At 36.0% G+C, this 121,896-nt stretch overlaps 3 protein-coding genes across 5 annotated transcripts in view; 1 reads left to right on the top strand and 2 right to left on the bottom strand.

Moving 5' to 3' along the window:
- LOC149778773 (nucleoside hydrolase-like) overlaps nt 1-32,625 on the bottom strand; it is a 71,635-nt gene extending 39,010 nt beyond the window's left edge. Inside the window, exon 1 of one of the 2 annotated variants that reach the window (XM_089939529.1) lies at nt 32,489-32,625. In XM_089939529.1, the coding sequence (XP_089795655.1) occupies nt 32,489-32,508 (20 nt within the window). In that variant the 5' untranslated portion in view covers nt 32,509-32,625. Of the gene's footprint in view, nt 1-30,931; nt 31,064-32,488 lie in introns of those variants that run through there. The other variant, XM_089939531.1, reaches the window with a different exon arrangement.
- A 5,811-nt stretch (nt 32,626-38,436) lies between these two features.
- Nucleotides 38,437-52,080, bottom strand: LOC149778774 (torsin-2A-like). 2 transcript variants are annotated; one of them, XM_089939526.1, is made up of 2 exons: nt 52,011-52,080; nt 38,437-44,556 (listed from the first exon to the last, which is right to left on the bottom strand). In XM_089939526.1, exon 2 carries the CDS (start codon nt 44,540-44,542, stop codon nt 42,995-42,997), a length of 1,548 nt encoding a protein of 515 aa, XP_089795652.1. In that variant the 5' UTR covers nt 44,543-44,556; nt 52,011-52,080; the 3' UTR covers nt 38,437-42,994. The 2 variants fall into 2 exon arrangements, with proteins under 2 accessions (XP_089795652.1, XP_089795653.1); XM_089939527.1 differs by lacking the exon at nt 52,011-52,080 and adding an exon at nt 51,888-52,005.
- A 359-nt stretch (nt 52,081-52,439) lies between these two features.
- LOC149778775 (uncharacterized) lies at nt 52,440-116,408 on the top strand. The gene is made up of 19 exons (XM_089939532.1): nt 52,440-52,582; nt 54,677-54,819; nt 55,978-56,187; nt 57,091-57,268; nt 60,962-62,463; nt 64,778-65,748; nt 68,564-68,733; nt 71,919-72,140; nt 73,471-73,618; nt 76,488-76,660; nt 81,446-81,549; nt 85,061-85,286; nt 86,798-86,883; nt 89,957-90,114; nt 91,846-91,957; nt 95,072-95,137; nt 96,667-96,743; nt 101,321-101,399; nt 110,697-116,408. Exons 2-19 carry the CDS (start codon nt 54,715-54,717, stop codon nt 110,940-110,942), a joined length of 4,833 nt encoding a protein of 1,610 aa, XP_089795658.1. The 5' UTR covers nt 52,440-52,582; nt 54,677-54,714; the 3' UTR covers nt 110,943-116,408.
- The last annotated feature ends 5,488 nt before the right edge of the window (nt 116,409-121,896 follow it).

Here is a 121,896-nt window from a genome sequence, read left to right on the forward strand (position 1 = left end):
TGGTGTGGCAGTTAAAGCAGTTAATCGTTGCTGGTTTGGGTCCTAAAAACTTTCTAAAACTGCTTGCTGGTTTAGTTTTTCCAGTTATTATCCTGTTTATGGTTTTCTGTTCTAAATAGGTACCCTTAGGTAGCTGTATGTTCCTATCTATGTTTTTTTTTTTTTGGGGGGGGGGTTCATTGTGCTTTTTACCTTTTGTGGAGGAGTTCCAAAAGTCTTGCCATTTTTGGTCTATATGTGTTTGTGCGAAGCTTAGTGCTTCTGTAGAGCTATAGTTAAGATTGATAGAGTTTTGATCTCCTAGTTTGGTTTGTGCAACTTTGTCTGCTGTTTCGTTGCCAGAGATTCCAATGTGCGACAGTATCCACATGAGCTCGACTAATTGATGTGCTGTGGTGATATCGTCGATTAATTGGCATGCTCTGTCGAGGAATTGACCTTACGCCAGAAGGTAGATCACTCCGCCTACCGTACACGTGAATTGACAACATCTTAACCTCTGACATTCTGTGAAAATGGCGGGCGTGATAACATTATAAGATATACCAGACGATGTTGGTGAGCAGTATTTGCCTTATGAAACAACACTGAGACAGAGACAGAAAGCGAGAGCATTTATCCATCGCTTGCACTTCTCTAAGTTACGTCGGTATGCGGAGAACTCGCCCCCACGTATCTGGAGAAGTCGCCCCAGAGTGGTTGGAGAAGTCATCCCAAAACTTGTCACCCAAATAACCTTTTTATAACAGAATTAAGTCATCTTTTACGTGATTCATATATATGTGTATATATATATATATATATATATATATATATATATATATATATATATATATATATATATATATATATATATATATATTATTGATATACAATAGCCGAGTCGATATCGACACAAGCAGCTTGTCGGAGGAAAATGGCGGACGTAAACAGTGCCTGGAGGTGTATATAATAGCGCTCGCTGATTGGTCAATCGAGCACAATGATTGACAACTGCCGATAGGTCAATTGTTCCCTGGAGTCTGTATTGCGATTTTGGATCGATTTGATAACGCCTAGGGAATCGCTTATAATGACTGCTTTAGGTATTAGGTTGCCTTTGATCTATTGTAGTGATTCAAGTATAGCCCAGAATTCAGTGGTGTAAATGGTATCACGGTACCAATTGTTTTTCCATATACCTCAATGCTAATGTTTTGTGAAATAAATATACTTTCTGTCCTACTTGGGCATGCATGTCACACGCTGTCATATAGAACAATGCTAGATTGTCAATTTGACAATGACATAACCAGGTACTCCATTGCATTTAAGAGAGATAACTCTACTGGAACTAGACAGGGGTAAGAGTTATCTAGTCACAACAAGCACATTTTCAGTCATGTGTACCATATTTTAAAAAAATCATAAAAAATACAAAATATGATCTAGATAGAAATTAACACAAACTCACATGTTGCCAAGAGGCTCAACTTTTTTTTAAGCCAAACAGAAAGTACAAGTCTTACATAATGCACCAATCACAGCTAGTTTTGTTCTTTAATTCTGAATACAATGTTCCATACACCTTAAGCTCCGCCCACCTGGACTTGCGCAATTGGTACCGTTATACCTATAGCAAACCTTAATTTTTCCAATAATCTGTGAAATAGTTCGGGACTGTATAAGTAACAAATATACTTAGTCTCACTTGTGAAAAACAATTTGATGAGGTACTAACCTATGTCTTATATGAATGTGTATAGAAATGTCATTGAGCTGTTTGAACTATTGTTTTCATACTTTTGCTTCACCATCAAAATCATCTTTTGAAATAAAATGAATTCTTTCAACTATGAGTTGTATCTTATTCATATCAGCAATTATTGAACTTCACATAGGTGATATGGGATAAATCACATTATATCATATTATGTAATAACTAGGTCAAAGGTCAATGTACCAAATAGTATGCACCTGTCCTACTTCAAAATGTACAATTCACCTAAAAGAAAGGAATTTATATTTGTTTGGTAGGTGCAGAACTTAACATCAGAGACAGGTGGACATGACCCAATCTTATTATAAAGTATAAGCTTTGACCACTTTACACTATCTACAGATACAAGAGGTCACTAACCACCAGTCCTCACACAAAGGTCCACCTACCCATCCTCTTTGTAACACAAATAGTAAGCTTTCCTCCTTTGTAATGTGAATAAAATTGTTTCAATAAGCCAGTCAGTCACCAAATATAGTAAATCGCAGCTTCTAAGTGGTTATGTTTGGATTGGGAGGTGAAATTAGGGGAATAAAATACAGAAAAATGCCAAATATAAACACTAAGTATAGCACATCAAATGGAGTTAAAAACAGGAGGAAAGTGTTTATCTAAAAGGGAGAGGTAGCTTATGATAAAGGAATTAAAGGTGGCAAAATCAGCAATGCGAAAAATGAGAAGTGAAAGTTTGATGACCTTACCTTGGACAAATATATGGGGCAGGGCCCAACAGGTCCAAGGACAGCCCAAAGGCAACTGTGCTATAACATCCCTTACAGGACCCAAATTTCAAGTGAAGTTGTGTTCATTTCCATCTAATATAAAAGGGTGAATAATTTAGATAATATTGATACATATAAAGTATATTTCTTCTACATAAGAATTTAATAATAATTGTCATAAGATAGAGAGAAACTTATCTCAGAGCCAAGCAGAACATACCTTATCAGTTTTTAAACTTGTAAACTTTACTGTGAGAAATTATCAAATTGCTTCTACTTACATTTGCATCAAGATTGAGGGCTAATATAATACTTCACAAATCTTCTCTTTATTTTCATAATCAGTCACTGAAAATGTGAGATTTTATTTCCTTGAAATGTTATGACTGGTGTAAGGGAGATAACTGAATGATATACATAAGGTGTGGTAACCTTGAATACATTATCCATGTAATATAGATGAGTTCATCAACAACCTGTATTAACTTCATTGCAATTAAATTATCTCAAAATACATTACTGACAAAGTGAGAACCTAACATTTAGACTCTTATGTTTAGTGGAGACCTCAAGAGTCATGTAATTTTAATTTCTAAGATGACGCAGCTCTTTCATATCACATAGTTCATATTTTCTACAATGCCGGCATGTAGAGTGCAGCCTTCCATAACCATGCAGATATCATCTCATGCCAATTTGGATTCTTGCGATGGGATGCAAAGTTTCAAGAACAGTGTGGATTTGAATGGAATGAATACGCACTGTGTGACTAAAATGGTTATCATTCTGTAATGTTGGACCAAACATGGAAATTCCACAGGAGCAGCTTGACAGAAAGAAATAGGATTAATTGAAAGTCAATAGTAGATTATAATTGGGCTTATACAAGTGCCAATGGGAAATGCTGACTTAAGGAAACTGTTCTTGTTTGTTGGTATTCACTGCTACTTCAACAAAAGGGAATGCAAGAGAACTGAACTAACTACATGAACAATTTCAAAGCAGGAGAGTGTAAAAAAAAAAAGGGACAATTAGAGCATGACAATTCAAATCAAAATGGGAAGGAATACCAAATCCTTAATAAATTACCTAAAAATTACTCATGCCAGAACATCCCACATGGTACAAGTGATCTATCTACAAGTGTACTTAGAATGTTCTCTATCCTGGTTTATGGCATGCCTTACAAGAACAAGATAGTTGTTTTTGTACACATGATTTTTCATCTTTTGCAGGTACAATAGCCAATATTTGGCCAAAATCAACTATATTATGTTTACATAACTTATTTTGTTGCATGCATTCCAATCTAGGAGGTAACAGCACATACATAAAGGCATCAGGTAACACAAGTCTATATCTATCATAGCTATAGTTATCAAAAGTCCCCATCCAAAGCCATCTTGTGCTATTTTCTAAAGATTTCATACATTTTATTCTTAAAGAACTTTCAATATTTGACCAAAAGTGTTCAGCATACATTTGTTTTCCTACATCAAACTAGTATAGTTCATAAATGCCGCCCACATGTATGCGTTTCTATGGAAACACTGTGAGGCTATTCTTTCCTTTAGGTATCACGGTACCAATTGTTTTTCCATATACCTCAATGCTAATGTTTTGTGAAATAAATATACTTTCTGTCCTACTTGGGCATGCATGTCACACGCTGTCATATAGAACAATGCTAGATTGTCAATTTGACAATGACATAACCAGGTACTCCATTGCATTTAAGAGAGATAACTCTACTGGAACTAGACAGGGGTAAGAGTTATCTAGTCACAACAAGCACATTTTCAGTCATGTGTACCATATTTTAAAAAAATCATAAAAAATACAAAATATGATCTAGATAGAAATTAACACAAACTCACATGTTGCCAAGAGGCTCAACTTTTTTTTAAGCCAAACAGAAAGTACAAGTCTTACATAATGCACCAATCACAGCTAGTTTTGTTCTTTAATTCTGAATACAATGTTCCATACACCTTAAGCTCCGCCCACCTGGACTTGCGCAATTGGTACCGTTATACCAAATGGAGCAATAGTCAGGTAATCTGGATCCCGTTTGTATATTGAATTCAGGGATGACTATTACTGCTGCTGTTCTTGGTGGGTTGTTTGATTTTTTATCCATCTGTATATATTTTAACATAGTCCGGGTATTTTTGGTTCATTTCGTTTACCAGTACAGATTTTAGTAAGTTTTCTTGTCCTTCTTTATTGCTCAATTTGGTAACTTCAATGTTAATCCTTGGTGGTTTTTGTAACCATGGTGATTTGTTCTGGTCTGTATTGTTTTGTACCTGTTTTGTTTTAGTAGAGGTATCTTTTCTCTTAGTTCAAGGATTACTTTCCCACTTGGTATGGTGGGTATGATTTTGGGTTTGAAGACAACTTTACAACATGGCTGGGTAACCAACAGGATACTATTGAGAGCTCGGTATATTTTATGAGAATATTGGTCGGCAATGGGTTTTTCCAACTTCCTATTGTGTAATACATAGACATTTGGATAAAATTTTGTATAGACTGTGCCAGGAAGAAGGCCCTCCCTCAAGGGCTTGAAGCCAGCACCATTACTCTATATACATGTTGATGGACATTTCGACCGAGTGATCACGGCAACAGATGAAGTGCTGTCTTTTACAGACTATCTGACGAAGTATATAGAGGCACGTGTTGTGAAGAATACCCGATGCAAACACAACCGTTTTGTTGCCATATCGACAGCCAGTGCTTTCTATTAGAATGTAACGTCGCCCTCTTAGTAAGAGGGGTGGTTAATTGGATTCGGCTGACGTGATCTAGAGGATGACCTCCCTCGATAATATGGGAGTGAAAAAAGAATATAATTTGAACAGAGTACTGAGCAACAATATTGGGAAGAAATAAAGCAACACGAGCCTCTTTTAGACAAGAAAAATAACAAATTTAATCAAAACAAATTAAATGTGGCAATTCCAATTCAATCGAAAGTATGTCTACAGAATTTAATTGCAGTGTCCAGTTTGGGTTTATTCCATCATAATAACGAGTGGTGAAAAGAGCTCAATGTCCACAAGCAATTTGCATCACCTTCCTCTCTTGAGCGTGCGTGTATCAAAGTCATCATATTTCCACGACTTCCTATTATCTACCCTTCATCCTTCCTGGACTTCCTAGTGCTTTATTCTGACCTCGTCCTTTATTGTCTCGGACTTCAGTCTTCGTAATGTTTCGTCTCTCTCCCAGAAAGCTGTTCCTTAAAGGAAACAAATACCTCTAAATCTCTGTATGTACCACCTTCTACAAGTTCATAAAGTTCTCTCTTTGTTACTCAGAAGCATACTAGGCATCCACATACTGCGTAAATTCTGACTTAAACGGTAGAACATTACCCTCGATTTACAGCGACAGGTCATAAATTACCACCTGAGCGTCTATCGAACATTACCATATTCTTTTACCTATGCTACATATTCGATTACTATCGCATAAAATTCTCAAATTCTCACAGCAATCTCTAACCTACAAGATTATTTAAACATTACAAAATCAAATATAACTAGGTAATTATGGTTAATTCACGATAACCAGAATCATTCTAACAGACCAAAGGAAATCATTTCATATAACCCTACGAAATCCTACACATTTGAAATTTTTGTTCGCATGCAATCAGTTCAACCAATAAACTAATAACTAAAATTAAAAAGGTAAATTTGCATAACAACTCTAGCTTCAACACATTTCCATGAAATTGAATAAAATAAATTGCATACAAACTCTAGCATCGACACTTTTCCATGAAATTGAATAAACGATACATAATATGGAGCCTAGTAATAACAAACACACTTGCATAAACAATTGCGTACCTTAATGATGTTCTCTTTCAAAACGTGTGCGTCCTAGCTCTAAACGCTGTCTTCTCTCACAAGACAGCCACCTGGTCCCTTTCTTGTTTAACGAGGAAAGCATTATTCTCTTTAGGCTTCCCCCGGAGCCAAAACTACTCCTCTCTCAGGAAATTAAGACTAAAGAATTTCGATTAAGGTCGTCACTTTAAATTCACGTTACTTTTAAAGTGTACGCCTTAATTTGCTCTGCCAATCGTAGGCAGCGGTTCCTATATTTTCCCCCAAGATAATATTTTTTTCCGTCACATTTGGGCAGCATATAATCTGTGAACTACGGAGTATATCAATTTCCCTTTCAAAATGATAATCCTATCAAGCGGTTATGGTTGGTAGCTCAAATGTTTACATTCCAGGACAGCGTAGCAATGCCCTTATCAAATCTCACTCAGTCATAAATTCTAGCCTTTCAAGTTTTAACACTGACCGGGGGGGGGGGGAAGAAGAAAGGTCGAAGTGACTCTTCGCAAAGACTTTTCTGGCTTAAATTCGATAACATTTTAATGCTCAATGCATTCAACTTTACGGTTCAATACAATTCAAAATTCGACACTTCACACTGACCATGGGAACAAATTGTACGGGACGGCTGTTGGATGACATATATGCATTAGTAAATATCCAAAAGTTGTTTATTGTTGATTAAAATTTCGAGGTCCTATCTACCGTTTTCGACTATAAAACGAGCGATATATCAACGTTTCAGTTACCAATTTTGATCGCTTTTTTCTTCAAATGTTAAGAAATAGGGATCTTTTGTTGTTGTTGTTGTTGTTGTATTTACTGGTTTAAGAAAATGGGATCCACACCTGACCCCGCGTTATAAGCGGGTTTCGCGAGTTATCGAGGGAGTGCCGTAGGTCGACAAGTCACGATATGATTAATGTCATTTTGAAGTCTTCTTACTACATGAATCACGACCATGATTTTCACACTCCATTACCTACTTGCTTTATTGAAAAAGTTTTATTATTAACACATTAACCCCTGGAGCATTTTGTCAGTTTCGCCTGAAAATCGAGGAGGAAACACATTTTGAAAGCTATTTCTGAATAGACTCGAAAACACTAAATCCCCGGTGATCTTTCAATAATATACTGCCTAGTTGTATTAGGAACATCGTTTTTCATTGACTATAAGACTCGCGCATGAGCAGAAGGGTAAAAATTGGATTTTTTTTTTTTTATGTGCTAAACGGAGCCATTATTTTTGTATGGAGATCACTTTTATTCCAAATGCCCATCTTATCATACTTTATGCAAATGCTCATCTGTCTGTTTGCAGTTCATACCGGTTTGCCTTAGATCTGAGACCAAAAAGTCTAAATTCCGGACACAAAATCGGATTCCGACCACGGGCGAATTTTGGGTATAAAAAGGTCGGGTCCAAAAAATGAGTTTTTTTATCTGTATTTTGTAGTGCAACTAGATATTCCAGATTATTTGGTATCATTGTAGAGCTACATCTGTCTACCTTTCTACAGTACCATCCACTTTAGTGTATCATGCATGACCATGACGCTACAGAGCTCGGCAGTAGGCTACTACCTCTTGCCCCGTTAAGTCGTCGCAAGGGCTTAATGTGTTAAATTTAAGTTTTTATGTTAAAGTGATAAATTTACATTTACTGATGCAATATATAAAACCTTTTGAATGTGTTCTTCAGTGTTTTTTTGGTAATATATTAACATAACAATGTAATTGTTTTTGTACACTGTGTGGGGGTAGATAAGCATAAGAAAGAGGGTTTTAGCAATACCTTGAATATGTGCCTATGAGTAATACAGTAACAAGATAATAATAATAATAATAGAACTTTAAACATTGGTATAGCAATTAGACTCGAAGGGCGAAAAAAGCATTACTAGTGTACATTTAGCTGTCATAGCGAATTTTTAAATCATCTTTTTTGTTGTTGTTCATATCCATTTTCATGATGTATTTGTCCTATTTAATCGGGGTATTTTTTCCAATTACACCATCTAAATGTGCGTCAAAACCACTCTTTCATATGCGTAATGTATAATTTGATAAAGAGACCCGACATCTGTTTCTAGCATGCATATTCTGTAACCGTGTTTGCACATCAATTAAGGAAACAAACCATACCGCCAATTGCTACATTCTTATCAACATCACCCATTCCTATACAACATAACAGCTCTAAGAAGCAAACCAAACTTTCAATTGCTAAATCATTGTCAACACTACCATTCCTGCCTACGTGATGTATGTTTTTGTTATTATTTTTTTTGTATTATTATGAATGCTACAAGTTTACAGAATTAAAAGTTTTAAAGTGTAACTTATGTCCCACACGCTCATCATAACAATACAGATCTGAATTGTGACTTTTGGTCCTACGTTTTGCCCAATGTGTTTTTGTGACTTTTTGTCCTGTGACTCTCTGTCCGTTTACCATAAATTGTTACACCTGTGGAGTGGCCCACATTTCATAATTGTGGGAACATCACCAGTAAACTTATCAGTTAGAGTTGCGACAATAAACGAACTAAACAAAGTGTACGCGCAAATCGAATAAAACATTATTGACCGTGATGCCTTTCCTCCGGATCCTGTATTGGTTGCAGAGGCACGGAGTGACAAAACAAAATCACTATGACAGTGATAGTAAGATTCAAGATAATCATGAAGGTCCAGAAATGGTGGATAAATCTGAAACATTGTATATGAATGTTAGAGCCGAGAGATCAGAAAGGAGAAAGAAAGAAAAAAAAATACTTTGTCTGGTACAAAACTAATGCAAAGGACACTGAGTATGTAGAACTAGACGGTTCAGTCTCAACTTATCCGAGCCTTTGGGGAAAAATACATTCGCCGCAAAGGTAGTGATAATATAAAGAAATCGTTTTGACCCAGTATTTAACTTATACACACATGGAATTAATTCAGAAGTTACCCGAATACATGAATTAATAATTATATATAACTTAGTTTAATATGTTATTTTGTCTACAATAATCTGTGTTAGTATTTATTTACTATTGATTGCTGTGCTCTCTTGTACCACTCAACTTCTAAATAAATTAATGAAATTCCGAACAATTGTTTTTAATTATTGCGGTGATACATCTACGCTAGCCAAGGTTCCTAAATATAAATATCTGTAAATAGGTTAACATATCGGAACCTAGGCTCGCGAAGATCACGTGCAAACTGTCAAAATTTTCAAAGTTAACAAAGATAGTTGGAAAGAGAAAGGTTTACAAAAATTTACGCAGAAATTTGGAATGAAAAAGAAAGAAAAAAAAATGTATTATTATGTGTACAACGACTGAGGCCAGACATTATTTTTTTGTCTCTTTAGAAAGGAAGAAATGTAACGGTGTCCCTGCCCTAATGGTGGCCACGGTATCCCAGACCCAGACCGATTATGACGCTAATGGGAGGAGGAGCATGATATGAGACGAGAAGGCAAGCTCGCTAAGGCTTGGGCAGTAGAGTTTAGGTTAGACGAGGAAGAAAAAAATGTCCGCGAACAGTACGTTTTCATTATATTTGCTCATATTTAAATACTTCCCTATACCAAATGTAAACAAAGCGCTCAAAATTTATCCAATCTGTTTTGTACAAATCGGCTCTCAACATTCTCAAACTATTTTTTATACCAGAGATAGACAAAATAAAAATAAAAATGAACAAAAGATTTCTTGGTAACTAGCTTTATGCTGGATAGCGTTTAAATGTTTGTTGTTGTTCTTTTAATATTTTCCTCGATAAGGTAATTATATCTAGGGTGGTATAGTTAAATATGAGTAGTGAAGTGGGATACCCTACGGACAATGGAAATTCCAGTCAAAACACCTCTGGGACACTCTACGGACAAGGGAAATTTAACATGGCGAAAAATCGTGGGACAATCTACGGACAAGGGGAATTTAACATGGGAATAAATCGTGGGACAATCTACGGACAAGGGGAATTTAACATGGGAATAAATCGTGGGACAATCTACGGACAAGGGGAATTTAACATGGGAATAAATCGTGGGACACTCTACGGACAAGGGGAATTTAACATGGGATTTTTTAAAAAAAATTTTTTTAAAAAAAGGGGTAGGCAATTCAAAGACTATCTCTTTTCGAGAAATATGGCTGGCCCTGAAAAGGGCCTTTGGGTTTTCTTCTTCTTCTAATTTCTTCTTTTCCTCCACCAAGTTCTTATTTTATCTCCTACACTCTTCTTCTCTTTCTTTTTTTTCTTCTCCTCCTCTTCTTTCTTCTTCTCTTCCTCCTCTTCTTTCTTCCTCTTTTCATTTTCTTCTTCTTTTTCAATTTTTTCATTCCATTCTCTCATCCTTATCCTTTCCTCTTCATCCTCCTTTTCCTCCTTTATTTCTTTTAACAGATCACTGATGATTACCTTCATTTTTCGTAAATTGTTTATCTCCATCTTCACTCTATGGGGACTATATGAGTAGTGATCCTCGTTTAGGTTAACCAACATTTGCTCAAACATTCCTAAATTGTCCATGACGTTTTGCAATTTTTCCATTTTGTTAAGGTGGTTTGAAGCCATCTTCTTTTTATTCTTTGCAGAATGGTTTGAACCACGAATACTGTGGGTTCTTATACAAAAAGCGCGGACGTGATGGAAAACATCCCCTAAAACATAAAATTGATCTTACCTAGATCATAACCTAACAACGTGCGGACGTGAAGGAAAACATCCCCACTTTTCTCATTTCATATAATCAAACCCAAACTATACTCTCCACATACGCTAAGAAACAATAAAGAAACCCATAATCTACTATTCACACCAACCTACTTCATTAGTTACAAACACAAACACACAAACACATACACTTCCACTATTAATAAAGAGTTAGTGTTTATTTTCACACTACTCTACCTACTCACATTGGCAAATTAATAGTTATTTCTTTTCTAGAGTATTGGGTAGCCCTGAAAAGGGCTGTTTTGTTTGGAACTTCATGGGCACCTGGTTAATGGTGGCACCTTCCAGGCCTGGCGCCACATACACATCTTATCCCCCAGTTACTTTTTACCTTTTGGGGGGAGAGAGCAGAGGCAGGATATGTTGCTTCAGAATCCCAATTTTCACTCTCTGGGATTTTGAAATTTCTTCTCTCCTTTTCCTTCTCCTCTTCTTTGTTTCTTCTTTCCTCTTTATATCTTCTTTCTTCTTCTTCTTTGTTTCTTCTTTCCTCCTCTCTTATCCTTCCCTCCTCGACAATGGCTTCCGCGGCCAGTTCATTTAATATGCGCCTGGCATATTCCAGATGCACATGAAGCTCCAACAGTTTCTCCAGTCTCGTGTTCATTTTTGGTGTTGATCAATCAACAAGGGTAGCTGGACTGCCTAACGAGTTTCAATTTATACTGAAAGCGCGGACGTGAAGGAAAACATCCCCCTAAAACATAAAATTCATCTTACCTAGATCATGACCAAGTAAAACAACGCGAGGACCTAAAAGAAACACTTACTCATTTTTTATGCTACCCATCACTATTGTAAAATTTTTATAAATCACTTCAATAGACTATCCACATACGCAAAGCAATTCAATCTAACCCAAAATATATACCTCTAACAGCCAAAAAAACTAACATCATTTTAATCTACTATCCACACCAACCTTTTTTACCACTTACAAACACACAAACACATACACTTCCACTATTAATAAAGAGTTAGTGTTTATATTCACACTACTCTACCTACACACATTGGCAAATATATCGTTATTTCTTTTCTAGAGTATTGTGTAGCCCTGAAAAGGGCTGTTTTTTTTGTTTTTGCTATGGCATTCTTTTTTAGTTTCTAAGAATGCGATGTCCTCTGAGGATAGACTTTCTGGCGATAGGTCTGCTTCTTCGGAAAGAGAAGAAGAACTCTTTGGTGTCGATACGACAATCGACAAAGCCTCTGTCAGCTTCAGGTTGTTGCTGCTGTTGCTGTTGTTGCTGCTGTTGCTGCTGTTTCTGAAGTCTGTACTTCTCTGTCCATTCTTCTTTCTCCCTGTTCATTTCTTCTCTGAAAAGCTCTTCTATCAGGTCTTCAGTGATTTTTAACATTCTCACATTCTCTATTTCTTCTGGCTTCGGTATCAGACTGTGTCTGACCCTATGCAAATTCACGTAGGCTTCGTTGAGCTTAGCTAGTTTGGAGCACATCTTCTTAGGAGGATGAGTCGACAATGGATGGCTAGACTGGGAACAACCCGGTTATTATAGTGAAAGCGCGGATGTGAAGGAAAACATCCCCCACACGGTTTTCGAACCGCAACGTTCATGAGAGGGATAGTAAGAAATGAAAGAGCATCAATCCAACATTCTTATAGCTGAACAAAAGACAAAGGCATTTTTTTTCTAAACACAACATTTTTTATTCAAAAATCACTTAACACTAAACAACAACATTTTTAACAATAATCCAACATGATAACATTAAACAATTTTTTTCTAATCACAAACATTTTTTTCTTCAAATACAATCTACTTTAAACAAGGCTGACAACGTTGTGAATGAAATTGTGATTTCCACTGTTGGAAATCATTAGGCCATTGATGGACACTACGTTTCCTAGCTTGAGACAAAAGATAAGCATAATGGTCACAAAACCATCGATCTACTTTCACATCGTTTCTAGCAGAAGAACGAGGATCAAAATGAGTCACTAAATGTTCTAAGGAATAGCCCAGGCTGCGATGATGCAGAAAATACACACAATATTGTCCACACACCAAGGAATCTGTGCCTTGTAATTTCACGTTATTGAATCGGGTGGTTTGAGCATTTCTTCTCATAAAGTCGATGATATCGTTTTCCAAAGGGGGCAATCCATACGAATCGAAATATTCCACACATCCTTCTTGAGGAAAGTAGACGGCTACCCAGTGGGTTCCTGGGAGATGACTGTCGTCCGTGTTGATCACGTAAGCTTGATGGTCTTTAGGTTTGCGATGAGGGAGTTCATCTTTAGCACAGACGACAGGATTCCAAGAAGCCGTATATGAACTGTGGTTCAAAAGGTAATAAAGTTCCCAGGTATCCATTGATTTGTGTGTGTTTTTTTCTTCTTCTTCTTCTTCACAGGTAATAATACGTCGTCAATTCGATCCTGACTTTTTGCTTGAAAATGTCTGACGAATAAACGGTTATTCGTTCTGTTTCCTCACTCTGATTCAGGAGAGCTTCGATACGATGGATCTCTTGAGTGGTTAATGGTGGACAAGAATGTTCACGCAAGTCTTTATACCACTGGTGCAACACGTCTTTGTTCGAGATGAGACTCCAAGCTTCGTCCAGATACTCGTCCAATTTTTCTTCTTGACTCAACATCAGGCATTTATCGTGTTGAATTTGACTGGGATGATCGTTTTGACATCCATAGCAATTTTTCTTGATCAATTCCGTCATTTTGTCGACCAAGTGTTTGGCAAAACAGGAGACTAAATGGGCTTCTTGTTCTGGCCATCTCGATTTCATCATGATCACTTCTTCTTTTTCCACGGTCTCCTCACATTCCATTTTTAAAGTTTCTCCACTAGGTAAAGAGGGATAACAGTCTTCCATAGCTTCTAATAATCTAGAATGACTTCTCTCAAACTGTTGATTTCTATGGTATTGTCAAATTCTGCATACAGGATGACGTTCACTGTTGCTGGTAGTTCTTTTGCAAACTGAAGTTCCACACGAATCTGGCCAGATTTTATAGGGTGGAAATGTCCCTCGTCGCTGCCTTGGTCTGGAGTGAAATCGAAAGCCCACAAAGCATAGCCTTTTGCATAATCTTCATACTCAATGCCGTGACTGGTGTTGGTTCCTAACTGGCCGGTGGCTTCGTACAGGGACAAGTACGATCTCAAGTAATTTTTGTTGGCAAAGTCGGGTTCGAAAGGTCGGGTACACAAGGTCTTGCCATCCCGACTGACTTCGATTTTCTTCACGTTGAAGTGATGAAAGTGGAAAGGATTTTTAGCGATGGCTCCGTTGAAGGCTAAATTCTCGACCATACCAAGGATTAAACGCTTGGGTAGCTGTCCTTGAAACAGATGATCTTCGGTTATGGATTGCAGTCCACTGGGAATGGTGAACGTTTTCACTTCCACACGTCGTATGGGATACTTGGCGGTCGTTCTGCTCAATGTTTGACTGATGTCGTTACCCACTTTAGGTAACACTTCCACACGTCGTACGTAGAGCCTGGCTACCTCGATGTCAGTTTTGCAAGTGGTACTACCTATCAAATGGAAAGCGGCACTGCTACGATTCAGTCTCAGGCGAACATTCACCCCGTTTAGCAAATATTTCTCTTGCAACCACATGTCCAAATGCAAACGATCCATCAGTTCTAAACTTTTGTTTTCTATGATTCTCTTTCTTCGTTCTATAAATCCCTCATTGTTTTCTTTGGCTTTTGCATCAGTTTCGAAATTTTCAAACTGCTCTGCTTCGTCAGCTTCCCATAGCACACAGGCATTGAGATGAGTGTTCTTGGCGTCTATTCCGTACGTCAAGAGATTTTCCAGGTACGCTCGATAAGGGTAAGTATCCATGCTGCTGCTGACCAGTTTGTTGTTCAAGTACAAGTCCACTCCGCTAAACAAGGAATGCATGAAATTGTTGACGGGAGCTATTACCTCATCGCCATCTAGGATCGTATTATCCTCATCGACAACTTTGACTTTCAGGTACAAGTAACTGCTATTCAGATCGATGTAATCTTCGGGCTGTCCTTTGATTTCAAACTCGATGGGAGCTGAGGCTGTCAATGAGGAGACGGGATGAAATTCCACCCATTGGGATTCTTGCATCGTCATCATGGTGGGGGGCATGGCAAACAGATCCAGTTCCGTCTTGGAACAAGCGCAAGACTCTCGGTGCATCATTTTTTGTTGTTGCTGTGTCTCAATAATCGAAAACGTCTAAGTCTCGAACCGTTCTTCTTTTTTTGGCCTTTCTCGCTTGAAGTCTGGTGAAAGGGTGTTTTCTTCTTCGTCGTCTCTTTCTGCCTTGTCCTTGCTGAATGCCTGACTCGGTAGCGTGCAGAGCATTTATAGGTGTGTCTCGTCGGCCCAGAATGTCTTTGCCCGTTTGTAGCAAGACATTTTTGCCTGCCCTCATGAAGGCTTCTTTAGGGTTTTGTTTGTCGATGATGACATTTTGGAGAAATTCTTTGCCTTGCGTTAGTGCCGCATCTTTCAAGGCGTGCAATCCGCGTGTCACCATCGGTTTCAAGACTGGGGCCACCGAACGAAAGGCCGATTTTAACATGTCTCCTAAGCCGTGTCCTCGCTGTCGAGCAACCCCTCGGTACACTGGATACATGACTTACTTACTTACGAGTCGTGAGAGAACCGTTTTCGAAAATGGAGTTTCACCGTGACTTTTCCTTTGGTGAATGGAATATTTTGTCCCAGATCTCCTTTTATAGCAATGTTGACCGTGTCCAAATAAGACTTGCTGACAGGCAAATAGTGAGGATGGACAAATTCGCGGTGGATGTGGTAAGTGTTTCCACCTTCCTCGTCAGTGACCGTGACAGAATTTACTTTGAAAGGAATGACACGCAGTAACGGTACGGAGGTGTGTCCCACCACGTTGTACTCCACCACATCGGAGTACACGAACATCAAATTCAGTCCTTGGTTCAGTTCTACCGGGAAACGAAAATACCTTGCAAAATGCATGTCGTTGTCAATCTCTGCCATTTTAATAATTTTTTTGGTCTGCTTATCCGTGACCATATTGAGGTCTCCACCCAAAATGTCATACAATTCAGGGCAAAATTTAATACGTATACTTCTTTCCTCACTTTCAAATTTGATGAGTAGACGGTGAGACTGTTTGTGGTACTCGATGGTGACACGTTTTTTTGCTGTGGTCAGAACTTTGTCAAAGGTTGCATAGAATTTGTCAGCGATGCCTTCCACCAGATGTTGGCCACTAAAATAATGGCCTGAATTAATTTTAAAGTGATAAACGAAAAGAGGAGGAGAAGAGTCACTGCTGCGGGGTAATAGGTCCTTTGCAAGATGTGATTTATGTTGAGGACTGCCCGTTATCTGTTGCTGCAGTGCTGGGTCCAGAATTTCGACGTCAAAAGTGTTTTGAGTTTCAGTGATGTTTTTGATTTGTGTTGGGTGAATCATTTCTACTAAAGCCACTTCCCAATGGGCTTCGTGATCTAAGGGGATGGCTTGAGGTAATTTGGCCGTGTAACAGCACAACGTGTTGTTGGGAAACACCTCCATGGAACTGTCACTGGGTAAGGTTAAGTAAAATTGGTTTTGGTGACTCATAATTCTAGAGTTCTGTGGCTGTCCGAGGGGATATTACTGGACGTCAGAGGCGTGTCTCCGCCCAAAATGGGGTTCTGGTTGTGGTTGTTGGAGTGGTGACTGGCACTGGCACTGGACACAACGTTCCCGTTCGAGGAGAATTTCAGGGAGGGATTGGGAAGCAGGTAACCGATGCAACTGCTCAATAAAATGGTCCACAATTGTTTGTCTCCTTGTTGCAAACTCAAATTGGCGATGGCTGCCCCGATGACACAATACACCACGAAGATTTGGCAGAAAAAGACGATTTGCGTTTTAGGCACACGTTCTCCGCACCACACCCACAAGGGTTGTTTTTGTAAATCTTGCACAGAAGAACTAGGGGAAGAAGGACTGGTCGACGTAGCTGCGTCTGCTGTGTGAAAGGGCATGATGGTCACTTCTTCTTTTTATAGTCGATGACTTGCGAAGCGTCGATCCAAGAATCGAAACTGGGTGGATATCCTTTCCAACGTACTTTGACTTCTTTGACACGTCGTTTGCCCACTTTACGGGTTCTGCGTTCGAGAATGCTTTCGATGTCGTACACGTCGTCTTCTTTTTTGGTGACACGTTGTAACTCGGGCAAATAAAACGTTCCTTTGAGTACTTCTCCGTTCATGTCTTCCAATTTATAGACGGCAGGATGACGGCCATGCACTCGTCCAGTGACGCGAAACAGTTCGGTCGTCCAGTTAGGTAAGTAACCTTTGTCGAAAGTGCGTTTGGTTTTGCCAATGCGCACCCAATCTCCTACGGTCAACTCTCCACTTTTCTTGGGGACAGCCCTCGTCGGGGACGTACCGAACAGGCGCTCGAACACCAGCACTTCGTTGTCGGGAGTCACGTCTTGCGGGGCACGTCCGATGCTTCGATGGTAAGATTGGTTGTACGCTTGCACCAGGTGCGGTAAGATGTCGATGTACTTCAGAGTGTGGTGATGCGTAAAATATTTCCACATGCGTTCTTTCAAAGTGCGTTGAAAACGTTCCACGATGCTGGCTTTGGTTTCGGGATTCTCGGTGGTAAAAAAATGAATGTCACGTTTCTTTAATTCTTTTTGGAAAGCTTGGTTCAGAAATTCGGTGCCTTTGTCCGTTTGCCATCGAAGAGGGCGACGACCGCTTTGTTTCAACACCCGTTGCAGGGCTCGCACTAACTCGCTGCTGGATTTGGAAGTCAAAGGCACGACCCAGGCAAATTTGGAAAAGACGTCGATGACACAAAACAAATATTTGTAGCCACGATTGTAGCTGGCCAAATGAGAGACATCGGCTAAATCGGCTTGCCATTGATGATCGATGCCTTCCACTCGGGTGCGACTTCTGGCAAACTTGCGGCGAATGGGTTTGTGCAAAGTGTAGGTAGCTTGTTCTTGTAACCATCGTTGCACTTGAGGTAAACGGAGACTTTTCAGTCGCGTTTTGGCAGCACGATACAATTTTTGAACTCCTGCGTAACCTGCAGGATGCGATGGATCGTAGTAAATGCTAGCTAAGACTTTTTCCATTTTTTGTGTTGGTGTGTTAATAAGGCACCCACTCTTGGAAGAGGCTACTCTTTTTCTCTTGGGGTATTTTCTTGGATTGCAAGGCTTTGCGTGTGCGACCGGCAATAGGTGTCGAAGAGGAGGATGTCTGAGCAGGGGATATCGGTTCTTGTTTCACTTCTGTCTTCACTTTCTTTTTCTCTTGTGATGAAGAAGGGGTGGCCATCATCTTTTTAATCCATCCAATTCTGGAGGTAGGTGGTGTTGTTAACTTGCGTACTTTTTCTGGTGGAGTTTGAAACCCTTCTTCTTCTTCTTCTTCTTTTCCTTTTTCTTTCTTGACCACTGGTACCGGTACTGGTACTGGTACTGGTGATGGTGCTGGACTTTTCATCAAGGTCTTAAAATCTTTCAAAGTGGGTAGAGCTGTTTCGTCTAAAGCTTTCTGGTGAAAGAGTTGCAGTCGTTGCAAGAGTTGACCGTACTTTTGCGATTTTTCTGTTTCGGACAAATCTTGGCGATCCATCAAGGACTGCAATTCGTGTTGTAACTGGGACATCTCGCTCAAATTGGGATTGGGAGGTAAATGCGGGGTGCGTTGTTCTTGCCACCGATGGTATTCCATCCATCGTTTGTAAGGCACTAAAGCTAGTTTTCGTCCTTCCATGGGGTTGTCAGGGGTCGATTCTGAGATCTTGGGACTTTCGAAGGCCTTTTTATCTTGCTCCCATCAGTCCTCCCAACATGGTTCCCAAGACTCCTTTCAGTATGGGGCCTAACAAGAGAGGCAAAATGCCTCCACGTTGAACCAACATCTTCTTTTTTTGACGAATGGGAATTTTCTTTTGAACCATTTGGCGAAGAACGTGACGATGTTTGCCTAAGCATTGTTTCTGGTGTTTGGACAAAGGGATCGTGCCTTTCAAAACGTTCAAACAACATTCGCAGACGGTATCGATGACCTCTTTGGAGGCCGTTTGAATGAGTTTTTTTCGTAGGGGCGAAGAAGCTTTGGACAGGACAGATAACATGTCCCCATGTTTAGCTAAACGTGGTGGCAGTCCTTTCCTTTTCTTTCCTTGGGGTTTTCTGGAGGGTGACATTTTTGCTTGTGGGTTCCGGGACATTCACCGAACAGACACTAACGTCGATGACTTAACGCACACCCTTTTATCTTTTTTTTGGGACTATCGCTTTGTCATAAAGGTGACAATGTTTTTCCCAAAATCGCCAAGGAATCCTCCCCTTTGTTGACGCCTCTTTTTCTTGGAACGACTGTGTCTTTTCTTAGGGTAATGTCGATGCTTGGCTAAGCGCTTTGTCGGATGACGCGTCTGCCTTTGTCTCTTTCTTTTGTGGCTTCTTGGAGGTGACATCTTTTACAAGTTCACTGATACCCCGACTTGGTCACAGGCTCTTTTTATACTGGAACGCGTCGCCACTGATTGTCTTTACGTTTTATCAGTTTGAGGACAGGCATGACACGTCGTGCAGGGGTACGCAACGGACTAAATCGAGCCAGTTCTTGCTTGGACAAATCCAGTAAACTTTGTAACATGCCCGATCTTTCTTGGACTTTGATTTTGGGAGAAGGTACTTTGTGAGCAGCAGCCACTGCCACTAAATTGGAGGGTCCTGCCACTGGGGAAGTTCTTTTGGGGGTCATCAACGGAGATGTTCTTGGTGTGATCAACGTCTCCAAGTACTCTTCAGTTCTGGGTGTCATCAACGGAGAAGTGGATGAACGTGAGGATGCCGGAGACGCAGTCACGGCCGTGGCAGGTCGTGGTTTGCGAGTGTAAGGTTGCGTCCTGGCCGAAGTGCCTCTCTTGCGACTAGTTTTCTTCTGTGGACTTTTCTTTTTCTGGGGACTTTTTCTCTGTTTCTTTTTCTGGGGGCTTCTTTTCTTTTTCCGGGGTGGTGTCTGGTAAGAGGAGGGTCCTGCCACTGGAGAAGTTATTCTTCTTGGGGACCTGGTCTTTTTCTTTTTCTTCTTGGGGCTTCGTTGGACTTTTGTCTTGGGGATAACTTTGGGGGCATTAGGATCCCATCTTAAGAGTGAGCGAATGATGACCCCTCCTAGAGTACCGCTCCCTCCAGGTTTCAAAATGATTTGTTTTTTGGTTTGAGTGTCGATGCGGGGATCGGCCAGTTGGACCAAAGCGACTTTGTTTCGATCGAAAAAGCGTTGGGTTTGATGAGGAATCTGAATGATTCCTTGGAGTAATTGACGTGCCGTCACCGTGAACCATCGTAAGACTTCTTTGAGGCTAGCTTCTAAGACACGAGCTCGTGTTTGTGGATCTTTTTCTCGACTGATGCCATACAAGGCACGAATCAATTTGACGGGAAGATGCGACTGAAGGGACGTCATGTTCGCACTGAGTGTGAGACAGACGAAAAAGGGTCTGAGGTTTTTATAGATTTTTTGATGGGGAGTGAAATGAAGTCGAGGACGGAGACGTGTACAGGACAGGCCCTCCGTCTTGGCACCAGTGGTGAAACAAGTGGGTACGAAATCGCAAATCCTCAGGAGTGGTAGGTTTCAAATCGACGAGTAAATAGGCGTGTGGTGTTTGAGTGGCATCGTCGTACGCCTGAGTCAGCCAAGGCGTTCCTAACTGTTTGGCTAAGACTTGCACTTGCGATTTATCTCGAGGGCTTTTAAACAAGACCACGTAATGCGCATTGAGACTGATGGTGCGATGGGCTTTACTTTGTTGAAACAAATTTTGGGTGATGTAAATGACACTGGCATTACGGTGATGCCCTTTGCGCGTGAACCACAATTTAATTTCTTCTTCGTCTTCTCCTAACATGTCGTCGAAAATGACCAAATGGGTTTGACGGGAGTCAGAGACGATGCCGTCGTCTTCTTTAGGAATGCCTTCCACAAACACGATGGAATCGCCTTGACTTTCTCGCAAAAGGCTGTACGCCGATTGCCACTCTTTGTAACACCACACGATCCGTTGAGGGGGCCGATCGATCAAATGATGTTTATGTTCGATCAAACGTTTGACGAATTCGGTTTTGCCAGAACCGCTAGGTCCAGCAATGAGCATGTTAAAGGGATGGCGAAGATACAAAGCCTCCCAACTGGCACGATCTAAGTGTTCGTCGATGACTTTGACAGTAGAGGAAGAGGGAGCAGAGACAGCAGAGGTAGCCATGGTGTGAGAAATGTCATTTGTGACACGAAAAACAAACAAGACAAGAGTTTATATACTTTTTCAGAACACGTTTATTGAATGTTTCAAATATGAACACGAAAGACAAAAATACATGGAATATAAACAAGTGTCTGTACAACATGTTTTTGGTAACCAAGATGTCCTAGGGACAGTGTGTAATGTTCTTACAGTCTCTACATGAGGTATTGTCACACAAGTGTCCTCCCGGAATGACCTTTCAGGCCTGTCCATGACAGTCCTGTCCTGAAGCGAGTGGTTGTTCTCGGTGACGGGTTCTTCTGGCACCGTCACTAACACAGGTTGAAAAGTAACTTTTTTCCTTGAACAACTCTTGTGCATACTGGGCCACTTCTTGGGTCCAAGCCTCAAAACCCCCCTTTTTCCAGTCACGAACATCTGTCCAATGAGGGTGTAAGTCACAAGCTACACACACATCGTCATACAGGTCTTGGGTAGCTAAAAGTTGACGAATCTTTTTTTCCTGTTGAGGTCGAGAAGTATCCAGATGAAACCGCAAGGCTTTGAGCAAAAGGAGTTTTTCGTGACCATTTAAGGCCATGGAGGTGGTAAGTACTGATCGTAAAGAGTCCACAAAGAATCGGCTGGTAAACGAAATCCCAGAAAACAAGTCACTAAGACACACACCACTTGTCGTCCCAAATTGAATGGATACAGTTCTTGTAATAATCGATGGTAATGATCCACGGTTTGAATATGGTCATTGAGTTCCTTCCACGGAATCTGTTGGATGACATGTGACATAAGTCGTGGCATGGCAGCCTGTTTTTATAGTCTCTTTGTTTCGGAAACAATACACGTACTTTCTAGCCAGAGATCTTCGTTCTCCAGTAGGGAATCTAAATCTTGCATACTGTAACCGAAACTTCAGAGTTCGTTGAGAAGTTTCCTCTTCCTCTAAGTAGATTCCACGTAAAATATGTTGATAATCCTTTAACTTGTCTTCCTCAATGTATTGCTGTAGGTGAATCTCGAAGTAACCAAAATAATGAACATTTCGATCATTCACTAACTCAAAGTGTTGAACAAGGTCTGACCACTGAAACAATTTCTGACGAATCAGTTCTCTTATACCATTCAGGTACCAGTGGTTAAAGATCTGGTGACGTAACGGATGCAATTGTTCTTTACGTTTGACTTGTATTTTCACCAGCTCTCGGTAAATGCGTTCTCTCAACTCCACAGGCAAAGCACGAATGTTCTCTAGCAAAGTATCCATGAATAGGTCATACTAAATCCTCTTTGGTCTGACACAAGAAATGTACTCTTTGCACAAACATGGTTTCACTTCAGTGTCGAATTTAAATCGTTGAGTCACTAATCTACACATTACAATTCGTTCAGAAGTTTCCTCTTTCACCAAGTTGACATTGTGTTCAAGATGTTGGTAATTCGTTAACTCTTCCTCTGGAATTCGATGCAGTACGTTTACAATGTAGTAGATAAAATCGTCAATACCAAACCATTCCTTTTTATAACCAGGAGGTCGTTGATCAATGTCTGTCCAATGGAACACTTTCAATTGAATCAGTCCTTGTATAGCCTTCAGGTACCAGTGGTTCAAACACCGGTGACGTATCGGATGCAATTGTTCTTTACGTTTCACTTGTATTTTGACCAGTTCTCGATAAATGCGTTCTCTCAACTCCACAGGCAAAGCACGAATGTTCTCTTGTAAAGTATCCATGAACAGATGATTATGGTAAAAAAGTTACTTCAATGTCTCGGTCCCACTAAAGGTAAGTAATGACAATTCGGTGACCATCGAGCATGTTCTACGTAGGCCGAATCTTGCGGTTCCCAGTGGTGAAGTGACACACTGCAACTGAAGCACTTGACTTTATCTCCTTCGCCCAAGTAGAAAAATCCGGCTCTGGCTAATTCTTCGGGGGTCGGTCCTCCCAGATACTTAGGCCATTTTCCTTTGAACGATTGAAGACGATTTTCAAAGTCGCAGTATTCCGACAAACGCACAGGGAACGAATATTCGTCTTTCACAGGTTCGTTTCGATGAGGGTTGAGTGACATGGGTAGGAGTTTGCTCAGGGCTGGATGACATCCGTAGGGAGGTAAACGTGAAGGTCGACATTCCCCTTTAAAACGAAACCCAGTAAAATGTCCAAGAGGACGAGCAGCATCGCTTTCGCATCCCTCAGGTTTGACACGCACAGCATCACTTTCCATGACAGGGGCAGTGAGAACAAAGTTCCCATGATGCTTTACGGCATCGCTCAGGTCACAACGTACAGCATCGGTCCCATCGCAAGGCTCACAATCGCACTCGTCTGCAAACTCCGTTTCGCAATTACAATGGTAACCACATGGACAATCGCAGTTTCCTTCCGGACATTTTCCGTCGCAATGCATGGGTCTTATCCATCCAATATTAGTCACACTAGAGGAAGATACAACTTTTTTACAATCCCCAAACTGGAACGATGCCTCTTTCAAAGTATTCATCTTGTTCGCTCGGTCTTGGTAGTCCCAATGAACTATCGATCTTGCCTAGGGTTCCTTTTTTATATACAGACCAATACCGACGTGACCGTAAGGTAAGGTGAAATGATTGGGAAGTCGAACTCGCTTCTGGTATACAATTTGATAGACTTTTTCCAAGGGCCGACTGACGATGTGGTGAGTGGGTAAACGTACAATTTTGTTCGGTTGGTAGGTGGTCACTTTAAAGTTTCCATCCTCTCCCGATTGCAAGGCTTCTTTCAATACCCCAAAGTTGACCACACGACTGGTACGATAATTCAGAGTCAGTCCTTTCACTTTGCACGTCGTGTGCACTTCTCCTTGTTTGTCCCGGTATTCGTAGCCGTAATTTTTGGGACCGCCACTGACGAAACTTAGAATCTTGTCGTCGGGATGCTCGTCTGTCCAGGCTCCTAAACGGTCTCCTTCGATGTTAGGGTGATGTTGAATCGGGTGATGGATGTAAATGCAGCTGTCCGTGTCAAAGTACAGGACGCGTTCCCCTAACAGTTCTAAAGCTTCGTACAATTTTAAGCGAGCATGAGCTGTCACGTAAGCCGCAATGATGACATTTCCAAAAGGGTCGTCTTGTACAAAGTCCAGATCTTCTTCGTAATTGACCAAGATCAAATTCTCTCGAACGACGTCCACGTGTTTCATGTATTTGGTTTTGTCGTGAATCATCTGGAAGTAGCGGGAAGGTTCTGTCAAATATTCCGTCTTGGGTAAACACGGTCGTTGTGCCATTTTACCCCACAAGCAATTTAACATCACTTTGGCAAACCATCGCCTGCCTTCGTTTTTCTCGATGTGGTCTAAAGTGATGCCTTCTTGTTCCCGGTATTTCTCTTTGAATTTTATTTGGTCTTCGGGAGTGTGACACCAGGACGGATAGCCGCTGGCTTCTTGCTTCAGTTTCAAAAAGGCATCCACGTAGTCTGCGAAAATGCCTTTCTGCGTGGGGTCACCCTTGCGGTACTGTTGTGTCTTGGGAAAGTGGCAAATTTCGTACACTTCTAACAGTTGGTATCCCATGTCCAGAGCTTTGAACAATTCTACGCTGACCCAGGTTCCCGTCAAGGCCCGTTCTTCTTGGGTGTGCTGACAAGCTTGGTCTTGGTTGCACGTTTCGGCACAAGTACGGCACAAGGGAAACATCAGTTTGCCTTGACAATGGTGAGGTAAGACGGGATGGTATAGGTTCGTGGGAGGCAAAACTTTACACTTGATCAAGCCTTCGTATTGTCGAATGTTTTTCAGGTCGATGTGTTCCGTGAACAATTGCGGGTGCCCTACAGGAAAGCGACAATATTTGCACACGTAGGGATACAGCGAACACACGTCCAAGTATTTGATTTCTTCTCCTATCTCTTCCTCGGCTTGGTACAGCAAACAGGTGGCATTGGTCCTTCCTCCGTACAAACTATCCCTCGGGTTCAGCGGGTCCATGAACAGGTAACTTTCCACGAGGCGTTTAAACTCGGGATCGGTTTTCAAACGGTGATCGTACTCGTGTTCCCACATTTCCACCACTTGGTATCCTTGCTGTTCTAACTTTAGGCGTCGCTGACAAGTGTCCTGGTACAAGTCTTCCATGGTTCGTTGCAAAAACTGATTCTTAGTGCCACGGTCAGGGTAACAGACGGGACATCCGTGAAATAAGCAACCGTTAAACTCGTACACGATCTTGGGGTTTTCTAAGTCCCAACCATCGACCGAATACGTTCCGATGGTTTTTTCGCCCCCTCCGTTGCGGGCATGCTGAATCCACTTGTCTTCCTTGTCGCACAAGTAATGTAACCAACGTAGGGCTTTGACCGAGTATTGACGCTTGACAAAGTGGGTCGTTTGAGGGCTGATGACAGCCACGGTGTTTTCAGGCATGAATCGTTGTCGATACACTAGGGAACACGCTTTGGCAATGGTGCAAGCTTCTTTCAAAGGATCGACCCCTCCGTGTTCCATGAACAGTTCTCGAAATTTTCCACAGCAACGCCGTAAAATGTCCACGTCGGAACGACAATACTTTAGCATTTCTTCCTGAAAGTCGAAAGGGTCCGAGGCGTGAGCCTGGTACCAAGCGTAGAAAGCTTCTCGTTGTTCGGTACGCATGTTGTCGGGGTCGTAATAGTGAGCCTCAGGCAAATGGGGTAGAACGGCGTGTTGATTGGCTTCCGTATTGAAAAAGTGTGGAAAGTACCCTTTAGCCATTTCTGTCATTCCAAACGTTTTAGGCATTCGACTCAAAGGCATGGCCAAGTAACTCATCGAATCTTTAAACTGTACTTGTCCCACTTGCATGAAAATGATTTTGGCTCCGTTCAAAGTCACTTTAGGACGCTCGGTGCCTTGTTCCGTATAGTATCTGAGAAGAAACTGTCCATCGTATCCGGAAAAATTGTGAGCCATCACCGTGGCATGACGATGACAATCTCCGTAACGTTCGATGTCCTCTTGGCTCCACGTCTTGTCGACGGGGTCTAAGACCCATTGGGCAAAATCGGCTAACGTGTTCGGTCCCCGAAAGATTTTTTCACGTCCTCCAGGAATCTTGCTACAGTGAGGGCAATGACTGAAGATAGGTTCTTGAATGCACTTCTCGCACGCTCGATGAGCCACGCAGAAATTAGGGATGTGAATGCCAGTCTCTTGCATGCATTCGAAATCGAAAAAGATGAAATTGCCTTTCTTCTTGTGACCGTCCTCTTTCTCTGGTGGGGGTTGGTATTTTTGCACGTAACATTGGTGTTCCAAGTCCACGATGTGGTGACAAATGTGACATTTTTTCTTTCCTCGACATACGTGTGCCTTGGCATTGTTGGTAAGTATGCCTTGTCCACACGTAGAGCACAATCTCAGGAGTTGACAAGCACATTTCTTCTGTGAACCTTGTGTTTTCAAATGTTGTTGGTAACAGGTAGGGCTGACAAACGTGCGCAGACAAGTGGAACAAGTCACTGGTTCTTCGCTCAGACAGGGTGGAGAGGCCAAACATCCTGAGCATTTCCATCCACAATGTTTGTGTTGCTCTCGATTATTATAACCATAGTCACATTTCTCACAGTAATAACCGTATCCCAGGAATCCGGTGATACTGGTAATGGTATCGAAATGGTCATCGTGATGATAAACATGAATGTATTTTCCGTCCTTAAAATCTTGGCCTCGAAACAATAGAGGCCCGCGCATTTCTTGAGGGTGCACTTTCAAGGTGTAGCGTGGAGCTAGGGCATCTTGCAATTTTTGCATCTCAGGAATGCCACAGGGTGTGTCTTTGGGCAGTCCGGCTTGTTGTAACAGAAGTTCTGCTTCGTTTCGTTGTTTGGCTCGGTCGGAACGTTGAATAGTGTCCCAGGTTCTTTTCCATTCTACCGTGTCGTTCTTGTTGGCATAGGTTCGTCCCACCACGATGGCACGGGCTAAACACATCTGGTCTTGAGGGTTGTTAATTCGGACGAGACTCGTTTTGGTGTTGCGAAGGTCGTCCACCAATAACATCTTTTTGCGTCCTGTCCCTTGAGGAGGAGAGACGTGGGTCATGTCCAGTGTGGCTTTACCATCGGTGATGTCAAACTGATCATTAGATTGTTGTACGTTTTGAATCTTGTCCATGACTTTGGAAGCAGTCAATTCTGCAGGGGTGCTAAACTCGATCCAAACAGGGGATTTCAAGCTGTCGTGTTGTATGGAAAGTCTCAAGCGATCGTCTTCTTTGGGTTGACATTGTCGCTTGAGTGCAGTGAGCAAAGAATCCCACACCTCGGTGATGAACACTTCTGCTTTCTCTAACGGCACTTCAGCCTTGAAATCTTTAAACTTCACCGTGTATTTGTAAGCCGTGGTTCTAAATTTTCTAGAGGAGCGCTTTTCCGTCTCTCGAATGGAATAATACTTTTCAGGGTTGACTAAGGGTGATGAACTTGGTTTAGAGGGTTCGGATTCTGGTTCACTCATGTCCTCTTCAAAATCACTGGCATGAATTTGTGCCAAGATTTCAGCCCTGGTACGAGGCGATAGATCACGTTTCTGCCTCTTACTTTCTTCTTCTTTCTTCTCGAATGAATGGGATCGTTTCATCTTGAAAGCAAAAAGTCAAATGACTCAAGTTCAAACACCATAAACTACTTTATAGTCATAGCAGACCAGCGTATATAAAAGGGTGCGTGTCTTGTCCTTTCACTATTCATTTCACTCTCAAGCCGAGCACAACGATGGAAGAGACTAACCAGATGGAACGTTTCGTCAGAGCTTTGCGAGGGGTCATTAGAAAATTCTCTTCAGACCAGCCTACGGACTACTCTCCTTCCTTTAGAGATAAAAGTCAAGATACTTGCTATATCTGTCAGAAGAAAGGGCATTGGTCTTCAGAGTGTCCAGACCGTGAAAAAAGAAAAAAAACAGGGGATAAAAAAGACAAAAGTCAAGATACCTGTTATTATTGTAAAGAAAAAGGACATTGGTCTCCAGATTGCCCCAAAAAGAAACAAGAGGAGTCAGAAGAAAAGAGGAATTCTTCAGAAGAAGAGAGGGATTCTTCAGAGGAAGAAGAGGAAGAAAAAAGACAATTCTATTTAAATGAGGCAAAGAAACACGAGAAGAAAAGAAGAAGGGAAGAAAGCGAGGAGAAAGAAGAAGAGGAAAAGAGTGTGACGGTGAAGAAATTCAAAAAACAGAGAGACTAAAAAAGGAGAAATCAATGAACTTTTTATTAAAGTGTTGTGTTGTGAATTGTGAATTGGATTGTAAAAAATGGAGAAAAGAATAAATGAATGATATAAGGTAGGTGTCTTTGAGTTGTGATTTTAAAATAAGAAGCTACACTCACGCACTCATACACAGACACGTACTATAAGGGTAAAATGGGTAAGTTTTTTTGAGTTATTGGCAAATTGAAATTGTATTTCTTTTCGAGAAATGTGGGTGGCCCTGAAAAGGGCCTTTTTTTCTTTATGGTGTAGGGGTGAGTTTAAGCAATCAACTTTAACTGCCTTAAGCCTTTGCCACGGCCAAGGCCTACTTCTGGACTGCGTAATGTTGATGATGATAATGATTGGGTTGAAATCACTAAGGGTGGTACGGTAGGCTTAGTCACAGGGTTAACGTGTTTGGCTCGGGAAGGTCGTATTCTCTTCGGTCGTGATAAAGAAGTCTGATACATTTGTTTCAGACTTCTTAACTCCGCTAAAATGTCCAACAGTACCGTGACCGTTTGATTTTCACCCTCTTGTTTCTTTGCTGCTACTTCTTCTTGCTGTTGTTTTTTTCTTACCTCTTCTTCTTGCTGTTGCTGTTGCTGGAGGATAAAAACTTGTTCGGCTTCCTTTTGTCGTTGTATAAATTTCTCCAATTCTTCTTTCTGTCTCTGTCTAAAATTCTCCACTTGCGGTAATGAAGAAGGTAACGAAGGTTCCGGAACAAATTCTTGCGAGGAGAGAAAATCCACAAAATCCCAATTCACCTCTTCTGAAAGTAAGTCCGAGTTCCCTTGGGCGGTCTCCCCTGCTGGTGCACCCCAATGGATCGTTTTCTGAGTTTCCGTCATGTTGAATCACTGTCGCATAGATTGACTGCACACAAGCGCTAGCGAATCTATATTGACTACGTGACGTCACAGACTGCTCTCTTCGGATTGGATGCGGGCTGACTGAATTCTGTAACGCGTGTTTGGATTGGTGAATGAACTCAATCCGTTTCAATCCTTTCTGTCCCTATAAATAAGCGCCGTTCAATGCATTGATTCACCTGTTCTCGTCGCTTCAAGATGTGGACTACAGTTGAGTCATCCACCCTTGTGTCTTCCATGATGTTTCGGACAGACTTGCTCATGTATGTCCGATCCAAGTGGACCGTTGTCCACAGGACAAACACCAGCCTGTGGATACGTAGGATCTACGTCGAAAGACAAGGATGCCTGAAAAGAGTGCTGATGTACGGACCAACAGTAAGACGCAGCCTAAGGACAAGAAGAAGACCAATGCGGTGCCATTTATGTTAATGAATACATTAACATAAAACCCAAAGGCCCTTTTCAGGGCCAGCCATATTTCTCGAAAAGAGATAGTCTTTGAATTGCCTACCCCTTTTTTTAAAAAAAATTTTTTTAAAAAATCCCATGTTAAATTCCCCTTGTCCGTAGAGTGTCCCACGATTTATTCCCATGTTAAATTCCCCTTGTCCGTAGATTGTCCCACGATTTATTCCCATGTTAAATTCCCCTTGTCCGTAGATTGTCCCACGATTTATTCCCATGTTAAATTCCCCTTGTCCGTAGATTGTCCCACGATTTTTCGCCATGTTAAATTTCCCTTGTCCGTAGAGTGTCCCAGAGGTGTTTTGACTGGAATTTCCATTGTCCGTAGGGTATCCCACTTCACTACTAATATGTGGCAGCGGCGGTTTTAGGGCTGTGCTGGCCCGGTGAGAAATGAAGACATTGCCCCCAACCCCCAATTTAATTTCTGCATTACTGCAGAAATTCTGTGTAATATTCATAGAAAAACACATGATTGTTTTCAAAATCAAATTTATTTTAAAATAATCTGCTTTAATTATAATCTGTCTTAACCAAACTCCAAAATGTTCGTGCCCCACCTCACTTCGCTAAGGCCGCTACTGCCTATTGCTAGGGCGTGCACTTCAGCCGTGATAACCGTCTATACTCGCTTATAAGTCAAGTCCAACCGTAAACAATGTCGACCCTCAGCTGCAGGCGCATTATGTGACGGACATGTGCATTTTACAGCTGGATTCAACTTACATGCGAGTAGAGACGGTAAGTACGTGTTTGTATTATGAAAATGTACAACATCCATTCAAAGTCTGATATTAAATCTAATGATCATTATCCGGGGCCTATGTACTTCGTATGGCTCTGATTATCGTGAAGATAAAAGCTTCGCTATTGCTGACACAACTAGGAGCGTATGTTTGCGACCTAAATTGATAATAAATGTACATAGGATCGATATTAGTCCACATAACTACTGACCCTTTGTCTTACACTTCTACTACTTCTTCATTAAGATTGGTGATTTTTTTTAAGAAGATAGACAATACTCACCTGAACGCAATTCTTCATTAAAAATAGCTTCCTTCTTTACATGTTTGGTCAGGTACACATATTTTACCTGTCTGGTCAGGTGCCGGTTTTCACGTGACGTAAAACAAACGCGTGTACTTCCATATCCGCCATTTTGATTCCCTATCCACGCAAATCGGCACCTACCAAAAGTGTTCATCCCACATACTTTTGAAGGCACGTCTCATTTTGTGTGTAAGAATGTCCTAATACATCTCTTATGTTACGTGTTTAGGCTCTAATAAACAGTAACAAAAGAAAGAGTGAAAACAAGCTTTGAAATATTTTACAAATAATTTATTTCTTTGGGAAAAAAACCCTGATAAAATGAAAAAAATAAGCACTTACGGTTTTAAGAATCAAATCCAATAATAATCCAAGAATAATCCACGAATTAAATTTTAGAAGTCCTAGTAATGAAATGTTCTAATGAATTCAAGTTCGAGTCCCGGCGAAAAATCCAAAATGGAAGGCGAAGACGTATAATGTAGCCAGTATGGTGTTGTAGCGTCTACAGTTCTTTGTTATTCCACAAACAATATTATTTCGGTGTTTGAATTTCCGAATAAAATGTACAGAAATGTCTTTGTCCAAAATTTCTGTAAGAGCACTAAAATATTTCCAGTAAAAAGAATTAATCTTTTAGAATCCAAATAATTTGAATAAAAATTAAAATATGACTCCAAACTGATCACAAACAAACATTTTCCAGTGTAAAAGCCCAACTGAGAAAAATCTGTATAAACAAAGGTTATTCAGTAACTTGAGACGCAAAACAGATTCCCAGATGAGGGTCACGTGAGCATATTCTAGAATGCTTTAAAAGGTATATACAAGTCTAATGGCACGTAGTCCAGTACAGCCTCGATTTTACCATTATTATTCGCACATTAAAAATGAATTTAAAAAGGTTGTTTACTTGATTCTCAGTCAGGTCAGGAACTAGGTCAAAAATAGAAACAGTGTTTCTATTATCAGGCGTTGACAAAAAGAGACAGGTCAAACTGTATTTTCTCGAAAATAGCAATTTCTATGTCAAGAAAATTACATTACTTTAACATGTAATTAAAAATAAAAACATTTTAAAACTTACAAAGAATTAAATCAAATATCAATTAAATCAAATATATATAACACATCACATCATGTTTTGCATGTCAACCTCACGAGACGTGAGAAAGAAGCTGTTAGAAACAAAAAATCAACTTTCTGGAGAACGATTTTCTTCGTGACAAATCACCACGTTAATACAAGCGGCCAACGATCATCCCCCTACGTACCCTCGACTGTATGTTAAACCACAAGCCACACCTACTGCTTATAAAAACTGCTAATAAAAGCCGTCGATGTCTGATATAGACGGACGTACTAATCTTTTTAGGAAAGAAGAAAAACAAAAACATCTGCTAATTCAAACAAGTAACATGTAAGGAGTGGTAGGTGGTAAAGTAAATTATAAAGAAAAAAAAGTCGTATATGAATTCACAAAAATGGCATGGCGGCAAATAGATTAGCTGATAAGTCAAAGTACTCACAAACCTTTCTATCCTCTTGCACATGACTTATGTCAATCGTAAATAAATTTGACCCTATTAGGTAGAGGAAATCCTTTGATCAGTTCATTATATGAAACCACTCTAAATGAGATTTGATTAGCCATCGGCCTCCTGGGCTTCCCATATTATTCATAAACGGTGCGTGTTCAGGAATAACCTTAAAGCCGAAGATCACCCTGCCCCCGAACGTATGGAATCTGCCATTTACAGTAAAATACTGTGCCACATACATGGACAAGTTAGCCCCCCCCCCCCCCCAATCTGGTTAAATTCAGATCTCCACTGTCGCACGTAATCTGATCGTTCCCGCAACACAATGCAGCCGTGTATATCTTGATGGCTGTTTCTCCCCCATAAAACGTAAGAAAAAGGAAGTTTATTTAACGGACAGAGAATGAGAGATACAGAGATAACAGTTGTATATGATACATAAAAATATATCGACATCACACGTAAATCATACAGGCATTATCATACACTGATACATATATATAAAAAAATTTAAATATTTAAACAAACATTGAAACATTATTGTAATATCCATATAAGTGGCCGACTATTTAAGTTTCAGATGTTACTTGCTCTGATTTATACCTCCAAAATACACTACACTGTATATCCATGTTATCGGTTGGTCAGCATGTATTTGGTCAGCTATGAGGTTCGACGTGTGTACAGGGTAGGCCAAAACGTGTTTAGAGTTTAAATTGGGGGTGGGGAGGCGAGACATATATTTAATATACGTTATAATTAGGGAATGACCGTTTAATTGTATAGGGTAGGCAGTGGGGGGATTTTCTTGGATTCAAGGCTTAATTTTAAACCCGGACTCAATTTATGCTTGTGTAATGAAGGCCCAAACAGTATATCAAAATTTTAGTTAGAACTTACCCACGACAAGGAGGATATAAATTTGGTATCATTGTGAAAGTTATTCAAGGTCAAAATAGTAATTTGTGTCGACTACTTTCTTGGGCAGGGTCCGATTATCCATATGGCAAAGTGGGCAACGTATGCTCAAGTGGCCCCGTAAAGTATCGTCTGATTTCACTGGCAGGGTTCCCGTATATTATCATCTAGTCCGAGTTTCCTCTGACCCTTGCCACCCCATTTTTTATATTTGGACATTTATGTTGGGGTGTAGGGTCAGAGTCCATTCCCTATCAAAAAGTTATTAGTCACTTACACCATTTGGTGTCGGCATGGGGTAAACGCTTACTAGCTGGCCCAGAAAACGTGAACGACAGACGAGACGAAAGTACGTCGTTGCTGAAATTTGAACTGGATCTGGCCATTTGCATTCTGAGTCACATGACTATACAAATCTCGCAACCTACATGTCAATGATATCAGAGGTCATACAGGCACGTGCTATCGACAATAAACAAAATTCCAAAGTTGTTGTACGTAGAACTTTGACATATTATACAGAAATCACTTAATGTTTGAAAATAAATATAATGCACACTTAATTCTCAACATATTTATTCAGAGAACAACGACCAGAAACACATCAGTATCGCAGCCACAGGGACTCGTATCGTTGGTTACAAGTGACCTGTCATACATATACTATATAATAACTACAAGGTAGAACACTTGTCTCCTTATTCGTGCGACCTATTTAAAAATAAACATGCTTTGCGTAGCTTAATAAAGTTGGTACTGATATTTAGCTCAGGCATTCGTCTGTGTATCCCTATCAAAAGTTTGACTTAATAGCATACCTTTAAAGGGGACAAAAACCCCGACCTGCACAATTTTATTGTAAATAGAAGGATATTTAGTAGTTTGTGTATATAATCTATCCCAACTATTCTTTTCTTTGCATCTATTGTATTTGCACAAACATTTCATACAAAATATTTCCTGTATTCCGAGATCAAATGGAAAGAACCTTCCCCGAATTTCTTAACTCCCTTCCATACAAACAGGATGTGACGTCATTTGAGCCGATTAACGTATAAGAGTTGTATTCAATATGTGCAGCGAAGTGTCAAGTAGAAACAAGATGGTTCAATGCGCAGCTCTAAATTGCGTGAATAATAGCAGTTCTGAAACAATCCTCAATTATTTTACTCTTTTTTTTCTCCATCTTTTAAAAGTAAGAAATTATCTAACAAATGAAATAACATTAAATAAATGTTTACGCTTTTTCATTCAATGTTTCCAACATCAATTTATTATGCACGTTTGATTTTGTATGTAACTGCATCGGATGAATATGCATTTTTCTCCCACTCTTACATTCAAGACTGTTTTCCACTGGTTGTATAATAAACCCCTCCTTCCCATTCTGCGTTCATCTTGTTTGTGTAATGTCGATAATAGAAAAATAACTCACTTATAATTGAAAGTCAGTGTTCATATAAACTCGTTAGATTTCTTATAACTACACACACCGGAACACCACGATACAATTTTTTTAAACAAATGTTACTGTTAACTTTCTTGATTGATAACTCTATTATAGTAACATTATTCATTAATGTGGCAATTACTCTCAGGCTGATTCGGTACAAATCGCGGACTGATTCGGCCCATATATCTGGCTGATTCTCCAAACTTCCTACCGCTCCGGTGGCCTAGTGGTTAGAGCGTCCGCCTCGGATGCGGGAGGTCGTGGGTTCGATCCCCGGCCGAGTCATACCAGAGACTTAAAAAATGGTACTAACAGCTGCCTCGCTTGGCGTTCAGCATTAAGAGGTTAGTGTTAGGACTGGTCGGCCTGGTGTCAGGATAATGTGACTGGGTGGGACATCATGCTACATGTCTGCGGCATGATGCCCCAGTGCTAGACATCACTATAAACTGCCACATTGCAGACATCGTAGCGATATGACTGAAAAATTGTTAAAGCTACGTTAAAAATTAAAATTACATCACACACACACCAAACTTCCAAGCTGATTCGGACCATGTGAAATGTTATTCAGTTTAGTCCAGGACTTAAACGTGACATTTAAATTTGTTTTTAAAGATGATCTTCTCTTACGTCCCAAGTACGTTGAGCAGTTCAAATATGCATTTAAAGTAAAAAAAATACAGTTAGTACGCGTGATCATGGTATTGTTATATATAATAAAATAACGTAATCATGTTTGTTGTGCATCGGCAATTTAGTAGTGACATATTTTTTAAACTTCTCGTTCAACTTTAAATAGTTTGTTTTATTGAGAAATAATAAAATTACGAACACTGACAAAAAAGAAGAAATAAACGAAATGATGGGTGTAGTACATGATAGCTTTCAGAAACCGTCCGAATTATGTGCATCAGCCATGATGTTGAACTCAATAGCGACCGCATTTTCCTGAGTAGGCGTCAATGATGTTTTTATCGAGTTCAAGTATCATTCGTCAATGGTTAGCAAATCTCAATGAAAAATCAGATTAAATTGTTCAGTTAGAGAGATGATGCTATAACCCTTTGGATTATTGACGGCAAGAATTCAGTCGATTTCGGGTTATAGAGGTCCATGCCATAAAGTCGTCTCAGGATGACTTAGGTTATTAGGTTTGAACCCTTTTATGTATAAAACTGCATATCTCACATCATGTATACACCCGCTCTATTTTTCCAATTAAAATGCATTTAATGATTTGAAGAGTAGAGTAAAAGGGATAGATACCACTTCTTTTTCGTTAAGTACAGAAGCGGAGTTGATCAAATGGAAAAGTTGCAAATTTGATAGATTTAATAAGTTATTAAGTTGAAGAAAAACAACAATAAATAAAGCCTTAACAACCACGTGGTGACATCTCAGAATTACTATATATGATCCTTGGGGCGACTTCTCCAAGCGCAGTGGGGCGACTTCTCCGACCACCATGGGGCGACTTCTCCTAACACCTGGGATGAGTTCTCCCAGGGCGAGTTCTCTATAATTCATTATCAACAATGCCAGCGTGTACACAGTGTCTCAAATGACGTCACACCCGCTATTTTTACAGGGGGAGGGAAGCGCGTTGTTCTATTCAAGACGGATCGGGAGAGATGATCGGTTTTTCATAAATTTCTTCGTAAAGAGTAAGAATAAAAGGTACAAATTTTCAGAAAATGAACCTTATACATATAGCAAATTATATATGAAGTTTGCGTGAATTTCAGTTTTGCATGTTGGTCCCCTTTAAGGAATGCCAAATCATTTTCCCACGCTACCGCTCGACATGGCCGTGATCGCTCCCGCTTAAAATGCAAGTGAGATCCTGCTGAATGGAATGATGTCATCTCATTGGTTAAAAGAAAATGACGTCCTGTATTTATTTATAAGTTGTTTCAGTTGGCCAATGAGAAGGTAGTATTCCTTTCAGCGCGTTGTTCAGCATTATTCTTAAATAGTTCGCGCGGGCAAGGAGACATTTGTCCTACCTTGACATTAGTATTGATATATGTATGGCAGGTTAATAGTAAGCAACGATACGAGCCCCTGCGATTGCAGCAGGGTGGAGAAAACCATTTTCAAGAAGTACCGAGCACGTGTCAGCGATTTTTTTTGTTGGTATCACGTAACTACCAGTGGCATTTGTTCTCTGCGTATTGAATCTGGTTTTCTTCAGATTTCTTCAACATTTACAATTTTATTTCGTTCGTTGTTTTCACACCAAATATTTTGAGAAGTTTACGTTTTCACATTTTTCTATAAAAATTACGTGACCTTCATTTAGATGTTCGATTTGTTTTCCTACAGCAACACTAAAAATGTTTATTGTTGATATCATGTGACTGCATGACCTCTCATGTGTCATTGACATGTAGGTTACGAGAGTTGTGTAGTCATCTGTAATGCAATGACAAGATCCAGGTCAAATTTTAGAAACGATGTACTTTCGTCTCCTCTGTCAGCAAATTAAATACATAACGAATGCTATGATCGCATTTTATGAGAAAATAAATCATATTCCTATCGATTTCATGCAGGTATATCTCGACGATAGGTCGTTCAAGTTTGCTGGGCCGGCTAGTACGCGGCTACCCCATGTCGGCACCAAACGGTGTCGTCGAATTCCAACTTTTCGACAGGGAATGGACTCTGACCTTACACCCCAACATAAATGTCCAAATATCGAAAAATGGGGTGGCAAGGGTCAGAGGAAACTCGGTCTAATTATCGTCTGATTTCACAGGCATGGCGCCCCGTGTAGTATCGCCTGATTTCACAGGCAGTGTTGTTAATAGTAATGGAACCTATCTATGGACAAGGCAGGATAGCTATGGGCCCCTATGTTGGCTATGCCCAGGGACCGACCATTTATATTTTCAGAGCTGATGGTGGGGTAATCCTGAAACCTTTTTAAAGAAATCGGGTAAAAATGTTACTATAAATGTAGAACGAGTGCACTTTCAAACACAGCCGAATTTAAACTCACATAGGTATATGCGTGCTATTGTTGATTAATCTTCACCTGGAACTGATGTACACTGAGGACAAGCAACAGAAGTCTGCTACTGGTTAAACAGTAATGGCATAACATGGATTGTGTCCAAAGCAAATAAGTACCCCGACAGAAATATTGCGTCATAACACTGACCATGAAAATAGCACCACCAATGTGGTAGACTATACATCTTTCTGCGATGGTGTAAAAGTATATAAAGTCTTATCATTAAACCTGGGATTACTTTAAAAGGTATGGAGTGGACGGTAAAGTGTGATGAAAACATACATTTTTTGCTGTAACCTTGACCTAGAAAACAGTGGCCACAACGTGGTACCCAAAACATCTTCCAGTAATTTTGTATTAAGTACACTAAGTTACATTCATTAATAACAAACGGCTTTAAGGTTATGGGACAGAATGGAGGTGTGATGGGGCGGGGGGGGGGGGGACATTACGTAACTCACTTTTCTTTGGGGAACAAAGTTTGAGAAAGTGATCAGAAATTTTTTTTACAACGCAAGACAGAAAAGATCGCAGTGACGAAAGAAGGTCTGTGTTATATACTGTTTATTCCATGGATTGTCAATTTATACAATAGTTCACAGAAGCCACATAACGTTTCATAAATGAACAAAAAAGTAAATAGAACCCAGTAACACATGTGTAAACACGTTTTCTATTATATGCTCATTTTTTTCTCCGTTAAATTTTCATTGTCAGAATCATTCAATATTTTACGATACTGAACTCGCGCGCAACTTCATATTGCACTCATAAACGAACACTTTCTATTGTAAACAAACAATGAACGCAGACGCTACACGTTTGATTTGTAAACAAATAATGTACGCTCGCGTAGTAGCCGCTTTATGCTCTGGCTGATTAAATTTGTTTCTGAATGAAGTAAAGCAGATATTTCGTGGACTGCCACATACCAGCTGCTTTGGCACATTTCGCGTTAACTTTTTTGATACGATGTTTCGGATTTAGGCTAGCTATACAGTAGACGCCAGAAAGGGTCCTTACAAATAACATGCAAGTGACAAGGCCTAAACTGTCTTCTTTAGCTGGTAATAGGAATGTCAAAAATATAATTACAGTTTCACATCCTGAAATTGCACAAAATGTAATTTCTTAGTTCTGCAAATCCGACTCATATGTGCCATGTCATAGGTTATCAATCTTGATTACACATTTCGAAATTGTACTGTAATTTCGACTATATTCCAAGTGCAATTACATCCTCCTTACTGCACTTACTGAAATAAACATTAAATTCAATAGCATCTTTTTGATAATTGAAAGACTTCATATTTTCCCCACATTATGATAGTCAATGATAGAACAAACACACTTGCACATGTCAACACACTTCTCCCGCGTTGCTTCAATCCGATGTATTTCATGTACATATTGCACAGATGAATCCAGTCCATAATCTTGAAATTTCGTAGAACCGACAAAAATACCAAAATATATTCATTCCAGATCAAATGGAAAACTTGTTGCATTGTTGCAATGCGCATTCATTCACAATATGACTCCAAATTTCAATTTTAGGTAGACAAAAATGCCATTTTCAGTCGAAACTTATGTCTAGCATGCGACAAATTCAAATTTATCTGGGTGGAGTTATGTGCGCATTAATATTGTTGTTGTTGTGTAATGGTGATTCTGCGCTTGAGTATTTAGTTTGGAATATGGCATACATTCATTTACTTTGTTTCTTGAAGGGTATTTTGTTTATATAATTAAGCCTTAGGTAGAATAAGAAAATGAGCATATAATAAAAAGGTTACTGAATTTGTATGGGAAAATATGAACTCGTTTTGTCAGATGGATATACTGCACTCCCAAGGTCGTGCAGTATTCCATCCGAAAAACTTGTTCATATTTTCCCATACAAATGCAGTAACCTATAATTATGCAAAATATTAAAATCAACAGAAACGAATCGTTAGATGCTCAAGACAATCAACTAAAATAATGTTTTTGGTAAAATGTTGTCCTTAACCAAAATTGCTCAATATCTTAATATATATCACCTGTGAACAGTTTGATTATATCAACATATTCTGAGCTTGTATCATTAAAATTTGCACCTTTCCACATAGATGACTCTGACACTATAAATCCACTGTAAATTAGTTTAGTTAATTGATTGTCTTGTTTGAAACCTGCTAAGTCATTGTCGATAACTGTCCATCTACTAGGAACCAATTCAATGTGAGAGTCGTCATCGTCTTTAACTGCCTATCTTGAAAAGTAGAGCCATTTTTAATGTTTTTCCTGAGATTTACCATCTGTCTACCCAATACAATGTTGTTCATCACACTGAAAAGGTTTTTTTTTTTTTGTCTCACTTGTGTTTAATGCAAATTAAGTTCATGGAATTTATGTAGGTAGGCACTGAAATGTTTGTTCAAGGGTAATTACATCTCTAAATCTTCTAAAACACAGTTATTATCAAAGTCATCCAATATTTCAAACACATTGTCCTCTATGAATCTCATGTTTTCCATCAAATGATATGCCATGCCTTGAATCTCATGTTTTTCATCAATTGATATGCCATGCCTTGAATCTCATGTTTTCCATCAATCGATATGCCATGCCTTGAATCTCATGTTTTCCATCAATTGATATGCCATGCCTTGAATCTCATGTTTTCCATCAATTGATATGCCATGCCTTGAATCTCATGTTTTCCATCAATTGATATGCCATGCCTTGCAAACTTAGTGAGATACTAGACCTTTCATCCTATTGTTTGAAATCAGCACAAGACTGAAAATACATCCCTGCTTAATTGATAAAGCATGAAGCTTGTTCCATCATCTCACATGCAAGAAAAACCATTCTGATAGTAAGGTTCTCAAAGGAAATTTCAACCAAACGTTCATAGGAAGGTTTATAAAAAGACCAAAATACACAATAATAGTCCAAAGGCTGCAATTTATGCTAGACAGGAAAATTTAAACATTATATCTACCCTTAGCTAGAACATCAAAATCTAAAGCAGCAATTCCATGTGAAGGTTTTAAAAAAAATGGCAATCCATACACCATCTGTATGGAACAATTACTAAAAACTCTCAAAAGAGCTTCAATAAACTGAGATAAAAACCTTATCAGGGTATAATCCAAACATTTAAGAAGGACACAAAAGAAATAGTAAATTCACTTGATGTAAGCAATGTTGGATATTACAATACTGTATATCAACCAAGAAAAGAATAAAGCAGCAGTATGCATAGGCAATAATGTGCAGGGTGACTTGAGGCAAATCCAGTGTTCAGGCACCTTCTGGTTCACCTTAACCAGAAGATGAATATTTGTCATATGGTCTGGGTTTTATCATCCCCGAAAAGTACCAGCTATTAGCAACAGGTACAGTAGTACTGATATTAAAGAATGAAGTTTCTATCTGAAATGCTTTAGAAGGAATTGTGCCAACATTACTCATGCACCCACATTGGCATATCTTAACATTACTCATGTATCAACATTACTCATGCACCCACATTGGCATATCTCAACATTACTCATGTATCAACATTACTCATGCACCCACATTGGCATATCTCAACATTACTCATGTACCCACATTGCCATGTCTCAACATTACTCATGTATTAATATTACTTATGTACCCACATTGGCATATCTCAACATTACTCATGTATCAACATTACTCATGCACCCACATTGGCATATCTCAACATTACTCATGTATCAACATTACTCATGTACCCACATTGACATATCTCAACATTACTCACGTATCAACATTACTCATGCACCCACATTGGCATATCTCAACATTACAGTCTATTCATGTCATAAGTGTCTCCTCTTCCTCCGTCATAAACTTTAAATGTAATCTCAAAACAATCCAACCTAAGTCAGTTGAATCTAAACCTGACTTCAGTTAACTGTTAGCTCCGCCCATTTCATGTATATCTTCCTTTGGTGCAATATTATTGGCCATCAAGGTCTAAACTATTGTCAAGCAGATATCAATCCTATAGTAAATTTGGACAGCATGCACTTGCTAAGAAACTAAGCTGGAAGTGAATCAAGGGTAATTAAGATTGATGTTCCAGCCCAAGTCGAAATTTCCATGCATCAAAAATGGGTCATTTTTAAATTACACACATCAAAACCTGAGGGTACACATCTATTAAAAACCCTGGTTGTGTATAAATATGATCCACAAATATACACAGCCTATGGTGCAATACACATCAATAGGGGTGAAACGATATACCATTGCTATGCATCAATCCGATTTATGATACACAGTCTATGATAAAATACTATACCAATAAAGGTAAAAAGTAATGAGACAAACAAATAATTCACTGAAGACTAAAAGTAACTGCTGTAAGAGTAAGTGTCAGTTTATATCAATTCTCTACCTTTAGTGTTGATGTATTCAATAAGCTAAATTATAGATGCATCTGTGAATCATTTCACCTTCACATAATCATAACCTTTCATTCAAAAAGCACTGAGATAAAACAATTATTCTGCATGACAGTGAAAATTTAATTTATTTATGATGCATTTTGTACACCCAAGGTACAAATTGTTCACATAAGTTACACAAGGAAAACAAACAAAAAATCCCCTGAAATACATTTAACATATATAACAGTGCAGAAAACAAAACATCCAATTTCAAAATGTCCCAAAAGCAGATCGAATATGGTGACAGTGGCATTAAAAATTCTCCGACATCACTGGAATTAAAATTTCACTAAATAATATCTTACATTCACATTACAGCTATCCAATCATGATTCATAAAACTAAGGGCACGAGTCCAAGTAAAACAAAAATATCTAAAAAAATTACTGAGCATGATTCAAATTGGGTTAGTCTTGATACAAGAGTAAATATTGTTTTACTTTCTTAACCTTCTATTATCTGGCTTCTATGCTGTATCTCGATAAAATGCAGAAAAACTGGAAAATTCCACTAGAAGTTGAATTAAATAACATGTATTTAACATCAAACACAAATTAATATGATTCTGAACATAATTAAATTGATGACAGAAAAAAAGGGACCCAAGTTGTCCTGCAGATCTATAAGAAATGGTCTTCATGTGTACAAATGCACCTTGTCTGGGACCCTTTTACATCCGGTAAGTGAAAATTTTACATTTTTTCCTCCTGGTTCAAAGAAAGAGAGTTCTTTAAGAATTTGGTCAATAAAATGACCATTTGGTGCTTGCAGTCCATGCTGCAGGAGCTCTCTTTCAACACAATGTCGTACATGAGTCTCATCAAGAGGCAAAAATGGCACAAATCTGTCAATTAATCCAATCTTAAGATACTCACTGTACCATTCAATCTCAAAATTTGTCAGAAACACATCACGAAATTCCTCCAGCTGAATGGATAGCCTATCCCTGCCAAGAAACATTTGTGAGAAAAAGTAATGATTTATTTGATTAGCTTTCGAATTACTGAGTAAAATAAAGAAATTAAATGACTGTGAATAGTCACTAGATTTTCCAACACTTTTGAGTTCAGATAGGACATAATGGATCCCTTCATGAACGCCAATGGTTGCTTTGTCCATTTCATCAAAAATGAAGATGTTAACTCCACATTTTGTCATGTTACCAGTCAACCAGGTGACGACATTTTCTTTGTGCTCTTCACTCTGTGAGTCATGTGCAAAGTGGTGAGGTACAAGATACCAAAAGACAGAACTGTATGGAAAGGACTTTACAATGAATTTGCTAACAAAGTTTTTCCCCACTCCTGTCCAACCATGGAAAGATAACACAAGGGATGATGGCAAAGAAATATGAGCTTGCCCATCACCTGACTTAACAGAATAATTCTTCAACATGGAAACAATAAGATTTGTTGCAATATGCTGTCCAAACACATAATTTGTCAAATTTCTTCTCAGCTGGTCTATCTGCACTAAAGGCACATAACATGATCTTGAATTGCCTGTTTGAAAATTAAGCACAAAATAAACTGCCATTATACTTGCACAAATTATTGTCAAAATGAATAACATGGATGGGGTTGAGGAAGAACTTTCTTTCTCTAGTTTTTGTCTTTTGCTGCTTGGCTCATCATTACACTGCTGATGTTTCTCAAAATTTTCAGACTTTCTTCTGTTTGCATAAATATCCTGATTGTAAAAGTCTGCACATTGTGTTCCATGAATTGTATGTCGCTTCTTTAACCTTTTGTGTTCTTTACTTAGGTTTGGATCTACACTCTTTCTTCTATTTGTTGTTTTACCATCAGTCAGACTTCTAATGTTTCCTTTCACAATTTCTTCACAACTCAAGTTGCCAAACTTTAAAGTTTTCCATTTTCCAGCTGCTGATGCCGAGGCTCCAGTGGGGACAGTTGATATGGCCCCAGCAGGAAGAGTACGAGTACAATTACTGACCTGACAAATGCTTAATGTTTCCCAAGTTCTGGTTGATGGTGTCAGGCCAGTTCTAATCCATGTATCATCTGTGGGTGAATTTGTAAAAGAAAATGAGCAGGAAACATAATCTGATGATCTTGAGAATTTCTCCAATTCTGTCTCTGTTGCCATGGGAGATTCATTCCTTGGACTAAATCCACCTCCACTGTAAGAGATCTCCATGGACTCTTCAGCAGACATCTCCATTCAAGATCAACAGTCTAAAATCAGAAGAAGAAATATATTAGTCACTTTCACTTGAAAGTAACTTATTTTATGCATAAAATCTAAAAATGTCAAATTAGGGGCTCCCATCATCAAAATACTGACTGCATTATAACAAAATATATCCTATTTTGAGACCTTTAATTTATAAATCAAATAAAATGTACAGACCAGAATTAACAACACTAGATTTCAATAAATGCTAAATTTGAGATGGAAACCATCACTAATATCTGACCTTTTTTCTTTTGTTGAAACCTTCATTATTCTCTGCTCATCAACATTAAATATCATACCAAATATGATCATCTTCCTCAATAGGTGTAAATGAAGAGCAAATTACAAGGCAGAACCTATGTCATGAGAATGTAAATGCGGACACCATTCCAACCCTCTCCTGAGCACCTACCTTATGCAGAATTCTAAATCTCCGATGTTATCTGTTCATCCTTTTAAAATATTATAAATAAAATTATCCTCTGTCAATCAATGCAGGTGGAGTTCAGGTTACCAGCATGTGTTAACCTGACCTTTAGTCTTAAACCATTATATCATTGGAAAGGTGTGATTTGGATTTTTACCATAGCTTTAACAATTTTTCAGTCATATCGCTACGATGTCTGCAGTGTGGCAGTTTATACTGATGTCTAGCATTGAGGCATGATGTCCCACCCAGTCATATTATCCTGACACTAGGCCAACCAGTCCTAATACTAACCTCTTAATGCTGAGTGCCAAGCAAGGCAGCTGCTGTACAATTTGTATAAGCTATATTAAAAATACAAGTATGACTAAGCTGGGGGCTCAAACCATGACCTCCTACATCCAAGGCAGATGATGTAACCATTTTGGCCACCAGAATGGTCTTTCAAGCTTTGAAATTTCTCTTGTATTCATCCTTGTGCTACATCACATCAAATACATGCATGAAGCTAGATTTCTGATTAAAAGAAGAACCAAGTGATGGATGTGCAAAAAGTGTGGCTAAAACTAAGTCTCCTCATACCTCAACCATATGTACTACCTAAATCCCCCCAAGCTAATAACCGGCATCAGACCTATACTGCTTTATGTTACTCCATTGGCCCTGCTTCACATTAAATGGACACTGGTGCAACTTACTTGTTCCATCAAGCCTTTCAAGAATACACTTAGGGATCATAACTAAGGTAGGGGTGAATTTTTTGGGAAATTACTGTACATGTCCAGTACACGTATTAACATTTGTATGAAACTGCATCCAAATATGAAAATTTAATTTGTATCTAACATAAAACTCTGGACAAGCCACACCAAATTTTACTTGAGCTTGAAAACAAAATAAACCCAACCTTGATGGTCTTACAAAGGATTTTTAAACTGCTGGCAATGGTAAACTGTATTTATTTGCCTTAATAATACAAAACCTACTGGTATGTTTACCTCTATTTAATATCCAACATCTCCATATCTCCTGCATATAAATAAATGCAATTCAGAAAAGTAGGTGTCATCACATTTTTTTTATAAAAAAACTACTTTATTGCAGTTTTTTCTTGGTCATGCGGTATATAGGCATATGACCGAAAGGGTAGACAATACTGAAAGTACAATATTTCTGAACAAAAAAAGAAGCTTGTTACATTTAGAAATGAGGCAATTCCCCTTAGGAAAGTTAAAATAAACCATAATTAATATATTATTGGGTTACCTGGAATTTTTACAAATCAATTTGGATATTCTTATTGACAATTTGTGATTTGTGACAATTTGTGATTTTCATGTGACTGCACAATTCTAGATTTAAATACATGGAAACCAGCTTAAGAATATTGGTGACTTGCATCTAAAAATATAAATAAATGGTGTGTGTGTGTGACTTGGATTTTTAACATAACTTTAACAATTTTTCAGTCACATTATTATGTCTGCAGTTTGGCAGTTTATAGTGATGTCTAGCACCAGGGCATCATGCCACAGACATGTAGCATGATGTCCTACCCAGTCATATTATCCTGACACCAGGCCAACCAGTCCTAACACTAACCTCTTAATGCTGAGCGCCAAGCAAGGCAGCTGTTAGTACCACTTTTGTAAGTCTTTGGCAGGGATGGTCCTGGCTTTTAAAAAGCTGTCGCCAAAAAAATCGCCAACCTCAATATTTTGTCGCCAATTTTCAAAAAAGTGTCGCCAAAAAAAGTAGTATACATTTTTCCAAGTGTTAATTTAGTCTATTAATGTAACAGGCAATGAAAATTAAAAAAAATGGATTAGTTAATACTTTAATTACAAGAAGCATTAACAAAATGTTACAAAGTGTTACATGAAGATCCATCGCGATTTTAGGGCTGCCCACTTGTTGAATGCAGTTTCAAAGTCTAATTTTTCACATCTGTACATGCTGATTCTCATTAAATTCTCGAGAGATGAGATGCAGAGCTTATTTCTGATGTCAGTTTTTATGAAGTTCATCTTACTGAATCCACATTCACAGTGTACATTGCTGACAGGTGACACCAGTAGTCTCTCAGCAGCCCCCCCCCCATGGCTAGCTTCACAAAGCTTGTAGCGAATTGCTTCCTAAATCCCAAGAATGATCACTGAATGCTGTATAAATTTTCTCGACAAGAAAAATAGGATCTCCATTCCCACGAATGAAACTTACACGAGTCAACACCTGGCAATATTGGACCGTATATATAAGCATAAATTCACACCCAACTTAGGGATTCTTTCACTCCTGTATTTTGAGAAATAAATAATTATTATTAATTATGCAAAACTGTTTTTTTTTTTTTTTTTTTGTTGCTATTTCTTGTTGCGGAGTTTAAGTCTCTGCAGCCGTAACACAGGACTGATGGCAAAAGGAAAAGATCAATGAGTAAAATGCTGCACTGGCGACAGATGTAATTGTGATTTAGATTGTTTCCATTTGCTTTGTATTTATACACAGTTGTCGGTACTTCAAAGCTTATCAGTTTTCTATGAAGGTTCAGCAAAACCATTGTATTGGTATATGTATAAAAAAAACAGAAGGATTAGCCACACAATTAATTGTATCTGTTCTATTCGCGTCTTCAGAAGTCGGTCAGTTGTAGGTATAGTGCGGTAGCATGATTGACTGTATCGCAGCATACAGTACTCAGCCCAGATGTCAGCATAAGCAGATTATGATGTAACAATGCACTGTAAAGATGGGGTTGTCAATAAGAACAAAGGATTGTTTGTGTGTAACAGATATTGATACCAATGCATTGCTTAGTCAAGTTTGTGGCTTCCTTTCGTTCTGCCTTTTAATTTATCCAGTCCAAATCCATGATTGTATGTACAAATTAAATAACCAAAAAGTATGTCGCCAAAAAAATCGCCAGATGGGATATTTTTGTCGCCAATAAGGAAAAAAAATCGCAATTTGCGACATTGGCGAAGCCCAGGACGATCCCTGCTTTGGTATGACTCGACCAGGGATTGAACTCACGACCTCCCGCATCCGAGGCGGATGCTCTAACCACTTGGCTACCCGAGCGGTTATAAATAAATGAATAAGGAACAAATATGTGCATGTTTCTTAATTGGGGATCCTTTAAAAAATCCTGAAGACATGGTGAAAATTAGACTTGATGGTATTGGTCCACATTTGATATGTCAGGTATCAAAATAACTTGTTTCCTGACTCCCATGTGACACCAGGATAGAGTTAATGGGGCAACTCTCACCCTTTTACTGTATCAATTCAAAATTAAAATCACCAGGACAGTCACTAGAGATGGCAACTCCAAAATGTTTCGCACTAATGGCGGTTTTCAAGGATGGTATAGTTGACAATAAGTGAGTTTGATGATAATTGGGTGGCACTTCATGCTGATCCTTAAAACTTCATATTTACATGTACTGAATGCCACCTGCCATCTGAACTCCAACACCATTATCAAGGTCTTTCTGAATGGTAATACAATCCTAAGTAGAACAAGAGGCAATCAGTCATAAAGATTCTGGTTGTCAATGATGTAAGGCAGGTCAATAATCTGTGCCATGAATAGGAGGGACCCAAAACTGTCTTGAGGGATGCCTCATGTGATTGGTGTATTGTTCACTTGATACTGTCTAGAACAATTTCTTTTCTATATTTGGAAAACAAAAACTTCAATCCAGCTAAATGTCTGGTTTCTTACACCATACTGTTGAAGCTTCTTTAAAGTTTAAGACACACTGATGGGGTCCTTTATCAAAAGACTTGGAGAAATCCAATAGGATGCCATTAATCTGCTTATTTTATCCTGCATGGAGGGTAAGTGTCACATGACTTTAACCAAATCAATGATGTCAGTTGCTAAGTATAGGTATATGTAACGTTCAAAGTGTGACATGACAGAGCTGTATTCCAGTGTCTTACATGGAAATCTGCAAATTGGTTGCTTGTGTATAAAGATTTCAGTTCTTACATACTGGTGTAACTAGGGCAGTTTTCCAATCACTGGGATCTTATCTCTGTCAAGGAAGACATGGAAGAGTCTTGCAAGTCCTAGCAATAATTCTGTGGCAGCTTCTTTCAGTAATCAACCAGAAATTTGGTCTGGTTCAGCTGCTTATTGTTTTTACGTTACAAAGCAGCTACAAGATTCCTTGACAACACTATAAGACATGGAGGATACAAGGCTAGTTGCATGATTTCCAGACCACTGACAGTGCATGGCTAGTTCCCTGATCAATAACAACAAAGCATTGAGCATATATGAATAGTTCCTGGGTCTGGTACATGCAAGATGTTTTCTTTGGTGAACTTGGAAGAAAATTGGCAATTTAAGATATCTGCTTTGTAAGACAATGATTTTTCAAGGGAGCAACTCCTGTTTTCTTTCTCTCTTTGATGAAATTCCAAAACTTTTTTGAATCTGATTGGGAAAAGCTCTACATATGAATGACACTGATTTTATGGGGATTAGGACATGTATTTTTGTGTTTGTTTATATAAATCATTAAACTTTAGCCATATACACTTAATCAGCCAAACTGGAAGACTTGGCATGTCTAAACTAACTTTAATTTCAGTTGATTAATTCTTCCTATACATGTGCTTATCTGGTTAAATTGCTCGGAGCTCAAAAGAACATTTTCTACAGTAACATGATTGCTGTCTCAAAAGAGTGTCTAGGCTTTCTTGATGTCTTTAGGCTAGTGTAAATGAATCAAGTAGCTGGATGCAATGGTATTTAAAGTCTGATATGATGGCTTTACTCCAGAGCATTCATTTAGCTGGCTTTCTTCTTGACACACTGACATCAAAATCAATGAAGATGGCATGGGTTGTCACTTTAGCCAAGAATAGCACATCTTCACCAATAATGTCTACTTGTGAAGAAGTTGTCAAGTATGCTGTCTTGGAAATTCTTTGATTTGATTAAAAATTAACTTGTTATCCAGATGTTGGAAGAGTTCAGTGACAGGCTTTCCATACTAATGACTGGTAACTTTGTTCAACCGAGTTATGTCTGGGTAGGTAAAGTCACTAGTTATTATAATTTTATTAAGCTGTCACCATCATAGAACTTGAGGCATAATGAAGTCTATAGTGTATTCAGTGTTTATTATCAGGACAGTACAATGAGACAATTAGGACTGGAGTGTTTGTGTAACTGATTTTTCACTGAACAGTGTTGAAAAAGAAACACCGTCTCCCTACTCTGATTCTTTGCTTTATAGGTCTTTTTTAAATAAGGTATTGAGTTCACCAAAATAATGAAAACCAACAATCTAGAATAAATGTTTAATGTAAAGATATGTTTTTCAAATATTATTACTATCAGTACAAGTTTCCTCTGACCCTTCCCACCCCATTTTAGAGAATTTGATATTGATGCTGGAATGTGTGATCAGAGTATATTGTCTATTGACTCAGTGGTGGCATAGGGTAGCTGGTTAATAGTGGGCCTAGCAAACATAAATGACCTTACATTGAATAGTCAGGGCCCCAGGGGGCCCAAGTGGTCTAAAGCACTCACCTTTACCTATCACTGCCAATTCACCACTGTTTGCATGGGTTCAGATCTCTGGTTCAGCCAATGTGGGTAAGTGAGAAAGCTTGCTCTGGGTTGGTGGTTCTTACTGGGGTTTTCCTAGGTTCTTCCTCCACCAGTTAAACTGCCACCATATATAGTCTATCAATGGCTGAAAATGGTGTTAAACCCAAAACACATTGAATAGTCATACAATACCAACTAAAACATCGATACATGCTCTAAGCATGATGAATTTCAGCTGGCTGCTGGGACAGGGACTGGTTTCTGGTAGTCAGAGGCGTAGCTATGATTGCGCCCGGGAACGAACTATAAAATTGGCACCCCAGCCCCCTCCCTGTTTAATCACATTTTTGAATATTACCCTTGTTTACTTATTATAATGTAACGCTGTAAGCCTCATTTTGGCGCCCCTGTACCTTGGCGCCCGGGGACATATGTACCCCCCTGCCCCCCCCAGCTACGCCTCTGCTGGTAGTTCTCTGAATAAATATACTGAGAATTATGTATCCTCTGTTGTTGTTTTTTTTTAACATGTAACTTTCATTTAATATTTTTGAATGATTTGTACAACAACATTGGAAAGGCAGTTCACTGTTTATAGTGTGTGACTATTGGACCTCTGATGTCATATGGTCATGGACATGTAGTCTGCGTGATTTGTGTAGTCATGTCAAAAGCAATGTAAATTGTGATTATAAGGTCAAATTTAAACATATAAAGAATATAATGCTGAGAAAATAAATCATCATCCTATCGAATTCATGCATGTATGGCTCATAGACCTACCAGTTGTTCAGATAATTAAAAAAAAGGCAGACAACGTGTTGGTCTTATATGGCTCAATGTAAGGTGGTTTAAGTTTGCGAGGCCTGCTAGTAAGCGGCTACCCTACGCGATGGTGGCCAATTCCAACTTCTGGTAGGCAACTGGCTCTGGCCTCACACTCCAACATGATTATCAAAATACCTAAATTGGGGTAGGTCCTGTCAGGGGAACCTCGAGTCTACATTGTAAGACGCTTCCCCAAGTTCCCCATATATTCTGGTTTTTAGGCGACCAAACAAAACCCCACAAAAACAACAACCCACAAATATTTGGAGAGGGGTCTTACACTGTAGGACTATGGAAACGTATCACATATTTTTGTTTTGGTAGCACCAAAACATAAAATAGCCACAGGTGCTGTTGAGGAAAAATATCTTAGATTATTGTGTTTTTTTTTTTTTCTCAACATCTCGCTCGCGTCGAGTACCTGTGAAAATAGCATGTGATACGTCTTACATTGTAGGACAGTGGACTAGGGAACCCGGACCAGATTATTGTATGCTTACTGCGAAAAGAAAATCAATATTGCTGTTACAAAAGCATAATTTGTAACCAAACAACACACCGCTGCTGTCTACTCTGTAAAGATGTATGTATCACATATGTATCCTACAGGATATAAAACTTGCCTTGAGTTGCCAAACATGTCATGTTCCCATTCAAAAAGAAACTTGCACGGAGTAACTAGAGAATATTAGCTAATCAAAAGAAAGAAAGCTATTTCCCGCGAATAATAATTGCAGAATTGTACTAACAAAGTCAAATTAAATGTATTAATGAAGGGAATTCGTGTTTACAAAGTGTTCCACTATTTCATGTAGGAGTAAGTATGTCAACAATCAAACATGTTTTTTTTTTCTGTAAATTATGTTGATTCTTCGTTTTCTAATTTTAATTTACGTAAAGCTCGATTTGGAGTTCCACGAAGTTGGTATGGTTCTCTTGATGTTCCACATCTTAATTTAGAACTTCGCGGATATTCTGAACGTTCTGACGTATGAACTATTGCGTGTTGTTAGTACAATAATAAATGTTTCTCTAGTTACCAGAATCGATGGGGAAAGGGGTTAGCAATTTAACGGGATAAATACCTCTTCTTTTAAGAAGTTTAGTCGTTTCTCAGACGATCACATCATGTAGCAGAAATATTCGCCTCAGAATATCTTAGCAAGAGTAAATACAGTGAAATGGCACGCTTGAGGTGCAGTATATATCTGTTGAATTCACATGCGCGTGCGCGCACACACAACCCAGTTTGCTCAAACTTAATAAGTCGATATACAAAACAAGTTTCATAATCGTAAATGCATCATGATGGACGTCAGCCTTTCTTTCTTTTGTTCAGTTTTACATAAAATTCCGTGCAGATCTGTAAAAGCTCTGTTTTCTGCATAAAGTAAAACATTTCTGCCACATATTCCTTTTGCAAAAGTTGGAGTGTTTTATGTACAGCTGTTATAGACACAAGTTCCCAGTAAGTGAAGCACCGTGTTTACTTTGGTCTTACTCTTTATCTTGCCTTAAAATTCACCAATTATGTTAACACCAAATTATTTACAATTTATCTTGGAAAATCTTTGAAATAACTTTTGGTATATTATTAGCAATATTTTTTTCTTTTTTTTTTCTTTTGCTTTCAAAGTCGGGGGATCAAACCCAGTCCTCTCACTTATTTGAATGAGCCATATAGCCCTATTTATCTCAGGAATTATGTAAAATGATATATTATGCTTTTTATGCTCGGCCAGAATGATGTCATTAACCATTACATCACTGATTGGTTGAAGCTGCTTGAGATGATGAGGAATAAAAATCAAAATAATTAAGTGACTATAAAGATTTTTTTATAAATATTTATATCATATTGACATGGTAAGAAAGCGTAATGCTACAGTTGCATCAGTTACAACTAGTTAGAGAATTTCAGACTTTATTGTAATTAAAATAAGCTTTTATTTCCACATGATTAAAAGGACATAGTGTTTGAAAGAGGTATTAATGTGTCTATATCACAGTAATGAATCATCAGTGGTTCCCTGTGTACGCATACATCTAATAACAACAAAACTGATTTATATAAATGAAGATTAAGATATTTAGATGCATTGCTTTTTTAAATACTTTGAAATATCTATTCTGTTTTTTCATGCATCTTTTCATTGTTTATGTTTACCACTTGGTTTCTTTTGTTTATGTTTAGAACAATCTGATATATTGAACTATCTTATCAGAAAATCTAATTGTTCATTATTGCTATGGTCACAGCTGGATATAAATTGGAATATAATTTGGTGTTGCTAGCGGAACATGGGAAATATTTTGATTTGTTTATTAGCTATATGTATGACAAGGTGCTTGGGACTTAGTGAAGAAAAATTGAGATAATGTAAGAAAGTACAAAGTTGGCAATTCTAACCCATATTTCTGGCCAGAATATATATCATTGTACAATACAATATTTAGCACTGGTATAGAGTTTAGGTGGCACTCACCAGTTATCATGTACTTTTGAGAGAGTGACATATGTAAGGTGAAGTTGTTCGCATTTAAAACATGCACAGTGGAGAGAATGTCGGCATACCTCTATGCTATATTAATGTAATGTGGATGATATTTCTTTGGATATTGTACTTTTGGAAATTGTACATGATTTAAGCACACTGCTAACTAAAATGACTGCTCCCATGTGCTAAAAAATCAGCCTGAATTAGTCTAAAGTACACTATCCATAGAAGCTGTTAAAATAGGGAAAATGAATTTTGCCAGATTAGACAATACCAGCTTCTGAAAGTGCAATGAATGAATTACCAAATGTATAAAATGTAAATAAGTTATTGGCTCTTTTTTATACAATTTACCTCTGAAGTTCAGGAAATGAAAATGACCAAGTAGAGCTAGCACTTTTTTGAAAGGTGCACTTCTGGAGTAAGGCCAAGCTGTATATTCTATAATCCATATTAGACCCATCAATCATACATCAAAATAAAGGGAATTAAAGGTTCTTTGAATTATACCTAAGATGTACAAGGTCTTTTTTAAATAGCCCATATAACCAGTGAGGAAAGCTGTGGAAATTCTTTATCTTTAAAATTCTAACCCTATGCAAAATGTGAAACTGTAGAGCGCCACCTTACATAGAATTCTGTGTAGAAGTTCCTTAATAGTGAGTCTTGAGGATGAGAGTGGTAAAATCAAAAACCACTGTGATGTAAACTTTCAATATGCTGCTCTGTTTCCAGGATTATAAGTTTCAAAGTACATGTATATTTTTTCAAATATATGTTATTCATTTTAGGGTATGGTGGTTTTAACCAGGTAAAGGAATAACCAGAGATGGAGAGGGCAGGATTGTACAATATCTCCTTGCCTCACAGCTTCAGTCTACCCAGTCTGGCTGAGGGCAGTGAGCCCATTAGTGAGGCAGAGGAATTCAAGGAGGTAAAATGATAATAATGACTTAATAATAATAATAATAATAATAATAATACTTGTAGAAGTTTCTGTCTGTCCAATCTGGCAGCAAGCCAGTCAGGAATAAAAAGGGATAATGATGATGATGTTTATGATGAAAGTGGTGGTCATGTGGTAACAGTTGTTGCTGATGATCTTTAATTGGTAGAAACAAATGTAATTAGCCATTGTTCATTTCATGTAAGGAAACATCAGGACGTTAGGAAGGAATTCAACTCTTTGATGACAGTTAGATAATAACTACAGTCAAGTCAAATGCACGTATTAATAATTTTTATTTGTAATTAACATCTCCATGTAAGGAAAGGAAAAATAGAGAAACAAAATCAAGGTATAGCTTTAGGTTTTGTGAATTCATTTTTAATTTGCGGTTGGTTTCAACAAACTAGGAATTAACATTCCTAACTGTATCAGTGGTTTTGGTTGTTTTTTTGTGTGGCATAGCAACACAAGTAGGTAATTTGGTGCTCTGGAAGTTATCTGATAGTTGGGTTTGAATCTGCTATTTCTGTATCCAGGATTTTATGTTATTTTTAGCAAAACCAAGAATATGTGAGCTTTCAAAGATAGAAGAATTTTCCCTCAGTTTTCACCCTGAACAATAAACAAATAACAGTTGTATGCATGCATCCTTCTGAAAACAAGGGCAGGAAAATAACGAAGACCTTTTAATGTACACTGTTCAATTTCTTTGATCTGATATTTACTCATGTCAGTTTCTGGATTTTGCTTTCTTGACTAAAATCTTAACATGTCTAATATATGAATGTTGAATTATTGATATATCTTATTTATTCAGTAATTTTATCCCATTTGTGTCAACTACTTGTATTTTAAAAGACTAAACTTCAGTATCAGAGAATTGAGACTTTCTGGCCATATAATTAAAGCATGAGTTTTGTGGAACAGTCTTTATCTCTTGGGAATTATGGGCTTACACAAAATGTTTAACATTGACAATGACATGAGTGTCATAGTGGCTTGCATTTTCTTCAGTAAAAATGAGACAGAATTGAAAATTGAAGGCAATGAATTTCTAAAATTCATGTTATGGCATCAAATTTTCTCATGAATGATACTATGTGATGAAGAGACATTAACTCTGAGTATTTTTCATTGATACAGATGAAATCTTTACGAGAGCAAGGGGACAAGGCATTGAAACTTGGGAATTATTTAGAGGCCATCAATTGCTACAATGAGGCATTGGAGATTGATGATAAAAACAGGGAAGTACTCTTGGCTCGTGCTACTGCCCAGCTGAAGCTTGGAGATTACATCAGTGCAGAGAAAGATGTCATAATCCTTCTGGCTGTGGATCCTGATAGTCCAGAGGTTATTAAGAAATACATTCAAATATCAGTTGACATGGATTTACAGTGTAAACAGTAATAACAGAAAGTACAGGCTATGATATAATACATGTCACTTTTGACTGTGTACATTCTGCTAAAAATGTACACACTGGCTGTTTGTAAATTTGGAAAATTGCTTTTTGTTTTAATCAAACTGCTTATCTTTAAGCATAACATTTGGTTTTTACAGCTAAGGACTAGAACTGAATTAAATTAAGGGGTAAATAATACAACAAAATTAAAAATTCTTATTGGAAACTATGACCATACCTAATTGTGAAAGTGGAAACTATATAATTGAAGCCAAACTGAATCATGAAATACACTGTACAGTAAGAACTTCATATTTATTTGCCAAACGGTGGCATTTTTCTCAAATGGATATCTTGAAATGAATTTTGTGTGTGTATGTGTGTGTGTGTGTTTTGAATTTTTAACGTAGTTTTAAAAAATTGTCAGTTTATCTCTACGGTGTCCGCATTGTGGCAGTTTTTAGTGATGTCTAGCACTGAGCATCATGCCACAGACATGTAGCATCATGTTCCAACCAGGATGATTATCCTTGTGCCAGGCCGACCAGTCCCAACACTAATCTGTTAATGCTGGGCACCTAACAAGGCAGCTGCTAGTACCATATTTATTAGTCTCTTTGGTATGACTTGGCCAGAGTTAGAACCAGCTGCAACCTCATGCATCTGAGGCATATGCTGCAATGAATTTTGAGATCACATGATCTTCAGAGCTCATTAGATATATGTGTGCGTATCTTTATGTGCTTAATATCCTATGATGAGATTAAATTTTGTGTTGTTTGCATTTTAGCCCAAAATATATCATAGGAAATATATTGTTGTTAGCCAAATTTTTATATATCTATTTTCAGATACACAGGCTGCGTGGTTTGGTGCTAATGAAACTGCAGCAGTACAAAGAAGCCTTGACTTCATTCCTCACAGCTCTTGATCTTAACCCAGATGATGGTGATGAATTGACAGATTTCATTGCTGAAGTCTCGGCCAAATTTTGTAACATTTCTGAGGACTATATGCAGACAATAAAAGGCAAGTTTCATGTCCTTACATGTCAATATTGCACGATGAATAGCATGCACTAATGTTAAACTGCACTGCTCAAACACGCTTGATATTAAAAATCTGGGTTTGCTTGATCTGGCATGTAGAAGAATACAGTGATTATAACAATATCACATACAACATTATGTCAATTATTATGGTATACATTGTACAGACCATTCTGGTCTCCTATATATAGTCAGTCACAGTGGTGTCTTGATATAATAATTTTCAAGTTCAAATATCCAACCCAAATTTATGGAGGTGTATAATTTTGTAATATGTTGTAAACAGCACTTTTTTGAACTGATAGACCCACTAAATAAAACTGTCTATCTGATGCAGTGTTATTTTATTGTCATCTGCAAAATCGGCTTTCATATCACTGGCTTGAGATGATGAAAGCTTTTCCTTCCCTGGGTGCCATCTTCATCCATAAATTATATCCTAATTAAGTGTAATTAACAAATAATCTGCTCATCTGTGGTTAATTAGCAAATAATCTGCTCATCTGCAGGTTTCATGTGCAGATTAAATTCATATGTTGACCTCCTATTTGAGTTTAAAAGGCCAGTTTTCATTGGTTGAAGTTAATTTTGCATTGATTGGTTGCCCAATATACAACCATGATAACATAAAGAATGTGTGAAAATTGGTTGTGTAGTAAGGTGTTATATTGATTCATAATATATATCTCACAGTTTTTGTATAGAATTTAACTACAAAAGGATGTGGGGACCCCAAGTGGCTGAATAGTCTAAAGCACTCATTGTTACGGACCACTGCCAACTCACCTCTGTCTGTGTGGGTTCAAGTCTCGGATTCGGAAAATGTGGATATGTGAGAAAACTTGCCAGTAGCTTCTCATGGGTTGGTGGTTCTTTCTGGGATTTTCCCGGGTTCTTCCTCCACCATTGATACTGGCCGCCATGTATAGCCCGTCTTGTGCTGAGAAATGGAGTTAAACCCTACAAAAACAACAACAGAAGGATGTGGAAATTGATTTGTGCATGTGTATTGAGTTGTGTAGTTGACAGTTCTTGTGAATTCAGAGATTTGTTGGTTTGCACTTTTAGCACTATCTTTGGCTATATCATGCCAAGGAAATGGGAGCTAAGTGCCTTTTCCTAAGGACTCACCATGACAACTGAAGCGGACTTTTCTCTGGAGATATATAGCCTGAATTCTTGGATTACGAATCTGATGCACTTCAGATTTAGTTATGTTTGCTTCTTGTTGTGATAGGCCAATGTTCTCTTGCTGAATATCACCAAAATTGCTAAATTGATAATATTTTTAGATGGATTATTTTCATTACAAAATAATAAATTTATAATTGAACATTTTCTAGTATTCTCCTTTTGTCAGTAAATGTGAACATTTCCACTGTTTCAAGTCATTGCAGACCATCTTATTTTTTAGGTCATGTTGAGGATCTTAAGGAGTCACTTTCTGAAGAAGCAACTTCCACAAATGCACAGTTTAGAATTAGATAAGGGCTGTTCCATTTAAACATACATGGTACCTAGGGAAGGCTGTTTTTAAGAAATATATGCCAGGGTACTTTGATTTCACAGAGTTCATATTAAAATGGTAAGAAAGTTCTAATTGCTCTATGGGTGAGTATCCCACATTAAAATTGCCTTCCCAGGGTGCCAGGTATGTTTTACTTGAACAGCTCTCAAATATTTAATGCAAGCAATTTGAAAATTCATTATGAAAAGGAGGATGTGGAAGATTATTAAAGAAAACAGTAGATAAATGGATATAACACTACATTTAAATGACTGTTTGATCATAAAAATTTCTTAAGTGAGTACATGTAATACAATCTTTTAACCCTTCAATGTGGAATGTTTGTTATGATTGTCTGATCTATGTAGCAAATTAAAATTCTATGAGAGACAAGAGTTTAAATTCAGCCTGCACTTTAATCTTGACCAGAATTCCTTTTACTGTGTAATATGCAGACTGTGAATACATCCTGAATGCTATGAAATCAATACTTGTCCAACTTTTAGGATGTACCAAACTGTTGTGAAAGACTAGCTGAGTGAGTATAATTCACGGTGTGTTACCCTTTACAATCACAATTTGCACAGACTGAAATACAAGTCAAACAGTTTGTATAGGTTATGTAGGCATGCAGGTATGATTTCAGCTTCGGGTCCTAGTCAAGTGTTTAAAAAAGGATTCCTTGTACCCTTACAAGGCGATTATTAAGTTTATTTCACTTCTCATAGCTCAGTATTCCATTCTATAAGTTCCCTAGGAAATGAGTGTTATAATATGTAGACATTCTTAGACAAGGCCAGCCTGGGTCAAGGCCAACCTGGGTCAAGGCCAACCTGGGTCAAGAGTAAACTGAATTGAATGTTGTGTGCTATGATGTCATAAGGAAAGCATCACATACTTCCTCCTGGTTATACCTGACATTCACTATATTTAACTCTGAGTTTTGTGCTTGACTGGCATTGTAAAAGTTCAAAAATTGGGAGTTTGGTGATGACAAAAATAACACTCAACAGTTGTGAATGAATAGATATTTTGTAAAACTACATTTAGTATTATATTTTAGAACAACAGTTAATATTAAAGATTGAAAAAGATGTCTACATGTCCACGCTTATGAATGTTTTAGATGTTCAGAATGGGATGGCCAGGGTTGGAAAGTACCTGTCTCCTGGTCTTTACCCCATTTATACCCATGACAATGCCACCAGAAGGAGAGCATGCATAAGATATAAAAGTTGTAATGAATCATATTTCATATCATCAGCACTTCAATAAGGCAGACAAAATTTGCTACATCAGTTGACAACAATTTTCTCTAAATACACCTTGCAAATGGATTATAGAGATTTTTATGGCAACACATTTTATCTATTTTCAAATATATTCAGAAAATATGTTAAAATTGACCAGGAAATGGAAAATATACATAGGAAACACTGCCTGATGATAACATGAATCTGTAAATATACTGGAATTATTTGCATGAGACGATCTCATTTCTAAGCATTCCTTAGAATATTCTGAGAAAAAGGAAATGTTACTGTACAGCATATATTCAGTTATAAATGACAAATATCAGAGATCTTCTCCTGCCAGTAATCTAATTATAACAGTATTTAGGTTTCCACACTGACCTACTAGAAAAAAATATCATAGTGAAAAAGACCACTACCCAATGAAATCAAAACAAGAAAATATTGCATATGTATTGATCAATCTTTGATGGTCATTGGAGAGGTCATACATTGATTACTGTCCAGTTTCTTCAGCATCAGTTACAAACGCCAGTCACTGAGAGAGAACAACTTCTGTCCTCAAATCCTTCTACCTCAGTTAAGCTCTTACTATTTATGCTTGTGTAATGCACTAGCAGATCTGGGTCTATGTTGTTTGTTCTACTGATTACACCTAACAAATTGTATAGACCCAAATCTGTTGCAACGTCATATTTGGGTCTATGTTGTTTGCATATACTCGATGTCTAAAAGTAAACTGTAGAAGAAATGAACTTATATTAAACAGTCACCTTTCTTCAGAGTATACTTTTATTCTTTATGTGCATTGACTGTTGAACTTGGATTACACAGTAAATTAACCATATTAAAGTTCAAACTGAATTTAATCAAATACCATTGCATTGAATCTTATAATGCATTTCTGTTGCAGACATGGACGCTTACAAGAAAATGAGTGAGGTTGGAGTGTGCCTATTCCAAGCCAAAAAGTATAAACTGTGCATCAAAATTCTGGAAGTAGCACAGAGATTTCAAACCAACCAAAAAGGAATCACGATGAGAATTTATTTAACCCTTGCAAATGCCTACTCAGCTCAGGGTAACAATGATGAGGCAATCGGACTTTATGAGGAGTGTCTATCAATGGCTATGGCCACTCATGATCAGATCTATCAGACCAAAGCACTTGTCAGTATCGCTACTCTTCACCTTGAAAACAAAGACATTCATCAAGCAATTATTTATTACGAGCGGCTATTGTATTTGGAAGCTGAGTTGATTCCTGAAGAAGGAAGTGCCGACAACCTTCCTGATTTTTGGACCAAGGAACTCCAATGTGGCATTCATTTGAACCTTAGTATAGCATACAAGTCGATCGCAGATATGCATTCGGCAATTAGGCATGCCAAATTGTACGTACAATTAGTAGAAAAGTATAACTTTCAGGGTAAATTGAAAGCAGAGTCATATCACAATACGGGGATGCTGAATGAGATTCTAGGAAATTACAAAGAGGCAATCGAAAACTACAGTAAATATTTGCAAGAATCGAAAAGAAATGGTGATAAAAAAGGAATGGCTCAAGCTTATGGGTGTCTTGGGAGTGTTTATGCTGCATTAAAAAATTGGAAGCTGTCCATTATTTACCATGAACAGAACATTGCTATAGTCACTCGATTTGATGACAAAAGAATGTTGACTATTGCCAATGAAATGCTTGCAGACACCTATATGTTACAGAATAACTTTGAAAAAGCTGTTAGCTATTACGAGGAAATGTTGAATTCATGTGCACGAAGTGATTACAGGGTTAAAGCAGTTGGTTTTTGCAAGCTTGGGAAAGCTTACCGATCTATGAATAAAAATCAGTACAGTTTGTATTTCTTTGAACAATCTAGTGATATGGCAGATGATTTTGATTTCCCTGACATTAAAACTTTGAGTGAATTCAACATTGCCTGTATTCAACAAGACTCAACTCAGATGTTGGAAATTGAACAGGCACACAAATATTTTGTGAAATTGATTCCATTCTTTGAGTCAAAAATCCGTGAACATACTGATGAGGGAAGCCACTGCCCAGAGGAGTACCATCTACAACTTCGAGAATGCTATGATGGAATCCAAAATGTTCTGACCAAGCTTGGAAACAAGGAGGATTGTCTGATGTATGCTGAAGCCTATAGGAAACGTCATCTGACACAGATGCATAGCTATCAGGCGGCCATTGTGAGAATATCCCACCCTACAGGACCTCTTTGGGACATGTGGGCAATGGATAAAATTAATCGTGTTGTCAGCCAGCAGAATGCAACGGTGCTGTATTACTCACTTATTAAATCGGCACTTCTTCTATGGGTAATTCAGCCCACCATTGGGTTGGTCCGCTTCTACTCCAAAAAAGCACTGGGAGACTCAGATCTCATACAAGAGGTATGAACAAATTATTTGCTCACAGTATGTACAAGTTTCTAAATTTTCAAGGTTTATAGTTGTGAAAATATTCATGTTTAACATACTTTTTTCCTTTAAGGTTACCTTTTAAAATTTATTCTGCTTTTTTTATGAAGCCCATAGAAAATAAGTACAAAGTTAATTCTACAGACCTGACAAGAAACTTGAAATTACACAACGATTTTGCATGTTTATTAGAAATCAAACACAAGAAGAATTACAGTAAAATTAGTAACACAATCTAATATGGTAATCTTTAAAATGCAAGGCAGTTACACCTCTTCCTTGATAACTTTTGCATAATGGAGTCAAAAGCACAGGCTTTGGTAAATAGCAATGGAGGGGAGTTAACAAGAGACGTCTGAAAATTTAATAAGGGTGTGTCATCCCAGATGGACATAGTAAGAAAGCAAGGTTGGGGGACGGGCTGTTTAATTGTTTGATACTTGTTTTATGATTTTTATCTGGAATAATTGTTAATAAAATGCATTTTTTAATGAAGTAGTTTGTTTTTCCCTATAAATTACCTTTATGATCAGGATAACCAAGATTTGCAAGATTGTTAAAATATTACTCAAAGTGGTTTCAACACACATCACATGTATACCTGCAGAAACATTGGTATTATCACTGTTTTTTGCATTTTTGAATGTAAATACATTTCACTGTTATTGTTCATTTACAACAAAGCAAGATGGCCTTTTTTTCAAAAACCAGGGATTGTTAATTCATAACAACAAGTGTCAGCACTGAAACTAATTTATTTGCTTTTTTTTTAGTAAAATATTTATGTTGTGTTTTCACTGCAAGTAATAGTAAAATTTTTGCTCATCCTTAAGAAATCTTCTGAGTGTCAATTATGAAATTTCAAGTTCACTACAAACTTTGGAACTCATTTCTCCATAATGAAACATATCATTGAAACAATGCTTTTTATGTACTGAGTACTCTTTTTGCTTGCTTTCATTCATAACAGTTGTAAAGTACTAGGATAAACCACTGATTAATGTTAGGTACTTTAAATATGTCATGTAGATAATAATATTTATAACAGTGTGCATTTGGTCAGTTGAAATGAGTTGACCTGACATACTTCAGTGACCATTATGGTCAGTTGAAATGAGTTGACCTGACATATTCCAGTGACCATTAGCTCTTAATTGCCAGTAGGATTTGCATACCTTTTAACTGATGTTTTTATCCCACCCCAATTAATTGATACAAAAGATGTTATTAATGGGATAGTACATATCAGGTCTAGTTCTAGTTGATTTTGACATTATAACAAACTATTCCATAAATCAGAGATCCAAACATGGTCTTTACTTTTTAAAAAATTTATAAAAAAATTCACATAGTTGTGACCTTAGACTGGCACTTTTCACATTTGAATACAAGAGGGCATATTGCATTTGTGATGATTACATTAAAACTGAATTAAAAGATAAAAATGGCACAAATGTCGCAGGAAAAAACTTATTTAAGTGGTTTTTATGTTTTAAAGTGCTGTCACCAACAGACATTTGCTTGAATCAAAATATCACAGAATCTTGTTAATTACTATGTAGTGAGACTTTGTTGTAAAGAAAATTTTACAAAATATATGACTTCTTAAAAAATGTGAAGTTCATGATGTTGATTCAAATTACATAAACTGCTGCTTTCAATGATGAAACAAGTGATACATCAAAGCTTCATTTGCTAGTTTTGATCACAATTTTCTTCACATTAAACAAATTATTTTGGTATTTTCTGTATAAAAAAGAAATCCACGCCTGACCCAGCTTTTGATACAGGTACATGAATTATCCATGCACAACATATCGATGGAGAGGTGCGGGTTGTTGCAGGGATATTTCTAGGATCTTTGAAAGTTATCATGTAGCAAAATATTTAATTGGAAATTTTTTATTTTATTTTTTAAATTAGATTTTTTTAAAATATAGCATCATTTCTTATGTCTCTAATTTTTAGTACAACATTAATTCATAAAAATATTTATGAATATTTTGTAAGAAAATTTGCGTTTTTATGAAATTCAGCAAAAATTAGTACTTAAGAATCATCAGAAAACTTAATATAATTTTACCTGTAATTATTTGTGCACTGCAAACATTAATTAATGGAAAGGTACATAATATTTCAGACAGTATAGTAGTTTTAGAATCGGGGTGCATTTTCGTTGGAAATAGTAGTTTTGTTTATTCAGTATCCATGAAAATTAAGCTTCAGATATATAAAAAATTTAAAGATAGAAGAATATGATTTTTATTGTTCTCATATTCCTGCATAGATTCAGGGCCTCCTTGACGAGTTTCGGAAGGACTGTGACTGGAAGAAAATGCAAACAGAATGTGAAAATCGAGCATTACCTCTACGCCAACAGGAAGTGGAGATGGTGCGGCAAAAGTACCAAAGTCTAAGTAGTACACACCATGCAGAACTTCAACCATCTAGCAGAATACCAGACTCCATGGCCCAAGTGGTATTTGATGAAAAGGCAAAACAGTCAGCCTCAAGAAAACTGTACAATCTCCTATTTTCCCCTGTGGAGGATATTTTGTCAAAGCTTGAAGCAAACAATAATGTGATCATTATACCTGATAAGGTGCTACACCACTGCCCATTTGGAATACTCCGTGACTGGATGAATCGATATGCATTTGAAAGATTCAATATCACATGCCTGCCAAGTCTGTTGCTGCTAGAAAAGGTCATTATGAATGAATTTAGTTATCTCCGTGCTCAAGATGAGTGTGAGTTTGAACGAATGCAGTGTCGACATGGTGGAGTATGGAAATATCTCACTAACAATATCATTTCAAGGTGCCTTTCACCAGGAAATGATAGTGTTCCCTTACATTCACCAGCCCATATAAATCCAAGATCTGTATCTAATCCTCGGCTGTTTACTTCATTGGGATCTCAGACACCAGTACCACCACCCAAACCAGGAATGCTAGAAAGAGAAACTACAAAATATGAAGAAGATATGTGTCATTCAGCTCGCAGAGCTCGAACTCGGCCAAAGCTGCTGTCAGATATTGCAGAGACAACAAGATCATCAATTGAAGCAGAGAATCCTCATCTTGGTAGTCCAACTCCAATAGATAAAATGCTGAGTGTGGGGACATATTCAACTCTCACCACCAAGACCTCCACTGGTACAGACATTACATCCTCAAATTTAGTGATTACACAGTTCAGACAGGTCAGCGGTAAGGACCGATGCATGGTGATTGGCAGTCCACAGCTGCCAGGAAGGTATATAGACATTCATTAACATTTATTGAGTTATATCAATATTTATCTGCACGGCTCTTCTTCAGATACAATACTCAGCACTAGTTTTGCTTGTATGTCCACTACTTCACAAATTCCAAACTAAAAAAAATATTGGTCATATGTTATTTTAACATAGGTGGAAAAACATCATCTGCTTGTCATGGTGGAAGTCAGAAAAGAGTGGTCTTCCATAGATGAAGGGATTGGTACCAAAATGTATCAGTTATTAGTTACTATTTCCACTCTTTCTCAGGGCCACAACTTTCAACCCAGTTTCTTCCTCTGTAGACTCCTTGCAGGATTTTGTTTTTGTTGTTATTGTTGGGCTTAACGCCATTTTTCAGCACACGATAAGCTGTACATGGCGGCCAGTATTAATGGTGGAGGAAGAACCAGGGAAAACCCCGGAAAGAACCACCGATCCACGAGAAGCTACTGGCAAGCTTTCTCACATACCCACATTGGCTGAATCCGAGACTCGAACCACCGCAGACAGAGGTGAGATGGCAGTGATCCATAACGGAGAGCGCTTTAGACCACTTGGCCACTCGGGGCCCTGACACCTTGCAGGAAATAGTGCCATGCTAATGTGGGTGCATTTACCAACTTTTTGCCACAAATGGAAGGGATACTCTAGCTGCCCTGCTCTGCCGTGCCATGCCCTCTTGAAGGGCCTTCAGATCATTTTTGGTGCCACTTTCATTTTATCAAAGGCACCTTTTGCCATAGATGTCTCAAGAGACTCATACAAAATCTGACATTCTGCAGCAAGAAATTAAAACTCTCATTACAAAATTGGCAGTAGAGATTGTTCACAACACAATCTCATGATGACTTTGAACCAGACATTTTTTTCTCTCTCAAAGCCTGTGCCAAGCTCTGTGAAGTCATAGTTCTCAGCTCTGTCAGCATGATTCAGAATGATGTGACTGGTTCTCAGTGCTGTTCAGAAGGTAGACATCAAAGTTAGCTTATCTCATTCCCATTCTAGGAAATTCCTAAGGTTTGCATTCAGCTATTTAACTTTACAGACACACAAAAGCCAAGTCCTAATTATGCCTTATTTAACTGATGTAAATGACTAAGTTCTTCATTCTGCCTAGATGTTGGTTAGAAAATAAACTAAGTCCAGATTCCTCCTTTCATATAATAGATGCCAGTGACTAAGTTCCTAATTCCACCTAGATGGTGGGTGGAAAATCAACCAAGTCCAAAATTATGCCTAAAGATGTGTTTATAGCAGGAATTTGACAAAAGTCCATCTTAGAGTTAGATGGATTCATCTTTGACTTCTCAAATTTTCCATGTCCGCCTTTGTATTAACCAGAGCCTGGAGTTTGCTTAAGTTCCAGGTGGAATCTGCCTAATTATTTCGTACGGGATGTATATAATAAATCCATGAATTTAAGTATAGATCACATGTTATTATAAAATTCATATTTCATTCACATTTCATTTGAAAACACAAATAACATATGAAAAATGGTAGACTTCATTTGATCTATATCCCATTGTCAGTTACATGTGACACTGAATAATTTACTGTGATATTGTCCCCTGTAGCATGTGGCTATACTTGTTTACATGCTACATGTAAATAGTACTTAAATTGACCTGGATTTTGGTCAGCTGGAGACAGCTGTCATCTTTCCAAGGCTCCCCAGGTGATGAGGCTATTCATAGGGAAATGAAAACATGTGAACAAATTGAAACATTTAATCTTGTGAGATGCCACACCTTTAATTAAATTGATAGCCAGATTTATATGGTTTGAAAAGATTGGAAATTTAATTTATGTTTTGTGCCACTATTGGTAGCAATCATATGCATAAAGTTTTATCCTGCAAAAAGGAAACTTTCATGGCACAATAAACATGTTCTGGTCACTTTGGAAAATACAACAATCCATCAGAGTCCATACTTTGTTTTTATCGAAGATTGTAGTCGGCATGCTTGGATGGAGGGTGCATATGTTATTGAAGTCACATTTAACGGACAACTTTGGAGGACCAAACAAATGCCCATTTGTTTTTGCAGTGGCAACATTGAATAATTGTAGAACATTGTTTGAGATTGAATTTTTTGATCATTTCCTTAGTATTTATACGGAACAATCGCTGCTTTGAAGTTTGATCAGTTTTCTTTGAAGTTTCAGCAATACGACTTTTTCTGTGTACTTTTTATTATAAAAATTAGACATCATTGGGTCGATTGTAGCAGTTCCTGTTACTGCCTTCAAAGGTTGGTCAAATGTATCTAGTGAAGTAGCATGACTATCTGAATGTATCGAAGCACACAGTACATGGGCCAAATATCAGCATAAGTGGATTATGATATAAAAAATGCACTATTAAGGTGGTTGTCAATATGAACAAAGGATTTATTTATGTAGCAATAGATAGATTCCAGTGCATTTTATAGCTACGCTTGCAGCTTCTGTTCATGGTGACTTTGAATTTCTCCACTCCAAACCCAAGATTGTATATATACGTTGAACAGCCAACAATTTTCTTGTAAAAAAAAAGATCTCCAGATGTTTGTCATGTAAAACAGTGATTGTCATTTTACAGATTGGTAAATTCAGCTGTCTTCTAGAACATTCATACATATTTTAAACACCTGCTGTTGGGCTTCTCATGCTCCAGCAAGAACTGGCAGACTATTCTAGATTCCTTTTTTTTTACTAATGACTTGGGTTGCCACTCAGAACTTTGTCATTTCAGTACACTAAATACATCAACTTTGGTTGCCATGAAGAACTTTATCATTTCACTACACTTTTTGCTTTATTCAGTATGACACTTCATGATTCAACCTGGAAACCAGGCTTGGCAGAACTGGCTGCAGCTAAACGAGAAGTACTGGCTGTGGCTGACTACATGGAAGTAGTGCCCCTTATGGGACCAGATGCAACAAAGGAAAACTTCCTTTTCGAAGTGCAGCAGGCTACTGTCGTTCACATTGGTACAGTAATTGTTAATGTTTAAGTTGTAAAGTGGAGCATATCATATTAAGACACTGCCCATTCACCATTCTATCCAGCCATTCAGTGCATATGTTCACAAATAGTAGTGGAATTGGGTTTCTTTAACTCATTAACCCCAAGCGACGCATTTATGCATCAGAATGTAGTAGCCTACTACTGAGCTCTGTGGAATCAAGGTCATGTATGATACACTAAAATGGGTGGTATTATAGAAAGGTAGACATATGTAGCTCTACGATCATACCAAATAATCTGGATGTTCTAGTTGCACTACAAAATACAGAGGGAAAAACCTGATTTCTTTTACCTCATTTTTTTCCACGCAAAATTCGCCCATGGTCAGAATTCGATTTTGTGTCCGGATTTTAGACTTTTGGCCTCAGATCTAAGGCAGACTGGTCTGAACTGAACACAAACAGGTGAACCTTTGCAAAAAAGTAGGATAAGATTGGCATTTGGAATAAAGAGTGGTCTCGATACTAAAATGATGGGTCCGCTAAGCAAAAAACATAAAAATGAATTCCAACTTTACCCTTCTGCTCATGCACGAGTGAAATAGCCAATGAAAAAATGATGTTTCTAGCACAACTAGGCATTAGGTTAATTGGAAATCTCTTGGAAGTCAATGTATTAGGATGTATTCAGAAATAGCCCCCGAAATGTGTTTCCTGCTCACAGTTCAGGCGAAAATGACAGAAACCTCCAGGGGTTGAGTTAATGGTTGCATTTTGATGTCACCAAATTTGAATATTCCTTGTGCATTTAATCACTTATGCATCGAGATTGCACATAAATTACAAATTTAGCCATTCCTTGACAGTTTGTACAGAATTTCCAAAATCTTTGTTAACTCATTAACCCCCGGTGCTGCATTTACTCATCAGGAGGTAGTAGCCTCTGATTTTTTTCCACCCAGAATTCGCCCATAGTTGGAATCTGATTTTGTGTCCAGATTTTAGGTTTTTTGGCCTAATATCTAATGCAGACTGATCTGAAATGCACACAGACAGGAGAACCTTTGCAAAATAAGTAGGATAAGATGGGCATTTGGAATAAAGAGTGGTCTCAGTACGAAAATGATGGGTCCGTTAAGCAAACATTTTTTTATACAAAATCCAACTTTGCCCTTCTGCTAATGCGCGAGTGAAATATCCAATGAAAAAGGATGTTTCTAACACAATTAGGCATTAGGTTAACAGGAAATCTCTTGTAAGTTGATGTATTAAGATGTCTTCAGAAATAGCTCCTGACAAAAACCTCCAGGGGTTAATGAGTTAATATACTTTTAACAGTAAAGATCATGAAGGAACATAAAACATAATTAAGTGCTTTTTAATTTTCAAGATTTATGTTTTGAAGATACAGAATTAAAGAAGTTCACAAGATTAACATTTTTCATAAGTTAATAAATTTACAGTATGAATTCGAGCTGATCATATCCTTTTGTTTTAGTATTATTTTGATTCATGGCTATATTTAGAAGAATAGAGAAAAGTATATAAAGAATTATAGTAATCATCAAAATTGGCAGAACTAAAACTTGAACATGATAGATCGTATGAAATAAGAATAGAGCAGTTGACAGTTGTCATTGACAGAAGAAAATATAGATTAGAATAAATTCATTTTTGTGCATGGGCCACCAATCTGTGTAGTTTTTGTGGTTGTTAGAGCAACCACAAATTTAAATACCCTATTTACTGTTGAATGCCTGATACTGGCAGTGATACAGACATGACTGAAAGCTACAGTTATTATGCGCTTATTTTTGTCTCCATAAATTTTACATGTCAGAATCGCGCAGTATTTTAGGACACTGAACACTTTGATATTGCATGCATGTGCATGACACATGTGCCTAAAAATAGTTTAGTATATCAGGATCTACTTTGTAAGCAAACCATGTACACTCATATAGTAAATACTTTAGGTTTTGGTTGATTAAATATGTTTGTAAATAAACTAAACAGGCTGTTTCATCCATTTGAAAGTATAGATGATAAAGTTAATGATGTGGACAAGCACATGAATAAATATGATATTCGCAATGTCAACAACAAACATGAAAAATGTGGTAATTGAAAATACCATTCTAATCATTGAAACAGTTATTTAGGAGAAGTATTATATCTTTTTGCAAATAGTATGGTTCATACTATGAAGAGAAAAAATGCAGCTGAAGGTTTTGGGAGGAAACTAAGAGCCTCAACCAATAAGCCAAGGTGACAAAAAAGTATTATTTCCACTGACTAAATGGACATCACATAATATTGAGTTGGATCAAAATAAAAACAAAATTCACCCCTTCCAGCCCAAATTGAAAAGTTGTTGCAATGCACATTCATTAAAAATGTCATTTTTAAGTAGACCAAAACAACAATTCTTTAAAAAAAACTATTATCTAGCATGTGACAAAGTTCAGAGGTTGATGGGCAGTGCTATGTGGGCATTAATATTGTTTTTGTGTTTTGATGAATATACATTTGTGTATTTATTTTGAAATACAGAATAAATTCAGTTACTTTGTTTTTTGTTGTGTATTTTGTTATAATTAAGCCCTCTGTTGAATAATAAAAATGAGTATATAATAAAAAGGTTACTGCATTTGTATGGGAAAATATGAACTTGTTTTCTCTGAATAATACTGTACTCGCAAAGGTCATGCAGTATTATTCTGAAAAAAAACTTGTTCATATATTCTCAAACAGATGCAGTAACCTATAATGACAAAAAATAGTTTATGTCAAATATTTATGAATAAAAAGCCTTTGTGTTTCCTTTTTATGGCTTTGTGATTGTCAGTTTTGTGCTAGTGTCTTAATATATAATTAAGTATTTGTGATCTTTGACCAGATTGCACATTTTTCAAAAATTAAATCATGCCAAAATTTCCTTATGTATGGTATACCCCAAAGTAATCTAGTAAAACCCCTACGAGGTTTTCATTACTAATTTAAATACTTCAGTAAAGGTCAGGTGGAGTTCTCATATTTTTGAAAATTGCAACATCTGGATGTATTTTAGAGATAAACTTACCATAAGTGTTAGTTAGAAAATTTACAAAACATAGCCATTATTTCTGTTTAATATTGGTTTTCAGATAAAATACTATATTTTTATGATAATTTATAATTTGTCCTGCTTAACACTTTTGTATTTGAAGCTACCTATGGCTGCTGGCAGAAAGGTCTTTTGTGCATGACACCTAACCCAGTCCAGGTTTGGGATGGAGCAGCACCAGAATCATCATACCTGATCACGTCTGATGAAATACTCGGCCTGCATCTGATAGCACAACTTGTCGTACTCAGTGTTGGCCATGGTCCAGAGAGAAAAACTCCCCTTCAAGCAGGATACCAACTGCCAAGTGTATTTCTGTCAGCAGGTACAGCTCATTTTGATTATTACAAAATGTTATCAAACTTTAGTGAAATGTCTAGATGGAAAATGTTTAGTGACCAATGAAATTTGTATGCTAAGAAACAAATCTGAAGAAAATGGGGATGAATATATAGACTATATATTGATTAATTTTTTAAAATTAAAAACCAAAACAGGTTCATATACAGGCATCTGCCATTATAATATACCTATAATATACCTTGTTACAATGCAATTTCAGATAAAACATTATACCAGTTTGGACTTTTCGAACAAAATTTGTACTAGTGTATAACAACATAGGTTGAAAGAAAACAAGGTGTAACTTGGTCTTACAGCCTTATTTCCTTTTCAAAATGCTTTATTTAACAAATTTTGAAATTGCTCGTTGTACCTTCATTTGATACATGACTCTATTCTCAATGCACCTAATTTCTCAATACAATGCAGTTCAGTACAAAAAGCTGATATTAGTTATGGCCTGTGACTACTGTGTTATGACAGGGGAGAGCTGTATTTGTATTAGTTACTCTCATAGATCTGGTAAAACTTATTGGGCAATTAAAGTCAGAAGAATGGCTGACTGTAAAATTTGTGTACACATATCTTTTATTTTCAAAATTTCTCGATGTCTGTGAGAGAGAGATATATAAGATTAAATATTTTGTAAGACATAAAGTAGATAATTCAGCTCAATTGAACATTTGAATTATAGTTGCTTTTAAGAGACTTTAAAAATGTAAAAATTTTGTTCACATTTGTGACTGTGGTTTCAATACAGTGAGATGTTTCTAATGAGTTGTGATATATATTACAAATAGTGAACCAGTCCAGGGAGTTTTTATTGTGGCAAAGATTCGCAATGTTTTGACTTTAAGGTTTGAGTTCCATCTATATACTAAGAAAGCTATGACATTAAAATAAAGTATTTCTTCAAAAATCATGAACAATTTCACAAGGACATATATATTCAGCTATTCTGTGATTTTTTGGGGTATAAATAGGTTATAAAATGATAGAGATATCCTTGTTCCAAAATAGTTTTGAAAAATTGTAAAATTGTCAATCCAGATTTGACAGCTTTCTGTCATTTTGAGAAAACAGAAAATGTTTTATTATGAATGATTAAGCTTTCCATTTTGTAACCTTCAAAAATGAATACTTTGATATACTTAGATGTATTGGACAAAATAGAAAAATCATAAAAATTCAAAGACAATAATGCCTAAGACTTCATATTACCAGACATCTTAACTTAGGTTTGAATTTTCATCCTAATTGCCCTTTATGCTTGTAAGATTTTTCTAAGATATAAAGGTGATTCTTTCTTTCAGGTGCTCAGTGTGTTTTGGTATGCTTGTGGCCACTTCCCAATTTGATTATGGAAAAGTTCTACTACCATTTTTACATGGCCCTCCAGAATGGTACCAAAGCAACAGCAGCTGCCTCTGCAGCTATCAAGGCACTAACGGAAGATAACAGGTAGTGAAACAAAACAGTCATTAGTTTATAAATTGTACCTCCATACTTTCAGAATTACATTTAATAGGAAGATCATATTCTTAAAAAACAAAACAAGTTAAGATAGTCAACCAAATCAAGTGTGTCCATGATTTTAAGAACATTTCTCCCTATTAAGGTTCTTTCTGATATTTTTATTAAAAAAATTAAGTCTAGTCCTCCAGGTAATAAAAGGAGCATTAGGGTATCCATTTACCATATACAAGTTTTCTTCCAGTGCATGTTAAGGCAACACTCACTTTGTTTTCAAGTTGACAGCCTTTTTGACTGAGTCTTGAATATGTGTACATTTTCATTGCCAAGCAGAGGTGTGATGCTTACAATAAATATTTGACCTTAATCCCTTAGCTTGTTTTCTCACATGACGACCCTTTGATTGCACCACATTTGTAGCTCACTGGTAAGTAACAGAGGGTGGTTGTTTGATCTTGCCGCAGAACTGACTTGTGTTCAGTTGCAACCTTTCATTAATATCACAAGTTGTATGACTGATGTGTTACTTGCAAAGCACAAGCTCAGTCTGTCAATAAACATCCGCATCTGAAAGTGAGGTCAAGAAGTCAGACGATATTTCCAACAACTATACAGACAATGATGATTTACTAAATGATGATGGAGGATTTCAGAACTGTATAGGGAAAAAAAAATATTTATGTTTCCTATTGCACTGGTTTTAATATCATAGTGTTGTTTGTTTTAAACATCTACATTATAATATTAGTATATAGAATGTACTACATGCTTCAGGTACTATGCAAAACTGACTCAAATGGATGCACAAATCAATTTCTGTATTTTTTATTTGTATTTTTTTTTTATCTTCAGGAAAAAGTGCTTGGTTTGGTAATGAAAAACATGGACAGTTAGCCAACCAGAAATACTTTATTTTGACCTCAGACAATGAGGAGGACTTCTTGGACTTTGTAGCAATGATATTAGATAGTGAAATTTGTCAGATATTGTGAATTGTAAAAAAAAAATGCTGACTATAGGTTTATACAATTTAATACACTTTCCCTTTTATCAGGAACCCAGGTACCTTATCATTAGGATTGATTGGTACCCGGTAGAAGTTTTCTAAAATTTTGACAGCTCTGCTAGATTACATGTTCTTGCCAGACCTGCCAACTCTTATGATTTTGCCATTAGTGTAATGAAAATTACACTTAAAATGATTGCTGCCAAAACATCTGGATAATTCATCTGTGTTTTATTTGGATCCGGGTTTCATCTTAGAGTTAGTAAAATTAGTCAGGAAACCAAACTAACTTTACAGCAGCACCCCAGACACTTCAAATTGCACCTGTTTGTTCATGCGAAGCGTCTGCATGATCAAACTGTTGATTATAGAATTTTTAAAAATGGCATCCAGAAGGTGATGCATGTTTAAGATGGAAGGGAAAATAAGCTTCTAGAAAAGTGTTAATAATCAACACAGAAGAATAAAATGGAGTATTCAGGTTCTTGTGAATGAAAGGTGGAAAAGACACAATTACGTTTATTGGACATCACATACCAATTTGAGTATGTCTTATGGTGGGAGATATGATTGCTGTTGTCTTATGAAATGGAAAAGAATTTCCAAGAATTATGTTAAGTTGAGAGATAGTAATAAGCCATTGAGCTGGATAGGGTTTTGAACTAGAGTTTGTGCAACCATACTAGTGGTAAATAAAGTCTACGCATACTTTATAAACTTGTGCAGTTGAACATAATGTTTATCATTGATGCATCAGACTTTGAATTCTATTTTCCAGCTTGACAATAGCAGTTATTGATATTTTGTTACATCTTACTGAAAACTGGTTAATCTTACAGAAAAAAAATCAACTGCCTTACTGAGACGGACTTGTCATGGTTGGCAGGTCTGACTTGCATTTAGTTCACTTTAGTTTTTCTTGGTGTGTCATTTGTTTATTTTGGAACCCAAGCAGTTTTGATCAGTTTTTACAACTCTTAGTCTAAAGATGTTGGTATCCATACAATGTGCACTTATTTGTGTGTAATGCAAGAAATGTCCAAGACATTTAGGCTTATACTTCAGTAATTTAGGTCTGGGCAAATTCCTCTAGGGCACAGGCTGGATAAGTAATTTTTTAAGCCACAGCCTATGATGTAAATTAAAGGATAAAACCAGGTCATGGGTTGGTTCCTGCCAGTTGGCCATATTTTGCCCATCCCCAATTGAGGCATTCATTCTTCATTGAGTCGGAAAACTTATTAAACGTATCAAGTTTCAGCACCTAACTAGTTGCATTTATCTCCATTCATCTCCATTTGTTCTTAATTAATTTGCATCATATAGTTTTATAGCAAAGTGTATTTTATTAACAAGTCTTTCCCTTCAAAAAATTGTTTTGTGTTCTTTCCCTTTGAAAATGTTTTGGGTTCTTTCCCACTGTCAATAACATTGAGGTTTTTAAGTGATTTTTGTTTAATCAGGCTTCTGATGAGAAGACGCTACTGCTTCCACTGCAGTTATGTGCTTGCATCTATTTCAGGTACCTTCAGCTTAAGAAGATATCTTGCAAAGTAACCACACAAAAATATATAATAATTTTAAGTGTTTTGTGGACATCAATGATAAGGTCAGTGAAAAAGTTAAGCTATTTCTTTGAATTTATCTGAGAGGGATAGACTCAAGTGCAAAGAAATGATTACAAAACATTATGGTGTCAAGTCCGATCTTTTTATTAGTTTCTATTAAACTATTGCTGTAATATCACCCAGTTCAGTTATTTTTCCAAAGTTTTAAAATTTTCAATCTTCTGAAAACTGCGTGAGCTATTACATTTAAATAACTGAAGTATCAAATGTTTTGTTTGTGAAGGTACAGCAGTCCATTCTACTGGAGTGCCTTTGTTCTTATTGGAAAGGATGTATACATTGACCTTAGTCAGGTACGGCATGCCATGCTGGATCAGACCATCAACAGAGTAGAGGCCAGAGTTCAAGAAGAAATTGGGAAAGATTATCTTAACCCTAAGGTTATTCTGCCTCAAGGTAAATCACCATTAGCAAACCTTTTTCACTGTTTTGCATGTCCTTAAACTGAATATGGTACACAAATATTTCTGCCATTATTCTTTCCATAGGATTTGTGCTTTAAGTAAACCACCTTTGATTTGAATGTTGCTTTTTGAGATGATAAACAGTTTAGTGTAAATCAAATAGAATATTTATGAGATGCAGTTGAAGTGCAAACAGATTGCATTTCTTGAATATGTAAAATTTCTTTTTTAGTCTTGGTTTTGTGTGTCAACTTTTTACAAAAGTCTGGATTACATGTTTTGTCAGTGCTCAAGCACATTTATTTGATTTGTTAGTTGGCAGTGCACAACCAGCTGTAAAGGCCATAGATCCAGACCTGTCAGCCATCCCAGAATGCACCAGTAGATCTGGATCTATGCTATTTCCTTGTCTTATTATTTCCGACAAACACTGTAGACCCAGATCTGACAGTATGTTTTGTGATGTTAGAGCAGAATCTACAGTTGTTGTAGTTGGATGTATATTGCACATAGACAGACATTAATATACTTTTGCTGTGGGTAGTTAAAGGTCATCGCTAGCATGCTTCAGAATTTGTGCTGTTCATGTGTCAAGCACAAAATATGTGAAATTGAAAATTTTAGCTAATTTTGTCTTTAGCATCTAACATAGCAATTTTGTTTTAATTTATTGATCATTTTTTAAAAAATTAATGTAGTTTAGCTTTATGTCATATACAAAAAGGAGAAGCTTAAAAAACTTTAAAAAATTCTATTCTATAATATATATGTACTTATGAGTATTTTATTTAAAGCATTTGAATAAATCTTACATGAATGTTCAGTTTAAATGAAATTTATGAAACATATATCTGCACTTTTCAAGGATAACATCAACATGGTTCAGCTTGTTTAATAAACTACAGATAAAATGAGCACTAATGTAAGATTTCATTTATCACATGACATATTATGCTCATATCGGTCCGTAATAACATTCAGCGGTATGATGAAATTTCATATAGGGAGATTTCAATACTATGTTTTCATCTTGCATGATCTAATGCTACAATATTGCACTGACGTTATATCAGCTATGACACTGACATTAAATGAATTGACAAAACAGCATATTAATGTTGTCATGTGATAAAAAATTTTGTTCTATTAATTTTTTGTAGTTATTGTATATACTGATTTATAAGTCTAGTCCAACTGCAAATAACAAAAATCTTGATCTGCTGTCACATTATATGCCAGCAGATTATTGTCTATGTTGCTTGTTCTACTCATTACTCTTAAAAAACTGCATAGACCCAGAAATGCCAGCACAATATATGACAGCAGATCTGGGTCTGTGCAGTTTGCAGTTGGGCTAGGCTGACTTATAAGAGTGTATATATGGTAGTTCAGAGTTTGTAACCATAGATTTTGTTGCAGGGCAAGGGAAGTGGTTGTTCCTCACAAAAGAAGGTGGTTGAAGCTGTGGTTAGATTGTGAATGCTATCTTTAATATAACCTTGAAAGGCATGCTTAATCACAATATAATTGCATGTTGCTTGCAATATTTGTATCAATATCAATGCTATTTTTTTACTGCTATTTATGTTTACAGTGCTTCCTCTAATTTTTCACCCTTGTTGAGCATAAATGAAGTCTCTGTGTCCCATCTGTTCTGTAAACAGGGTAGTCCATGTGAACCTCAAATTTCCCCATTTTCCTACTTGTATGAAAAGTTGCCAAAAGTGGATGGAGCACTTTATTCCATAACTGGATCTCTTTTCTCTTTATCTAAGTTGTTTTCTATCTTCCCATGACTGATACTTTTTATATTTTGTGTTGAAATGTTTGTCAGATACAATCCAGTACACCAAAATAATCAATACTGGTACTAATTTTTTAAAATTATTTATTTATTTATTAATTTTTTAAAATTTGGAGCTAAAACAAAGGAGATAACTCTTATATTTGCTTCACTCAAAGAATTTTATTAGTGCTTGGTGCAACCATTTCGTCATATCTACTAAGGTTTAAATTGCAAATTTTAATGTGTGTGCAAAGCCATTAATCATAAAATAAGAATTTGGTAATATTGATTAAATGTTGCGAACATCTGAGACTATAATCAAACTTCAGGATCCTTTAGGTTATTTTTTTTTATCAAGTTTTAAATCTCCTTCCCAGCTGGGTTCGAAGAAAATCCTTCCCCACTTGGTTTGCAGCTTGGAGCTTTTATTCGATACACTTTTCTTGATGTACAAGTTTTATTACGTTTATTTACCATACTTGTTCACTTATAAATCAAGTCCAAGTGTAAGCTGCAGAGCTGCAGATTTGCCATAGCTAATTGTACTGACAGATCTGGGTCTGTACAGTTGTTTGGACCAATCAGTACAACAAAAACAGAACAAACTCTGATCTGCAGCCACATTGTTCAATAGCAGATCATTTGTATGTTGTTTACAACTGGACTCAACTTGTAAGTGAATATAAATAGTACTTTCAAATTTTAAATGTACTGTGTTCTGTCTGGCTCTGCAAAAAGCACATCTGTAGGATAAATAATATATATATATATATATATATATATATATATATATATATATATATATATATATATATATATATATATATATATATATATAAAATATATATATATATATATATGTGCATGTGTACACATTTATTATTTCAGTTTTTGTTTCTCTGCTTGTGTTGAATCACTCCAGAGTATATCAACATTATGTATCTCTTGACCATTAATGTAATCACAAAATAACTTCTTTAGTCATTAATTAATCTCAGCCTCTTTCTAAATTTATAATGTTTCTCACATTCTTATATAATACAACTGATTTGACTGGGAAGCTGTTTCTTTTTCTGATTTCCTCTAATGACATCTAATTTTTTTTTAAATGCCTTAAAAACCTGATTTATCCAATCATGAGATCAGACATACAGCATTTTCATTCAGCAAATAGATGCTAGCACAGAAAGTGTTCTTGTGGTGATAAAAAGTTTTGTTTTCACTTTGCTAAGATAAATATGGAAACAGGTTACTTTTACTTCTACAGAATTGTTTCCCCTTGCCAGTGAAGTTAAGAGGAGATATAGTATTTTGCCTGTTTGTGTATTCTTTTGAGAGACTTATTTAGAAAACAAGTATACATATAGATTATTTACAAATATTAGCAGCACATACAAATATCAGTTATCTGGTATGTTAGGAGATTTCCCAAAGGGTCCCCAAATAACAAATCTTACAAATAAAAAGGAACTCAAAGGAAAGAGTTTGGAAAGGCATAAGAAATGACAACACAGAGGTTGAAAACAAAATATGCATACATGTACTTTATTAATATTGTATTGTAGTTGCCTTATTTTGCAGTTTATTTTATAATTAGGTCTTCTTCCCTCTAAATAAATTTGAACAAATAAAGTACAGAAATGCATGAAGGTTTGATTCAGAATTATATCAATATATGAAGCAATATTTTTCTTGTTTGTAAAGCAGATATGAGACATATGTATTAATGTCAGTCTTGTTTGTTGGTGCTAGCTGTGTCAGCATATGACTTTTTGCAATTAGAATGAAGTATCAAATAATATTACATGTACAGATACAACTTAAATGTTCCATTCTTGAAAGGGTATACTGACAAAAGTAGGTCACTATGACCTGATGTTATGCTGCTATAATACTTAATAAGTTTTTGAATTTGATCCATTTTTCTAACAATAGTCATGAAAATTAATGGATTGCGTTGAATATAATTATTTTCTGAATAACTATAAGATTTAAACATAGATGAGTTAGGGGACTGACTAATTATGTCCCTTGTTAGAAGGGTAGGACTGACTAATTATGTCCCTTGTTAGAAGGGTAGGACTGACTAATATCCTTTGTTAGAAGGGTAGTACTGACTATTAATTGTATTTTTATGTTCAGACTTGGTGTTTTTTTTTCTCCATATTTAGCAGAGTTTAATGTATAGTCAGTATGGACATAGATTTGATGTTGCAATGTCTTTTCTGTTCTATATTCTAAGTTTAGTATTCTGTATATACTTGCTTGTAAGTCAGACTGCATAGACCTGGATTTGCCATCACATAATGTGCCAGCAAATCTGGTTTTGTACAGTTCATTAGGAATAATGAGTAAAACAAGTGTCATAGACCCTGATCTTCTGGTGCACTATGTAACTGCAGATCAGGGTCTGTGTTGTTTGCAGTTGGACTTAACTTATAAGCGAGTATATACAATCTGTTAAATTCCATATGATGTCATGGTAACTTTTTTGTCAGAGTTTTACAGTTTTTCTGAAGTACTCAAAAAGTAGAGAAGTAACATCAAGAAATAATAGATTATGATTTGTGTCTGCTCTACTTTAGTTTTAGTGAGAAGATTGTAATTACACTTACAACTGTTCAGATTCACATTCATGGCTGCTTGTATCTATCTACTGTAGCTCTTGACTTTTCATGTTTTAATCATGGTTTCATATTCCGATCAGGCGTTGATGAATTCAAATACATGTACAGGCTAATTTTTTAATGTTCATGACCTCAGTGTTAAATTTTGATATTAGTAAATCAAACATAAGTCAACCCATTTATTTCCATCTTGATGACTTAACAAACACCATCTCTTAACTTGATAATGTATTTATTGAGGTGGTTTGGGTTTTTTAATCAGCAACAGGGTATATAGAACTGATCCACGTGTAATTATAACTCAGTAAGGTAATACTTACCTCATGAATGGTATCTGGTAATGACTGATGTTTTTATTTGCTAGTTCCCAAGAAGGAGGAGAACCTAAAGCAGCTCCAGCTGATTTTGGGACTACTTCTCCAGCATCACAAGAGGCAGTCTAAAGTACTGCCTGAACTTATTGATCTCGTATGTATGCTGTGTATCTATATTTATGTTTATTGTACAGTGTGGTTTGTGTTAGTAAAATATGGATTGCTTTTTCCTTGCATATAGTTATCATGGAGTGGCATTTTTATGGATCACTACTGTGATTATGTTTTACCATATATACTCTGGGGTGTAATGATACAGTGATACCATATACACTTGCTTATAAGTTGAGTCCAGCTGCAAACTGCATAGACCCAGAGTTGGCATCACATAATGTGCTTGTAGTTATGTGTTGATCAGTTTTTATGAGTAATAAGTACATAAAGATACATATACCCTGATATGCTTGTGTATTATGCAAAGACAGATGCGGTAGGTTTTGTTTGCAGTTGGAACTGACTTATAAGCAATGGTCTTCTCCCGAACATGGTTGAAGCAGGGAACTATATAATTCATTGGAAGATGTTACACTGAGCTCTTTATGAAAACCCTAAGGAAATAACAGGCCTGTTGCAGTGCAAATGACTTAAGAAGTGAATCAGGTCAATATTCATGTATAGGTTTGAGTTAGATTTATTTCTCAAGTCTGAATATGAATTTCTTAGCAAAAACTGCCATTATCCAACTTGGTAATTTTGCAGTTAGTCAAAAAATCAGTCTTATTAGAAATCTCTGGCATATGACATTCAGTCATTATACAGTCATTGTACACTCCTCACAAAAATGGTTATCACTAAGATAAGGAAATATACCTGGTTTTTTAGTTGAACATGATGATACTGTGTTCATTGTCCTTTATCCATCTGTAATCAATCCATCCATCCTTATTCCATTAGCAGTTCTTTGTTATCACTTCGCCTTCTAAGTGACATGGAAGAATGTAAGTGGCATTATCAGATGGGTGGCCTTTCTAGAGTGAGATCATACATATGAGAGTAATAACTACATATAAAATGTGAAAGTGTGTAACAGACTTTTAAATATGTAGTTTTTTTTATTGAAAATCACAGGAGTGTTTTCAGGTTTTGGACTTAGTTTAATATAACATATGTTAATGTTGTTAAAATAATATATGAATAATCAAAAATCATGGTGCAAAACCAGCTTGTATGTAAAATCTGGACACAAACATATGGCTGTCGATTCAATTTTTTTGCTCACCACAGTTTAATATATACTGACACTGTTTATTTTTTAAGCATTCTGATATCAGCATTTCTCAATAGTGAGTCAAATCACTTTCACTTTTCCTTATAAACTTAGAATGTCTGATGACTTTTTGCAACAGAGGTGATCTGGTCACATGATGAACCATTTTTTTTTTTTTTAATCTGGTACCCATTCAAGTAGATTTTTTGTAATCTATGAGAAAGAATCCACAAAGACCAGTATACCGTTTTACCTTCTGGTGACTGGATGTCATGCTGACTTGAACTTAACAATACTGTACTTCTCAGCTGGTATCTATTTTCATCTTGAGAAATGAGAATTATCATTGGTTATAATAGCCAATGGTTATGAAAGTGACATAACATGTAAGGACCACAAAGCTGTGAGGATAATTGGATTACTTACCTCATTATGATTATGGTGGCTTGTACATGTACAAATGAATTTTGATCAGACTTTGTGTTTAGTCATTTTTTGATAAACATGTTGATAGACAGTGCTTTGACAATGATTTAAAGGTCAATAACTTTGATTCTGTTTATTTTGTAATGGCATGTGATCATGATAACTCAAACAAATATGGATTTGTATCCAACCCATCTTGTGAATTCTCTGAATTCATATATGGTAGTGGGTATCAATTTTCATCATTTTGTAAAACAATAAAATTGCTATTAATAGATACTTAAATTTTTGCAATTGGGAAGAGGTACTTAAGTTTCTTCAGAACTGCCATTGTTTGTTGGGTTCTCAAATTCATGTTTTATAGCAACTGCCAAAATTAACAAATATTAGTACCCCACCAAAAGTGAATTCACAGACTATGTAAAATATACTTTGAATAATTCTGTTTCTGTCAACAACAAAAAAAATCCTCAAAAAGAGATTAATTTTGGATTAAACTTAGCATGTAGGTATATCATGACAGAATTTGAGCTCATGATGATCCATTATATCAGGTTAAAGGTTAAGGGCCATGGTTAAGTTTTTTGTACCTTGTGTGTGTGAGTATTTTGGATTTTTAACGTAGCTTTAAAAAAATTCAGTCATAGTGCTATGATGTCTGCAGTGTGGCAGATTATAGTGATGTATAGCCCTAGGGCATCATGCCACAGACATGTAGCATGATGTCCCACCTAGTCACATTATCCAGACACCAGGCCGACCAGCCCTAACACTAACCTCTTAATGCTGATCAACAAGCAAGGCAGTTATTAGTAACCATTTTTATAAGTCATTGGTATGACTCAGCCGGGATTTGAACAGACTCTAACCACAAGGCCACCAGAGCGGTGTAGTAAAGCTGTTGACTCAGACATTAGAGTTTTTGTTACCAAAATTTGGTATGTTGCAGTTTCTTAAGAACATCTTGGATAAGTTCAATATTCAGGAGTTAAAATGAATGTTGGTAGATGAAACTTTATGTGAATTCTCATAAATTGTTTTTGTTCGTTTGAGTGAAGCATCAGCCTCTTCAAGGAACTCAAGTTAAATATCTCATTTAGAGGCATTTCCAATGTCAAATAAGAAATTAATAAGAACATTATACAGAGCAGCTAATATGTTTCGTGCATCTACAAAATAATGACATGGGGAAAGTTTTATGAAAAGTCTTTCACTTGATATATGTATTTGTAGATTTAAACAAAGTGCAATCACTCTTAGTACAGCTATGTAATTTCAGTTTTATCTGTATCTTTATACTTTAAATCTGTCTCCATGTAGGATTTTCCAGTTAGAGCTTTTTTAACTAAATTTCAGATCTGATTATTGATCTGTTTCCGCTTGGGTATGAACTACTACTGCATACTCTAAGTAGGCTTTTTGACTAAATTTCAAAGCTGATCATCAGTATTTAATGGGGGGGAGCATGAGCTCATCTATACATGTATGTACACTGTAAGTAATCTTTTCCTCAAATATGATCACACTTTTGTATTTGGATGTGAAAACTAAAGTTTCAAATTGTATTTTAAACATGCATTAAGTACTCATATGCCGTATATATGTACAAATGGCCTCTAAATTGTATGCATTGATTCTAAGTTCATTATTTGCACTCAGATAATTTCCTTATGAAAAGGAACAATTAAGTAATTAATATAAGTACTTATCTTTAAGTCAAATCTAACTACAAAAAAATATTCACCCTGATGTACAATCCCATAATGTGCCAGCAGATCAGGGTCTGTGTTGTTTGTTCTGCTAATTATTCCAAACAAACTATATAGACCAGATCTGCCAGCACATTATGCAGTGGTAGGTCTGGGTCTGTGCAGTTTGCAGATGGACAACACAGATTACTCAGGAGTATATATGGTAATTGAATTCACAACATCTACGCATCATTAGTTTCTTTTATTTTCTTTCCTCACAGCTTGACAGTGCACTAAAGCGTCTGCACACAGAAGAGAACAACAAGCAGACGACAATACTGTCTGAGAACATCACCAAGGGTGCAGGTGGCCTTGACCTTCTGAAACTGTTAGGATTCCACTTCCAAGCCTCAGGAATCAATCTCAGCAACCCCTATGTGGTTTACCCCCACTGGAACAAAGATGGACTCCTCATTCCAACCTATGATGCTTTGAGGGCTCTACTTGGTATGTATTACAGTAACCCCTCACTATAAAGTTCCTCATTATACTGTTGCCCATTTTAATATGTGGGAATGGTCATGCTCTTATTAAATTCATTAAATTTTGTTCTATTATTGCTACTGAATTTATTTCACTTCATTTTAGTACTACGTGTGTGTGTGTGATTTGGATTTTTAACTTAGCTTTAACAATTTTTCAGTCATATTGCTACAATGTCTGCAGTGTGACAGCTTATAGTCATGTCTAGCACTGGGGCATCATGCTGCAGACATGTAGCCTGATGTCACATCCAGTCACATTATCCTGACACCAGGGCAACCAGTCCTAACACTAACCTCTTATTGCTGAGCGCCAAGCAAGGCAACTGTTAGTACCCTTTTTATAAGTCTTTGGTATGACTTGGCCGGGGATCGAACCCTCATCCTCCCACATTCGAGGCAGATGCTATAACCACTAGGCCACCGGAGCGGTAGTACTACATGGGTTAGATTTTATTATTATGTCATTCAGTATCATTAAATAATATGTTTTTATTGTGACACAGCCTAGTTGAAACTTTCTCAGTAAAAGAGTGGCCTTACTTTTAATTTATGACTTTCATGAACAGCATCATAAGAGGAATTACTGTGCTACATTATTCAGCTGTAGAATTGTTACTTTGTTTCTGATTGGCCATAAGGGGTCACATGATTGTATGAAGGGACAATAAAGGGGATAAAGTCTTGTTTTAATAATCTTGGTTTTACATATACTTTATGCAGTGCTCTTGCATCAGTGCATGGAACAAATGTCACTGGTTCTTTGTGTAATTCTTACCTGTGCTTGAAAAGTATTTTATGAAGAAATATGATATCACGTTATATACTTGATTTACATAAGTCATTAGTAGGTATATAAATAAACTATTTATAGGAATGGTAATATTGGTATGGAATAATGAATGAAGTTCATTTTCATTCTATTCTTATATTACTATTATATATTACTATATTAATATAGAGAAATATGCACTGCTAGATCAGTGCTTTGTGTGGGTGTGACTGGTACATGTTTATTATTTAAAAAGACTGTCAAGTAGCAATCAAGGAATAAGATGCCAGTCTTACCCACAATGGCTTGAAAATACTGGCATTGTTTTGTAAGAGATTGTACATACAGTTTACATTCCTGTGTTTCCAGGTTTTCTTATACAATATTTAGCATTTCTTTATTAGGCCAAGGTAATCACTGCTGCTTTTAAGGCCATGAATTATTCTGTTACAGTCTATGCTATATAATTTTCAGAAATTTTGCAGAAATTCCAGTATTATAATTATGACTCATAGTTTCTTTGGACCAAGGTCAGACCATGGTCAGCATTCTGTATTCTTTTCTTTTTCTTTTGTTGCTTGCCTTTAACTTATTACAATGAAACTATTTTTCCTAGAATTATATATTCCACTTTTTTGGCATCCTAGCTTTTCAAAATGTTCATTAAATATCTTTCACATATTTCTCATTTTTCACTTTTCTAGAAATTAGTGCTCACCCACTGTGTGTCCAAACAATATGTGACCTTCTGCCCACATCCCAGGACAACATCTCATTGGCTGTGGATATGGTAAGATCATTGGGTAATTTCTCATTACCATATGTACCTCCTTAAAATTCAACTGCAAATAACATATATCCTGACCTGCTGTCACATAATGCAGATTAAGGTGTATATTGTTTATTCTAATAATGACTCCTGACAAACTGCATATACCCAGATCTGTCAGACTTTTGGTTTTTGTGCTGAGGAAAGTTAGAGCTTCTGTAGCCATTTCATATTTTAGAATGAAGAATAATAGTGCAAGAAGTAATGAATGAAGTAAATATCCTGGAGGGTTTTATTTTTTCCTCAACTATTGCATTCTTGTAGATCATTATATATCTACTAAGCATAATGCATACCTACCTGTGAACAGTGTTGACTCGTATCTGCCATGACATTATGCATAGGCAGATCAGGATCACTCACAGCCATAAGTAAAATCAGTGAATGAATCGCATAGACCCTCCCTGATCTGTGAATGCATTTTGTCTCATTCAGCCAGACTCTTGCATGGTAATCTCTCAGAACATTTAGTCTCATTCAACCAGGCTCTTGCATGGTAATCTGTCAGAACATTTAGTCTCATTCAGCCAGGCTCTTGCATGGTTCTGAGTCAGCAAAAAATAAACATGAAAATATGCAGAACAGCTGTCAGATTTGGAAACAAAATTTGCAAGCCTTGAATAAACAAATAAAAATGTGAGTTTTGCATTAAGTAAGTCATCAAGCTGTTACCTCATTCTTGAAGAAGATAATATGATCACATGAACACAGTGGTATGAAGATAAATGCAGCTAAATTAAAAAAAACATCATTTACAGTCAAGTAAGAGTAAAGGCTGAGAAAGAAACCTTCAGAATATTACTAAAAGTAATAGATATAGAACAGTCTCAAAAGGAAAACTTCTTGACCATTTGTCATCATGATTGACAATATGAGGTCATTAAAATGTGTACTCACTGCTTTATCTCTTGACCAGAATAAACTCTTATCTCCCCCAAGAATATAGAGGGATATTCTACAAAGTTTCTCTCATGGCCACATTTACAGTATTGCTCTTTTGTCTAGGGGTGGGTAATAGTGATACAGTAAGTCAAGGGAGACAACTGCAATTTCTAAAATGCGTTGTTTGGATTGTTCTTGATACTAGTATACAAACACCATCACCAGATTTTTTTAAACCCATTGATGGCTTTCATTTCAACATAGAGCTACACTTTTAAAGAGTAAACCAGTTTGGTGGTTTAGCTCCTGATTATCTTAAAAGTAATCTTAACATGAGGAAAATGCACGTATAAACTAAGATAAAAACGTGCATACATCTCAAACACAAATTTATATTTACCTAAACCAAATTCTGAATTTTATAAGAAGAGTTTTGTTTTTTCTGGACCCAGACTATATGATTCCATTCATCTTATATAAGGTCAGTCAACTCTAGTTTTTAATAGCTTTTTTGTCTAAAGACACCCCAGTTGGTAAAAATTGTACATCATTTGCACATAATTGCCAAATGCTTCATAAAAAAATTGGTTAGTTGACCAAATGAGCATCAGCTTTAAATAAAGTAATTATTGCCATCATTATCATCATTTATATTATTATTATTATTGTTATTATTATTATTATTATTAACATCAGAATGAGGCTTTCCCAAACTTTGTAAAATTGGTTTGATTGGCAGATGAGATGAGATGACATAACACATCATTGTGATGTTGAGATCAATGTAAACAGGCACGAATTCATTGGCAGGTAGATAAATATCTCCTATATTAGTGTCTGTTTAGGAAAAGATGATTAAAATATCATTTTAATCTTCCAATAGACTTTTGGCTTTTATGATTGCTGAAAGTGTGTTTAGGTAATTTTGAGATAGTGAGAAATGCCCATGTTAATTGCAATCAATGCAACATTTTACCACACCCACAAAAGGTGGATGTCATATGGAGGTTGCAGGAGTCTGGTTGAACTAGATTAACAGCACATCTGAGTTCAAGCTGTTTGCAGTTTCTTGTATCTTATACCTCAACATATACAATGAACACCTTGCACTTTGTTGTGTCATGTACATCAGCATATACAATGAACACCTTGCACTTTGTTGTGTCTTATACCTTAGCATATACAATGAACACCTTGCACTTTGTTGTGTCTTATACCTTAGCATATACAATGAACACCTTGCACTTTGTTGTGTCATGTACATCCACATATACAATGAACACCTTGCACTTTGTTGTGTCATGTACATCAGCATATGCAATGAACACCGTGCACTTTGTTGTGTCTTATACCTTTGCATATACAATGAACACCTTGCACTTTGTTGTATCATGTACATCAGCATATACAATGAACACCTTGCACTTTGTTGTGTCTTATACCTTAGCATATACAATGAACACCTTGCACTTTGTTGTGTCATGTACATCAGCATATACAATGAATACCTTGCACTTTGTTGTGTCATGTACATCAGCATATACAATGAACACCTTGCACTTTGTTGTGTCATGTACATCTGCATATGCAATGAACACCTTGCACTTTGTTGTGTCTTATACCTTAGCATATACAATGAACACCTTGCACTTTGTTGTGTCATGTACATCAGCATATACAATGAATACCTTGCACTTTGTTGTGTCATGTACATCCGCATATGCAATGAACACCTTGCACTTTGTTGTGTCATGTACATAAGCATATACAATGAACACTTTGCACTTTGTTGTGTCTTATACCTTAGCATATATAATGAACACCTTGCACTTTGTTGTGTCATGTACATCTGCATATGCAATGAACACCTTGCACTTTGTTGTGTCATGTACATCCACATATGCAATGAACACCTTGCACTTTGTTGTATCTTATACCTTAGCATATACAATTAACACCTTGTACTTTGTTGTGTCATGTACATCAGCATATGCAATGAACACCTTGCACTTTGTTTTATCTTATATCTCAACATATACAATGAACACCTTGCACTTTGTTTTATCTTATATCTCAGCATATACAATGAACACCTTGCACTTTGTTGTGTCATGTACATCAGCATATGCAATGAATACCTTTCTTTTTTCAGCTGAGTCTGACAAAGCATGCCCCAGAAGTTCAGCTGAAGGTTACTGATTTGTCTGTACGTCCACTGTGGGCCAACATAAAGATCAAGAAAGTTCTGACTTCCATTGGCTTCCATCAGATTGGGCTACTGCTAAACTTCAACAGGACTCCTGTTAACAGGTATTAACATCAAATTATGTGTACAGTCCACTCCATTTATCCAGCAATGCAACAGGTATTAACATCAAATTATGTGCACAGTTCACCCTCATTTATCCTTCAATGCAGCCAATATTAACATCAGTTATGCATACAGTTCACCTTCATTTATCCAACAATGCAATAGATATTAACATCAAATTACATGTACAATTCACCCTCATTTAACAGATAAAACATCAAATTATGTGTCAGTTCACCCTCATTTATCCAACAATGCAACAGTTATTAACATCAATTATGTGTACAGTTCACCCTTATTTATTGAACAATACAACAGGTATTAACATTAAATTATGTGTACATTTCACCAGATTAATCCTACTGTCAGATAATAAGATATTGCCCAAAGTACTTGTAACTGAATTGTATGTGTATATATGTGTTAGCATATCAGAGATGTACAAATTCATGAGAAAGACTAGATTTGACATTATGAGATTAGGATAGTAGTCTTCAACAGTTACTTGGACTGTACATCCATCTTTTGAAATCTTTAAATAGAAACTTTTAATATGCACTGTATGGTCAGTATTGTGCTGATGTGCCATTAAACCTCCATACTTACAATCTGATTAGTATTTTTAGCAGACAGTGAGACATGGGTACACATGTATGATAATCAGTTGTAAAGTGCATGCCATATTTATATGCAGTAATTAACCAGTTAAATGTAGTAAATGCCGTATTTCTGCCAGCAAATAATCAGCTGTACAGTACATGCCACGTCTGCTTCCCAGTCTGATGTGTTTTTATTTTCAAATGGTCTTGACCTTGCCTGAAGGTAATAGGTAATATGAGAGTGCATTGGTATTCAAGGTCAGAGCTTTCTGATTTTATATTCCAAGTATAATAGCCTAACTATGAGTCTAAAATGACCATAACCATGCCTGTATGTCAAATGGAGGGTAGGAGTACTTGAATATAAAGGGTAGATCTTACTTGTTCCATGTTCTTAGTATAATAATTATCCACTCAGAGTTTGGGACATATTTAGACTTGTAACTATAAAGTTAAACTTTAACCAGAGCCTTAACCATTACCACAGCCACTGGTTGCATGAGTAATACCTATAGTTTATCTTTGCTAAAGCAAGCAAGGAAGAAATGTTCATCGTGATTGATACTACTAATGTCCATAGTGATGGATACTATTTATGTCAATAGTGATGAATACTATTTATGTCCATGATGATGACTATTATAATAAAATTTATGTCCATAGTGATGACTATTATTTATGTCCATAGTGATGACTATTATTTTTATCCATAGTGATGGATACTATTTATGTGCATTGTGATGACTATTATTTATGTCCATAGTGATGACTATTATTTATGTCCATAGTGATGGATACTATTTATGTGCATTGTGATGACTATTTTTTATGTCCATAGTGATGACTATTATTTATGTCCATAGTTATGACTATTATTTATGTCCATAGTGATGGATACTATTTATGTGCATTGTGATGACCATTATTTATGTCCATAGTGATGACTATTATTTATGTCCATAGTGATGACTATTATTTATGTCCATTGTGATCAGTACTATTTATGTCCATAGTGATGACTACTATTTATGTCAATAGTGATGACTATTATTTATGTCCATAGTGATGAATATTATTTATGCCCATAGTGATAAATACTATTTATGTATCTGTACATTTCATACATTACAGACAGCTACTAACAGATCTTCTGCAGCTCCTGTTAGCTGTTAGTGAATACAAGAGTCAGGTTCTACTGTACAGACTGGATGTCAACTTACTTGGCAGTGCACAGCACTCCATGGTAATGTGTTGATAGTTCATGTAACACAAATTATTAATTACATCTCTACTTTAAGAAGCAGACAGCATATAGAATTAATTTTTCCATTTCTTTGTTCTGTCCATTTTTGTCTTTATGCCCTTTTGACATTGTGATTTTTTTCACTCCATTAGAACTATTGAGAACAGATTTGCATTATGGGTAAATCCTGTGATGAAGATATGTTATGTACCTAAACTTGGTGACTGTATACTTTATTCAGTAATGCTTAAAGGTTATGTCTTTGTTTAAATTCCAATGGCATTTTTAAAGCCAGCCTTTTTGTAGAGTTTATTATGATATGACTCTGTCTACTAACAATCTGTCTGTCTGTCGATGAACTTTTCTTTTTCTGAACAATAAATTCACTTCTATAGCATATATCTACACAAAACATTGTCAATATCTTGCACTTGTGGCAAGAAAGAAGCCAGTTGATTTCAGTGTCGGTATGTAATATGGAAGCAATAATACCACCAGCAAATCTGCAATCACATAATGTATGAGAAGACCTCTTTCCATTGGTTTCCTTAGTAATGTTCTATTAAATGCCACTAAACATGACCCAAATTCTTGTCCAACATAGTTTTGCATAAATTTGTAATCATAATCAAAATATCTTGGGATACATTTCATTACATGAGATATATATATATATATATGATATGTTTCAGTGACAGTATTTGTGATATGTTTCAGTGACATGGTATATGTAATATGTTTCAGTGACATGGTATATGTGATATGCTTTAGTGACATGGTATTTGCGATATGTTCAAGTGACATGGTATTTGAGAACCTTGTCAAGTATGAAACATTTGTGAGCTTGCTAAGCACTGTTTGTGTCATAGAAGTTTACATTAAGTAGGGAAAGTTGTTGTTGTTGTTGTAGTGTTTAATGCCATTTTTCAGCACACGATAGGCTATACATGGCGACCAGTATTAACGGTGGAGGAAGAACTGGGAAAACCCCGGAAAGAACCACTGACCCACGAGAAGCTACTGGCAAGCTTTCTCACATACCGACATTGACTGAATCTGAGACTCGAACCCACGCAGGCAAAGGTGAGATGGCAATGATCCGTAACGGAGAGTGCTTTAGACCACTCGGCCACTTGGGGCCCCTCATAGGGAAAGTTAGAAAGTCATCATGTTGTTATAAGTAGAAATGATGTTTATGTGCAGATAAATCAACAGCATAGTGTAAACAGTTGCTAATTCTGTCTTGTATTTTTCATATTTCCAAAATCTTTGATAATTATCCTGGAAATGGTCATGGAGTGTTATTGTTATTGGACCTGTCATGGGATTAATAACAAAATATCACTGCTATACCTGTATATATTCTGTTGTCGCTGAACCTAAAAAAATAAGTGAAGGAGAGAACAGTATAGGGATGTAGAAATTTATTTATCCATATACTGTTTTCTTAATTATTTAATTTTGTGTTATACCAGTCAAACAGTATCAGGCAACCTATATTGTACTGTTATGGTTTTCATACACTAATATTGCAGAGCTTTTCTGAGCAGTTGCTGTTTAAATGAAAAGGATACGTCGTCCATTCAGATATCTTAAGGCTTGCAATTTGTAGGGGAAAATGTCTTTTTTAGCTCACAAATTTTGACACTTTTCATAGGAAGTGAAATTTTAATGCACCAGTTAGTGATGTGGGATGGAATGACAAATGTGCTGCTTTAGTACTCAGTATATTGAGATCAATATGTAATTTTGATGAAAAGGGAAAGGTAAACATAGATGATGGTGGGTTTAAGTAGCTCTTGCATGAGTGATGCTCATTCTAAACATTTGAGTTGGAAGCCAATTGAGTATTTGTTCTTTATTTATTTTCACAAATTTTGTGGGGAAAATGCTGCATATGTGAAACAGTTAGACTTTATTTCACATACATGAAGTTATTGACACATATGTAAAATAGTTTTTCAGATATATGAAATCAATAATTTCTTCATCATTGAAAAAAAGACTTTAAGATATGTGAAAAAGTCTTTTACATATGTGAAAATGAGTTTAACATACGTGAAGAAAATTAGTTTATTTCACATAAATGTTTGTTATGTGAACTTTCTTATATAAGTGAATATGTTTCTCATACATTTGAAATTCATTTTGTATATACAAAATAATTGATTTATGTTACATATCTACAAAACAAATTTACATATGGAAAATGAGCTTTTATTTCACATATTTAAAAATCTTTTCACATATGTGAAATATTATTACCAGTGAATTACTGTTTCAGATAATTTTTTTAAAGTGAAATTCACTTATACATATGTTAAACAATTTCAATTTATTTCACAATTTAAAGACGGTGTTTCACATTTGTTTATTTTATGTAAAACAGAATTTTACATTTGCAAAAAAGAATTTTACACATGTTGAAAAGAGCATTTTTTTTGTTTTCTTCATCACATGTCAAATTCTTTTCCACATCTGTAAAAATCCTTTTCACATTTGTCAGAAAGAATTTTACATATGTACAATTTTTTAATTGACTTATGTAAAAAGCAGATTCACATGTGTGAAAAGAATTTTTTATATTTTAAAAAGAATGTAATTCTTTTCATATAATAAAATAGGTGTCCATGTATGTGAAAGTAGAAATTAATGCTCAGATGGTTTATTCAAATGCTTAATGCATTATTTGAGAACTTGAAAAAGCCTACCTTTCAGTTTATTTAAATTTTCACTTGAAAGGAGTTCATGACAGTGTAACTACCTTTTCTGTTATACTTCAGAGTGGCTTTCTGTCAGATTGCATGGTAATTTAATTTCCAGAACATTGACTTATTTCAGTTTCTACATAGGGTCATGATACCATCCACATGGACTAATTTTCGGTATAAGGTACTCATTGCATTAGACCCTCTACATTTTTTAATCTGATCTTTCTTTAAAGGTCAGTGACTTCTTGTTTAAATTAAAAATTTGTGACAGTATACATTTCTTTAGTTCTCACATCTCAAAAATGTTTGCTCAAATTTTCAAGGGAAGCACATTTCAGTAAACAGAAGAATAGAGATGTACATAGTTGGAAAATATTGTTCATTCAATTTTTTTTTCTTTCAGACTTCAGCGTATCCAGAATATCCCAAGCTGCCTTCATTGACCCCTCTGATTCTGCCTAGGAATCAGGTAACTGGGTATAATGTCTTGTGGAGAAAAAAGTAAAGGACAATGTTTCATGAGCTATGGCAGCAATTTTATGCTCATTAATGATGTATACTCAATATTTGATGTAACATTGTTGACCAGTAATTTGCAAACATTTTGTGTTGCATGCGTGCTGAATCTACCATACTCACAATTACTGATACAAGTATTGACCTGTGTTGAGGTAACTATGAAGTATTATGAACCAGTAAACCTCACATTGACTGATGCCAAAAGTGGAGATCAACATGATATATCTACTGGTTGATAAATCTTAATATTGACTGAAACAAAAGTGTATATTTGTTTTGTTACATGATTTAATTCCAAAATTTTCAAATTCAGCTTCCTTCAGTATAGTGAAAATGCTGTTTTCATTGTATCATGCCATGGAAATACACTATGTTGATCATAACAGTGTAAACAACATTATGTTATGTTAGCCAGTGAAAAAGGGTGTCATCAGAATCATGTCATAACTGGATTCTCAGTGTTTTATACATATCAAAAGATAATCTAGTAATGCTTATTATTAAAGACATACTTAGATTTATTGGATCTGCTATACTTACATTTTTAGATTTGCTGATATTACCATACCTCTATTGCAAATCGCCAGAAATTATGTGATAATATATAATTATTGCTCTTACTTTGCTGTTGCATGATGAATTATCCACACAAGGGATATGTCATATTCTTTAAGGGCTGTGCTTGAGAATGACTTGCCATGGATAAATATTTATTCATTTGACCTCAGAAGAAGATCTCAAATTCTTCTGTTATACTGATGAAATGACCTTAAAAAAATTAAGTTATTCTGAGTCATTTTGAAGTTTTGCAATAATGATTAGTGGTATTTTAAAACTCTTGAATCTTGCCAATGTTGATCACGATTTTAATGTAGAGTGAGAGATTAACATTTATTCAGAGACATTAATTGAGATAAGCATATATACAGAGTGGGTATCTTAGATCAACATATATACACAGATCGGATAACCGTTATTAACATATACAGACAAATTACTGAGATTAATATATATACAGACAGGGTAACTGAGATCAACATATATACAGATAGGGTAACTGAGATCAACATGTTTATAGACAGGGTTAGTGAGATTAACATATATACAAAAAGGGGTAACTGCAACAAGTAGTTTTGTATGTGATTGTATATTTCATGTTTCAACTGAACAATGAATAAACTGGAATGGGCAGAGCCGTTATATACTCATCCTTTATTCTCAACATTGTATTGCAGTCAGTTTTTTTGCTTTTATGTATGTGTATGTATTTGTATTGTGTTTACGTTACAATAGATTGCGAGATTGAGAGATGGGTAGATTGAGTGTTAAAGAGATAGATCCAAAGAATGACACAGATAGATATTAAAAGATAAATGCAGAGAGAGGTGGAGGAGGATTTACAAATAAATGAATACTTGGATGGATTGAATGAAAAGTGGAAGAATTCTCAAATGATTACATCCATTGTTTCTGTTACAGTTGCGGATGAGCACCCCTTGGGTCAGCATGGCTGAGACTACTGATGAAATGAATGAGAAGATTAAACTGGCCAGAAGGTATGCCTAAAAACTAAACAATAAGTAAAATAAAGGACAGTCAATTTATGGGGTGAAGTTCTAAACTTCACTCGGTACAACTTTAGTGATTTTGAAGCAGTACTTGGCATTTTGAGATCAGTTATATTCATTTGCCTGTTCTTAGATGCACACACTTTGTCAGAGCGGGTATCATCTTTGTAGATAATGTATATGTGCTCTTGAACAATCTATTCATTGAGATTGTTGTAAATTTCTTTACCCTTATGGGTAATATGAATTTGACAACTTCTTTCAGTATCATTAATGGCTGAACTCCCCTGAGGTTTAAGATAAATCATTCTGTCTTTATTTCCAAAAAGCATCCTCAGTTCTTTGGGGCAAAACAAAGCTAAGTGGTCTATTCCATCACACATTGTGTACTGCTAGTTTTTTAACACCAAAAAACAAAACTAAGACTTTGTTAAGTAGAAGGTAGCTTGCTTTACGAGCATATGTAACATGGTATTCATGGACTGCCCACATAATTATCTGCATGCTTAGAGGTGCAGCCATCATAAATGTCCACTTCCTTTTTAAAACAGGAGTTTGCTTCAAACAGTCATAAATTTAGAAAAAGCTTTTTTAAATTAGGTAATGTCAATGTACAGTTAATTCACAATGGCATTATCCAGAACTCCTTTGAATAGTTAACAATGGTCCCAGAATAATATTTTAGTGGGTGGGCACTTTATAATTCAATTGAAATAATCCTAACAAATGTGTCCTCTCAGATTATCTAAAAACGACATTAAATAAATCTGCAGACTGACATTAATACAAGAACTTTTGATTATAAGAATCCAAAATAGGAATAAAATCAATTATGTAGCTCTTTCCTTACAAGCATATGGCACTTAAATGCATTTTTCTCCTACTCACTAGGTAATATCTAGCCAATATCCCACATTGTAAAAGAACCCATCTGACAGAAACCTATCCATGGGAAATAACTTAATTCTTTTAAGAACCCAACTACCTGATCAACATATCCAATGGGAAAGGACCCCAAACTAATAAACAGGTTTATTACTAATATTGTTATTGTGACTGTAAAGACCTATTTCTAAATCCTGCGTAATCATTGGTACTCTTAATATTTGAAAATAGAATCTATATATGTGTACAAAACTATGTAATATCTTCTTTATGTACAATAACTACAAATTTACAGTCATGAATAAAAATAATAAAAAATATATAGATATACATAACATAATATTTACTCTCGTACATACTGTTTACAGTCACAAATGCTGCACAGAACTATGGCTATCAGTTGTTACTTGGTACTAATTGAGACTGTACTATGGCTATCAGTTGTTACGTGGTACTAATTGACACTGAACTATGGCTATCAGGTGTTACACAGTGCTGAGACTGAACTGTGGCTTTCATTTGTTATGTGGTGCTGAGACTGAACTGTGGATGTCAGTAGTAACCTGGTGCTAACTGAGACTGAACTGTGGTGTCAGTGTGTTATGTGGTGCTGAGACTGAACTGTGGATGTCAGTAGTAACCTGGTGCTAACTGAGACTGAACTGTGGCTGTCAGTTGTTATGTGGTGCTAACTGAGGCTTTTTATTGTCTGAAGCAACACTGTAGTAAATAATTATTACCGCCATGCCCTGTTAATTACCTAGGCCCTAATTTATACAGTTATTTCTAGACATCCTGAGCACGAAATATATGCAGTTTAAAGCTTCATTCAGTAAATTGACTTTAAACAATACCGACAAAAATAAGCATTTATACAATATAATTTCTTCAATTAAATTTGCTATATGGAGGCAAATAATAATCAGTAATATAGATGAAGATCAAGACTGAATAGCATGAACATGTGAGAGGTGTTTCAGTAATTGTGTCTTCCTTCTCAAGGTTGGAGACATATTTGTTTTGTGTTGTCCATTTGAAGGTCATTTGTCTTTTTATCCATCAAGCCAACACACTGTCTTGTAAGTTCGATAGCTCAGCTAAATTGATATTTATATATTATAAATGGGTCTTAAGACTTGTTTGGGGTTTTCTTTACTGTGACCATATTTTGCAACTTTTTTTCTCAGTTTTGGGAACTTTTTTAAATAAAATTTGTAACCATGTTAAAGAAATCATTACAGGTAAAACCCATGATAACACGATTCATTATGATGCGATTCTGCTTATAAACGTGATGGCAGTATGGCTTCCAAGTTTTAATTTAAGGTAACCTCTCTTTTTAGCATCCTAAATACATTCTTTTGGATAAGCCAGTTATTTGTATCCCTAGCAGATTTTTAATCCCAGCACTGCGTTCAATGTTGCCTTAGCTTCCAAAATTTTCTAAAACATATTGTAGTGTTATATTTGTTAATGAAAATAAAGAAGAACTATCAAGTTCAGACAAGTTAAAAGTTCTTTTAATACAGTCTGCACTGTTTAATGTTTGGAGGAAGTAAACCCAGTGAGCAAAACAAATGATATATGATCAAGAGGTTAGTTAAAACTGATGACATTGAAATTTCAATGCACATTTTCTGTGGGGAAATGTTTTGAAAAACTTGTTACATGATCCCTCTTATATCACTGTTTTTCTTTCATCCCTGAGCATCACATTATAATGGATTATACCTGTACTTGGTGTTGAGAAATTAGATTTTGCATACTTATTTTTATTTTTATGTAGATGGTCTTATTTGATCTTCAGATTAGATTTTTTGAGGCCATTATAGCATTTTTCCTATTTTTACAGATTTGCAAACCGTTTGGATTTATATATTTTTGATAAAAACCTTGTAAGGTTGATCATGAAAACAATTGCTAATGGTAGACAAATGAAACCTGGCAGGCTTGTCTGTATTAATATGTGGTTGACCTGGCTAGATTCCCAGGCTATTTTTTCACAATTTTCCTTTTGAATGTTGAATAATGTAATCTCAGTTTCCAGTTTTTATTATGAATATTCTTAGAAATTTGACAGCTCAGTTTTTATTTTGCATGAAAAGTTTCAAAGAATACATGTTTGTAAATGCTTGGAGAAAGCGGACAACAGTTGATAAAGTTTGTGTTACATTGATTGTAATGTTAGTATTTGTTTAATTGATTTAGTCACTAATGATCCTCACCCCCACCCCTCCCAACTTAAATAAATTTCAAAGTGCAGATGCAGCAAAAGCATCTGATCTTATTGCATTATGTGTACTAATGTTAAAATAAATAATTTCCATTGAATTTTTTTATATATTATACTTATCATTGATAAGATTCATCAGACTGTAAACAACTTCAACCTAGCTATGCTATGGCAGAAGGTACTGACAATCTAGGGTTTACATTTTTTCCACATAAAATAACAAGTAGAACAACAAAATAAAACCAGTCTATGAGCCTGAGTCTTATGTTGAGTTTCCACTATAAGCCAGTCAGAAATGACCTTTCAAAATGATTATCATTTGTGAGTATTTTGAAACAAAAATCCTAACTGCAAAACTTAACTTAAAGTGTTTTATCATTTCCACACCATGTCCCTTCATTAAACAGCTCAAACTTGCTTTCACACAATGAAATTTTTAAAAATGTCTTTCTAATTGTTTGATTTGTAACAAGCATCCAGTAATAAAGACAATCATTCAGTCTGGAATTTTCCTTTGGGCTGTTCAAGTTAAACATTCATGGTACCCAGGGAAGGCAGTTTTTTAAAACTATATGCCAGGGTACATTGATTTCAAAAAGTTGATATTAAAATGATAGGAAAATCCTAAATTTCTTCTGTGGGTGAGTAACACACATTAAAAGTGCCTTCCCTGGGTCTTGGGTATGTTTTACTGGAACAGACCTTAATATTATCTTGCCTTATCCTCAAATTTGAGGACTTCCTTGAATATTTTATAAAGAACAAAAATGTGTTCATGTGGTAACTTTAAAGCAAACACAGTGATTTTGTATCTTTTCTATTATGCCAGTCTTTTACAGAAATATTTCATATTGTCTGAAATATTGCAGGCCCAGTTAGAGTCTTTTTAGCTCGCTTGGTGGAATGTCAGACATGTACTCTAAGGGTCATGGGACCTTTACTTGCCAAGGCCAGCCATGTCAGATGCCTAATTGTATAGTCAGGGAAATATCTTAGCTCCTTTTGAAACTGCATTAAAAAGACCAACCAACCAGTAATCAACTATCAGCAAAATAATGTAAAATCTGAACTTGATGACAGATTTGGAGAATTTGTGTGAATTTGAAGCCTGGTCCCTCTGGCATGAAATTTTACGGAATTTCTCAAAAATATTCTAACCAGTCTAAACATTGCATTTCTTGATTTCACTTAAAAAAATTATACTGGATTAAAATTTGTTACTTGAAATGTAAAGTTTTATAAATACAAAGCTAGAGGTCCTAGCATAGTTTGCTCTTTACAGATTTAAAGTAAGTGTTAGGGGGCATCAGACTTTAATCCATTTGTCATGAGTTCTGTACTTTCCAAGACCAGCCCAAGTCAACTGTCTTATGTACTTGATAAAGCCACTTAGCTCGCTTGTAGTATCCATGGCAATATTTAAACAGTTTAATTCTTTTTTATACAGCCATTCAGATCTTGAGGAAGAGTTTAAGAGTCAGCTTTCACGAGCAAAGACCTGGCATCAGATGACAGTTGTTGCACAGGTAAGCCTTATGTAGTGATTTACAGCTCATAATTCTTAGAATCATTTTCCTTTACTTGGCTTTAGGAATTTAGAAATCATTCAGCAGTGTGTTCATTGTGTATAGCAGAGTTAATAAATAGGTTCACATGAACACTAAGGGACAGGTCATTGTGTTTAGTAGACTTAATAATTAGGTTGTCATGAATATTAAGGGGCAGTTCATTGTGTTTAGTTGAGTTAATAAATGGGTTGTCATGAACACTCAAGGGTAGTTCATTGTGTTTAGCAGAGTTAATATATAGGTTAGCATGAACACTAAGGGGCAGGTCATTGTGTTCAATAGAGTTAATAATTAGGTTGTCATGAATACTCAGGGGCAGTTTATTGTGTTTAGCAGAGTGAATAATAAGTCTGTCCTGAAGACTAAAGGGCAGTTCACTGTGATTAGTAAAATTAATAAATATGCTGTCATGAAGACTAAGGGATAATTTATTGTGTTTAGAAGAGTTAATGAAAGAGCTGTCATGAACACTAAGGGGCATATACAATAATTTCAAGAAATTTTTCATTTTAATACATTACTATGCCTACATTTGCTTCCACAGAATAATATACACAGGCAGTGATTTTAATTGAATAAATATTGCACTCATGTGTTTTTATTAACAATTTTTATTAACAATTTGGACTAGACTTGAATGATTCATTACTAATGTACATTTTCTGCTTGTAATAACATGTACAGTGTAACTTATATATCAACATATTCTTATTTAACAGGACCCTTTCTTAACAGGACAGATTCTTGTTATGTTTATTTATAATATCTAACCTTAATTTTACATTTGGTTTACTAACTGTAGTCGAAATCATCATGGGTGAGTATTCGTACAAAGAGGTTTTAATTCTCCATTTGCCCCCAATCCCCACCACCACCACCACCACCAAATACATGTAAACACACTCATTGGTACCCCATCATCCTGTGCACTATTTGGGTCATTACAGGGAAAAGTACAAGACAAAAAACTGTTTTTGTTGCTGAGAATATTGGTACTTGAAAATAAATTAATCAAATTCTCTTGATGTCTGTAGAGTTGTTTTGGACAGTGTGACCAAAGGGCATTAGATTACAGTAAAACAACAATCGTAATGTAAAATTAAATGCCTTTGGTTTGTGTTTTCCTAATCTTTCCACACAAGTATCATAGTTACTTTTTCATACCCCAACACACTTTTCTTAAAAAATAAACATTTCCTGTTCTTGAGTATAAAAAAAGTATCATTTGTCATAAAGATGCTCATGGCATGTGCAACAATTGACGTAAATAAACATACAAGAATTTTGGGATAAATTAATATTAATGCATGGAAGATAACAGGATTTTGAAAATAATGTCACTGGTATGGACTGAAATTAACATTATATGCACCTGACCTTGTTGCCCTGGGATAAGACAGAGTAATCTTACCTTTATGAAATTCAAGATAAATGAGTGTGAATAACATACAATAGTGAAATCATTTTTGTTACTCTGCCCCAGTCTAAGTATTAGTGATGAGCTCTGAAAGGCTTTCTACACATCCCATTTTAAAAATAGGGATATCTTGTATGCATGTTTTCTGTACCATAAAACTTGTAAATATCTGAGCACTTAAAAATGCAACTCTTTTTCTTTGTTAAAGGTTTTATCAATGATATTTGGCTTCGAACATTTTGATATACTGGAAGTGACCTCAACAATATCATTGAAAATCTCAAAAATCCAAGTGTAGAAAAAGATCATGTTTTGTTTCTGATCCCAGTAATCCCCAAGTAAATAAATAAATAATTGTTCCTATTAATTTGTAATGAGTTACTTGCAGAGACCTTTGTTTATTGACCATTATTCTACTCATCATGTTCTAAAGCATCCATATATTCATGACAGGCACTGTAACATAACTGGATCTTTATAATGAAAGCTGATTTAGATTCTTTGTTCATCTACTGAAGTGTCATATTTATATTTTTTTAGGGTTAAAACAATTATAAATTAAGGAAGTGATTGATTGATGTCTGTTTCATGCTTTGTTACTGACAGAAATTAAATAAAAAATCTAATGAATCAGTTTTATTTATCGGCAACCATCTCATAGCCATGCACATGATTAGTCCATTTTAGTTTGATCTACAACGAAGGTCAAGAACCATATGACATTTAATTACACAGTTTCTTTTGTATATACATTGTGCTTGAGGTAAATAGTCTTGTTTGAAATGCAAATAGCTATCAGTTTTGTCATGACCTGTTGCATTGTACTTTATGTGTTAGTAACTATTTTCATCAAGTTTGACTCTTTTCTGATATTGGCATTGCCTCATTTAATATGTAGTCCTATATAATTTAATATTTATGATAAAAGAGTCACTGAATTTTCATTTGACAGTATAAATATCCTAAGTATTGGAACAAATATTCTGATCTTTACAAATTCAGATTTTTAGACATAACAGATATGTAAATTTATGCAGGATAATTCTATTGTTATTTTTCTGAATACTTTTCCATGTTAATGGTTTTAAAAGATTCAGATTTGAACAAGTTTTATCATAAATTTTCCTGCAATAACCCATATGTATCCATGACATCCACTTTATATATGCTTCCCTTATATAGTTAATTGGTAAGTTTGCAGGGAGAGAATATAAAAAATAAAGATGTTTTAATTGAGCAAAGTTGACAGTACAATTTTATTTCCATAAGTCATTATTTCCTTGTATTATTTATGTAGTTTGGAAATATTGTATTCTCTCATTGTGCATTAAAAGACAGTAGTATCATAAATTGATGGTCTCATTTGACCACAGTTTAAAAAGTCAGTAATTTATTGATGGTCTCATTTGATTATATTTTTAAAACTAAGTAATTTATTGATAGTCTCATTTAATCACAATTAAGTTCTGAATTTATGTTCTTTAAATCTTTAATAAATGAGCAAAATCTTATATGTTTTTGATCACATTACAACAACAATAAATAGTTCAGTTGCATAGTCATTAATTTGCAGAAAAATAAAAAGTTGAAATTAGCATTTTGAAATATTATACTAATGATGCCTTTAGGTGCCCAGGATATGATAACTCAATATTTTAATCATTTTCAATATTTCTGTAGTTATTGACACAAATATTAAACACCCCCACCCACCACTTCCTGTCCCTGATATCAATCTCATTTGCACACCATACCATGGTGAAAGGCTTGATTCCATTGGTGTTTGGCTTGCACTGCACACCATACCATGGTGAAAGGCTTGATTCCATTGGTGTTTGGCTTGCACTGCACACCATACCATGGTGAAAGGCTTGATTCCATTGATGTTTGGCTTGCACTTCACACCATACTAATGTGAAAGGCATAATTCCATTGGAGTTGTGGCCTCCTCTGCACACCATACTACTGTGAAAGGCAAGATTCCATTGGTGTTGTGGCTTCCACTGCACACCACAATAAGGTGAAAGGCAAGAATCCATAGGTGTCTTGGTATCCACTATACACCATACTAAGGTGAAAGGCAGGATTCCATTGGTGTTTTTGCTTTCACTGCACATCATACTAAGGTGAAAGGCATGATTCCATTGGTGTTTTGGCTTCCACTGCACACCATACTATGGTGAAGGGCATGATTCCATTGGTGTATCGGCTTCCATTGCACACCATACTAAGGTGAAAGGCATAATTTCATTGGTGATGTGGCTTCTACTGCACACCATCATGACAAAGGGCATGATTCCAATGGTATGGTTTCCACTGCATACCATACCAAGGTAGAGAGCGTGATTCCAGTTGGTTGTGTTATAGCTTTCATTGTGTACTATATCATGTTGTAGGACATGATTGCAGTGGCATTATGGCTTTCATTGTGCATGATCCATGGTGAACAACATGATTTCCGTTGGTGTTACAGCTGCTTCCATTGCACACCATTGCATGGTGAAATGTAATGATTAAGCATTGTTTTGCAGTTATTATTCAATATTGTTGTCTTCATGGAAACAGTTTCAAGAGTAAATTTGCTTCTGATTGGCCTCATGTTTGCATATGTGTACAGATTCTGATAAAGTCTGCAGGTGCTGCACATACCAAAATTAATATGAACGATTAATTAATGTTTCAAGTTTGTGAATTCAGAATTTTTCATGGGGTACCAATTTTCATAAATTTTGCAGATGCTGCAGCCACAAATTTATAGACCTAATGAACAGTTTTTTTCTTTCTGTAGAAATATTAGAATGCCTTGTACAGTTAGCAAAACTAAGTTACCAAGAAAAAAATATTTCTATAAAAACCATGAAAATGTATGCCATCAAAATAAATGAATTCACAGTATCATCAAAATCAGCACATAGCTACCATTTTTACGCGATGATAGGTCATGTCCAACTGCAAACTCTGCAGACCCAGATCGGCTATCAAATAATGCACTAGTTGATCTGGATCTATGCAGTTAGGAATAATCAGTAGCACAGATGCTGAGATGCTGGCATGTTTTGCATTGGCAGATCAGGGTCTGTGTTGTTTGCAGTTAGACTTATTAGCAAATATATATAGTACCACTGTGAAACAGTTTTAATAAAATTTATCATGCTTCAAATCACAAAAGACCCATGAATAATGAAGAGTAGGACACTCAGCCCTCTCAGAAATATATTCACTACTTTAAATACTGACAAAAATGCCATTTTTTGCAACTACAAAAGTACCATCTGTACTTGCTTTCAGGTTGAGCCCAACTGCAAACTGCATGACTCATATCTGTAGTTGCATAATACCCCAGCAGATCTGGGTCTATGCAGTTTATTAGGAGCAATCAGTACAGTTAACAACATGGAGCTTGATCTGCCAGTGTATTATGTGATGGCAGATCAGAGTCTATGTTGTTTCCAGTTAGAATTGACTTAGAAGCTAGTATATATGGTATATGAATTTACATTAATATATGATTGAGCTAGTTTAGAAAGGTTTGCAGACCTGTCAACCCTTATGATTTTACCATAAGTCTTACAAGACCCTCAAATTATGAACAGCAGCAAAAAAATAAGAAAATATGATTACTTTTGTCCAATTCAGATTTTGGTTTGTGGTGGTTTGGTCTGGATGTAGCTTTGCAGGTTAGATTCATTTGAGTTGGTCTGGAAACTAGACTAACTTTACAGGGGTACCTTGGATGCTTTAAAATGTTCTCAACTTTTTTATGAACAAAATGCCTGTATGATCAAGCTTTTGCTTTTATGTTAAAGCATAATCAAGTGTACTTTACAAACTGAAGGTCATTAAGGCCTGAGTGTACTTTACAAACTGAAAGTCATTAAGGCCTGAGTGTACTTTACAAACTGAAAGTCATTAAGGCCTGAGTGTACTTTACAAACTGAAGGTCATTAAGGCCTGAGTGTACTTTACAAACTGGCCTTTACAATTTGGAGGTCATTAAGGCCTGGGTGTACTTCAAAAACTGGAAGTCACTAAGGCCTGGGTGGGCATTACAAACTTTTAGTTGAGCATAATGTTTGCCATCATTGCATTGGACTACACTTCTGAGTTTTCAAATGCATATTTTCCAAGTCAACAATAGCAGTACATGATATTTCATCACGCTTTACTGAAAATTTGTTTAATTTTTGGAATAATATTGACAGCAATATTGAGGTTTTTGTAAGGTTGGCAGGTCTGGCTTTGTTGTTTTGCACTTATTTTTATTGTTATTTTGTTCATAAGTTTCAGTACTTACCTAGTATGTACATGTGCTGGAAAAATTATAATACATGGTTTATTGTGTCTGACATTTGCCAGAACACCTTCAAAAATCTCAGACTTCACCCTTGTGCTTAAACATTTCCCTTGTGTTCCCAAAAAGTGTTTGCAGACAAACAGATTTTGTATGATCCCTATGGTAGATCTCTTAAACACTGAGACAAAGTGTTTGCCGACAAACAGATTTTGTATGATCCCTATTGGTATATCTCTTAAACATTGAGACAAAGTGTTTGCAGACAAACAGATTTTATATGATCCCTATGGTAGATCTCTTAAACATTGAGACAAAGTGTTTGCAGACAAACAGATTTTGTATGATCCCTATTGGTATATCTCTTAAACACTGAGACAAAGTGTTTGCAGACAAACAGATTTTGTATGATCCCTATTGGTATATCTCTTAAACATTGAGACAAAGTGTTTGCAGACAAACAGATTTTGTATGATCCCTATTGGTATATCTCTTAAACATTGAGACAAAGTGTTTGCAGACAAACAGATTTTTTATGATCCCTATGGTATATCTCTTAAACATTGAGACAAAGAATAGGTCCACCTCATTAAGAAAACTTTCCCTTTCAAAAAGCACTGATCATATGTAATTTGTATTTTTTATGCCATATGTATATACTTGCTTAAGTCTAGTCCAACTACAAACTGCACAGACCCATATCTGCCATCACTTATTGTGCAGGCAGATCTGAATCTATACAGTTTGTTGGGAGTAATCAGTAGAACAAGCATCATAGACCCTGATCGGCTGATACATTATATGACATCAGATCAATGTTGTATACACTTGGACTTGGCCTACTATACACAAGTATCTAGTATGTAAATTTATTTACATCTTGGTTCATATTGGTTCAAAATCTTTGATTTATATTTGCATAAGAGATATTTAGATAAACAATAGTGTGGATATATTTGGCATCCAAATCCTATGCATTGGAATATAATTTATATCTTAGTTAAATATACATAAGTTGTTTTATATAATATTCATGAAATTGATCAGTCATAGTGCATACATTGTCAGTGTCCTTGACAGTGGAGCATACTGGGATATTCTCTTCCAGTGTATCACTTAACACACTGAGACAAAAGTCTTATATGTCCCACATCTTATGAACAGCTGATCACACTGAAAATATTTGAACTCAAGAAATTTTATATTTTTACCACTAAGGAAAATCTTGAACATTTGAGGTGATGTGGTTTATGCATAAAAAAAACATTGACACTCCGTTTTATTGATTTTATTATTTGCCTTTATCTTTTATTTTATTTACATTTTAAAGAATTTTAACATTATTATCTTTTTTGTTTATCTTATAATACAACATGTTTAAATTTTTCAACAGTTTTATCTTTATAAATTATTGTAACAAAATAGCAATTTTTTGTCTTTATATTTTCAAAATTTAACTTCGTTGGGCACTATATAGGCATTATTGTGCTGACTGTTTAATATATGTGTTTATTATATGCTCATTTTTTTCCCCGTTAACTTTACATTGTCAGAATCATTCAGTATTACCCGATACTGAACTCACATGATAATACACATTCAGCATTCACGTGCGTAAAGGAACTACTTTCTATTGTAAACAAACAATGGATGCAGACGCCAGCACTTTTGATTTTGTACACAAATCATGTACACTCGTGCAAGAGGCTCTTTACATTGTGGTTGTTTAAAATTGTTTCTGAATGAACTAAAACAGATGATTCGTGAACTGCCACATACCAGCTGCTTTGGCACATTCCATGTTGATACAGTCTTATGGATTTAGGCTAGCTACATTATATAACAGACGCAAGATAATGTCCTTACAAATAACATACAAGTGACAAGTCATATACTCTCTTCTTTAGCTGGTGATAAGAATGGCAAAATAAAATATACTTACAGTTTTACATCCTGAATTTACTCAAAATGTATTTTCTTAATTCTGCTAATCCAAATTACATGAGGCATGTCATAGGTTTACAATCTGGATTACACATTTCGAAATGTGCTATAATTTCGATGATAAGTGCAATTGCATCCTCCTTACTGCACTCAAAATGAATTAAGTGTTAAATTCCATAATGTCTTTTTGATAATTGCAATTGAAAGACTTCATATTTCTCCCACATTATGGTTTCCAACATTCAATGACAGAAATAGAAACACATTTGCAGATGTCAACACGCTTCTCCCTAGCTTATTAATCTCATGTATTTCATTTGGAATTGTCACATACAAATCCAGTCAATAATCACGAAATTTCCTAGAATCGAGAAAAATACCAAAATCTATTCATTCCAGATCAAATGGAAAAGTTGTTGCAATGCACATTCGTTCACAGTATAACTGCAAATTTCAATTTTAACTAGACATGCCATTTTCTTTCAAAAGTTATGTCGAGCGTGTGACAAATTCAAATTTATCTGGGCGGAGTTATATGCGCAGTAATAATGTTGATTTGTGTAATGATGAATATGTGCTTGTGTATTTAGTTTGGAATGCGGCATACATTCATTTACGTTGTTTCTTGTAGTGTATTGTGTTTATATAATTAAACCTTAGGTAGAATAAAAAAATGAGCATATAATAAAAAGGTTACTGCCTTTGTATGGGAAAATATGAACTCATTTTGTCGGAAGGATATACTGCAATCCCAAGGTCGTGCAGTATTCCATCCCAAAACTCGTTCATATTTTCCCATACAAATGCCGTAACCTATAAATCTTTTATTTCATATAGCAATTAAAGAATTTTAACATAATTATCTTTTTTGTTTATCTTATAGTACTACATGTTGCATTTTTTTAAGGTTTTAACTTTATAAATTATTATAACCTTATAGCAATTTTTTATCATTACATTTTCAAGATTTAACATTGAATGGGCACTATATAGCCATTTCTGTGCTGATATGCTGTTCAGCTCTGTACATACATGCATGCCATTTTGTAACGGTAGCTTTAACTCATTTAATGTCTTATTCCTTATCCTACATAGGGGGGTGGGGGTGGAATGGGTTATATGCAAATCTTTTGATGTCTATAATAAACTGCATCACACTATGGTATTAGTATCATTCCTGAAGATGTGCACTGTAAGAATTTGCAGAAAAAAGTTTCAAATGCAGTGTAACATTTTACTTTGAATGCTCTTATTTGGGATCAGTTAAATGTTAAAAAATACAAATCATTACAGTCTCTGCCTCCATTTTCAGATTTTTAATCCATGAAACAATGATCAATTTAACGTAGCAGTGCTAATAAAGGTCTCAGTGTCAGAAATCTATATGTATCAGTATATATAAAAGACTATAAAATGTATATGTAATTAGGAAAAGAAACATTTAACATGTCTAATTAGAAAACACTAATTAATATATATGTAATTAGGAAAGATTATTTAATATACCGAGTTATCTGAAGCAACTAATTCAATGACTTTTTTACTGTGTACAAAAATGACACTGTGACTTCTCTGATCAGTGAAACTTTTCATTATTTTATAGGCAAATGAAACATTGTCTAAAGTTGGACGACCACAAACAACTCCGACCAAGATTAAGGTTATTTCTGGTTCTACAGCATCGATGCAAAGGATGAAGATCGAACAAGAGCCTTTGATGGCCATTCCTGAGGTTGACCAACGAAGAGACTATGCTAACTATGTCTTGCAGCAAAGGGTGGAGAGCATCAGCCTCCAGCACAAGAACGACATGCTGAAACTGTACCTACCATATATTCATAGTTCTTAAATAACATTGGAAATTAACAAGAGAGAATGAAGAGCTGAGATTGTAGTTAAATAGCATTGGAAATTGACACAAGAGAACAAAGAGTTGAAATTTTACTTTCATAACATCAGAAATTAACTTGAATGTACAAAGACCTGAAATTTTATTTACATTATTTTCATAGCACATAGATTTTTTTTCTGTTTTCCAACATAAGAACCTGTAATTTATCTTCATTATTGTCATAGAACACAACTAGAAAAAAATGTTACAGTTTAGCAATTTTTTTTTCATTTATACTATCAATTTGTAGCTTAACTCTAAGAAATGAAGACTATTTGGCAAAAATGTAATTGTGGTGATTTTGATTCAGTAGCTTGAAGAAAGAGTAGAGTTCATAACGCATATGAGCAATGCATGAAAACGGTATCAGTGAATCAAATCCTGAGCAGGACAAAAGTGTAATAATGGTATTATATCATCATCTAAATGTATGCTGCGCATAAAAAGGCAGTTTTTGAAGACAGCATAAAACTACAGTGTTTGTAAGAAGTCACATTAATTTGTCTTTATTGTCTTGCTTTTATGTATTAATAGCCATTAATTGAGAAAATAATGTATGATGGGTTTTTCACCTAGTTTTGGATGAGTGATACATTTTATTGGATGGAAAATAAGACACTAGTAATATAACAAGTTTGTTCAATCCAATCCAGCTATCAACTTTTAATATAAACGTACTCAGTCTTTGAATTTTCATTATGATCTTCTGAGTGGTCTAAAACATTGACCTTTACAGATCACAGACGTCTCACATATATTGACTTGTGTTCAAGCCTCTGGCCAATCAACATGGATATGTGAGAAAGCTTGTCAGTAGCTTCCCATGGGTTGGTGGTTGTTCTGGGGGTTTACCTTGGTACATTCTCCACCATATATACTGGCCACCATGTATAGAAAATGTGCTGAAAAATGCCGCTAAGACCACAAGAACAACACCAACTTCACAGGGTTATAGAATAAAATTACCTAATATACTTACTTATAAGTTGAGTGCAAACTGCAGAGACCCAGATCTGCCATTGCATAATGCTCCAGCAGATCTGGGTCTCAGCAGTTTGGCATGAATAATTAGTAAAACAAAACTTCATAGACCCGGATCTGCCAGTGCATTTTATAGTGGTAGATCAGGGTCTGTGTTGTTTAACTTGGACTTGTAAGGAAGTATATCAATAGGATTGGATTGTCTGTAGACGTTTCGAGAAAAATTTTGGTCACTGTCTTAGCTACCTTATGAAATAGAAGCATTCATGATTAAAATATAGATATCAGAAATAAAATTATTTATGCAATTTTTTCTAAAAGAATTATATTATTTTAAGTGTGTCATAGTTTACTAAATCCGCTTGCAACATTTTCAAATATGTATGCCTTTCCATTTTTCTGAGTAGATATTTTACCTGATTAAAACTGATTACTACAAACCTAGACAGTATGGGAGTTTAGTTAAATTGAGTGGGTAAATGAGTGTCAATTTCAAATAGAAATTTAATTTGTACAAGACAATAGCAAACACAGACATTCTTGTACAAATTGATTATTTTTGCAAGTCATTGTGAGACATTTTCTGCAAAGCATTTTGGACAAAATTTGTACAGTGTTTACTTTCTTGATATCAATATAAAAAAAATCAATTCGAATACCCAATACCAGTCATATTCAGAATACCTTACAGAAAGTACCGACAATGACTTGTAAAGAATGATCCAATTTATACTGAAGTTTCTACTGTGTAGACCATTGCCCATTCAAAATCATGCTTCTAACTGAAATTTACCTGATTTTCTTGATGAAAAAGCCCTGAGTTTTTGTGTTATCAAGGTTCATGGTTATCATTATAATTTGGTGCTGTATTGTTTTCCTCAGAAATACTGGAAAAAAGTACTCACTCAACCATGTTGAATTATATCTTAGAGCCATTGTGTTATACTTTCAAACAGAGCAAAGTTTATATTGATGTCTTGAATATTTGTAAATGATGTTTATTTATAGAATGATTTTTCATGTCAAGGTCTGTCTCAAATGAATGAAAAGCAACTAATTTAAAATATGATTAACTTAGTTAAGTGGAAATGTTGAATATGTAAGTTTAAATTGACTTATTTTCACATCAGCTCACTTGATAAAGGCATTTTTAACCTGAAATATCCATTCGTTTAACAAAAATGTATTCCATATCTTAATTCAGTCTGATCTGAGAAATGGAATAGCTCAGTTGCTAGAGAATTCCACAAGTGGGTCATTCATTTGAAGCTCATTGCCGATGGGCCATTTTGACTACGCTTGAGCATGGTCCTTTGCCTTAGTTCTTTTTTGTAAGAACTGTTGTTCGTTGCAAAAATACTTGTTGAAAATGAAATACCACATTCAATAAAAATTATTATTTCTATGGAATTGTTTACATAGAATTCATCCAGTTGTTAGTATTTACTTGAATAATATTATGTTAATGGCTTTCATACAACATGAGTAGCAGTTAATGATAAAGTATCATGATTTACAACTAGCTTCTACAGCTTATGTCAATATGTACAGATATCTTATGTAACAAGATGGGGGCCATTTATGTGTATGCTTTTTGGGATAGTATTTGTGAAGTCAGTCTTGGTACAAACTCCCTCACTATCATGATGGTCTTTGTGAACCATAAACTGTGACTCGTTATAAATAAGGTTATCTTATGTTGAGGTACATTATGAGGCATGTGGAACACAAAATTTCAATAAACAGTGTGTAAAGTAACATGTAAATACATTAAAATTAGTGACTCTCACTGCAAACTCCACTGATCACTGCAAACTCCACTGATCACTATATCAGTCAGGTCAGTCCATCTTGAGTTCATCTGTCTTATAACAATTTGGTTTTCACAAGAAGACGTCCATGCTAGAAATTTTAGGAATTGAACCAAATTTGAAATGCATATCTATAGTTACAGTGATGAGACCTTCACTGAGTTCGATTTCCAGTTTACCATGACATCATTTGCACAAGTTATACCTGGGTATTTCCTGTTCTTTTGACTTTGGTTTCTGCAATATAGTTGTTGAACCTGCCATGGTTTCTGCAATATAACTTGAACCTTCCTTGGCAGCAGCTTGACACAATCAATTTGGCTTCAGTTAGAGAGCTGTCCATATATCTGTCCACATCCTAGACGAATATCAGTGCTTAAGCTTTTTAATTTCTCATTTTTTTAAATACCATTTTATCCCACCCTATTCAGATTTGGAACATAATTTCAGAAAACGCCTGTCTTTATTTGATATTATCCCGGTTTATGTATTTTTCCATGAGGTGAAGCTCTTTCCCTTTTTCAAGTGATACATTTTTTTATGTTAAAGCTTTTATAATTTGCTTATATTTTCAGTGATGTGTTGCTCTGAGTATTAGAATGCAATATTTATAACAATACATAACTTCTGCTACATACTATATGTTTTTGATACACATTTAGTGGTATTCAAGATTGTTTAGCAGTAAATTATAAATATTTTTGCCATACACAAACCATATTACATTGAAATGTTCTATTTACCAAGGTTATGGGAACACTTATACACAGAAATGGTCTATTTACCAATGTTTTAGAACACTATTACACTGAATTGTTCTATTTACCAAGGTTATAGAACACTGTTACACTGAAATGTTCTATTTACCAAGGTTGTAGAAAACTATTTCATTGAAATTTTCTGTATACCAAAGATATAAAAAACTATTTCATTGAAGTGTTCTGTTTACCAAGGTTATAGAAAACTATTTCATTGAAATGTTCTGATTACCAAGGTTATACAAAACTATTTCATTGAAATGTTCTGATTACCAAGGTTATACAAAACTATTTCACTGAAATGTTCTGATTACCAAGGTTATAGGAACACACAAGAAGCACCATTAATTGTGCTGACAGATGAAAAACAATGGCTAAGACATGTAGCTGTACAGGTTCGACTTTCTTTGTTAGTTCTGTGTGATTGACTGATTAATACAGAAAAAGCTGTTTTATATATCTGTTCCATTTATTGAACATTATTTTGGATGATAAATCATGCGTTCATTTGAGTTTAACTTTTTTTTATCAAATTAATGGAGTTAAGAATGCAGTTAGCATACCACCATTTGATTTATACTCCCTGATTGCCTGGTCTCCTGACTTTGATTTCTGCAGCAACACTTTAGCAAGGATTGTTAGGTTTGAACAAAATTTGTCATGCAGTTTTATTGATGGAACCTTAAATTATTCTCATTTCCAACACTCTGCAGTATCATGTAGAAGAGTTATAGCCCCTGATTACTGACCTTTGCTTTTCTCAGCATCAAGTTAACAGTGGATTTCAATTTGATTTTTATCATTCACTTTGATATTAATGAGACCTTGATGAGTTTTATTCTGGCATCTCATATCTACATTTAGAGTGGTTGTCCACTTATTGACACGTCTCCTAACAATGGTTTCCCTACTTGTACGAGTTCCTCTGTTTAAGGTCCTGCTGAGCAAAGTGGAATGAGCATGGCTCCTTTCCAATGTCTGTGCCCACAGTAGTAAAAGCATTATGCTGAGCAAAGTGGAATAAGCATGGCCCATTTCCAATGTCTGTGCCCACAGTAGTAAAAGCATTATGCTGAGCAAAGTGGAATGAGCATGACCCGTTTCCAATGTCTGTGCCCACAGTAGTAAAAGCATTATGCTGAACAAAGTGGAATGAGCATGGCCCCTTTCCAATGTCTATGCCCACAGTAGTAAAAGCATTATGCTGAGCAAAGTGGAATGAGCATGGCCCCTTTCCAATGTCTATGGCCACAGTAGTAAAAGCATTATGCTGAGCAAAGTGGAATGAGCATGGCCCCTTTCCAATGTCTATGCCCACAGTAGTAAAAGCATTATGCTGATGGCAGATTTAATTTAGTGAAAGACTGCTGTACATAGGTGTGTAAAAATTATTTTAACCTTTTTCAGGATTTTAGATAGGTAAAGATTGAACACAGAAATTGTTCATGACAAAATTGTGAAAAGCAAGAAGAAAAGATGGATAACAATATATAATTATTATGATTATGATTATTAGTATTATTATTATTGTAAACTACTTTTTTAGTCTGTTTTTAGATATAAATATGTGATAGGCCTATAATATTTATGCATTTTTTTTTTTTAATAAATAGAAATTTGGTGGTTTTGTAAATAGAATGTGCTCGCCGCTGAATCTCTTACTCCTAGCATGTTTGCATTTAATAGATCAATGAGTGTTACAGGTATGCAGTGTAATAACATAGCTTGAATGAATTCAGTCAATGATTACATGCAATTAATTTATTAACTACAAATGAGAGGTAAACTACTATATACTTGTACTTTCTAATATAGCTAAATTTTACTTTCTATATATATATATATCTAGAGAGAGAGAGAGAGAGGGAGAGAAGGAAAGAGATAGATATATATATATATATATATATATATATATATATATATATATATATATATATATATATATATATATATATGTGTGTGTTTTTGTATCTTCGTACCAGATATATTTCATGTGGTATAAGAACTGTGATAGTTTGACTTGTGGCAAAGCCATAAGTTAAAATATATCATTGTTTGTAATACAAGATGAAATATATCTGATAGTTACATAGGAAAAGAAAATGTTATTTTTATTATATACCAAAGTTGCTGCAGTATTGAAGACATTGTACCACTTTCTTGAAAATCTGCAAATGTAAATATTTTACATTTTCTTATACTGATCAGATAGATGTATTAGCACCTTATTTTATTAGCCTTCAGTATGACAGGAAGTCTGTGATATTTATGTTCCATGTGATTTTACTCTTCTTTGTTTGTTGTTTACAGGTAAACACATTAGTATTGTCATGACAACAACAACACAAAAGCAAGACACAGGTGTCACTTTTCTAGAACCAGTGACAATGCTACAAGTCAGATGTAGTGGAGATACATCACAGCATTGGAGGTGGGGTGGGGACAGGCAAAACACTATTTTCTGCAGACATACATCAATAGTATGAGGGGAAGGGGCAGGGACAGACAAAACACTATTTTCTGCAGACATACATCATAGTATATGGGGAAGGGGCGGGGACAGGCAAAACACTATTTTCTGCAGACATACATCACATCATTGGAGGTGGGGCGGGGACAGGCAAAACACTATTTTCTGCAGACATACATCATAGTATGAGGGGAAGGGGTGGGGACAGGCAAAACACTATTTTCTGCAGACATACATCATAGTATGAGGGGAAGGGGTGGGGACAGGCAAAACACTATTTTCTGCAGACATACATCACATCATTGGAGGTGGGGCGGGGACAGGCAAAACACTATTTTCTGCAGACATACATCATAGTATGAGGGGAAGGGGTGGGGACAGGCAAAACACTATTTTCTGCAGACATACATCATAGTATGAGGGGAAGGGGTGGGGACAGGCAAAACACTATTTTCTGCAGACATACATCACATCATTGGAGGTGGGGTGGGGACGCAAAACGCTATTTTCTGCAGACATACATCATAGTATGAGGGGAAGGGGCGGGGACAGGCAAAACACTATTTTCTGCAGACATACATCATAGTATGAGGGGAAGGGGCAGGGACAGGCAAAACACTATTTTCTGCAGACATACATCATAGTATGAAGGGAAGGGGCGGGGACAGGCAAAACACTATTTTCTGCAGACATACATCATAGTATGATGGGAAGGGGCGGGGACAGGCAAAACATTGTTTTCTGCAGACATACATCATAGTATGAGGGGAAGGGGCAGGGACAGGCAAAACACTATTTTCTGCAGACATACATCACATCATTGGAGGTGGGGCGGGGACAGGCAAAACACTATTTTCTGCAGACATACATCACATCGTTGGAGGTGGGGCGGGGACAGGCAAAACACTATTTTCTGCAGACATACATCGTAGTATGAGGGGAAGGGGCGGGGACAGGCAAAACACTGTTTTCTGCAGACATACATCATAGTATGAGGGGAAGGGGCAGGGACAGGCAAAACACTATTTTCTGCAGACATACATCATATCATTGGAGGTGGGGTGGGGACAGGCAAAACACTATTTTCTGCAGACATACATCACATCATTGGAGGTGGGGCGGGGACAGGCAAAACACTATTTTCTGCAGACATACATCATAGTATGAGGGGAAGGGGCAGACATCAAACTTATGTTCAGCAGTTGAACATTGCTTCATATTAATGTCAGTGACAAAATAATAACAATACAAGGATTATACATAAGACAGCACCATTAATTTTTCTTCTAAATTTTGGTGATCTGCATCTCCATTGTGTACATGTTGGTTTAGCAACGATTCTGGCAAGTGACAACAATTATGACTTAGAAATATTTTTTTTACACTTTATAAAGATAAATTTTGCTCAAACGGTATTTTCTAAATGCTTGGTACTTGAAAAATAAGCCCAATCCCCATATAAAATAAGACAATAAACACAAAAGAAAGTGTTGAATTTACAGAAGTTATTTATATGATTGTAGGTTTAATGGAAGTATTATTTATTGTTTGAGGTTTTCGATAGCGTACCTTATTGATCTGAAATTCCATGATCAAATGTTAATATGTATCTAAATGTGGAGGAGCAGTAATGTCACCATAGATCATATCCCAGATAAGTTTTGGCCAATTCATCTTTTGTGTTTATTGTTGGTCTATTGTGACTTTGCAGTTTCCTTCTACAAAGACTCAGTGATAGTAGAAAATACATAGGCTTGTTAAAAAGCTAGTTTTGTATTGTTTATTGCCAGGTTTTTTTGTTTTTTTTGTTGTTTTTTTATAGTTATTGCTTGTCTTGTTTGTTTGATTCGTAATTACCTTCAACAAGACACATTGAATGCCAACAGTGCTGAGGCTAGTTAAATATCATTTTGCACCTTTTGTTGTTAGTTTCTTACATTTTAATGGCTCTTTTTTTTTTTAAAATTGACATGTCAACCAGATATTTACAAAATTTAATTTACTTTATTCTTACATGTACCAGAAAATGGGTCATTTTCTGATCCAGTTTTACTTTTTCTTCAGTTTTTGTGTTATCCTTGAATGAATCACAAGCTTTCTTCCAAACTGTTTATTTGTGCAAATGATTTTTTTTTCTTTCAACAACTATAACATTCAATTTGGCCAATAAGAGCATTTTATGCCACTCTACTGTTTCAAAAGTTAATTATTAATTTATAACAAGCAGACGTTTATACTATCTTGAAAGGGATTTCTGGCCAAGTTGGGATAATAAATTTGTATTTGTTCAGGTCCTCAAACAAGTATTGGAGTTTGATAATAAAATTTAGTTTTTGTTGCTAGTATTATTTTTCTTCTTAATTAGAGGATAGGTTGGCTTTAGAGTTCATATATATGTGCTCACAAACTGCACACAGTATAGTTAAAAGGCTTGTGTTATTAGGGTCTGATGTAATGTGTGTAGTACAGACCCTGTGGTAAACATTCATATATAATTTTTTTATATCAGTCCAGGAAATAATTTTTCATGTGCCCTTTACATTGTGCTTTGTGGCTTTAGATTGTTTAAAGAATTGGGGGAACAACATAATGACCAGACACTGCATGGGATAATTATGGGCGCCTTGTGCCTAGTGTCAGACATGTCAAGTTAACCAACAGTAATTTGAGCTCATATACCAGTCAGGTCTGGCAAATACTCCTATGTTTAGGATTGCAGGTGTTATTAATTACATTAGCTGTCAAGCATTAGAGTACCGCTCTGGTGGCCTAGTTGTTAGGGCATCTGCCTCGGATGCGGGAGGTCATGGGTTTGATCCCCAGCCAAGTCATACCAAAGACTTACAAAAATGATACTAACAGCTGCCTCGCTTGGTGCTTAGCATTAAGTGGTTATTGTCTGCGGCATGATGCCCCAGTGCTAGACATCACTACAAACTGCCACACTGCAGACATCGTAACAATATGACTGAAAAATTGCTAAAGCTATGTTAAAAATCCAAATCATATACACACACACAAGCATTAGAGAATTTTGTAACTGTCTTGAGCCTTGTACACCCCAAGTTGATGGTTTTAACATACCAAATGTCTCTTATATGTATTGAATTTATTATCTCATAAACCTTAAGTAAAGTTATTTCTTGAAATAATACACATAATAATCTCATGGCTGCTGTTATTGGCTAGCCAAAGTATTATTTACAAACAGTATGCTGCTTGTAGCAGTTACCTTCCTTGGGGCAAGGAAGACCCCGATTTCCAAATGACTGATAAATGAGCCATATTTAATTAAAACTGATCCTGCTTTTGATAGATAATTCCCACCAATAAATAAGATACACAGTAGCTAATTATTTTTTAGTTATTAAATCATTTCATAAATTTCATTTGGATCATGAATTAGATATTTGCATTTCACCTTTTGAAACATAGATCATGTCATTTTCTTTTTAATGTTTATATATTTCCAGCTGTCATGTGACTTACTTACACCTTACTTGCCAATCACATGATTTTGTTATGGCCTTGTTGAAGATCTTACACCCCACTGTCATTTACATATAATAATGATTTAACTTCAGGTTCCTTAAGATGGTTGAGAACAGAGCATAACTTAAATCATCCAAAAGATTTACGAATTCATGATGCTTGTATTTATCTGAAATACAAAACTTTTATACTTCTAAAATTGACCAATCATATTCTTGGAATTTTGTTTCTCCATTAAATATATTCCCCCAATCACATTATATTAGTAATATTAGCCTGCTACCTCATAAATCCAGCTGTACTAAATGACAAAAATTGTCTTTTCCTGTCTATTTCAGTAGACAAAAGGGCAATAAATCTTGCCCATTGCCTCCCCTTGGCACCACCAGGTGTCAGTAGTTTTAGCTTCTCTGCTGTGGTGGCACTCTACAGTTTCGCATTTTGCATAAGGGTTAGAATTTTAAAGAAAAAGAATTTCCCCGGCTTTCCTCACTGGTTATACTGGCTATTTAAAAAAGACCTTGTGTATCTTAGGTATAATTCAAAGAACCTTTAATTCCCTTTATTTTGGTGTATGATTGACGGGTGTAATATGGGTTATAGAGTATACAGCTTGGCCTCACTCCAGATGTGCACCTTTCAAAAAAGTGCTAGCTCCACTTGGTCATTTTCACTTCCCGAACTTCAGAGGTAAATTGTATAAAAAAAGAGTTGATAACTTTTTTTACATTTTATATATTTGGTAATTCATTCATTGCACTTTCAGAAGCTGGTATTGTCTAGTCTGGCAAAATTCATAGAAAGTGTACTTTAGACTAATTCAGGCTGATTTTTTAGCACAAGGGAGCAGTCATTTTAGTTAGCAGTGTGCTTAGATCATGTACAATTTCCAAAAGTACAATATCCAAAGAAATATCATCCACATTATATGAATGTAGCATATAGGTATGCCAACATTCTCTCCATTGTGCATGTTTTAAATGCAAACAACTTCACCTTACATACATCACTCTCTCAAAAGTACATAATAACTGGTGTACATGATAACATTATCCTCCAACAATCCAAGAGTTATTGCCCTTTGTCTATTGAAATAGACAGAAAAAGACAAATTTTGTCTTTAAGTATGGCTGGATTCACAAAGTAGCATCTAATATTCCTAAACTAATGTGATTGGGTAAGTATTCTCAGTGAAACATAATTTACTTAAAAATTTACTTTTTTAAATATATATATATATATATATATACACACACACACACACACACATGATGCAAAAGCACTTAAAGGAATACCAGTAAAAGATTGGCATAGTACCTGCTGAATTAACAAATTTATAATAGATATAAATATATGGGTAAAATAATTATATTTGCATTTTTGGTGACTTTGGGATATTA

Source organism: Sinohyriopsis cumingii, chromosome 17, assembly GCF_028554795.1.
Source record: "Sinohyriopsis cumingii isolate HCF-2022 chromosome 17, ASM2855479v2, whole genome shotgun sequence".
NCBI classification, from domain to species: Eukaryota; Metazoa; Mollusca; class Bivalvia; order Unionida; family Unionidae; genus Sinohyriopsis; species Sinohyriopsis cumingii.

What these genes read in the sequence shown, in the direction of transcription:
- LOC149778774 (XM_089939526.1), bottom strand. Translation starts at nt 44,542, where the DNA reads ATGGAGATGTCTGCTGAAGAGTCCATGGAGATCTCTTACAGTGGAGGT.
- LOC149778775 (XM_089939532.1), top strand. Translation starts at nt 54,715, where the DNA reads ATGGAGAGGGCAGGATTGTACAATATCTCCTTGCCTCACAGCTTCAGT. An exon ending in ACTCAGATCTCATACAAGAG is followed by an intron (nt 62,464 to 64,777) that starts GTATGAACAAAT and finishes ATTCCTGCATAG; the next exon opens with ATTCAGGGCCTCCTTGACGA. An exon ending in GCACTAACGGAAGATAACAG is followed by an intron (nt 73,619 to 76,487) that starts GTAGTGAAACAA and finishes TTGTTTGTGAAG; the next exon opens with GTACAGCAGTCCATTCTACT.